General features: G+C 41.2%; 1 protein-coding gene and 3 long non-coding RNA genes across 7 annotated transcripts; 2 read left to right on the top strand and 2 right to left on the bottom strand.

Moving 5' to 3' along the window:
- Positions 1 to 6,121: 6,121 nt before the first annotated feature.
- Positions 6,122 to 26,022, bottom strand: C32H4orf54 (chromosome 32 C4orf54 homolog). The gene is given in 4 exon segments (XM_025423459.3): positions 6,122 to 10,831; positions 19,379 to 23,828; positions 23,830 to 24,864; positions 25,723 to 26,022. Coding segments are annotated over 2 exon segments (5,415 nt in total). The 5' UTR covers positions 24,832 to 24,864; positions 25,723 to 26,022; the 3' UTR covers positions 6,122 to 10,831; positions 19,379 to 19,415.
- Positions 26,023 to 34,849: 8,827 nt separating this feature from the next.
- On the bottom strand, positions 34,850 to 50,363 carry LOC112644789 (uncharacterized). Of its 3 annotated transcripts, none has more exons than XR_007407776.1 (4): positions 50,142 to 50,363; positions 49,408 to 49,498; positions 45,972 to 47,830; positions 34,850 to 35,065 (listed from the first exon to the last, which is right to left on the bottom strand). It is a non-coding gene; the product is annotated as an uncharacterized LOC112644789 (long non-coding RNA). The 3 variants fall into 3 exon arrangements; XR_007407775.1 differs by lacking the exon at positions 34,850 to 35,065 and having other exon boundaries at positions 45,942 to 46,174; positions 47,741 to 47,830; XR_007407774.1 differs by lacking the exon at positions 34,850 to 35,065 and having other exon boundaries at positions 45,942 to 47,830.
- Positions 50,364 to 50,466: 103 nt separating this feature from the next.
- On the top strand, positions 50,467 to 113,438 carry LOC112644788 (uncharacterized). The gene is made up of 7 exons (XR_003126754.3): positions 50,467 to 50,847; positions 53,048 to 53,102; positions 53,762 to 53,838; positions 55,738 to 55,848; positions 79,704 to 79,937; positions 109,582 to 109,688; positions 112,948 to 113,438. It is a non-coding gene; the product is annotated as an uncharacterized LOC112644788 (long non-coding RNA).
- LOC112644787 (uncharacterized) lies at positions 98,041 to 99,296 on the top strand. Of its 2 annotated transcripts, none has more exons than XR_003126752.3 (3): positions 98,041 to 98,302; positions 98,416 to 98,474; positions 99,171 to 99,296. It is a non-coding gene; the product is annotated as an uncharacterized LOC112644787 (long non-coding RNA). The 2 variants fall into 2 exon arrangements; XR_003126753.3 differs by having other exon boundaries at positions 98,041 to 98,181.
- Positions 113,439 to 130,537: the final 17,099 nt, after the last annotated feature.

Genomic DNA, 130,537 nt, shown 5'->3' on the forward strand with positions numbered 1-130,537 from the left:
AGTGACATGTTACCTCACACTTGTCAAAATGGCTAAAATCAACAACACAAGAAACAACAGGTGTTGGAAAAGATGTGGAGAAAGGGGAACTCTCTTACACTGTTGGTGGGAACACAAACTGGTGCAGCCACTCTGGAAAACAGTATGAAGTTTCTTCAAAAAGTTAAAAATAGGGATCCCTGGGTGGCGCAGCGGTTTGGCGCCTGCCTTTGGCCCAGGGCGCGATCCTGGAGACCCGGGATCGAGTCCCACATTGGGCTCCCGGTGCATGGAGCCTGCTTCTCCCTCTGCCTGTGTCTCTGCCTCTCTCTCTCTCTCTCTCTCTCTCTCTCTGTGTGACTATCATAAATAAATAAAAATTAAAAAAAAAAGATCTTTAAAAAAAAAATAGAACTACTCTACCATCCAGCAATCACCCTACTAGGTATTTACCCAAAGGACACAAAAATACCTATTCAAAGGGATGTGTGCACCCTGATGTTAGTAGAAGCATTATTTACAATAGCCAAATTATGGAAATAGCCAAGTCAAGTGTCCACTGATTGATGAATGGACAAAAAAAGTGGTACACACACACACACGCAGAGAGAGAGAGAGAGAGAGAGAGAGAGAGAGAGAGGAACATTACTCGGCCATAAAAAAGAATGAAATCTTGCCATTTGTAATGATGTGGATGGAGCTGGAGAGTGTCCTGCTAAGCAAAATAAGTTAGTCAGAGAAACAAAAATACCATATGATTTTAGTCATATGTGGAATATAAGAAACAAAACAAATGAGCAACGGGGAAAAAAGAGAGATAAAGAGAACCAAACTAAGAAACAGACCTTTGATGTTTACTGGAAGGGAGGGAGTGGGGGGAAATAAGTGATGGAGATTAAAGAGTGTACTTCTTGTGATGAGCGCCGGGATACATGGAAGTGTTGAATCACTATATCGTATACCTGAAACTAACATAACTGTATGTTAACTAACTGAAATTTTAATGAAAATTTAAAAAAATAAATTATTCCTTTTGTTAGTGAAAGTGAGTCACTTCCATTCCATCTTGGGGTACCTAGCCCCACTTTTTTTATATTTCTTCCATTCAGTTTGCCTGAAGATTAGCCATGTAACCAGAGTCATGGAGTAAGAGATGAATCTTTCCAATTATTGAGATATGAAGAGGTGTCTAGCAGTGATGTTCTAATGCATTTCTCAGGAAAGAAGACATTAGTTCTTTAATGAAATCCAAGGGGAACATAAATACAAAGTATTTATTGGATGAGTAGATAATTTCTAAAAATTAAAATTATTTATACCCTACCAAAGTTTGCTTCTCCCTATATGACTCAGCAAACATTTTAGGTTAGGTGCACTTGTTAGGTACCAGGGATGGTTCTAGGCTTCACAGGTATACAATCATTTTGTTCTTATAACAGCCCTATAAGATAGGAACTATTATTATACACCATTGGCATATGGAGCACAGAGAGATTCAGTTACTTGTCCAAGACCTCACAGCTGGTAAAGAGCAGAACTGTGATTTAACCCAGGAGTCTCCCTCTAGAGTTCAAGTGTGTACCTACCCTGTACTCTGCTAGCTACCTGGGGTCCAGTCTGAGTCTCTAATCCTGGAAATGCATTCCCCCTACACACTCGGGTTCAACATTTCATTGCAGCCTCATATACTCTACTCTTCAGAACAATACCCTTCCTGTTCCTATAGCGTGCACACTCTGAACACACCAACATTCAACTCTTTCAGTTCCTCTGCTCTCATTCTTCCCTCTGCCTTCTGTCCAAAGGAATCATAGCAAGCCCAGCTCCCAACACATTTCCTGTGTATGGAAGCTGCCAGCTGCTGAGACACCTGCTTCCCAAGCACACTTTTTACCATACCACCCACTTGGGATTTAATCATATCAACTTGAGGGACCGCCTTTCTCCATTGTCTCATGTTATTTAAAAAAATTACTTTCATTATGTAAATATCTTATTTTCCCAAATAGTGTGAGCTTCTCAAGCTCAGCACTATGTATCCTCCATGCAGGCGTGATGTTCGGTAACTACTGAGCTGTTCCCTATGGATGTCAGTGCATTTGTAACTTTCTGGATGTTCAAATTGCTTTCAGGATGGCCAAAGAGCCATTTGAAGTAGATTTCAGTCAGATCCTGAGGAACAAATCCGTTTACTCCCCCTTCATGGCCCGATGCTTTTATTCTTCCCTCCAAAGCAAAACAAAACAAAAATAAAGGGGCAAAAAATAAAGGCTAGATTGACTTTGCCACAAAGGAAGAAAAGTAATATTTTTTAAGCACTATCTTTTTTAAATGTTTGCAAAAACCCTGACATGGAAGGGTTTTCTCTGTTAGAAAAAATAATCATTGAGGAAAATGAGGATCTCAAAGGGAATAAGTTACTGGGGACTGGTATGCTAACTTGATGGCTCAAGAGCAGAGTTCTCTACTTAGGGACATCAACCTTCTTGCTTCTTTCCAAGTGGTCATACTGTGGTTGTCAGTGAACTGTAGTCCAGAGCAGTGGTTCCCAAAATTGTGTGCATGAGCGTCACTGGGCAGGCTTGTAAAACACATGCCACCCACACCTGCCCATTTCAGATTGACCTGAGGTAAGCAGAGGATTTGCATTGAAAAGAGGTGACATTTGCCGATACTGTTGATGTGGAGGCTACACTTTGAGATCCTCACTCAAGAGAAGGAAGAAGAGACTTAAAATCAGTTAAAACATTGATCTCTCCTAATGTTTATAAACTCTGCGTGTGTGAATGTGTGTGTGTGTGTCTGTAAAAGTACAAAAGTTTGTAGTTTCTACAATGAAATATGTTTCAGCAAATCATTAAGCCCCTCTCCCCTCTCCATCTTTAGGATAATTTTAAACATGTACTAAAATGTGAAGTTTCTAGATGGCATATTTGCATGTTTGGAGGTAGCAGAGTTGGGGGATATAGGAGTTAGGAGAACATCTCAAAATAGCACATGTCACAAGTTTTAGGAGTGTTCTTGGCCTTTTTATTCAGTAATTCCACTTAGAGGGCTTGGGTTTAATCTCAAGGAAATAATCAGAGATGCTTGGAAAAATTTGTGTTCAAAGATGTTCATTGAAGCATCATTTTTATAGCCTAAAACTATAAAAACGAAATACTTAAAATATGAGATTAACTTTTGATATAGCCATAACAGGAAGATACAGCTGTTAAAAATTAGCCCTCTAAAAAAAATTAGCCCTCTAAGAATATGGGAAGATAAGGAGGTAGGTTTATAATTTTATGAAGCAAAAAAGGAGACTATAAAATAGCATGCAAAGTACCAAGCATACTTACGAGTATTTATTTCTAGAGGGCAATTTGTGTAGCAGGTACCTCTGAGTGATTACAAATTTTCCCAACTGTTCAGTTTCTAGAATATTCTAACATTTTCTAAATTTCCTTCAAAGAACATGCTTTATTTTTATAAATAGTACATGTCCCAGTGAAGGGTTTGAGAATTTTTAAGCAACCTGTAGAGCAGGTGAGGTTGAATTTTTCAGAAGCAGAAATGCTGCAATGAAGATGCATATTGTAGTAGATTATTTCTTGAATGCTGACCTCAGGCTAGAGGTAATATATACTACCTCTATATAATTCTCACATTATAATAATATGTATAATCCAATAATGTTATTCTGCAATACTGTATTTCTGCTGTGTTTGCATGTGTATATATATATGTATATAATAAAACCTGTTATTATTCTGTATCTGGTAGCACTGAAGTACACAAGCCTTCAGAGAGGAATACACCCAAGGGACAATCTGTGGATTGAGGTTGTAACTTCAAGGGGCAAAAAGAAATATCAGTTTTGGCTGTGTCACACCACTTCTGTTGGATAAACTTCCTCTTGAAGGGCTTTGGCCAGGCTGCTTCTCTCTCTACCCTCTAGTGTAGCTATACCCCCTGCACAACTGTGCACTTTCTTCACTTTTGGTCTCCTGCTACTGCTCTGGTTTTCCTGATTTTCTTCACACCTAGCCCTCTGCTCCTTGCCTGCCCCACGCTGGGTCGTTGACATGGATCTCTTCTTTGTGGCTGTTAGCCAGTTTCCTCTTTCATTCTCCATGCCTTTGACAAGGCTTAGATAGAGAGCTTCATCAGCATATCAGGCATTCTCACCATATTTAAAGGCTTCCTGAAACCCTAACCTCTTCAGGAATCACAGCACCTGGCATAGAGTAGGCATTCATTCATTCCTAAAGGACATCGATCCCCTCCACACTAGAAATGCAACAGTGATTTCTGCCCTAGGAGACTCCAACATCTACCCAACACACACAAGAAAGCATGCTTTTTGTACAGACTATCCTCACTCTAGATTTTTTCTAGAATCTTCAACTGAGCTTATTCTAACCTGAGAACCAACTTTAGAATTCTTTAAAAGAAAGCATCTGTTTAAAAATTCACTTTAATGAGGATGCTGCCTTTAAAACATGTCTCTGTCAAGAAAGGTGGGATCTATGTTCCAGCCCATTGAATCTGGATTCTGTGTTTGTCAAATAAAGTATGGAGAAAGTGATGCCATGTCACTTTATAAATTTTGGCCTTGAGAACTGGAAGCATCTGATACTGTGTGTTGGCATATTCATTTCTGGAAGTCAGCCACCATGTTTTGAGGAAGCCCAAGCAGCCCATGGAGAGGCCCAGCTGAAGAGGAACCAAGGCCCCAGCTGAACACCAAGCTGATAGCATCAGCTTTCCAGTCATATGAGTAAGCCATCTGGGAAGTAGATCCTCCAGTCCCTAGTTGAGCTGTTGTGTGAAGCAGACCCAGACCTTCCATGCTGAGCCCTGCTCGACAGATGCATGAGCTAAGCAAAAGGTGTTCATGACTTTTAAGCCACTGTTTGTGGATGGATTGTTACCTAGCAATACCCAACTAGAACAAGGGGCGTACTTGGTAATGAGATGAGGTCTTCTGCACATATCATAGTGGGACCGCATTAGCAGGGCTCCATTAGGTGGCTAATTGGCTCTCTGTAAGAAATAACAGGATAAGGATACTGGAGGATTCTAAGCCAGCAAGCTGAGGAACAGAGGAAGCAAAGGCTGAAGGAAGGGAGAGGGTTGTGGCAATACGGGGCGTGGCTGAAGCACAAATGAACTCAACAGCCTGTGAAATTACCTGATGCCAGAGATACCAGAGATGATCTAGAGCAGGGATATCAGGGGTTCAAGTCTAAGGTGTCTGCTAAGGCAGCTGGATGCCATGTGATGAAGCACCTGCTGATCTCCATCCCATGCACCCTAAACTTCTCCGTAAATCCTGCTGTACATATAGTTTCGAGTCTGGAATACTCAGGTTTTGATGGGTGTACTGCCTCAAAGTTTGTGGAGCTATGCCATACAGAGTAACACAATGAACATTTGAAGCAAAATGGAGACTCTGCAATTTGAGAATTCACTGGAAACAGGAGCTGGAAGCCAGAGATGACTCGGGGAAATATAAGGTTTGTATCTGTTTTCAACTCTTTCTCTCCCCATAACTCTAACCCCTAGACACATGTGAGGGATCCTGGGTATCTCTCTTTGTGGGATGTGGGCTCAAATCTTTTTGGGGCTTTGATCTCAAGGATTATAGGGACTTCAGTTGACTGGTGGTTGACTTAAGGGACACGTTACAGCATTGATTCTCATCGTGCACTAAATCTCCAAAATGTACACCTCTCATATTTGTGCTTTAAAGGGGATTAGCACAATTACTTTCCCAGGAGTCCGTGTGAACCCTTGGGGATACTCATCTAGGCTGCTCTTTGGTGTCACTGGAGCATCACACACTTTGGTAGGTGCACCTCACAATGCTACCTAGTGATGCAGGCAGTTAGAGTCCTTTTGTTGTCAGGGGAAATACTCTGGTACAGGGAAAGAGCCAGGCCAGCCTTCAATCCCTAGAACTGAAAGATAACAAATTTGTGTTGTCGTAAGCCACGACGTTTGTGGTGACCGCAGCAATCAGAAATTAATACAACCTGGACATGAACCATTATGATAGAGGATTTTAGTAAAGTGAGGGATTTCAATTAGAATAAAGAAGAAAATGAACATGTCCACAGTTTGTTTTTTGAGTTAAAATAGAGACAAACAATGCATGTTTTCTTCGCAGTTATTTTTACTGGAAAAACAACAACAAAACTTTTTTTTTTTTTTCAAAAGAGTCAAAATAAAAGACCATTACACAAGATTGCACAATCACTTACGAATGCCGCAGTTAAAGGTAAGTAGGCCAGTCTCACAGAGTCCTTGTCTAAGTGGTTTTCTCCATCTGCAATACATCGATAACGTAATTCTCAGAGCTGCTGAGCTGATTTCACAGTCCCGCTGGCCAAGCTCACTGTGTCTTGTAATTGAATCAGACCTCAGGTAGGAACTTTTCCACCAAGATTTCTGTCTTGAGAGCAGTTTTAATGTTCACATTCTTCCATTTACCTCTGGCTTTTTTCCTAGTCAGGGGTACAATTCGGCATTACCCAATGTCTTTCTCCATTTACCACACGATTTCCTCTCCTCTGCTTGGGACATAACTTCCACAGTCTTCACATTCTTTTCAACCACCACTGTCTTCACTATACGATAATATGACTTACACGTAAATATAGAAAACTACATTCTTAAAGAGGGAGAAAAAGGACCACCTGCTAGAAAACAGATCTGGGTAGGATAGGTAATTTCAGGGAGCCCCGACAAGGACTCTGCCAGTAACACTAGCTTGTAAAAAGCAATTATGAACCTTTAAAAAAAAAATCAAATCAAACGTGTAGTGTGTGTGTGTGTTATTCTGCACCATTTTGAATTCAATAGGAATAAATCTAATAATACGCTCTAGTTGCAACACGAAACAAGAATGTTAACAGCTTACAAACACTGCTGTGAACGTTCAGTTCTCTTCTGAGACATGGGGCATACAAATGAGTTCAATTTTCAGAATCATTCTCTGGGCCTTGTAGTCACACGTGCCACAGATGGATATGTTTTCTTTCCAGAGAATCAGAGTCTGCAATTCTGATTAGATTCAAGCTCAAGGTAACAGTTTAGCAAATGCTTCATGCTTTATTAATGATTTTATGCACCTGTGAGGTCTACTCAGGACCCAGAAGTGGTTAAGGATATAGAAACAGTCTCTGGAAAATATATCTCATATCTATCTATATATCTTAGAAATTATGAAAAAGCCTAACGTAGTTTATGAATTTGATTTTTATAAGTAGTTTTCTAAAACAAGCCTACACAAAATTTTTCCCCATCAACAGTACTGATAAAATACAGGGCACCTTTTTCTTTCAAGTATTTGGGTAAAATAGCATACCCTGAGAATTTGGGGTGCAAACCGACACCTTGTAAACTGTAGAATGAAACTCCTCAAGCACCACGTAGGAAAATGTATATACCATGATGGTTTTTAAACACAGAGACTATTACTGACTGCGTTTTCTTGTGCACATATATATATACTTATGAAATTATAGTCAATCTACTTAAGAATCAATACTGTCCTGCAGTCCAAAGTATTATTTCAGGTAGCATGAGCATTCAATTTGTAGCAAACACAGACTTTCATTTCTATGAAGTATGAAAATAATTAAAATGCATGAAGTCTCTTTAAGAGGCAAGAATGATGAAGTCAAATCTGAAATTAAGAAATTTATATCACTAGATATTTCCTAGTGTTATAAGGCTAAGTTTGAAATGTGTGTTAACATTTGAGATTTGTCATAAAGCTGTCAAAGTGTAATTTGGTTTAGCTTATTTCCTCAATGGTATATAGAGAGCCACATACACGCAAACGTATAAAGACATATACAGACATACAGAGAGCCCATATATTAAGTCACTAACTGCATATTTGGGCTTCATTCAACCCTGAGGGCAATTTCAGTGAGTGCTTTTAAGAAAATATATTCTGGGAGATTGAAGTTTTCATACTGGTTACAAATGTGTTCAGTTTTTCAGAAACAATGCAAATAAAGAGTATGTCAACCTTACCATTTAACCAACGGAGAAAGAGGAAATGGGTCAAGGTTTCTACAGACAATGCCCCATGGTTCCTCTGGAAAACTGATTCACACATGTAACCCTGAAAAGAAATGGCAAAAACCAGACTCTACAATTCTAGTTCGATTCCAGCTTGAGGCACTGTTTAGGAAATGCCTCATGCTTTATCAACAGTTTTATGTACATAAAACTTTATAAAAATGTAGTTCAGTAGCTAAAGGGACAGTGTTGGGTGATAGTTTTATGGATAAGAAGGCTTCATAGATTCTTGTTTTATTCCACCTATCTTTGGTTGAAACAGGAAGGACATAACCACTTCATTCAAATAGCAAGGCAATCTCAAGAAATAATAAAACACTGAAAATGAGGATTTAGATTGACCTCATGTCTTTAAAAATGTTCCTATCACTTGAGGTAGTAAATGGCCAGCAGCATTGGTTTGGTTTTTTTGGTTTGATGAGATAAAGAACCATAAAATTGTCAATAAACACTGGTATTCATAGAATATTATTTTTAAAGTTATTTTTTTAATCCCTTGGACATTTACTATGTACTTGATAACTTCTTAGAGGATGTGGCCTCTCTGGTGGAACCAACAAGTGAAAAGTTCTCTTTTCTTTCCTAGTTTCTGTACTAGTTTACCTAAGTTTGAGAACTTAAGGCTCAGATCTGCTGGTGATAAATAGTGATAAATAGCTTATGGGGTCCCCAGGTCCTTGGTAGCTAAGAACTCTACCACATTTTCTAGGGAAGGAGATATCTCTCTTTTTAAAGACCTTGCAAGCAGTTGACTACTCAATATGATCACTGATTATGATCACTCAATATGGGCATGATTAGCCTTTTCCTAAAAGTCACACATGGTTTTAAAATAGTCTTTGTCGATTCTGGTACTATCTCCACCCAAATCCTAGATCAGTTTTGCCAGATGTGTTCAAACACTTGAGAATTCATGGTGCTGCTTTGAGTATTACAGGTTTGAGATCTTTGAAATTGACTTTACCTTCTTTTTTCAATATTCAATGACCTCATGCCCAGCCAATCTCTGGATAATGAGGAGCAACTGGTGCTGTAAGAGAAGCTCTCCAGTGGTGAAAAATTAAGTCAATTCTAGGGCAGAGCTGCTGCTGTACCTGGGTAAGAAGACCTCTGTGGCCAAGGAATTACGCTTTTCCCAATATGGTACAAGAGCATCGTGTCTATGGCCAGGGACTGTTTTATATTTTATGCTTCATTTCATCACTTATCAGTGCATTGATTGAATTGTGACCAGGGCTGGCTATTCCTCCCTCAAACCTTTTCTTCTACCTAACAGTATTTCTTTTTAGAGCAAGATCCCTTTAAGGAAGATGCTAAAAGTGAAATTGAATTATTTTTCCTAAAGGAGTCTGAGATAGGAAGCCTAAGTACAAAGTAATGAGATTATATAAATCATATAAAAATTAGTCTCAGGTTTTTACTCATATCTTCAGTTATGAATAGCATAAAATGCTATGGCTTCAAGAAAAAATTTTAAATAGAAACCAAGACCAATGATCATCAAAATCTAAATTAAGGATCTAAAAAAATTTACCAGGATGCCTTATCTTTGAACAAGTCAATAGATAAGAGGAGATTCCTTAAAGAAAGCCTGGGAGAACCTTCAAGTTATTTTCTTTTAAAAGTAAGGACTATCTATTCCAAAGTATCGTTTGTTGGATATATGTCAACACACTTATTAATGATGACAATCTAAATATTTATCTGTTCAATCAGCTCTTCAAGATTCACTGTGAACACTCACTAAAATAACCTTCAGAATTGAGTTACGACTGAGGCAATATTGAAAGTCGCTGAAACATTCTGTGATTTGGATTCTTGACATCTCTTAAGCCCATAAGGAGCAAGTATGGCTGGGCTGGAGAGCATCAGAGCCACGGAATCAGTTTACATTCCACTCTACTGCCCCATATAGGCCACTCCTCAAACTCCAAACAATCTGTGAGAGAGGAGCATGCAACTATGCAGGAAGGGAATCACTAAAGAAGACCAAAAAAAGGCTATCCACTCATCATAAAGATCAGATTCCTGGAGGAAAATAGGCATGTTATACCTTTCTGAGACTAAGAACTTAACTTTAAACGCAATCGCTGGCTCTTTGCTATTTCAAGCCATTCTATCTTAAGGCAACAGATAGTGTCACGGCATTGTACAAATGGGAAAATCAAAACAAAGCCCAAGAGTCAAAGCCACTATCTTTCACAATCCCATTTGAAATCATGCTAAACCCAATAAAACATGTAGACCGGAACCAAGGGAATGACCAGGCTTGGCTGGTATATAATTCAAAATGTAGACCCACCATATTTAAAATCGAACATGTGTTACAGCTCTGGAAGCTAATCCTCACGTATTCTGAGAACCTCCAAGGAGATCTGTGATCCAGATTATTGATCTGCCGGCGTGGTTTACAACAGAACCAACCTCATTCTGCCGTATGTTTTGATTGAGCTTTGAAAACCCTTAAGGGATGGCTTGCCTAGTCACAGGGACAGGAGGGAAAGATGAAGAGAAAGCCTATATTCTGTTTTAAAGTATAAAAAGAACCCGCTTTACAGGGGAAAACTGCAACCATTCACTCAGCTTAGTAACACTAAAATAACACAAACTGTCTTTAACAGGGTTGTTCAGGAAAATATAGAAACTTACACACTTGGTTTATAAGAAGCAAAAACTAAGAATAACACATGTAGAGGAAGTTTTTCAGCTGAATTCTTAGTGCTGTTACAACGCAACCTTCAGATTACAGAATAGTCCATCTTCTGTCTTGCTCCTATAAACAAACATAGTCAAGGAAAAGATCATTAGTTCTAAAAGTAAATTTCACTTTTCAAGAAGCAAGGAAAATGTCAAGATACATTTTATTTGACTATTTGGCTAATTTCAACATTGATAATGAGGAAGTTCCCATCTCAAACTGTGTTTGGGAAATGTGTTTCTAAACGTACTTAGACATTATACTGACTTCAAGAAAGTGCCCAGAGTGGAACCTTTCTTTGAGACTTGAATTAAATCCAATCAACTGTTCAAAAATGATTTTATTTTTTATTTATTTATTTATTTTTTAAAATGTGACATTTTTTTTGGTTGTCTTTTTTTTCTTTTTTTTTTTTTTATTTATGATAGTCACAGAGAGAGAGAGAGAGGCAGAGACATAGGCAGAGGGAGAAACAGGCTCCATGCACCGGGAGCCCGACAGTGGGACTCGATCTCAGGTCTCCAGGATCGCGCCCTTATCCAAAGGCAGGCGCTAAACCGCTGCGCCACCCAGGGATCCCCTCAAAAATGACTTTAGAGTTAAATGTTTAGGTTCATTAAATCATCCGTAGCAGAGATAAAAGTGTAATAGATATGTTCCTAAAACATCATGCAGAAATGATATTTAAGCTAAAGAGAAATATTTGAAATTTACCATGAGTTAGTGATCTCGTTGAAAAACTAAACTCTATACTGAGAATTCTTATAAGTGAATGAGCACTACTTAAGTTACAAAGAATTTCATACAGTGCATTTTGACTAAAATGAGATACATTGATTAGAGCCTTTAACTTAGTTAAATCCATTCTATCACAAGCATTGACAAATTCAAAAGCCTACTGAAAATGAGCCCTTTCTGCCAATCTTTCTATATATATACAGGATATCTACTAAAACTTTGCCTAAAAAAACATTTTTTTTAACATTTGGGAGTTGATATTTGAACACAATATTATGAAGACAGAAATAGAGTGGCCTACAGGTAAAATTTGTTAGGGATTAAGAAGACTCTGTCATGTGAAAAATAACCTCTGGGAAGTATCAAATAACAGCTATCTAATCAATTATATGCAATCAGAGTAGCTCGGCAAGGGATATTTTAATCCTGTCATCTAAAAATTGGCCTGCATTAAACATGTAAGAAAAAAAAGTCTATAAGGATAATTATGATTATTGGGACACCTGGGTGGCTCAGTCCATTTAGTATCTGCCTTTGGTTGAGTTCATGATCCCAGGGCAGTGGGATTGAGCCTCCAGCCCCATGTGGGGCTCCTTGCTCAGTGGGAGCCTCCTTCTCCCTCTCCCTCTCCCCCTCTCCACCATGCTCTCTTTCAGGTATGCACACTCTTTCTCTCAAATAAATAAATAAAATCTTAAAAAAAAAGAATAATTATGATTTCATAGGTATATATCTCATGGTTTTGTTTGTTTGTTTGTTTTATTCTTTTGTATTTTATATTGAGGAATGACCTTCAAGATGAAAGGGGCTGTGGTAGGTTTGGAGACTTCTCATTTGCTAAATTTAAGTTTTTGAACCTTAAGACATATAAAGCATCAACAGGAAAAGAAAATAGAATTAGAAGGGGAGGAGAAGAAAATAGAAGACTTAGAAGAGTTATTTCAGATTCAGGGACCCAAGGATCTGACAACAAGTCAGGCTGACTCCATTATAAGGCAAGATTTTGCAAAGATGCCCTGAGCAGATGAGAAGGATACAGGGTGGTAGTGGGGGCGGGGAGGGTGCAGACAGTGGTGGGGAGCAGTGGGAAGCCTACTATAAGACAGTGAGAACAGTCTGAGAAATGAAGGAGAAATCTATTTATACAATCTATTGGGAACATTTTTAGGGATCCATGAACTGGATATCACCTTTTCATTCATTCACAGGACACTGGTTCTGCTTACATTAACTTCAGAGGAATTTGACTTGAAATTTTGAAAGTCATGAAGTTGCTCTGACTCCTATTAAGGAGAAAATAACAAAACCCACCAGTTTTGCCTATCAGAGGATCATGAAGAAGTCAGTAAAGATGAGAGGGATGACTATACTATGTCACCAGGCAGTTTGCCTGCATGACTTCCCATGATTATAGGATCAGAACACATGACAGAGTTCAGCAGGGATGCTTGGTCAGATTTTCCCTTGCTCCACACAGACCTGTGCCCAGACAGAGAGGAAAATCACTACATGCAGCTGGAAAGCTATATCCAGAGTTGTATGACATTCTGGAAGGCCTTGGTACTAGAGTATCCTGACCTATGGCCAACTGGCCTGCCCCAAGAGATAAGCCAGCTTGAAGGGGCCACAGGGCTCTGGGTATTGCCTTCAGTTTGGGGAAATATAAAGCACTCCCTGATGCTGCCCTGGAAATCTGCATAGATAAGGGCCACTCTTCTGCTCTGGGAGGGGCCCCTTCATGCCCCTGTTCTGAGGCATGCAGGAAGAGGTTCTAGTCTCCAAGGGAGATTGAACTCTATGTGCCATGAGCTGTTATGTCTTTTTTTAATGTTTTTTTTTTTTAAGATTTTATTTATTTATTCATGAACGACACAGAGAAAGGCAGAGACATAGGCAGAGGGAGAAGCAGGCTCCCTGCGGGGAGCCTGATGTGGGACTCGATCCCAGGACCCCAGGATCACAACCTGAGCTGAAGGCAGACACTCAACCACTGAGTCACTCAGGCATCCCTGTAATGGTTTTATAAGTCAGTCTTCACAACACTCCTACCAGGTATTTCCATTTTACAGTTGAAGAGACCAAGGCCCAGAGAAGATACGTCGGTTGTCCAAAGTAATACAAGCATTTGAATTTGAGCCAGGGCTGCCCGACTGCAAGGGTGCACATACTTGGCCTTTAGTCCTTCAACTACAGTGTATGAACCCCATCCCCAGCCCTCCCACCCCCGCCCCCCGCCAATGGAGAGCCACAGCCACCCTGAGAAGTTCTGAACTGCCTTTTATTCTCTTCAAGGCATAAGATGTTCTAATAACCAAGGACAGCTAACTTTTATAATCAAGAGCAAAACACACATGGAGACTTAGTATATGCTAGATGTTGCCAGATTCAGGGTTAGTTTGTCACCTGATTCTCTTCCCCCTTTGCCTAGGTAAGGTAAGAGGGACAATTCGCAACAGGAAACCAAGGCTTGGAGGCCAGAAAGAAAAGAAGCATGCGTACAGGGGTCTCCTGTGAGAGCATGGCCACAGAGCTTGAGGGCCTGGATTGCAGGTGATCTGATTGTCTGGGACAAGTGATCTTTCCATTTGTCAAAGATGAATGAAAAACAGTACCTACTTACTTTAAGAATCAAATGGCATGGTATTAAGTCTTGAAATATAATAAATTATGAATACACATTAGCTATTATTTTTCATTTATTGTTAAGTTTGTAGAAGGTAGAGAAGAAAATACAAAGGCTATCCAATCATGGAGAAAGGCACTCAAGAATAAGCTGGAGGGAAGCCACAGTCTCAAGAAAAAGGGGCAGCCCGGGTGGCTCAGCAGTTTAGTGCCGCCTTCAGCCCAGGGTGTGATCCTGGAGTCCCGGGATTGAGTCCCACGTTGGGCTCCCTGCATGGAGCCTGCTGCTCCCTCTGCCTGTGTCTCTGCCTCTTTCTCTCTCTCTCTGTGTCTTTCATGAATAAATGAATAAAATCATTTTTAAAAAAAGGAAGGAAAGATGAAAAAGACATCAGGAAGATAGTAAAATAAAAGAGCAGCTAGAGACAATAATGGAGAGAGGAAGCCACAACTGAGTTAGGGGAAAAAAACAGAAATAAGCAAATTGATTCAGGAATGTAATTATAGAATGAACTACAAATGAAATGTGGCACTTGCAGCCCCAAGTCCTGCCACCAGGTCTCTGCACAAAGGTACAAAGAATGTGCAGGTGAGGGAGCACCTGTCCTTTAGGCTGACCAGTGGGTGACAAAAAAAAAAAAAAAAAGATGAGGATGGGGGAAGAAGCAAAGTGGAACATCACACTAAGTCCACCAAAATCGAATGGGAAAATGGGAAAAGAGAGACCGTAAAAGGGAATGAAATCACCAAACAAAAACCAAAAATGCAGAAAATGGTAAAAATTAAATTCTCAAACCAACGGTAAGGGAAGAAAGGGGTGGGGAATGAGTGAGTAGGACAGACACCAGGAAGGAGGGCCACCAAAGAAGAATTGCCTGAGGGAGAAAAAGAGAAGGCGATAGGAAGAGCAGGTGAGAAACCAATGGGGAAGAGATTGTAGTTTAGGATCATTCTGGTTTTTAGTCCCAACTCTGCCCTCAGGGACACTGTGATACTTAAGGATCACTTAACCTCTCTCTGATTCCCAATTTCCTCCTCCAATTTTTTTTTTAAAGATTGTATTTATTTATTCTTGAGAATCACAGCCATAGGCTGAGGGAGAAGCAGGCTCTCTGCAGGGAGCCCTGTGTGGGACTTGATCCCAGGACCCCAGGATCACAACCTGAGCCAGAGGCAGACACTCAACCACTGAGCCACCCAGGTGCCCCTCCTCCTGCAATTTTAACCCAAGGGACAGGGTGTGATGATCTGAGGAGCCCTCAAGGGCCTCCTTAGAGCTCTACAAAAGTAGCTGCCCCTGTTTCCAACCCCCCTCTCTCTCCACTTCAGCTTCTGCTGTGTGTGGCTCCATTGAGGGGGTGGAAAGAAGCCGGAGGATGTGGAAGCAAGAAGAAAAGAGAGACCAAAGTGTAGGAGCCACGTAAAGTGCACTCAGAAATGAAAAGACAAATGGATCAAGTCCTCTAGGGGAAAAAAAAACAACAGACATCCAATAAAACAAAACAATTGCATGACTTTTTGTGACATAAGTGTGGTTGCCAATTAAAGTTTTCTTTTGTTTTCATTACCTATTTCTTTTATCTTTATGCCCCCATGAATGGCATTTGTGATCAAGTCTCAATAGAAGTTTTAAAGCAAAAATATGGCTTTCTAAGAGGATAGGCAGGAGAAAGCATGAGCGTGAATATGTCAGGGAGGGAAAAATAACAGCTCTGTGTGTCGGACGATAGAAAACTGAACCCAAAATAATCTCATCAGGAAAAGCATCAAAGATTCTGTAACGTTCAAACCAAAAGTCAACAAACAACAAAAGCCTAGAATAGAAAAGTTGTGACAGAAAAGGAGAATATGTGGAGTTTTGCAACTGGTGTGCCTAGCACAGTGGTGTTTCTCGAGTAGGCTCCCCTTGTGACCACTGGCCACTCGGCCACTGGCTGTGAACTGCCTCCTCCATTTACCACAATGTGTGACATCATTACTAGGAAAGGATAAAGTAAATAATATTGCTAGTTATCTTCTTAGCTAGGCTGTGACATGACAAAGTGAGAAATGCTGCCACATTGACCACAGGAAGGCGAGAAGCAAGAAAGACCCACCTGTGAAAGCAGAACCAAAGGGAAATTCATAACCTAATAATCAGAGAGAGATCATGGCAGCTGGTTCTGCTCAGATATACACAGGGGGAGAAAGCAAAGCTCCCTGTTACAATGTGTAGCTAAAAATAGACAATGAAATTATTATTTGAGCTGGAAGGAATCTTAAAGGTTAAGACAGGACTTGAATCCTGGTCTCGCAGTTCTGCGTGAACGGGTCTGTCCTCCAGCTGGAGTGCAGGCTCTCGGCCTGTGGGACCATACCAAGTCACATGGGTGTTGCCAGCCTCACGGCAGAGTACACTGTGGCTGGTGGAGTGTAAACAGGTAATTCATGTTCTTTGGATGAATGAAGGAATGAGTGTGTTCTGTTCAAATATTCATTTTATACAAATGTCCGGAGAGGCACAGAGTAGAGTCCAGGTGTCCTGGCTGCCAATACCAAGCTCATTATGTTTCTTTGCCATCCTTCCTTTGTTCTAGGCCTCCGACCTATGAGGGCACAGTGTGAGGGGCACAAAGAGCCCCTTCTGCAGGTCCTGGCTTATCTCATTCCCTGGGATCTCGGCAAAGCCATTCCATTCTAAGCCGTAGTTTTCTTCTCTGTGAAATATTGTGATTGGATCAAATCACTGTTGTGACTTCTTAGTTGAAAAGGGCACACAAACTCCTACTCTATCTCAAGGAAAATCTTTGAAGTCAGTTTGGGTTTTATAGGAAATCTTGAACTGAAGCCAGCTTCCAAGACTTCTCATCCCAACCATCCATATGAGCATCCATTGATCAATGAGTGTGTTTAGTGTAATTTTTTAAAACATATCTGTGCAATATTTACAATTTTTGTCATATAGGACAAAGAACCGCACACTTCTTTTTTATGTATCTGACTTTCTCTGGAAAGCAGCATAGAACTTTCAGGAAGGTAAGTTTTGAAGGATTCTAGTTAGTTATCTGAGTTTGGATATTAGAGTTTTGTCTGTATACAAAATGCTAATTGTTAGTTCCTAACTAGTCTTCTTCACTTGAGAAGCCAGCTTCTGCACTTCTATCTTTAGGGCTGTGGACTAAAATAAAAGAGTGTACTTTCAAAAGGGAAAAACTTAAAAAAAATTACCGTTCAAATCTCGAACACTAAAAATTTGGATTTATATCTGTGTCTGATGGAAACAACTCCATGCCTAATCTCTCCAGACTCAGCAGATGGGAGAAAAGCCAAACGCAGCTGCTAGAGGGACACCAGGCAAGCGTGTGCCCGGTTGCTCCCTCCTCTGTGCCCTGTCCTCTCTTCCCCTTGCTTCTGCACCTCCAGGGCTCACACAAAGGCCTCACAGGATTAGCTGCCCCAAAATAGCTTTAGGTAAACATACCACCTGTCCAGAAGATTAAAACATTTTTGCTTAGAGGCTACTCTTTTCTTTCTGCAGAACTAAGTGTCTAATTCTGAGCCTCTTCCATATGCATACTGGATTTTTTACATTGAATAAAAGATGTAATAAATTTGCCTTTAATCCCCACACTCCCTCTTTGTGATTATCATACACTGTCTGTTGCAATCTCTTAGAAAGGAAGAATTCCAATTATCTATTTCTAGAGTGCAAGGAAAATGAGGCTTGTGCTCTCACCTGAACTTTTAGAGAAAGACCCAAGGATTTTTGAACAGTGACCGAAAGTCTAGAAGTCTAATAAACACAGCGCATAGTAACAGTCCCTGAAATTGAAAAAGGTTTCCTACTTTGCAATATACTATTATGTCATCTGACATTCAGGTAAATTGTGAGGAGTGGATATTATTGACACATGAGTGTCATGAGTGCTAGAGAGTTTGCATGTCCAAGAACACATGGCTGGTGAGGAGAGCAGGCTGTGTTTCTAATTCAAAGCTCCCACTTCCCTAATTTAAGGCTCTGCCATTGCACAAAGAAACGATGTTCTTCTGTTCCTTTTCAGTTCAGAAAAGAGAAAAATGGTTTATTCCTTTCATACAGGCAGAGAAAGGGTTTCTTTCCTCTCCATCTCCCTTCTTGGTTCAGCACGATCTTGCCAAAAAGTGAAAGTCCTAGAAGCGTCCATGGTGCCAACATATTCTATCTAAGCTGAAGAGAACAGGGGGGGAAATGAGAGGGCAAATTTGTCCGTACGCTGCGGGCACCTTTGTGATCCTATCTGAAGGCCCCCTTGTCTTATTGTGTATTTGACCTGAAGTTTCCTGGTTCAGACAAGCCAAACTCACTTCTTTTCATGTTCCATGGACTGTATTTACAGCAAGGATTCTGGTCTGTGAATGTGGATTAATTAGGGTGTTAGGAATCTATTTTATTTGATTTCGTTCAAAGGGGGCAAGTGTAGGTTGATTATTTTCCAAAGGGTGAGAATGCAGATATGAAAAGGAGTGTCTTAAACAGGGATCAGCAGCCGAACACAGTGGACATGGTCTGCTCAGCAGCCCATCCAAGGAGCCATTGCAGCTGGAGGACCGCCCCCTTTTCAGTGTGTGTGTGTGTGTGCGTGTAAGTGTGTGTGTATGTGTGTGTGTGTGTGTAAGGTATATTAAACTATATTGAACTCGCCCTAGGAAAAAGTACTCTAATTATCCAGAAACAGAAAAACAAGAACTTAAAAAAACATAGTCCCTTTGTGTAAGAAATGTCAAAAGACAGAAGAAGTGGCCGAGGGAGAGAAGGCTTTCTACAAAATTTTAGAAAACCTCCTAACAAGAAAATGCCTGCGTGATTCTCCCTCCTTGTGAGGTGGAATTAGATTAACGGTGTTCCCAGTGATCCCTCGGGATATTCAGGCCTTCTGTCACTGGGGCTGCCAGGAGTAGAGTGAAGCTCACTGCACCAAATCCAGACCGGGTTTTCAGCTCATTCCCTGCCAACCTTCACCAAAGGCTAACCTGAGGAATCCAAGGTTCACTTCCCTCCTACTTGCTGGCTGGTGAGAAAAAAATACTCAGGCAGTTTGAAAAGGTCAATGGGGGAAAGGCTGAGGAGTGGGAAGAAGAGGAAACTTGGTAAGAAAATTAGCTCCTTAATCATTGGGATGGGGTTTTGTTCTGTTCTTCCAAAATGCCCCTTTCTACAGACAGTCTCTTCCGCCACTGCAAACACAAAGCAATAGGATTGCTCTTAATCCCTTGAAACTGATTATCAAAGTAAAATTCACTCACCAGCAGCTGCTCCATTCTGCTTTCTGGTGACTGCTCATCATCTGTGTTCTACCACAAAGCTCATGGTGGTGCCGTCAAAGGAGGGGGGGGCTATGATCCTTGGCCCCAGGGGTTGCGAAGTGATGCTGATGACAGGCTTGCCGTGCAGCTGGGCGAAGCCTTTGGCCCCCACGAGCTGGGATGTGGCTGCTGGGGCCGAGGAGGAAGAGGAGGCAGGAGACTGACCAGAGGCCATGAAGTATGGGGCCTCAGTGAATGTCGCAGCTGCCTCTTTGCTGGGGGGCTCTGCCGCCATGGAGGAGAGCTCGCTAGCCCCTGGAGTGTGAGCAATTGGCGTGGGCTGCAGGGCACTGGTGGGCAGCACCGTGGGCAGAAACCCAGGGTAGATCATGTAGGTGGGTCCATAGGCCCCAGGACTCAGGGCCAAGGGAGGCACAGGGAGGGACATGGGAGCCACAGCCTGCTGCTGGGAGGTCATGGGCACGTCCACATACTGCCCTGTCTCAGGGTCAAAAAGTCTTCGGGTCATGGGCTGTACTGGCGTGTCCACCAGATAGTACTGGCCGGTCGTCACATCCAGGAGCATCTTGCGCTGGGTCTGCTGGGGCTGCGGCTGCTGGAAGGGGTCTGCAGGGACGGGGGCTGGGGCTGCCGGTGCTGGGGCAGGCATGCTGGGTGGGGAGAAGCAGAGGACCTGGGGCTGAGCTCCCTGCAGGGTGAACGGCAGTGGCTGCTGATGGTAGATGGCAGTGGGCAGATGCTCAGGGCTCTGTGGCCCTGCGGGGGCAGCTACTGTCTCCCTGGGGTTGTCCGGTTTGGTACGCCAAGCTGGCCGGCTGGCTCCACTGACCTGAGAACCTTTGGGACTGCTGGGGACCTGACTGCGGGCGCTCAGAGGGGGCAAGCTGCAGAGAGTGGCCCCTGAGGAGGCTGGGGGCCCCTCCCTCCCAGCCCCGGGCCTGCCAGGAAGCTCTCCGGCTGCAGAGCTTCCTTTGAGAGGGATGGACAGGTAATTCTCACAGTCACTATTGTTCTTTTCCAAATTGCTGCCGTTTTTCCTATTGGTCACCTCCTCGGGAGGTGGCCGCGTGGCCGGAGAGATCTTGAGGGACCGGAGTCCCTGTGATTTGATGCCCTTGGCTGCTGAAGGACTCTCTGGAGAAGGCCCTTGGGGGAACTTGCCAGCGACACCCCCAGTTTTCTGGGTGCTGCTGGCACTCACTGTGAACACGCTGCGGTTACTGGGGAGTGGTGGGAGGGGCTGCAGGGGCTGGGTTCTCTCCACATCCTTGTGGACGGGGGGGATATAGAGGGATCGAGGCCTTTCCCTGGCCAGGTTCTCAAAGGCAGCCGCCCGGGCAGACACGCTGTCCGCGCTCGGGTTGGAGTTTCTCCGCTGCAGACGTTCCCCGGGGCCCCCGCGCAGCACCACACCGCCCTTGTTTCCCGGGCCCCGCTCCTCTGGCTCACCCAGTCGTCTGGTCAGCTTGTCTGGGTCCCCCTCAGCACCCGAAGCCCCTTCCCTCTCCTCGCTGGCAATGAGCGACAGGACATGGCTGTCCATCATCATGGGCAAGGGGTCACTTTTGCGCTTCCACTCATTCCTGTTGAAGCTGTACAGCTCTTCCATGGACCTCACGGCGGCAGTCAGCTTCTCCAGGGCATTCCGAGATGGCTTGGAGGCTTTCCCTTCCTCCTTGACCTCCTCCTCCTTGGCCTTCTCTGGGGTCTTCTGGGCAGAAGCCTTAGAGACGATCTTGAGCACAGGCAGGTAGGAGCCCTGCTCAGGCTTATTGGGGGCGATGGTGGCCACGGGCAGTCTGCCCGACGCCCTGTGAACCAAGACTGTCCCTTCGGGTGAGGACGAATTCAAGAACCTGCCGCTGCCACCTCTGCCCACGTTCTCCCTCGGCTCTCGGTCCATGCTATCTTTGCTATCTTCTCTCTGGTTCACCACCGCCTGGCACGTAATCACTATGGGGGAAAGGGATCTGGATCCGCCCCCCGCAGCAGCCAGCTGCCTGGGTTTGGGCCCGGTCAGCCCCTGCTCTGGGGTGACACTGCCCTTGTCGCTGCTGTCCCCCGACCCTTTGATTAGCTTCCTGACATCTCTCACCTGGTGGAGGGGGCCTTGGGCCTTGGACTTGTCTCTGACGTCTCTCACCTGGAACTGGGGCACTTTTTCCAGGTTGTCTCCCCGGAAGAGCTTCTGCTGCTGCGCCCTGCTGTTGTCCTCGACGGTCTTGAAGAGGTTAGAGGCGCTGCCACCGGCCAGCTTGGGCGTGAGCAATTTGGCAATGTTGAAGTCGGAGCTTGGCTGCTGCACACTCCCCAGGCGGATCTTGATTTCGGGAGCCTTGGGCCGGATCACCGCGGTGGAGGCGGCTTGGGCAGCGGGGTACTTGGTAGCCTGCTTCCCCGGCTGCTTGTCCTTGGGGGTCTGCTGGATGTTGGGGACGAAGAGGCGCGACATGATGGTGGACTTGCTGGCAGAGATCTCTCCGAGATCCGCCCTCCAGTCGCCCCCTTTGGGAAGCTTCAGCTTCCCGACGGGGGCTTTCTCTTCCCTCTTCTCGGCCTCCTTCTCCTTCCAGGACCGGAATGCGCTGTTCTGACTACGGAGGAAGATGCCTTTGACCGTCTCTGATGCACTCTTTTTAATCTCACAGACTTCTTCGGTGTGTCCGTCCGCGAAATTTCGGCAGGAGACCGCATGGCTCTCCCGCGGAGCGCTGGCTTTGAACACGGGCGATTTGGGCTCGGCCGCGGGGCCCTCCGCGCCTGCATCGGACGCGCTGACCACCGTGTACTCGGAGCCCGCCTCGGAGTGGCGGGAACTCTGCCTCTGCAGGCCCCGCTCCCGCTGCTGCCTGTCCCCCCGCGCCGGGCCCTCCGGCTCCTTGCAGGTGCCGGAGAGGTTATGCTGGGATGTGTCCGTGACTTCCCCCCTCTCCATCTTGAACTCGTGTTCCCGCTGCATCTTCTTGGAGATGACATTCTTGAGCAGACTGGAAGCAAACTTGGACTTCTTCTGGGGGCCGTCGGCGCGGGAGGCAGGCTTGCTGCTCTCAGAGGCCTCGGAGCCATCGTCCGTGTACACCGAGCCGGGGCCCTTGCCGGAGACTCTGGCGGTCCTGCAGGGCCCCGTGGCCGAGCTGGCTTTGCTCTCGCTGCGAAAATTCAGGGGCTCGAGGAGGGTGACCACGCGGGAGCCCGTCTGGACCTGCTTCTGGAAGCACAGGGGCGTCTCCACGTGTTTGATCTCCCCCTCGACTTTGCTGACCACGAACTCCAAGGCTTTGGTCTGGGACTTCTTGGCCTGGATGTAGAGCTGGTCTGCGGCGGTCCTGGCCCCGCCGCCCTTCCTCAGACCTGCGGCCACCGAGGCCGCACTGCTCCGGAGGAGGCTCTGCTCCACCCGGGCTCCAACACCTCCGCATTTCAAGTCCAGGAAGGTCGACCACCGCCCGAAGCCGACTTCGGAGAGTGTGGAGGACTCCCGGGAGCTGATGTTCAGGGCCTCAAAGTAGGGGTAGGCAAGGCTCCGGAAGGCCCGGGAGGTCAGGTTGCGCACCTCCTTGTCCGCATCGTCCAGTTCACTTACGGCACTGGAGGCCCCGCTGGAGTAGTCCACCAGCTCCTTCGCCCGGATGGCCCCGCACCGGGTTTGCAGGCGAGCAGGGACAGCGATGAATTTCTTTGCATGGTCCTGAGCCACGGCTGCAGCCGGGTCTTGCTTCAGTGAACTTGAATTGTGTTCAGCAGCTGTAGAGACGCGGAGGCTCATGTCGCCTTCATGCTTGGCAGCATAAATAATGTTTTGCTTTGCACGCACGTTGCTAGGCTCATTTATAGCCCGGGAAGTCGGTTTGATTGATAGGAGGATCTGGCTTGCTGCACTCCCACAGCTGCTTGCGGCGGTGGCGGCGGCTGCCCGGGAAGCTGCCTCCGGGGGCTCCAGCAAGGGCTCACTCGGACTGGCAGTGCCAGGCCCAGCGGGTGGGGGCGTGGGGTCACTGTCAGAGGGGCCGCTGCCCACTTCCGTGCTGCTGGTGTGGCGACCGCTGCTGTCCGCGCCGGGGCGGGCGGGGTCACTGCTGGTGGGGCTCGGAGTCTGGGTGGCATTGGTGCTGGGAGTGGTGCTGAGGTAGCAGCTGTTGTCGTCGTCCTCCTCCTCCTCCTCCGTCGGGGTGGTGACGTCCCCTGGGGTCTCGTCGCTGCCACCAAAGGAAGCGTAGTCCACGAATGAGTAGATCACGTTGTTGTCCTCGAAGTCCCAGCGGGAGGCCAGTCCCACATCAAAATCCATGTCCTGCTCCACCTCACTCAGCTGGATCTCGTGGGTGGTGATGTAGTGAGCCTCCTCATTCCTGGGGGGGTCCCTGCTGCCCTGCGACTTGGCGATAATGTCCCTACACTCTGTGCCATCTCCCCCTCCTCCCCCCCCGTCTTCCTGCCCCTCCTCCTCCTCCCCCTCCTCCTCCTCCCCTGGGCTGGCAGCTCACTGCGCTCTCACCACTGTCACTCTCAAAGCCTAAAGACGAAGACGAGGTGGCCAGGCCCCCTGTGGACGTGGTGGTGTCATCCGTCTTGGAAAGGCCACCTTCTGCTTTGTCCACTGGGGAAGAGGAGGAGGAGGAGGACGAGGAGAAGTTGCGGCCGCCGGCCGTGCCGGGGAGCTGGCATCTGGAGAGTTCCGAGGAGGCAGGCTTCTTCGGGGGGGCCCGAGCCCGGCTCTCTTGACCGCTGGGTTCATCCTGGGCTTCCTCCCTGCGACCCCCCGGGGCGCCCTGCTCCCCGGGGCGGTGCTCCGGGGCGGGTCTCGGGGTGCGGGGACTGTGCCCCCGGGCCGCGGCGGAAGCGCACATCTCCACGTATTTGGCTTCTGGCTGGGAGGAGGCCGCTGGCCCGCGGCCGGGTGGTGGCCGCAGCTGCTGCCGCCGCGGCTCCTGGCTGTCCCGAGCCGCGCTCACCCGGCCGCCCCCCTCGCTCAGTCGGGCCCGGGGACCCCGCTCAGGGGTGGCGGCTTCCATCCTGGGCCCGCGCCTGAGGTGCAGCGACAGGAAGAGGCAGCGGGAGGCGGCGGGGCCGGGCCCGAGGGGCTGCAGAGTGGCCCTAGGCAGGCCCCCACGTGCCCCGACTGCGCCCAGGGCTGGAGGCACCGCGGCGCGCGCGGCCACCACCTGCCAGCTCTTCAGCCCCGGTGGCGGTGGCGGGGCCGGGACGAGCCTGAGGGAGGTGGGAAGGCTCCCGGATGCAGTGGCAGAGGTGGCCGGGGGCCCGGGGGCTGCTGCTCGGGCCGAGACCGTGGCCAGCTTCCCGCGGCTGAGCTGCTCCGTGCAGTTGTCTGCCTGGCACCGTCGGCGGCCGCGAGGAGTCTGAATGCCATCGGCCACGGAAGGAGCAGCATCTGCAGGTCGACCCAGGGACTTCCAGAAATGAAAGGAAAGCATGTGCTGTTTCTTGTGAAGCCTGTCGTCCCTTTCCTGGATGGGGCGAGAGTGGGTCACGTCATTCCAGAAATATTTTTAGTGTCTATTCCCTAGTCATACTGAAACCGCACTTGAGGGTAGAGAGAAGAGGCTCTGAACAGACAAGGTGGAGAGTGGAGGGTGGAGGGTGGAGGGGGGCATGGGGGTTCTCACTCAAATCAACCACATGCCCTGCGGAATCTCGTAGAGAGAGGTCGAGCAGGTATGAAAGGTTTCTTTACTCGCTGCCATCATTCACTGCCACGTCTGATCGAATGGGTTCTCCCCCTTGTTCTTAAATAAAATCCAAATTCTGCTAGTGCGTTTCAAACGAATTCAGGACAATCCAGAAAGATTTCAAAATCTCTCCTGGGCATATGGTAGGCTTTACGCTTGCCTCAAAAATCTCTGCATTTTCTTTTTCCTTCATCTCAAATCAGATGAGATCTGGTAATAAAACTTTTCGGAGGAATAAAATATTCCATCCCCTTTTCTCCAAAGTTACACTCTATAAAACGCAATCTGTCTCAAAATAGAATCCCTTCTAGGATCCTTACCGTATTGACTGGAAGTATGAAGGGGCAATTTTCAAAGACTTCAGACGTAACACTTTAAATAAACTTTTACATAGAGTCACTAAAAAGGAGCACATGGGGTCAAAATGAACACTACTTCAAATCCCTACAGTATCCAATCGATCTCAAAAAAAGAAGAAGAAGAAAAGTTCCGTAAACTTCTAAAACTGTGGCAAGACCATAAACCTTCAATTAAATATAGCCTGAGCTGCAGCCTCATGATTCGGTTTCGCTGGCTGAGTTCCAGACCTGCAGGGCGTGGAGTCAAAAGGCACAAAAGAACAACGAATACACTTACCCTTCATGAGTACAGTGCAGCTTGGAGGGAGGTTCAGAGAGGAAATGTGACCCGCTGGCATGCCCCATGGACACGAAGCCAAAGTCCTAGTTCACTGGCTCCGAGGTACATCCATTTCAGATAATTTAGTAGTTACGCAAGTGAACTTGCCAGGCACCCCACGATGGGGGTTCTGTGCTGGCCACCCTCAGAACAGGTCCTTGGGTGCTATCAGTGGAGAACCACGACACTTGGTTTTGGTGAGATCTGGCCCTCACCACCTGCCAGGCCCAGTTTCACCACTATACATAGTCTATGTGTCACTTATGCCGACTGAATAAAGCACTATTTTAAACATCCACATTTGTGGGGAACAAAAATAACATCATCACCCATCCCCTTCCAACATGAATGCCACCCCCGCACAGAAAAATGTTCCTTCCTCTGGATAGGCGTGGGGTAGGTATGGAGTGGGAGCCCCTAACGACTGAAGAGTTTACCTTCCCCTACTCAAGATACAGAGAGTACAGGCCTGCCATTCTCCGCATGACAATTTGCTTCTGCCCGCATCATCGCCTTTAAAAACATGGCATAAGGAAAGACTGGAAATATCAAGTATCATAGTATGTGTATAAAGCCAGAGCGCTAGGTGGAGAGTAAAAGCAAAAAGGAAACAGAAAGAAACAGATAGAGGGAAAGCAATGGGATGAAAGAACAAGAAGCAAAGAGAGAATTTGCTAAATTTGCGACCAGCTTTTGGGTTAGGGAGAACCAGACTTAATGGCACAGAATCCTAGATTTTTAATGATAATAAAAACTTAAAAATAATAATCACAACTAAGAGTTATACGGTGCTTACTGTGTGTAGGGAATAGACACGATTTGAAGCACTTTTAGATGTGTATGTATTAATTTCTTTAATCCTTATAACAACCTGACGAGTTAGGTAGAGTTTTTATAGTTAGAAAAGCTGAAGCACAGAGATGTTAAGAAATTACGGAGCAGGACTCACACCCAGGCAGTCTGGCTCCAGAGCTTGAACCTGAACCATTATGCTGCAGAAGCTTGCTGGCTACTCTGCCCAAATGCTCTCCGTGGCACCAAATGCACAATTAGGAGGGAGCAATGCATCCATTAGGCAATTCCATCTACATGACCACAAACAAAGCATGTAACTGTTTCTGGGTTTGTTTTTCTCTTTTTTTAAAAAATATTATCAACGTATATGTATGCATTATATACTCAGGGATTAAGGAACATGACCTTATAAATAAAATGAAATAAAACATAATTGGTTGCTTCAGACAAGCAAAGTAATTTCAATGCCTCGTTTTAATCTTGCTTTGAGGCCTTGGACCGTAAATCCAGAGCACTACCTCAAGCACTATGGGCCATACACACTCCAAAGAGGAATACAAGGCAACATTTCTGCCCGTCAAGGCAATTCGCGCCTAAGGAGGAATTTTCCAGCACTTTCCATATGGCCCTGTCTGTCATGATAACTCGATGTATTTCAGCAGTTTCTCCTTGCAGTTGGCAAAGTACAAAATTGGAAGGTCAGATGTCCCGGGTGTAGGTTAAAGTATAATTGCTTAATGCCTGAAATTATGAAAACCTGCTTCCAGAGTCTTGCTTCCTCCAGAGAGCACAGCCCTAGCCAAAGCTCCCCAAGAGACAAAAAGAGAGGGTTATCCTAAAAGAGGTACTTACCTTCACATTCTCTGCGCAGCAGTTTTTCTCTTCTCTAACTAAATGAATTAGGAAGAACTTGTAAGAAAATCTTTCTCAAATACAGTCAATTTCCAAAAGGTAAGGTTTAATCCAAATCATGAGTTCTATTTAAAATTTAGACAAGCAGAGAATTCAGAATAGGACAGACTCTATTAAAAGATTGAAAAAAAAAAAGGAGACAAAGAAGAAAGAAACTCATAAATGGAAAAACAATAACCGATTGTAAGGTAAAGTCAACCCAATTAAGAACCCCAACCTGCCTGTCCCTGCATTTCCAGAGTTCTCTGTCAGTATATATTACTTTGAAATACTCATTTGGTAGCCATAGAGCCTTTTATTCCTTAATATGACTATAGTCATTTTTTTTTTTTTACAGATGAACTCAGTGATTGCCTATCTGATCTCAACTCTTGAGCAATTGACAGTGACTAATATTGCCAGCGTTAACCCGTGTTAAGCAGGCATACTTGCTAGACCAGGCAAGGTATACTTGTTAGATAACTTTATATGGGATTTCAAAGAGCAACAAAGGAAATGACTCAGTGTCATTATTTTTATCTCTGCAGAGAAAGTTCTTAGCATTCCCTGAAAGTCTTGTGAAATGTATCACAGTATGAGAAACTTTAACATGATTAAAGAAATTGAGAATGAAGGCCAAGCTATCCACCATTTGGAAAAAAAGGATATGGTTATATTCCAGGTCTCTGACAGTGGCATAATACAATAGATAAATATATCATTCAAAAGGAAGAGCACTTTAGCAGATATAGACTCCTAGACCAGAAATAAAGAGATAGGTTTAAACTTGGACTCGAACCAGACGTCAGACAAAAGATTTACTAACCACAGACATTCTCACGCTTCTCTGGATTGCAATAAGAGGGAGAGATTTTCTGATTACTTTGAATTCTGTGTAAGGGTTTCCATAATATACCTGCACATTTATCCTCAAACACTGATGTGAGGGAGGCTTTTCTGTTGGACGCTGCTTAATGACGGAGTGTGGCCAGCTGTTTCACCTCCTGGCCCAGGTGGGCACACCTAAGAATTACATCTGAAGGGAAGTCATCACATTATTTTTTATTTTATTTTAATTTGTTTTTTGGCTGGGTGTGCCAAAAAGTGTTTAGTTATGTTGTTACTGAGGTTATGTATGTAGTTACTGAGGTACATATATGCTCTGGCTTGTTTAATCCTCTCAGGAACACCACGAGAGAGCAATGATTATTCCCATTTTATAGAGAAAAAATGTAGGTTAGTGAAGATGTGTAGCTGCGTGACCTTGCCACAACTAACAGTGCTAGAGCACTGACTGCCCAGGTCTGAGTGACTCAAGCCCACCGCGCTCGGTTGGTGATTGAGCACTGGGGCTGTGAGGTGGAGGTCACGCAGGCGTATTGCCACTGCTGGCCAGTTAGCCATGCCACGGCCTCAACCAGCTGCCTGTGCATGGGACCAGCTGGTCACCACAGAGTCCAAGGAAACGGAGTGGCAGGATTAGTGTAAAACTATCCCTGTGAATAAAAAAACAGCATGTACCCTGAGGATGAATAAGTAGCACAATCTACTTGGGCAAAGAAGAGCACGTTGTAGCATCGTGCCATGTGCATTGTAGATGCCACCCCTCGGCTATGCCCTTAAAACTTGGGAGGACAGGAAGAAACACTTCACCACCAGAAATAAAACTTTGACACTCAAGCCTGCGCACAGAGAGCGGAGGTGGTGCAAAAAAGATTCCTCACTTTTTTTCCCCTCCAGTCAGGATGGGTATCAAGGACTGGCTCCTCTCTGGTCTCCCACCCAATTCCCCCTCTCCTCTCTCAGTGGTCTCCTAGACCCTGCCCTCCTTTTCCCTTCTTCCCCTTGGCTCCTGACAAAAGCTTCCATCTGGTTCTCTCTTGAGGGAGTAGTGGAGATTTTGGTGTTTCAGATCTTACTGTGATAAAAGAAAATTATCCTTCCCAGACCAGCCTCAAAGTGAAACCCTGACGAGACAAATAAACCTTCCTCTGTGTGAAATAGCCTTACTCTGTCCGTTTCTCCTGACTCGCCTCTGGGTTATCCCAGCCCGAAGGAAGCAGGGTCCTCCAGGGGGGAATTGCTAAGGGTCTGGGACAGCAGGTCCACAAAGATGCATCATTAGGCTTTAAAAGTTACTGGAAGTTTTTCCAGGTTGGTGTTAAAACACACTTTAAATTACCAGTCAACTCAGCTGCCTGTCTACAGAATAACACGAATGGCATTTCTGTGATTTTAGACAGGAATTTTTTTGTCTTTTAATTCTTCATATTGCATTTTGGGGGCTGAAATCACATTTCTGTTTTGTGTTCCTTAGGGAAATATTTCCCTTTCTCACATTTCTGATTTCAGGCTTCAGCAATTTCAAACGGGAGCCTCTGAAGATGCACTTAATATTTTATTTTTCAGCTTTTTATTTTCTAGGACTATTTGAAATATTATGAGAATTGTTTAAGATCTTGTTTCTTTCCTTGCTTCAAATCTCACATTCCAATCTGCTCAAAACTCAAGTGTCAAGATGCAAATTAAGCAACTTTTTGGAAAACAACCTGACAGTTACTATCTATCATGTAGAATAAGAATGTTAGGGTTAAATAAGGTATGTACAGGGATGTTTATTGCAACATGTTGTGATAGTAAGAAATTGGAAAACAACCTAAATATCCATCAGTAAAGGAATGGTTGATTGATTAAAGTGCATGCATGCTATGGCACATTGTGCAGACATTAATTCTGCAGACATTAAATGAATAGGAACATATGCTTCGGTCTTGAAAGAATTTCCACAAAAAGAAAATTACAGACGAAAATGTATTAGTATGATTCCATTTCAAAAATAACAGTAATAAAACTCATTAAGGGAAAGTATAGTTGTAGCCAATAGAAAATGTATAGTTGCATAAACACCAAACTAACTGTTTTTGTGTACTGGGAAGGTAAGATTGAACAATTACTATCAAATTTTCTTTTATGCAGCTTGGTGTTGTTTGAACTATTACAACAAATATGCTTTTCTTTTGTAATAGAAAACACAATTTTATTTTAGAAAAATTTTATTTTTCTATCAACTTTCTTTAAGTTAAGCCCATTCAGCTTAGAATTGAAGCAAAGACAACTCATACAGGGGTAGAACAAGAGACATTCACGCCTTCTGCCCTCCTCTCTCAATGGTCTCCTAGACATCGCCCCCCCCCCACCGCCTTCCCCCACTCCCACTTCCTTATTTTATTAATAGGGTAAGAAGTTCAGAGAATTTAAGTAACTTGCCCAAGGTCACACAGCTATGAGTAGTGGAGGAAGACTAGAATCCTTTCTTCTGATGCCAAATTGAGTGCTTTCTCCTATATTGCTCAAACCTGGTCATCAAAGTGACCAAACAGGAGACTCAACTTCATTCTCAAAAAAATAGGAAAATATTCCCTTAAAAGCAAATAACTTCATTGTGGCATCAGGTTTTATCCTAAAAGCTAACGTCACTTATATAGTCTACTGCTACAGGCAGCAATATAGATAAATCTGATAAATGCAAAGTTAGGAAAAGAAGCCAGCTGCAAAGAAAACATACTACATGATGGCTACTGCTGGTGATGATGTCAGAGAAAGGGCAGATGGGAGCTTTGGAAGAGCTCCATTGCCTCATCTGGGTGTTGGTTGCATGATTGCATCTGCTGTGTGAAAGTATAACAAGCTGTATGCTTGTGATTGTTTACTTTTCTGCATGTATGCTATGTTCATTAAAAATTAAATTAATCAATGTGATTTTTACATGCATAATATTCTCATATCTGTTGTCATATATTTTTTTTCAAGTCTTGAGATAAAGTTGATTGTTTATAGAAACATGCAATATTCATTTTGCCACATCAGTAGCAATCAGTAAACTTTGGGAGCCTCTAGACATGTCAATACCCTGGTATTGATGAGAATCATGGGATCATGGCCATCTCTGGCTGCAGCAGTAGGTCGGGATATTCCGAAACAGTGAACGGAAGAGCCTTCCAGAGCTTAGGCAGTGGAATTACAACTGCCTGAATTTGAATAATGACTCCACCTTTCCTGGCTGTATAACTAAGGACAAGTAATGTAATTTCCTTTTACTCCAATAGGGTACACCTCAACAGCGGTGTGAGGATTAAATCAGATAATCCATTTAAAGCACTTAGTCCAAGGACTGACCCACAGTAAGCACGGGAGTAAATGTTAATGGTTGCTAATTACTGTTATACTTCGAGCAAATTTTAACCCTTCTCCCTTACACATGAGCCTCCCATCCCCACCTGCAAGCTAGGACACCGCACATTGCTTTGTAGGTATCAGACACACAATATTTTTTCAGTTGAAGTGGAACCAGTGATTCCCCATGGTCTATAGAAGGAAACGCAATCTTGTTCGGTTTGTTTATTTATTTATTTATTTATTTATTTATTTATTTATTTATTTATTATTTTATTCATTTATTCATGAGAGATAACAGAGAGAGAGGCAGAGACATAGGCAAAGGGAGAAGCAGGCTTCCTGCGGGGAGTCTGATGTGGGACTCAATCCCAGAACCCTGGGATCATGCCCTGAGCCAAAGGCAGATGCTCAATCACTGAGCCACCCAGGTGTCCCTCCTTTGGTTTCATTTAAAGTTGCCCCCCATTTCAGTTCCTACCTATTCTCCAGGTTTACTTTCCTAGCTGTTCCATATGAATTCCCTGTCCCAATCACACAAATCTAAAACCATTTCCAGTATGCCTTGCACTTTCATCTCTCAGAGTGTTTCTTTGCTTATGTCTTGCATTCTCCCCACTTCCTGAGATGGCCTCCTCTATACCTTCTGTAACTTCACGAATCTTGTAAGACTGATTAAAGTGATCTCCTATGACAAGCTTCTAATCCTTTTTAATTCCCAAAACCCTTTGAGAATCTGACAATTTCAATTTGATGATTCTCCTGGAAATAAATATGTACGAACCATCCTGTTTCAGAGGTCTCACGATTCCTCTGAACTCTCTGCTCCAGCCCCCTATCTCTGGTCCTTTGGCTACCATCACCGTCACAAAGTGACCCTTACTCTCAGTACCCACAGAAATTATGAACTCTCTGAACTAATGCATTGTTTCTTCTTTTGCTGTTTACTCTCATTTTCCTGTGTTTTTTTCCTCACATGGAGAATGTAAGGTATCTGTAGACTGGCCCATTCTACCATACGAGAGACCCTGGGTCAAATGAGATCTCTGAATACATAATCTTTAAAAGGTCAGGGGTCATCAATCAAGAAAGATTGTCTGTTGTAAGCTCAGAAAGCCAACCATTTTCTGCCCGCTGCCAGGGGTGATCAAGGGTATCAAGAGATCTGACTTTCACTGCTGAGCATGTAGGCTTAGTGGAACTACAAGGAAGGAGAAATCAGCCAGATACATTTCAAACCCGCGGACCCTTCTTATATTTATAACAACATGTTTTCCTAGTAACAGTTTATTTTGCTGAAAACATTTAAATAAAAACTTCCAGAGCCTCTTTGAGAAGATGGTTTTACATTCCCCAGTCAAGCACCTGCCTGATTTTAATGTGCTACTATTTTAGTCCTTGTAAACATATACCCCCTTCCATAAGACTGGAGTTGGTCTCTGTATAATTATCACACACACGGCCTCTAAGAATAGAAATAGGTGCAGAGGATTTTTTGGGCTAAGTTTGGTGAACTGTTCTCTCTGAATGTCTTTTGTAGCTACGGAAGCAAGCTCATGGGCAAGAAAACCATTTCTAACTCAACACAACACACTTTTAATACAGCAGCCCAAAAAACATGCTCTCATTGACATGATCTGGATAAAACCTAACAGACTGATCAAACACAGTCCTGAATCACTTGAACCTTTTCCTTTTGTATTCCGGGGGGAATTCCAGGCTCTTGACAGGTAGAGACCCCACCTTAGTAATAATCAGACTTAGATTAGTTCTTGGGTCCAAGAGACATCCATCCCATTGGCCTTCTTATCCTCTTAAGGCCCATTTAATTCACAGAGGAGTCACAGGCTGGTTGGACTTCTAGAACTGTGCTCAAGATAAACAAGTAATGCTAAAATTACCCTTGGAAATCCCTTGAGCTGCTCATAAAGTCTGATTTCAGGGTTTTGAGTGTACAGTTTATATAATATAACTTGTGAATCTGCATAATTATGTAAAATATGTAATATGTAAGTGCACATGTTTATTCAATATATAATAAATACAAAGTAACATTTGATAACATTTTATTTCCCAGCCTCCCACTCCCACAGAGTGGTTGAATATGCATAAATCAAATGCACTTTAATTCAAGAACGCTCTCTACTTCAAACATTAGAGATGTCTTTTGGCCTCTCAGTTCTATCCTGAAGCTTGCTTCCTGTTCTGTGCTCAAAACGAGCTCAAAACAATTGTATGCCTGAGATACTGTTTCCATGGAAGAAGTTTAATGAATTCTAGCAACCTTAATTAGACAAATTAAATAGCCACACAAAACCTATGTCTGGGCACCACCAATCCTTCTGATTATCTAGAAAGACTGGCAATTTTTTTCTTTCCCGGACAAAGCCCTGTTCTTTTCAAATTTTTATTTGTTCTTTGTTGCCTTTCTTCTATGAAATGATTCACTCACTTGGTTGACTTTTGATGTAGTACCTGAGTGTTTTTAAAAGGCATGAAGGTTAAAACCTGTTCCATTTCTGATACTTTTGCATGTGGTAAAATGTAAACTATTTGAAATGGCTGAAGTGAATGCTTGGTGTACATTTGTATTGATATGTGCGGTGGGAGTGGAGTGCAGGAGGACTGGAGTTCACAACTTCTCAGCAAAGTGTTACACCTCTCAGAACGGACATCTAGACCACACAGTTACCCTTTTGCTATGGATGGGTGTGTCTTCCTCAGTTCTCACTTTGTAGAGCTGCACTTTTTAAAGTTCAGCTCAGACAGCTGCTGGCACAAAGAGGGCCATACTGAAGACTCCATGGAGAGAGTAAGAATGTTCTCCCCTGTGTCTGGTGAGTAGAGAATGTAGAACACTCTTAAGGGGACACTGGGCAACTCTGTAACTGTGGTAATAATAGCTAATAGGGTCAGAGTGAGGGTTTAGGGAGGTAAAACATGTGAAGTGCTTAGAATGTTGTCCAGGGCACAGGGAGGCCTCTGCTTTTGCTGGTGCTGCTTTTACAGTTGGCCTCATGACTCCAGGTACCCTGTGAATGAGTGTTGACCTTTATGGAACCATCTCATGAAGTTTTCATAACTTATTGACCCAAGATACATCAAAGGTATATACAAAAGGCAAATAGAGATCATCTTTAATACTAGATATTCATTTAACTTTTTTAAGATTTTATTTATTTATTCATGAGACACACAGGGATAGAGAGGCAGAGACTCAGGCAGAGGGAGAAGCAGGCTCCATGCAGGGAGTCGGATGCAGGACTCGATCCCGGGTCTCCAGGATCACACCCCGGGCTGAAGGCGGTGCTAAAGCACTGAGCCACCGGGCTGCCCTAGATATTCATTTAGAAACAAAGGTTCAACCAAGCCTTTCCTCTTCAACAGCCTCAGGGGGAAAGAAGTGGGCTTGTGATTTCCTGGTTGGAGGAGGAGTAGAAATCTATAAGAAGAATGAATATGCAAGTCACTTAGTTCAGCCTGCTTTCTGTAAAGCCAATAAAATGGAGAACAAGGGATGCACCAAGATAGTAGATACTTGTCACCATCAGTAGGCCTATCCTACACTAGATCCTCTCCCCTCATTTGTCAATTTCCATGGAGAAAGGAAAACCAAAATCACATATAACCATGAAATTGAAATGCAGCCCAATCTCCTTTAAAGAAAGCAAACTCTGCAGGGCTTCTTAACTTAACCCTACTATGGGAATTTAATTAAGCCCACAAAGTTTTCAGAAATGTGACCAACACTAGGGTTAAGTGGAAGCTCCTATACCTTTAGATGATCTTTAAAAGAGAAAGTTCCAGAGGAGCTTTGAAGGAATTTAGAGGAAGACAGGCTAGGGAAGTAGAACTCTCCAGAAGCCAAGTGGCCACTAAAAGAAACTAGGCCTTGTGGTCAGCTCAAGACAGGACGGGTAGAGCCAGCTGCTACATCCAGGCCTCAGGAGAAATGAAACAGACTGGACCATGGGAAAGAAGAAGTGTGGTAAGATCTGTGCACCAAGAACGCTGTGCCAGCAACCCAATCTGTGGTAAACTCTTTGAATCTTATGTCTGTCTACTCCCCTTGAACCTAAAGCCAGGACAAATCCAGTAGCAATAAGTCATATGGGTAATGTCAGAACAGAAAGGGTCTGGGTCCAAGGGAGCTGGAAAGGATTTTTATTTCGAGCATCTAGAGGCAATGTGGCTGGGACACATTATTTAAAGGCCTCAAAGTTATAACCATGGAAAAGGGGCTCAGCACCAAATCCAAATTTGATATGGAGACAGAAATGAGGAACCAGCAAAGTAAACAGAAGGCTAAGATACAGAGCAGATAGAAATAGGTTGGGGAACGTGGTTCTGAAACAGAGACTGGGAATGATTTACCCCAACACACTTTGCACTCAACACTCCATCAAAACTGCTCTTATAAAAGTTACAGATGAGTCCTTGGATTGAACAATGACCTACACTACCTATTTTTAAAAAACATTTTATTTATTTATTCATGAGAGACACAAAGAGAGAGGCAGAGACACAGGCAGAGGAAGAAGCAGGCTCCATGCTGGGAGCCCGATGTGGGACTCGATCCCAGGACTCCAGGACCATGCCCTGGGTGGAAGGCAGCTGCTCAACTGCTGAGCCACCCAGGCGGCCCTACACTGTTTAATACAAAGGTCAGCCCTCTACTTTTCTCAGCAGCAATGGGCACAGTTGACCATTCCTTCTTCCTTGACTGTAAGTTTCTTCATTTGGCTTTCAGGAGACTATGTTGTGTGGAGTTCTTCCTACCTCATTGATTTCTCCTTCTGTCTTTTATGTTTGTTCCTTTTTTCTCAATACATGGTCTTTTCTTCTTCTCCACATATACACTTTCACTTCATGATTTCACCCAGTAGAATTCAATACTTTCAGTATGATTTGCATAGCAATGATTCCCAAATGAATATCTTTATCCTAACCCTTCTCATGAACTCTGGTTCAGGTCTCTGCTGGGGTGTTTAATGGACACCTCAAACTTCATATGTCCAAAGTTGAACTCCTTACCTTATCCTAAATCTCTTTCACATGTAGCTCTTCCCATTTCAGCTGATGGAAACTCCATCCTTCCAGATGTTGAGGCCAAAATCCTTGGTGTCATCTTTGAACTCTCCCATTCTTTCACCTCCTGGCCAATCCATCCACAAATACTGTTGGCTCAGTCCTCAAAATATACCCAGAGGCCTCCCTCACCTCCCCACTTCCTCCACTTCCTCTCCTCCTCTCAGCCTCCAGCTCTCCATCCTGATTACTAAAGCCAGATCCGAAGCATTTGTGTGGTTTTAACCTTTCCCGTATGGCCTAACTCCAACAGGGCAGCCAGATTGTTTCTCTTTGAAATATAAGTCCAAGCATGTCACTCTCCTGCTTAAAATCCATCTCCCGCAGAGTTAAAGCCAGATTCCTTATAATACCCAGAAGACTCTCCATGAGATGACCACCCCCTCTTTCTTCTCTGACTTCATCCTTATTTCTCTCCCCCTTGCTCGCTGGTCCAGCCATAATGGCCTCTTCACTGTTTTGGACAACAGGAGGTGCTGTTCTACTTTCGTTGTTTACCCTGGCTATTCCCTCTGTCTGTAACACTCTTCCCCAACTATCCACATGGTGACCACCACTTCCTGCCCCCTGCCTTCTTTATGTTTCTGCTGAAGGTCAGTTTTTCCACGAGGTCCACCCTGGCCACCCTGTTCAAAATTCCAACCTGCTCCCAACGCCACTACTCTGACGTCCTTTCACTGTTCAAAATTTTAAATCGTACTTCTACTTCTTAATATAAAATGTACTCTTTTCTACTCATTGTGTTTTCATGTGACTGTCTCCACTGTTAGAAAATAAGCTCAACAAGGAGAGGGTTACTGTCTGTTTTGTTGACTTACATATTCCAAGGGTCTAGCCGAGGGCATGCTGTGAAGTAGGTGCTTTTATTTAACATGTATTTAACATGTATAAGTATACATGTTAAAGAAATACATGATTCAGAGAGGAAGGGGGTGAGTCTTGAGGCCTGTGGAGAGGAGACTTCTACAGAAGCACGAGAACTGAAGCAAGAAGGCCAGTAAGCAGCCTGGCTTTCCAGCTTAGTGAGTTCTGTGGCACTTGGATAGGTAGCAGCAGGTGAGTAATCCTGTACCTGAACAGAGCTGGCCTCACTGCTAACAAGCGCTGTACAGTATGTCCCATCTGGTGCTGGCCTGACTCCTAAGTCTTGTTAGAGAGCATCTCTTTCAAGCCCAGCCTCAATGTTAATATCTATGTGAAGCCAAGACAGACTTGTGCCCCACGCAGCTGAATTCATTACTACCTCTTCTTGTTTCTACAGTGTCCTGCCCATACCTTTTATGTAATGCTCATTGCACTATGTGAAAATTAGAATATATATCTTTACCTAGTCATAAATGTGTGCTTCCCCTGGTAGATTGTGAGCCCCTGAAAACAGTGAATATGTTTCATCGCTACTTATCTTTTTAATAAAACAAAGACTTGTGCCTGCCGGTGGTAAGCAGTCAGCAAATAAATAACAGTTATTTTAGATCCAGCTCGATTCATTTCACTTTAAAGAGGGCTATCTTTTTGCCTTCAACAGTTTGAATGTAATCATATGGTAACAACAGATGCAAAATGATTCTCAGAGAAGTGACACATTTCTACAATATTTTTTAAGTTCAAGAAAGGGACCACCATTTCTACAATTAAAAAAAATTATTTTAAGGTGGCATAGTTCAAGCATGATATCTTGTTTTCTGGTTTTGTTTTTTTGTTTTTTTTAAAGATTTTATTATTTTTTTTAATTCTTATTTATTTATGATAGTCACAGAGAGAGAGAGAGAGAGAGAGAGAGAGAGGCAGAGACATAGGCAGAGGGAGAAGCAGGCTCCATGCACCGGGAGCCCGACGTGGGATTCGATCCTGGGTCTCCAGGATCGCGCCCTGGGCCAAAGGCAGGTGCCAAACCGCTGCGCCACCCAGGGATCCCCGGTTTTGTTTTTGTTTTTTACCAGAAAAAAATTCAGAATTTCAGGTGATCACTCATTAAGTCCCAAGTTTGTGGCCTTGAAAGTTAAGCATGTCTTCAGCTCTAAAGAAGCAGATTAAACCACTTGTGCTGTCAGCTTGAAGCTTTTGGAAGCTGGCCAGAACTGCCTAAGAATTTTTTTTCTTTCTTATTCTCTTCCTTTCTGCCAGGCTTTCACAGTGAGTTCATTTGCAGAATCAAATGAAAACCAATCCCTTTTATGCAAACCTTCCTGAAGCAGCAGGGCTATGTTTGGTCACAAGAGAGGAGGTTCGTGCGGTGGAAGCCCTGGTGGTGATTTCTCCCCACTCAGGCCTCGCCAAGGTCCTCCTCACCAGGCAGTGATGAAAGGAAGGATCAAACGGCCCTCTCGAAGCCAAGCCCCATCAGACTTGCCTTTGCTAAATATAGTGCACTTCAATAAACACCATTGTGAATTTGCAGTTTGCTTGCTGGCGAATACATTGTCACCTCCATCAAAATTTTATGCATGCATGTATGTATTTAGGACTTCCTGGACCCTCTTTTATAAACTAACATATGAAGCAAATTTCCTTTAGATTTTACTCAATTGTTTCCTCTCAGCACTTTAGATAGATTAACTTGGAAAACAAAGTTCTGAAACAGGGAAGGCTGAATGAATAAAGTTTAACCACAGGCAAGGTTGAGGTCTCTGGAATTCTTAAAAATACCACTTTAAGATCTCCTGAGATCTGTGCTGCAATCTCCTGTCCTGTGGCCATGAAGTGACACTTTGCTAGTCAAATGAGGACTTGGTAGATCAGATTAAGATAATCATTGCTTTAGGCAAATTCTCCCGAGCAGTTTCTGCTGATATAATTATCAAAATAGATTCTGTTTAATTGTGTGAAAGACTTGGTCAAGGTGCTATACTTATTTTTGATTTATGTTCACCTTTGATCCTAATGGAAAGTAAACATCTTTGTTCTGTAGCCAACACCTGATCTTTGGGCTTCTGTTCACTCTTACCTAAAAAAAGATCAGGAGAGAAAGCACACCAAGCACGCAAAGTTCAACAGCAGTTGGGGACAGGGACCAGAACACTGCCTTCAGCGGGAGGCTTAGGGGTCACTTAGGGAGGCAGAGGATGTGAAGTTTTGAGCTGATTTTGGCCCCAGATGCCTCAAGCAGGTGGGAGAGGCATGGGAATCTGAATAACCACATGGGCAGAGCCCACTCGCTGGTACACGTGAGAGGTGACACATTCTGAGACAAGATTCCTGCACCAGGGGGTTCCACTGCTTCCATTTTTACATAGAAGAAAGCTCAAGACTTCCTCCATCTATGGTTTCCAGCATCTATAGTTTGGAGGAGTAGGTTTTTCACTCCTCCACAGATCAATTTCGACTTCATTAGTTTACCATGTCAACCCAACCAATCAGGGTCCCAATTTTAGAAAACAAATATTTAGGCCTTGAACAAGGCAGAAAATAAGAAATAAAGTATTATGTAATGTTTGCTAAATAGGAGAGAAGTAGATTCTAATAGGACAAAAGAAGGGATGAAGTCTATTTTTTTCATTCTCCTTGTTTTCCTTCTTTCTTTCTTTCTTTCTTTCTTTCTTTCTCTTTCATTCTTTTTCTTTCTTTCTTTCTTTCTTTCTTTCTTTCTTTCTTTCTTTCTTTCTTTCTTTTTCTTTCTCTTTGTAGTTACCATTTGTGTATCCTTTATGTGCTACAGTTAGTCAGTCTTCAAAATGAGTGCAAACTAGGGATTTATGCATTTACAAGATGGAGAACCCCACTCTGGAAAATCCAAAATAATACCCCCAAAATGACTTATAACATAAGCATTAGGCATGTTTTTCTTCTTCACCAGAGGATTGCTCAGTAGGTTCATTTAAATCAGAATTGTGCAGACTGAAGCTTTTACAAACAGCTGTCGAGTGGTGGAAAGAATCAAAAGATCTCAATTAATATACCAGCCACAGCATATAGTAGCTGTGTGACCTTGAGCATGTAAGTCAGCGAACCTTTCAGAGCTTCCGTCTTCTCTTCTATAAGACACAGATAACAACACCTACTTCTGAGACTTGGGAGGATCAAATGAGATCATTTGTGTGGAAGTGCTTAGTTAACATAACCCACTTATTTGTGAATTCAGTGAACATTCAGGGAGCATCTGCTATGTGCCAGGCACCGTTCGGCACTGATCGTGTGATCTACACAGCATGTGGCACTTTCATTTGCAATTTTCATCTGTTAGGGACAACTTGTGTTGAAACTTGGTTTGTATGCGGTACACCCACAGCTTCTTAGAAATACATCAAGTGGGTAAACTGAAGGACAGTTACACATACTCATTTACTTCTCCTAGAGTTCAGATGCACCATGAATTGTGAACAAAGATCCTGCCTCTAGAAGACTTACCATCCATACTGACTCATGTGAAGCAAAGGGAAGTGCACAAAACACAGCCTCTCCCAAACACAGAAGGGAAAGGAAATGCCTCTCAGTGTGTGGGGGACGCAGATACTGCCGAGGGCCTTGCCATTATGAAGACTCTTCCCCTGCAGGCCATTCCCAGAGCCCTTGAATTGGGCACCATGGCCGGGTGTCTGTGATAGGGCTTGTTTCTCTGTTTCAGAGCCTCATTACATTGGTGGAAGTTCTGTCTCAGGCTGTTATGATGCCAAGTGCTTCGTATAACTTCCTTGGGTCCTTTCCCAACTGCCCAAATGCCTGCTGCCGTCTGCCCTCCTTTCCTCTCCCAGAGCCTGTGTGGGGCAAGGACTGTTTCAGGTTGGCATTAGCTCCTAAAAGCTCCTGGTAGGCATCTTTCCTTACTCTTACCTATTCTGTTTAGTTGGGCTTATATACCTCACATGACATTCCTCAAGAAGCTATGTAGACTTCTTCTGGAAATTTTTGTTTGCACAACCATAGAGAAGCAAGATGGTAGGACTGTACAACTGAAGGGGCTGTGGCCTGAACACATTACAGTCTGTGTCAGTAGCGTCTTCTGTAGTGGACAGCACTAAACAGCCTGTTCGGTCACATGTGGGGTAGCCCCAGTAGGAGAGCTAGAAGCTGTAAGAATATTCCTTGCAATCGAGTCAGAAGCTTGATCACATGCACACTCTCTTCCATGCTCCGGCAAACTGTTTTGGTCACTTTAATCTAACTTTCTAGTCAGCACTGGAAAGTGTTCTAAGTACCGGCATTCTTCTTCTTTTTTTTTTTTTTTTTAAGATTTTATTCATTTATTCATGAGACATACACACACACACACACAGAGAGAGGCAGAGACATAGGCAGAAGCAGGCTCCACTCAGGGAGCCCGACATGGGACTCGATCCCGGGTCTCCAGGATCACGCCCTGGGCCGAAGGCAGGTGTCAAACTGCTGAGCCACCCAGGGATGCCTTAATGCCTTGGGAACTGCCTCTTCTCTTCCATCCACACTGTCACAGCCTTAGCGTGGGACTGTATCATCTTTCCTTGAATTAGTGTAGCCATCCATCTCCTATCTGGTCTCCCTGCTCTCAATCCCCCCCCACCCCCAGCTATTTTCTCCTGTTGACAGGGTGACCCATCTAAATGACAAATCTGGCCATGCCACGCCCCTACTTGCCAACCTTTAATAGCACTCTATGGCCTTCAAGACAATCTCCACACTTCTGAGTGTGGATACGGGACCCTTCATGATTCTGGCCTCTGCTCTCACCTTCTGCTTCTGGAACAATGTACTGGCTCAGGTCAAGTCAGAAACTTTGCATTTGCTTTTGGCTTTCCTAAAAGCTGCCCTTCCACTCTTCCACCCTCTTCTCCTGAATGAGCCCATCTCAGATGTTACCTCCCCTGGCTGTAATTTGGAGGCAAAAGTGACACCATGTATTTAGCAAGGAAAACACTTCTTCAGCCCACAGAGTGTTGAAAAGTAACAGTCTTGCAGAAAGGTCAGAAAGAAAGTCATGCCTTTCCCACCACACACTGATTCATAGGGATTAGATGCTAGTGGCAAGAAGTTCAGAGACCTATACAGAGTGAGGGCCATGCTGAGCCTCTTCCACCCTACTCCTTCCTGGCCTCTGGGCTGCCACACAAAGATGATCAGATGCCAGAAAGGCCCCAGGAGGGGCAGCCTCAAGTTGCATGGAAAATAAAAGTCAGAAAATGTAGCAGAAAAGGTTTAAGCCCAGGAATCTGAAAAGCTCAATTCTGGCCACGGTATCCTTAGATTTTGGTTTATCATTCTATTGTGAAAGGATTGGACTCTCCAAGGTTTGCATATTATGCTTCACACAGCCTTAGGTGTTCTCGATGCTTTTCAAGGGCCACCTTAGGGGAATAGAAGGAGTGGGCAGCGGAGGATGAACACAATTCCCCAAGAACACCTCCACTCCTGTCAGATATTCTGTTCTTCTGCATAAGATCCCATCAATGCTGCTTAAAACACATTGCAAGACCCTAAAAGAGACTAATAAACAGTAGATACGCCACAAACCGACATACGCTTCCCCTTCTCCCAGAGTTAAGACTTGTTGACTGATGTTTCAGTGGTAATAGGACATTCTTTCTTTCTTTCTTTCTTTCTTTCTTTCTTTCTTTCTTTCTTTCTTTTTTTTTTTTTTAAAGATTTTTATTTATTTATTCATGAGAGGCAGAGACACAGGCAGAGGGAGAAGCAGGCTCCATTCAGGGACCCCGATGTGGGACTCGATCCCCGGTCTCCAGGACACGCCTTGGGTCAAAAGCAGGCACTAAACCGCTACGCCACCCAGGCATCCCCAGGACATTGTTTCTAGCTCTTCCCTCAGTCACCTACCCTCCAGCTGGGCTACTTACTGTCCAGGGATCAGCTGTACTTGTTGACTATATTCTTTTAATTACATATTATATAAGCCAGTGAAATGAGAGTCCTTTTTTCTATGAATACTAACGGGAATGACCTGGAAAGACTTAATAAAAACAAGCTACCAAAAATATTGCTATGGAATTATGTATGGGAAAGTTAACTCTGTAGGGAAAGATTGTAAAAATCTAGATGGTATCTACTCTACGACTGTTTCACGAGTAGTCTTGGAGTTCGAATTCTACTTTAGAGAAATCCAACCTGGAAATCGTACATGGTGTGTCAAAAACTGGAATTCACTTAAAAGGGGCAACAACATAAGTCCAGTGTGTCCACACTCAAATCAAGCCTGGGCCCTACATTAGTCACTGGAAAGTAGACATATATGCTTTAAGATAAAACAAAATATTTAGATGGATATATATAATTTTGATGATTCCCCACTTTGAGACAGACCAGAAAGTATTCTTTCTGTAAAACACCAGGCAAACAAGCAAGCAAGCCACAGCAAAACAGTCCAGGCTCTGAGTTTCTGTTGGCATTTTTGTTCCAGAGAAGTCCCTTCTATTGAAGTGGTCCCTGACTGGCCTTGCATTTGTGCAGCTGTCAGGCTCAATGGCCACTATAACACAGACAGCATGGTCATTTCCAACTACAACAGGTGTCCCTGATTTTTAGTCTTTCTTAAATTTCAGCAGAGACTGCAGTATGACCATGAAAAAAAAAGTTGGACCAAAGGAAGAAAGATAGGGGTGCAGAGTGAATGGTTTGACCTGGAGGCTCTCTCTCCAACTAGTCAGTACATTTGTAGCGCCAAGGAGCTCTGCTTGGCAAACCCACCAGTACAAAGGTTTACTGATTCTGCTTTTAACTGAGATCAGCTGCTGAATGACTTGTATCATTTTTGTTGGGTAAGGGCAGGATGGTGATTATACAAATCTTTCTGTGCCCAGTGATAGTTGTAACTATGTACAGTAAAATTGGCATTGCTAGGGGTCAATTGAAGTGTGCCAGGTAAGTGAGTATTGACCTAAAAAGTGTAATATATTAGTGCAAAGAAGATGTGTTACACTCTCTGGTAGAAGGTATAGCCATTCTGAAATCAGAGTGTGGATCTCTGGTGTGCAAAGCAGTTTGTGAGAGACTAAGTATTTTATCAGGAGTCTCTATGATCTGTAATTAATTATAGTCTTTAGTAAACAAATCAAGAACTTAATGCCTTAAATTATAGATAAGGCATGAACTTTCAAAATGGCATCTTGTCATCTATAGAATTCTACCTGGGAAAGTGGACTAGGTCTTCAAATCTTCAAAGTGAACATCTCCTACACCCTACCACCGACTGACCTCCTCTGTTCCTCTTCCTTGTGATAGCCATTGTCTTAGTCCAGACATATTTTGAACATATTAAAATATATTTTCCTTTTACAACACAGTTGAAATCACATCTTATATACTGTTCTGCAACTTTCTTTATGCCTTTTATTTATTTATTTTTATTTTTTTTTAAAGATTTTATTTATTTATTCATAGACAGAGAGAGAGAGAGAGAGAGAGACAGGCAGAGGGAGAAGCAGGCTCCATGCAGGGAGCCCGATGTGGGACTCGATCCCAGGTCTCCAGGATCGCGCCCTGGGCTGAAGGCGGCGCTAAACCGCTGAGCCACCCAGGCTGCCCTATGCCTTTTATTTTTAAAGCTCTACCATAGGGTATAGTTCTATGTATTTACTAAAGATTATTTAGCTAGCTAGCTCATGTCCTACTTTGTAGCAGGTATATGGGCATAATAGGAAAAAAAAAAAACCCCACTAAAATAGTACAGAAGGATAAAACTTAAAAAATAACTGCTGACAGTCTGGAAGAGATAGTCTGAGGGGGTGGGGAAGGGGCTGACATCTGAGGAGAAGTAATTTCTATCAAGAGCAGGAATAGGTTTGCTCTGATGAGTCTTTTCATCTTCTTTGAAATTCAAGGCTCACCTCAGGCTCAATGAGAATCTGTTTAATTTCCCAGGGAGCTATCTGTGGAATAAAACTGGAGCAATGTTAGGATATGTCCCCCACCTTTTTCATTATCCCTAACTAATCTCTGCTAATTTATAGCGCCTCGACTAAGGTACTAATTAGGTGGGAGTCAGAGTTTTTGAGAGTCAGACTTTCTGGTAGAATGGGAGTTAAACTATTATGAAGCCTGTTGATTCCTTTGGTTAATATTTTTCCTTTCATCCAGAACTATGCTCACTTCTTTGGTGGAGAAGCTGAATGAGCTGAACAGAGTCCTCTAAATTAAAAGAGCCAATTGGAGGATAGTTCTTAATGGGATAAAAAGTTGTGCTCCCCAGTTTTCATCAGTGGGAAAGAGTTATGGAGTTCCACAAGAGGGGCATTGGCTTTGGGGCAGACCATGTGCTTGGGTTCAAATCCAGAGTCTACTACATACTAGCCACGTGATCTAGGCACAACTCAACTCTCTCCAAGCCTTTATCTACTCACGTGTAAGCGGAGGTATATGAATCCTTTCATTATAAGGCTACTGGGAAAAGTACATAAGATAATGTACATTCTCATGGGTTAGGTCCCTCTGTGCACTGGGTCAGGCATTGTGTTAGATTTCCAGAATGACATGTGCTAAGTATATGGTAGGCAGTTATTAAAGACTTGTCGACTTGACTCAATTTCATAAAGTAACAGGGAATCTAAAAAAAATAAAACAAATAGGAGACCATCACTTAAAGAGCTTTGGAATGGTGCTATAAGATAGCAGATTAGGTAACTCTTTCTAAATATGCCCCCAGGCCTTCTTTTCCAAAACAGACATAGAGAGAAGGAATAGGTAGAAGAAAAATCAGATATTTCTTGAGACTAAAAGACAAGTTATACAAATAATGAATATAATATATCCACTACAGGGTGATTTTTAATGAAAAATTCTTTTTGTGAAGGGCCATGGCTTAACCTCTGACTCTATTCACTTCCAGGATACAGATATCTGGGATAATATTTCCCAGTCTCAGCCCTACTACTGACATTCTGGGAGAGATGATGCTCTGCTGTGTGTGTGGGGTGGGGGGTTGGGGAATGTGTCCCAAGCATTTTGTTATGTTTGGCAGCATCCCTGACTTCTGCACTCTAATACTCTCCACCAAGTTGTGACAACCAAAAATGTCTCCAGACATTGTCAAATGTCCTAAATCCCACAAAATTGTTCCTGATTGAGAACCACTGCCCTAGGGCTAATTTGACCAAAGAATGTAAGAAAATAATATATTCCCAAGGAAGAGACCTAGCACTCAGGCTTAGGCCAATATGTTGCTAGGACATATTAGAGGATATGTAATTTATATCAAGAGTTATTGGAGGATAGTTGCTGGGACACATCTGAGTGCAGATGTTTCTCTCAGCCAGATTAGACCTCCAGTCCAGCCATATGTTTGTGCCCAAAGGGGGAAAGGATTACAAAAACTGGGAAGATCATTTTTCACTGAAGTCCCTCAGAAACAGTGAGAAATGTCATCCTTCCTCATCATCTGTCCCTCTTGCTAACTCTGGCCACTCTTCCCCCTGATGTTCCTCCAATGTACTGGATTAATCATGTCTTTTACTCTGTACTCTGTTTGATCCTTTGACATCTCAGGGCCTACTGACTCTGGAGGGACTCCCATCCTAGGGCTAGCCAATTTCTAGAGATAGCAAACAACCTGCCCGCTAGTGTGACTTTCATATGCAAACTAGCCAACCCAGAGCCCACACCATCACCTACCTCCTCAATGGGTTCTGACAATTAGGGCCACTATTCCCCTGCCTCTATCACCCCCAGAACCAGGTACCAGATAATGAGGGGCAGCAACTTTGCCTCAGAGCCTGCTGAAATCATTCAAACTTGCCAGTTCTGAACTGTGTATCCTGCATACTGTGCCTTCTCCTACCACAGAGCTCTTGCCCTTGCCGTTCCTTCTGCCAGAGACAGCCCTCTTTCTTCAGAACCACTTCACCCAGACCCCATGAACTTCCCCGGACCCCAGAGCTCATTTCAATTAGGAACTTCCTTGGAGACCTGAGCCCCAGCCAAGGTCAAGTACCTTTGCCATTGTTCTTATAAGCTTTCTACTCGTTCTTCTAGTTACTTAAGTTAGCTTGCATTTGATTCCCTGAGTCATTATTTGATTAAGGTCTGGTGTCCCCTTTTAGATTGAAAACACCCAAAGAACAGCAGCTGTGTCCTTTTTTTCTCACTACTGCATCTTCAGCACACTCCCTGGTACCTGATACGTGCTCAATATTTGTTGGTTGAATGAATAGATTGGATCCGTTGGGGACTCCTAGAAATGACAGGAGGAGTCTTTGAAGAGGACCTAAAGCCCAGCAAAAGAAAATTAAGAGAGAGTCAGAGAAATATATTTCATTATAGTTAGCATGGCTTCATTGTCCCTGGGCAGCTGGATGGTAACAGATGACACAATGTTAATAGATTATAGCACATATACATGATGGCATATTATGCAGCCACTGGAAATCACATTTGATTTGTCTCATACACATAGAAAGGAACACCATGTAGATATTCAAATTATATTGCAGATTTATGTTTAACATGTAAAAATGATCCCGATATATTATTCAATATTAAAAAAGCAGGTTGTAGAACAATTTGTAGAAGGTGATATTGCTTTGTTTAAAATTAGTATAAAATTATAAATATGTGCTGATCATATGCCAGGCACTGTGAGAAACACTTTACATTTATATGAAATATCTTATAAGAACCCTAAAAGGAAGACACTTTTATCTCCATTTGCTAACTCTGGCCACTCTTCCCCCTGATGTTCCTCCAATGTACTGGATTAATCATGTCTTTTACTCTGTACTCTTTTTGATCCTTTGACATCTCAGGTCAAAGATAAAAGATAAAGAAAGATAAAAGAAAATAGATAAAGAAAGATAAAGATAATAATGAGCTTTTACTGGTAGAACACTTGCCTGTAGCTCTATATTAATATCATAACTACTTTAACAACTATGTTAGTAATGATCCCCTGAAGTTAGGATTATTTACTTCCTCTTTTTCCTAAATTTTATGCAATGAATATGGGTTAATTTTGCAACATAACATAATTCATTTAAAAATACATGTATAAAAATAAATAAATAAATAAAAATACATGTATATGCTTTTTAATGACAAAAATGTTCTTAAGCAATGTTAATGGTCAGATAAGACAGTGAGATAAATTTTATATACAATCTCATTTCAGTGATGTTTTGTAAAAAGCAAAAACAAAACAAAAATATATGTATATAGAAAGGAAATGGGTAAAAAAAAAAAAGGAAGGAAATGGGTACTAATGTTATAAATGTTTTTTTCTCTTTACTTGAGCACTTTGGCATTTCCCAAGTTGCTTATAATGATCTTGCTTTTGTTATTAAGCAGTTTGTGAAAGTTGGCCACTGGACAGCAGTTAGTACTGGAATACTTTAATTGCAGACTAACCCCCCTCCCTAAAGTTTCTGAGGCATTTTGAACTCTCACCCCCAGAATGTCAGGTATGTAGGAGATTTCTTTTTTTTCTTTTTTTCCCTATAGCAAAACTAATTTTTATGTCAAATTTAAGAATGGAAAAAGTCTCGATGCCAATGCACTTCACTCCCCTTTCTTCCCCAGCCCACTCCTACCTTCACCCCTGCCTGCACTCCATTCCTAGGGATTAGTCACCATGTTGTACTGTAACTCAAAAATATCAGGGAAAATGAAACACATGTTAGTATTTCAGAAATATGATCCTTCCTCATATCAATCGTACTGAAACAGTCAGACCCCAACCACACCAAACCAAATTCACCACCCCACCTCACCCCCCCCAACCCCCCCGGCCCCCGAGGGATTGACACACTGGCCTTTTCAAGGTAGGACTCTAAATTGTGAAAATCTTACCCTCCTGTGACTTCAAGTCAGCCAGGCTGGCAGGACCTCTCTTTCCTCAGGTTGAGGGTTAATCGTCAAATGGAGATAGAATCCTCTTTACCTAGAAGGGTGGTCATATCAGGTCATCCTGGAGAGAACTACAAGAGTACATTGAAGCCTAAGCTGGCAGCTGCTTTTGGCTATTAAGTAGTCTTTCTGCTCTAGAGCAGATGGTGTTGGCAGTGCCATAGAAGTCACCCTGGAAAGACACAAACACTTGCAAAGTTGGCTTTGACTTGCCATGTTAAGTATCTTTTGAGTTTTTATATATATACACACACACATGTATGCGTATAGATTGAGTTTGATAAATATATATAATATATATTTTATGTATGTTACATATATGTCACTAGCATTTATATGATGTCTACATGGTCTGACATCAGACCGTGGTCTTTCACTGCCTACCTAAGCCAGGGCCTGGTACACGCTGGGCACTCCCTTTCAATTTGTTGCATTTATGATAAATAAACAAATGGCAAATGAATTCTAAAGGGTGAACATGTGCACAGCTAGGACACAATTCAAATGTCTTCTATCCATAAAAGGACACAGGACGCGTCTTAAGGAATAAGAGGGCAGCTCGCTGCTTTTGGCGGAGCCCCAGAGTTGGAGCAAGGACCGGCCTGCAGTGGGAGATGCTGACTTGTGCCACGCTCGGTATGGAGGGGAGGGAGCCCCTGCTCCGTCCCAGGGCCTACCAGGTTCACACCAGAGTGACACTGCCAGGGGACCCGGAGCCACCGCAGAGAGTCAGCCCCAAGCGCCACATGTCTCAGACTCAGGACAGCCTCAGGTAGGACTGCCCTCCCCAGACACCCCGAAGCTGCCAGAGCCTACAAGCACTAAGTCCTTCTGGGGGCTCCAGAGTGCAAGGGCTCTTCTGAACCTGGCTTGGGAGTCAGCCAAGAATCTGATGGCAAACGACGATCTCAGAATGACTTTGGGAATTTGGAACTCAGTGCTGGGTGACACCCTCTGTTTCCATTATTATCGTCATGATCATTAACTTTGCAATTACATTTATTTGAACACCTACCCACCAGGCACCGTGCCAAGTACTTTGTTTCTAATTGTTACAATTTCTCCAGAAGGTATTATTAGCTCCATGTTACAAAAGTGAAAATGAGCCCCAGAGAGGCTAAATAACTTTCTTAAGGCTCACAGCTAGGAAAAGGCTTCCCTTCTCAGCTCCAAAATCCATTAATGACTGCTCATTACCTAGAGTCGCTGTTTGTATCCCTATTTCAAAGAACACGGTGGTGGTGGGGGGGGGGGGGGCCACAGAGGGACTTCAGGAGCCACCTCAAGGGCAAGATCATGTGGCAGGTTCCAGGGTTCCTCCCCGCAGAGCACATTTTGATGAAGCTTCTCTGATTTCCTCTATTTTCGATACCAGTCATCCAAGTAAGATTAAATTTGATTTCTTCAGGGCTCTGCTCTAATATTTGAAAAAAAAAAGAAAAAAGAAAAAAAGAAAAAGAGTGGAAGGAATTGAAATAGGAAGGGAGGGATGAAGGGCGAAAAAGATTTTTAAAAAGCCATTGTCATAAAGGAGAAAATCTAAACTTCTCAATTGTGGTATTTCAGGACCTTCCGAAACTTTCCCCAAGACATCATCCCACCTATAACCACAATCCCTGTTCTTGATTATTTCTGCTCCCATCACACTGGCCAAATTGTTGTTTCTGGAGCTCTCCTCTTGTCTATTTGCCTCTGTGTCTCTCTTCTTCAGTCTCCCAAGCCTGTGCCCTCCATTCCTGCTGTTACACAGCTTCTGCCCCTTGAAGACTTCCCTAGTACACCCCGCCTGGAAGTTACTCAGAAGGGTGGAGGGGCAGTGGGTGGGGGTGGGTGGAAGGTGCCACTGGCATCTGGTGGGTAGGGCCCCGGGATGCTGCTAAATATTCTATAATGTACAGGACAGGCTAAAATTGTCAGTGGTGCCAACAAGGCATGGAAACTAAATAACAAACATTGAAAAGAAAAAAGTAAAACCATCTTTATTCTCAGATGACATGATTCTTAATGTAGTAATTCCTAAAGAATCTATAATCTATAAAATACTATGATAACTAATAAGTGAATTCATAGAGGTCATAAGATATAAAGTCAATATGCCAAAAAATTAATGTTATTTTTGTGTGCTTGCAGACAACACTTAGAAAATATTTTCTGATCAAAGCAACAAATACATAAAATATCTCAGCATAAATGTAGTAAAAGACATGCAAGACCTCTAAAATGAAAACTATAAATTTGCTGAAAGAGATAAAAAATCTAAATAAATGGGGAGACAGAATTTTTATGGCCCAACGGACACAATATCGTTAAGATATCCATTCTCCCAGGCCGCCTGGGTGGCTCAGTGGTTGAGCATCTGCCTCTGGCTCATGTCATGATCCCTGGGTCCTGGGATTGAGTCCTGGCAGGACTCAAGTGGGAGCCTGCTTCTACTTCTGCCTGTGTCTCTGCCTCTCTCCCGGTGTCTCTGATAAATGAATAAGTAAAATCTTTTTAAAAAAAGATACCAATTCTCCCTAAATTAATCCATACATTAAATACAATCTCAACTAAAACATTAAGACTTTTTTCTGTAGAAATTGACGCCAATAGGAATCCAACATGATTCCACAAACATTTGGATGACTCACCAAGTTTTAAGGTGATGTTAAGACCTATTATAAAGCTATAGTAATCAGGATAATGTGGAATTATCATAAGTATAGACAAATAAATTGATGGAACAGATTAGAAAGTTGGGAAATGCACTGATACATATAGAATCAATTGATTTTTTAAATAAAGGTTTCAAGACGAATTGTAGGAAAGAAAGTAGGAAAGAAAGTCTTTTAAACAAATGGAGCTGGAAAAACTAGAATAAATATATAGGGGATAAAAATGAACCTGAACCTATACCTCACACTTTATAAAAAATTAATTCAGGATGGGTCATAGACCTAAATGTAAAATCTAAAGTTATAGAGTTTCTAGAAGAAAATGTAAGAGAGTATCTTTGGAAATTTGGGGAAGGCAGAGATTTCGTAGAGGTGATCCAAAAAGGATGAATTGTTTAAGAAAAAGAGAGTTGAATTTCATCAAAGTCAAAAACTTCTACTCATTTGAAAACACTATTAAGAAAATGAATAGACAACCATAGACTAGGAAAAAATATTCATTCATGAATATATATCTGACAAAGGTCTTGTATCCAGACTATATATACAAAAAAGTAAAGCAATTAAAAAATGGCAAATCATTTGAATAGATAATTTACACCCCAAAATGAACATTAATCCAAGGGGAAATTAGCACACATAAAAATGATTAAGCACAAATACATCCTAGAATATACATATTATAGATAAAATTATATTTATATTCTAATTATATGTAATATATGATATGTATTCTAATTATGTATTATATATATTCTAATGATATATTCTTAATAAAAGTAACTATATATAATAAAATATACATTTATAATTTATAATATAATTATGTTATAATATAATATATAGAATACATATAAATTTATAATATATAGTATATATAACTAGAATATATTTAATTCTATTAAAATTCTAAAATTTGTGTATTCCAGGATGCATAGATCCTTGAATTGGTGCTATGCTCTCCCCACTGTATCCTATTAGCTGGTACGTGATTCTCATTTGTCTCATTCCTAGTTATGCCAGCTTTGATCATTTGATTAAGGTAATGACAACCAGCTGTCTGTTTTCTCCACTGTAAATTCACTCTTTCCCTCTTGTATCTCGTCAGTATTTTGTGAAAAAATACTTTTTCATTATCAATTTTTATTTATTTTAAAAATTTTTTTTATTTAAATTCAGTTTGCCAACATATAGTATAATACCATCAAGTCCCCTCAGTCCATCAAGTGCCCTCCTTAGTGTGAAAAGATATTTTGAGGCTATGAAAACAACCTGATTTTCTTCAAATTTTTACTTCCATTAAAATGTGACCTCTATTAAAGTTTCTTACCCGAGTAATTGCTATTCTGTTTGCCCAAAAAATGATATTTTAATGTTAACTTTGTTCTACATGAATTACTTGCTGTGTTATTGTTAGAAATGTTGTAAGAAGTTTTCTCTTCATTTTTTTGCCTGTTTATTTATTTATATCAGTCTGGACTCAGATATTCCTATTTAAATCAGTAGATTATAACTTGTTACTGTCATTATTTATTTTGATGTTTGGATTGTCCCAGATTTGGCCAATAGGAGACCCCTTATACTAGCTACTGTGTCCTTTTTACATCGCTTTATCATTCTTTGAGTTCTTCCTTACTTCCTAGCACCATAGCAGTGTAATTTCCCTGACCCAGCCCTAGAAATCAGTCACTTCTCCAAGGATCCTGAGTCCTTCTTCATGGTAAGTGATATTTATAAGCTTAGTTATAGGGGGCGCTTGGGTGGCTCAGTGGTTGAGCGCCTCCCTTTGGCTTGGGTGGTGATCCCAGGATCCTGGGATCAAGTCCTGCTTCTGGCTCCTTGCGAGGAGCCTGCTTTTCTTTCTGCCTAGGTCTTTGCCTCTCTCCCTATGTCTCTCATGAATAAATAAATAAAATCATAAAATCTAAAAAAAATGAATAAATAACCCAAGCTCAGGATGCGGATACCTATTACCATTGAGGTATTGCTGCTTCCAGGACTTCTCAGTAGGCAGAGCTAGGAAATAATGAATGCTTGCAGAGAAAGACACACACACCCATATACATACAGTTACATATACATATATATCTATGTTTATGGCCTTTCTATATTGAAAACTACAAGATTTATTTTAGCTTTTCCCATTTTAATATCTGTAGCTTCTTTCTCTAACTTTGAGAAATCTGGCTCCCATTATCCTCAGTATACTTACTTATATGGTCAGTCCTCATATAAAAGCAATCTATTGCCCTTGCCAAGCTGCCACACGACTAGGTGCACCTTCCTCACAAGAGCCCCGACATACCTCTGAGATGCTGCAGCTTTACAAGGTAGGCCTTCCTATCCCAGGCTCTGATCCAATAGGTTTTGAGAAGGAGGGAAAATAGAAGGATGGAAGGGAAGGAGCGATGGATGGAGGGATGGAAAGTTCTTCCATTTAATGTAATTGAATTTACCAATATTTTCCTTCACTGTTTGGATTTCATTGTCTAATAAATCCCTCCCTATTCCAATTTTGTAAAGACAGTCTGACACATGTTCTCCTAAAAATTTTATAGTTTTGTCTTCCTCATTTAAATCTTTCCTTGGGATTGATTTTTATCTATAGCATGTGGTTAAGGGTCCAGTTTCTTTCTTCTTTTTCTTTCCTCCTCTTTCTCTTTTTATGTTTATTATTATGATTATTTTATAACATGGAAAATATTTGTCCCGATAGCATATATTGAAGTGCATTTCTTCCTCACAAAATATGCTTTTTAAAACTGCAGAGTGAAAGTAATTTAATTTGAAAAAGAGCAGAAGAGAAAATTCAGACTATATCATGTCTGAGTCTCAACAGATCACATGCCTTTATCTTCAGTTGCAATCATTTTGAGTCACACCATAATGTTTCTTGGGATCAAAAATCAAATGTTAAACCAAGGTGGGCATTCATATTTCCAGCAGAACTAAAGGATTATTCAGATTGCATTGCCAAGAAGCTATTATTTATTGAAGCAGAAATAATAGGGCCATTTGTAGAATTTGTCATTAGAAGGCATCCCCTAACCATTTGCATGGCATGCATTGCCTTTGATTAATATGGTATTGCACACACGTTTATGGCTGCCCTTTGATATGAATATTTGTCACAACTGACTCTGATGGGCACAGAATCATTTCTGACTGGCCAACTGGCTATGTTGACTCATCCAGGATATAGATGCTCTAATCTTTTAAAAGAAGATAATGTAGCAATACAGAATGTGCTTTGTTTAAAACAATTGCAAACACATAAGAAACCATAGTAATAAATTTTCCAGTAGAAAATAAGTCTTAGAACTATAGGGTATGCTTATGGGTGAATTAAAGCCCTGTACACTTAATGAGGTATAATGTCTAAAGTATGCCAATAATGTGTGTTGGAGATCCAACCTGTCATTACCCTATGGAGGTCATATTCATGTGTTTTGTGAGCAAGGAAGCCACTTTTAAAATAGAGACTATGGGCTTTTTCCAATATTAATCTTAGGGGTAATTGATATTTTATATTTGTCAGTTACTAACTCTTATTTTCCCTTGAGGGAAACCATATCTGTTGCATTTATATCCTGTGTAAAACTGAAATTTTCTCTTGCAGATGTATTAATATGCTTGATATGGTGACTCAGCAGCTGGTAGGAAGTTGACGCTCTCAGAGGTTATCAGTGGATACTTCCACCATCACTCAGCAGTGATAAAGGGAATTTATGTAAGTGATTGCTTTGTGAACACAGCAGCAGTCCACAATAATATCTGCTTCCTAACCCCACGACAAGACTCAGTGAAGATGTTAAATGTGGATAATGAATTTATAATAGAAATCTTGGAACAGGACAACGTTTTGTACAGAGTAGGAACAGTAAGCTCTTCTTAACTGCCCAGACCTACTAGAGCCTCTTTCTCAGCCCTTTTTTCTGAGCTTGTTTTCTAAGCCAATCCCTGGGTTTTGACTTTTGAGAATGAAACTCCGTTTTCCCAACCCCCGGTCATTCTCCACCCCTTTTCTTACTTCCTACGCCCCCACAACACCTCTCCAACACAACCATGCTCTTTCCCTGCCCTATGCTTCTGGCTGACTTGACCCAACTTGATTCTCAGAGCAGATCGCCTCAGCCCATTCATTGTTCCTAGACCTGCTTTATGTGGGGCAGTCTTAAAAAACCTCACAATACCACTTCCTTTCAGAAATGGGTTGCTGATAATTGTCATTCATATTTACTATATGCCCCAGCATGTGTATTGGGCACCACAGAAAGACATGAAGGGGGTGTCTATCCCACCCTGGGGAGTCTTGGTCACAGAGGACCTCTAGGCTGGTAAAATTCCTCTCCTTTAAGTTTGAGCAGCACTTGGAACAAGCAAATTGCATCCAAGAAATATGAATTTGTAGAGAGATTGTCAGTTATCATCTTACTGTGAAAAACACTACTGGCAAGACACTTAGGTCTTCTGGTTGACAAGTTGCATTTCTGGTTAGAAAAACCATCTGAAAACATGTCCAGTGATTTGTTTAGTATGTAGAGCCCAAATTTAAGAGAACTGGGTGTCTTGTATGGGACATTCTGTGAAATGAAGACAAAACCTAGTGACTTTTCTTTGCTTCTAGAGCTCATCTTTATAGTAATCTGGATGAGTCCAAATGCTGCAAATTAGCAGTTCTTATCTCCATAGATAATGAAGATCAGATCCTAAAGCAACTGTTTTCAAGGCCTAGTGACTTTCTCTTTGAGCCTGGTGATCTCTTGATATTGAAATTATGTTTCTCTGAGCATTTATCTATTGGCATATACACAGGAAAGTAACTGAGGACTTAGACACAATAATTTTGCTTTGGAAATCACACTCTAGCAGGTAAATAATAAGCCTGAAAGATAGAAGGTGCTCTGTAAATATGAAAAACCCAATGATAAATAAATGAGTACAAATAATTCAAAATTAACTAAAAATTTTTGAAAAACTTTATGAAAAATAGATTCAAAAGTGGCCATTCTTTGGGTCTAATTCTTTTAAGAAGAAAGTAGTTTTATAGAACTAGTAATGAATAACAGTTGATACATCATTTATTGAAAGGTTTCACATGCAAGGGATGACTCATTAAGGTGGAGAATCCCACACTGTTCACTTGGAATCTAATTTGCAAGACTTTCTGTTCAGTAAAGCCCAGTAGTAACATGGCAGGGATAAAAATCTGCCAAATCAAATTGAGCACGTACTCAAAGCTTCTCTTTCTTCCAATTATAAAGTGAAAAAGAGCTCTTGGAAAGAAGAAAAGTAAAGAAGAATATGTAGGGTGCCTTGCTGTGTGTGCTTCACACGTTCAAACATATCTTTTCAATAAGGACCAAATGTCATTTTCAGACATAACCCTTAGTCAGTTTTGTTAATGTATACTCGTTGTGAAGCCATAATCACAAACTCTATTTGAATGAAATGGCCTTATTATACATGAGTTGCCATGCTTTGTACCACATGATGGTGTTACCATGAGCAAAGCTGCTCTGTGGCCAAGGACCAGCCATTGAGCCAAAGGCAGTCATTTATAGTCTGGCCAGCAGCTTATGAGTTGGCTGGAGTCATAACAATGCATACTAAGGATGTTCCTTTAGCACCCAATGCATGCTGCATTCTGACACTTTCTCTCAGGGAGTTCAACTAAAAGATAGATGCAGCTGGTGGAAAGGAAAACCTGAAGGCCCAGAAATAAGGCAGTAAACAGAAGCCTGAGACCACAAAGGCACAGACAGTTTTCAATGGTATCATAGCAGGTGAGAACAGTAAAGGCGGAGTGCTGTCCAAAATGGTGGAACGCTAGAGTAGAGGATGAATGATGTGTCTTGTTGATGGAATGTGAAAATAAAGGCCAATCAAATGACAGCAAGCAAAAGCTATTTGTTCTGAGTTTGCTATAGCAAGGGAGACTGCCATGTCACTTGCAGCCTTTGACAGGGACTCAAAGCAGGCAGAGGAGTGGGGGAAACTTTATAGTAGATGAAAGAGAAGGCTTCTGGTGTGCCCTCATTAGGCCTTTGGCAAGGGGAACTACTGGTGGGCTAACTAGAAGTAGGACATTCTGTGTGATTGGTTAGGGGTGCATATTTGGCTTTCTCTGATTTACCCTAAGTTGGGAGCAGGAACAAAAATTAGGGCAGACATTGATTATTAATTAAGCCCTGGACATTTTGGGCTGATTGTTACAGAAATTATTGTTTAGCTTCCTGGGTTGCCACCAGAAATGGCAATCTGGCTTCCTTCAAGTGAGACATAACTGGTTGTTCATTGCAGACAAGGGGTTGGCTTCCTGGGAAAAGGACTGTAGGTTGCCAGCCAAAGGTCTAGTTTTATATATGGTCTAGCCATTGTCCATTTGTATGTTCAGTCCTTAAGGAGTCTAGCTGTTGTGTCTGTAGTCCCATTCTCCAGAGGGCCTGCCTCTGTAGTTGTTGAAATTGTTTCCAATATTTTCTGCTTTAAAACTGTTTCTGTTTGGGGCACCTGGGTGGCTCAGTCGGTTAAGCAAATGACTCTTGGTTTCGGCTCAGGTCATGATCTTGGGATCATGAGATTGAGCCCCCCATCATGCTCAGTGCTCAGCCAGGAGTCTGCTTGAGATGCTTTACCACCTCCCTCTCCCTCTACTCCTCCACACTGTTCCAGCACTCTTTCTCTCTCTCAAATAAATAAATAAATAAATAAATACAGTCTTAAAAAATAAAAACAAAAGACTGTTTCTGCTTTTAAAATTAGGATTGTCTGAAGTTTAACAGAAAAATCCCATATGCTGGAAATGCCCTCAGTTCCAGGCAAACCGGGATGGTCAGTGGCAGTACCTATTAATATCCTTTCAGTAGTCCTAATTAACTGAGTTAATAAGCAAGGCATTGGTGGTTTTTAACATCTCATCATGTTCATCGCTCTCTATCCCTCGAAATATAAAACAGCCTAACACAAGGCAAAATGATAGCCTCATTTTTAACAAGCGAGGTAGTGAAAACTCCATTACTCTCGGATCATTTGCACATGAGTGCAATAGAATGCTGCATTGGGAATTAGGAGGCCTGCCTTTGCTGCCGGCCAGCTCTGTGACCTTGCATACATCGCAGAGGAGCAGAATGGTAACGTGTGCACTTTCTGGAGACTTGGTCTCAACAATTTGTTCACTATAGCTTTGGGAAAGTCACTTTACTTCAGAGCCCACATTTTCTCATTTGCAAAATAGAGATTCTACTCATCTAGCTTTTAGGATCATTATAAGAAGTGTATAAAATTACATATGTAAAACAGCTATCCCATTGCCTGGTGTGTAATATGCTTCAATAAATCTATACATTTTGCAAATATATTTTTCTTGCTAATACCACTGATCAGGGCCTGAGTTGTGCCCCCCTCAACCAATTCATATGTTGAAGTCCTGACCACCACCACCCTATACCTGAGAATGAGACTGTATTTGAAGAGAGGCAGTGGAGTTAAAATGAGGGAATAAGGGTGGGTGGGGCCTAGACCAGTATGACTGGTGTCCTTACAAGAAGTGGAGATTAGGACATAACAAGTAGAGAGGCAAGACAAGGTGAAGACACAGGAGGGAGGCAGCCATCTACAAGCCAAAGAAGGAGGCCTCAAAGAAACCAACCCTGCCAACACCTTGATCCCGGATTTCTAGCCTCTAGAATCATGGGCAAATTCCTCTTGTTCAAGCCCCCTGGTACTTAGTTATGGCAGTCCTAGTGATTGACTACATCTCTAAAGATGACATCCTAATTTAAATAAACAACTTGAGATAGAGTAGCAACATTCTATAGTCTGCTAGCCGGTCAATTATTGGTTGATTTAATCTATACCTGATGCTGCTCATACATAGCGAGAAAATATGCAAAATGTTTTCATCCAGAAGGTCTCCACAGCAAGCAAATATTTCTATGTCTCAGAATTAGTGGGTTTCTAAAGATGTTGACTGAAATCACAGTATCTCTCAGCTATATAAAACTTAAAAATTACCTGTTGGGAAGAAGATTCCTATTTTTTCAAAAATACTATGTTTCTAATCTCAACAAATAAGACAAGAGGGGTTTCAGAGAGCTGTTTACATACTCCATACTGAAATAGACTGTCCTCATACCCAGAAAAGCAGGAAGAGGGTTCTGAGAACAAACAGCTGCTGTCAAGAAGGGTTCCCTCTTCCCCCTCTGTCACTCTCAATTCTTGGGACTACATCCTGGCCTCTGGGTATCCTTGTGAATCTTCAGGTGCTACTGAGCTCTAGTGCCTTAATGACCACACAGTGGGGACCTTCACCCAGGAAACTGCTACAGAGCACCAGGGGAGGCTGTTGTCTTGAGTCTGCCATGACTGTGATAACTTAGCTTTTGATAAAAGTACCCAGTTATTGGAGGGCAGGATATTTCAGCGATTGCTGAAAGGAGTTAAAAGGTCAAGGCTACAACTTCAAGCCATTATACTGTGAAGTTCTTTTTTCTCTTAATTGTTTGCTAACAGGCACAAGTTATCTGCAGATGCCTGATTGGCTTTGAGAGAGACTAAAATTGCCCCATGTCCTACATTCCTGGAGGAGAGCATGAGCTACTCTCACTGAAGAACCAACTATCAGTGTGGTTTGGGTATACATTTTCTCCAAAAAGACAGGAACAGTGCAAGAGGAAAGATAAGTAATAAAATAAAATAGGTAATCTTGCCATGCTGAATGGCAACTACAAGTAACACAAAGTAACACTACAGCAAATATGCTGTAAAAACACTAGGCATATCTCAAGAGAATAACATAGTAATTTCCAATGCTCCCATGTGGGACACACAAAAGAGCTTTGAAAAAAAAAAAAAAACCCAAAACAAAAAACAAAAACCACAACCTGAGGAATCCAAGCTAACAGAGGTTTCTAAAAACCCAGCAGCATGGAGTATCTAACAAGGAAGAAAATATCTAGGGTACACAGAGTGCCAAGCACCCCATCAATTTAGTTAATCATCTGCAACCATATTACATGCTTTGATTGACTGCAGTTTGGATATTTGGGTTTCCGGTAACATCAACCTCCATGTGACGTCTGAGCTCAATTGTCTTCTGTCCCCCTGAAGGCAGTGGTGGGGAAGGACAGAGTGGAGGTTGAGGGGCATGGATTGCTTCTCAGGCTGTCAGAGAAGCAGCTGTTCCGTCCTAACAGGGACTGAATTTCAATCTGAAGACTTTTGTCACAATGCTTTTTACCTCTTTTCCAACTTTCCAAATTTGAATTCTATAAACATCTGTATGCATTTTGCATCACTATAGAAAACAGCTACACCTTTGATTTAATTTTTAAGTATCTTTTCAAATATTTTGAGATCATTAAATGGTGCTATGACCTGATCTTTAGTTTGGGGGATATATTGTTTACCAAAGAGCCAAATAGCAGTTTCCAGACAGCAATTTTACAGTCATGGGAAGCTTGCCAGTTACTCTGAACTCCCATCTTTCCTTTCCATCAAATGAAAAGGATGGTCAGGAGAAAAGAGACATTATTTCTTTAGTCTTTGCAAAGTTTGATCAGTCTACAAAATCCCATTTCCAAGGACAGTGACTGTGAACTGCTTAATGACTATAAGTCAAACAGGTTTCATAACATTCTCCAAAGGTATGATTTTAATTCAGCTTCAAGCTTCTACCTTCCTAAGTGATGACTTCTTTCATGCTTGCTTAATTTTTTTCTTGCCTTGTGCCACTATAATTATTTTAATATAAATCAAATACAAAAGGATAGGATTTTCAACCACATCCTTCTACTTGCTAAAGCCCTCAATCAAGGCCCAACTCAGATCCCTCTAACAACCTTGTAGAATTTTCTCCAGATGGATGGATCTAATCTTGCCCTTCCTAAGTGTCCTACAGCATCATGTATCCCATCTAGATTAGCACTCACCATATCAGAAATGTCTCTCAACCCTGGATTATATACTCTTTGAGGAAAGAAATAGTACATGATTCTTCTGTGTATTCTCAGGGCCTGTGTTCTCCCCCCATATAATCCCTGGAGTATAGTCAATGCTCATTAATCCTTGTTGAATCGATTTAAGGCTCTATTGAAATCAAAGACACCACTGGATACCTCTGTTTTATGAAAACTCACTCATGATCAAGGTGCTAAAAAATAAAGACCATCCCAAGACAATGTTTATACATGATATTCCATCTTTGGAATAATTTTCTATAAAGCTACCAAAACAGTCCCACAACTGTAATGTGATGTTTATTAAGGCCATTGACCTAGAAATTCATTAAAAAAACTATTGCAGAAAGAGCTGACGCCAAGATCTTTGCACCTCTGAGAGCTATAATGGTATAAAGATGGCTAGAGCATGTTAAGGACCTTCTTTTTCTATTTCATCAAGAACATTAAGAATCAAAAAGAATCAAATAAATATTTGCTTTGTACACTTATCTCTATTACCATGAAATTTTCTCACAGGTATTTTCTTAATCACTATATTAGTGACACCTGTAAGGGGCTTAGCATTTTAAGATTTGACCATGCTTTATCTTAATATTTTAGGGCCTCATTCAACAAGTACGTATAATTTACTATTTCCCAGGCACAGTGGTAGATGCTGGGATTATAACAATCAATACTCTTTCCTCCCCAAAATCAAATTCCTGTCCCTCTCTACTTCCTTAGTAATTTTAATCAGGGTAACAATGTTCCTGGCTAAAAATCTCAAGCTTCCTAGACTGTCATAATTGGGTGCAGCGAAGCAATACATTGCAGACAATAAAATATAAGCTGAAGGTTTTCAGGAAATCAGCCTTATAATTTTAAGTTATTTGGGGGACATTTCTCTGTTTCTTGCAGCTGAATAAATTTCTGACAATACAGCAAGGCAAACCCAAGTACTGTTGAAGTGTGACACTTAACTGCCAGAGGAATGATAGGGCTTAAAAGTTGACGTCTCATATCCTGAGCCTTTTATTTCTAGACTAATCTGAAATCTTCTCAGTGGGTGGATGAATGAGAAGAATTGAGGAAATACACCTTCCTCTGTTTTAGGGAAGGAAGTGGATTATGGACCCATATTATTACCATTAGGCCCGAGATACAGTGTGGGTGTTTGTTGTAAGGCAGCATCACGCTAATGAATCCAGTTGGCGTTTGTGTTCTGTGGACAGGTAAAGAAGTAAACTTACAAGTAAAGGATCAGTTCCCACAGTGCTATGACCCTCCTCTGGGCCACAATCTGGCCCTTCCAGGGGAAGGAACAGGATCTTTATAGGAGAACTCAAAGGCATTTTCTCTTCTTCTAAATCCAGATTTCCTTACCGACACTGCCACTGTACACCCTTGAAAAGAAGGCAGTCCAGGGCAAGAATTTCCTTATTAGCAAGCAAATTATGGCTGGAAGCCAAAACAACCAGCAGAGGAGTCAGTGTCTGGTTTGGGGGGAGAGGGGGCGATGCTAAATGAATTGAAATAGAGATATATTATTGCATTTCCTGCCTCTCTTTTGAGGTCACTTTGGTCCTTAGATCATCCTTTGTAATAATCACTCACCTCTGACTGGAAAAGCAAAGTCACTCCCACTGGCGGGTAAATATAGTAAGACACTTGCAATGCAATGCCTTTGAGGAGCCAGCATCCTCTCTATAGGGAGCAACCTCATCTCAATAACAAAGAGATAGTGAGGGACCTCCAGCTGGCCTGCTGGGTGTTCTGGGCCTCAAACAGCTGCTTCCGGATGTGTCATTCCCACCTTTCACAGCCTTTCACCGGAAATATTTACTGGCTCACACATAGAATAGAAAATCTTTCCAATTGGGCAAGTTGGTGCAAAGACCCAAGGTGGGAGCTGTCAGAGTTCTTGGAGGAACCCACCTGAGTCCCAGCAGAGGACAAGGAGGTTCCAGGCATGTCAGATGCCTTTGGTCACGGACATGGGGCTGGGAGCCTAGGATGGGGTCCTTCTCATTTTTTCTTTATAATCCCATTGCTGCTGTTGAAGTTTTTAATTTTTCCAAGTCGCCATCACAAATACAGTGCCCCCTTCCTGCAACTGTGTGTGTGTGTGTGTGTGTGTGTGTATGCATGCATGCACACACGTGCACGTAACACCCATTTGTTTGTAGAGAAAGGAAAGTAGATGGGAAGAAAGAGCCTCCTGCACCCTGGAAACGTATTTGCAATTACTCAAGACATTTGTAAATAACTATACTTATAGCTCTGTTGGAGTAGCTAAAATATAACAAACATAGAAAAGAAGTGAATGGACTAAAATAAAAAGTGAGTCTCAGGAAAAGGCCTTGCTGCTTGGTTTACAGAGCAGTTTTTTTTTTTTTTTCTCCCTCTATCACCTGCCTACCAGGTCCCCGCCAGCTTGTCTTGCCAAGGCCAGTGACTCAGCAGAGCGTGCCTCCAGCAGCTACTGAATGACACCCTGGGAGCAGTTACTGTGGGTCTCTGTACTCAAGAGCAGCATAAGGACTGATGAGGCATTGTATCTTTGTTCCTGCGGTTTGCATCTCAAAATGCATGCCCATTGCAGTGTGCATTTTCTGCATGCCTCTACCTTGCCTCAGCGCCATGGAGTGATGCAGTAAGAAGCCACAAGAGAGGCCTCCTGCAGTCTTCAGTCTCAAGCCTGTGATTTTCTCATCTGACTTGGCATTTAGAACAGCTGAGTGGCTCCAGCCCTGGCCAGATGTTGCTCAGAGCTGTGCAGCGGGGGTATCTTGCTTTGTGACATGATTAAGTGAAAGCATACGCTTTCTCTTTCCTTGACTTTCTCAGTGCCCAGAACTGAAATCAATCCAATCGGTAAAATCCTGATGCAGCAAACGATAAACATCAAGGCTTACTACCCTTACTGAAAAAGCACCAGACTCAGCTCCACAGCTGGGGGAGTTTTGCCTTTACCTGGAGACCAGGCATTTCCCTCCCTGTTGAAAAGCAGGAAATTGCCATTAGATGGAGCTCCATGAAAGAAAAAAATAGAGGATGGGCTTTTTCTGGGCTAGGAAGAGGTTTTTCCTAGGAAATCTACTGGAATTGTTAAAGGAACAAGCTTCATTCTGGTATGTGATTTTACAGAGTAAATCTCCATAAGAACTCAGCAGACATCTCTCTGACATTAACGGTACCAGTGCAAACCCCTCCGTGTTAACATCCAAGAGGAACCTGGCAAATGGGAAATATGCAGGCCTTGGAAATGACATCAAAATCACCAAGAACAATCTAGTTCATGTCATGGGGAGGTTAGAGTATACCAGTGAACTCAGATCTCTTTGCAATTTGTAAAGTGGGCTCTAAACTAGTTCATTTACATCTCTCTGCTTCTTGATCATCCAGGCCACCAGGAGACTTTTGTGTGTTCAGACATGGAGCAAACTAAAGTCAAAGAGGTGGATGGTCTGGGAAGAGAAAGGCAACTTAGTGTATAGAGTCAGAATGAAGCTTCTAGGCTGGCTCCATGTGATGGTGTGCATGATGCTGGAACCAACTACTCCAGCCAAGCAAGACTGTTCTCCTTTGCTTTATGGATAGGGTCAACTCAGAATGTGCATGATCCTGCGAATATCTATGCGTCATGGGAAAAACACAATCCTTCTGAGTATCACAGAAGAAAAAACAAACTGTAGTTTTTTTTTTGTTGTTGTTGTTAACAGCCAGCTACTAGTATTATTTAACTGAATCATAATTATGGGTATTCCATGTCGGAAATTTGTGAAGCATATTTCATTTCAGACCTTCTGTATGCCGAGGTCTCAGATACTACCATAGAGCTCAAAACAGCAAGAGAAAGAAAATAAAAATAAATCATTTCACTGAGTTTCTTTATACCCACATGAAACTATAGTACAAGATTTATATGCTATAAGCAGTCAAGAAATGATGGATTTAAAAAGTGAAAATGGTTCTATGAACTGATCTGCACCAATACATTTTTTATTGTTTTGTTTGTTTTAAGATTTTATTTATTTATTTGAGAGCGAGTGAGCGAGAGAGAGAGAGAAAGAGAGAGAGCACGAGTACGGGGAGAGGGGTAGAAGAAGAGGGAAAAGCAGACTCCCCACTGAGCAGGGAGTCCAGTGACGCAGGACTCAATCCCAGGACCCTGGGATCACGAGGCAGATTCTTAACTGACTGAGCGCTCTGTTGTACCAATCAATTCTTGAAAGAAGTTGTTTTCCTTCTGTTTTCTAATTGTGCCTATATAATTCTTCCATCAATGCAGACATTGTCCATTTGTCCTTTTCTTTCTACCCCATATACATCACTTGACATGTCAGAAGAGATGTGCCTTTAAAGCATTTGTTTGTGAATCAAAATCTATTCTAATTTTTTTTTAAACTGGTGGTTGCCAGAGGGAGACGGGTAGGGGATGGGTGAAATGGATAAAGAGGATTAAGAGGTACAAGCTTCCAATTTAAACTAAATTAGTCATGGAGATGAAAAGTACAACATAGAGAATATAGTCAATAATATTGTATTAACGTTGTGTGGTGACCGAGGGTGACTACACTTATAGTGAGCATTGATTAATGTATAGAATTGTTGAATCACTATGTTGTACACCTGAACTAATATAAAACTGTTATTTTTACTTCAATTAAAAATATATTTTAATCACACTGGGAGAGTCTTTATTACATTATTAGGAATAATTTCACAGATAAAACATTTTTTAGAGAGTGAATAATTAAACTACAGTAAATCTTTTACATACATAGGAGTTCATATACTGAGTGTGCATAGTACAAAAAACTCTACACAAAGTAGCACATTGTGGTACCCTTTACATATATGGTAGGTGTTCTCAGTTCGGTCAGTTAGCTCGTGCCTTCCAAAAAGATGTCCCTGAGATCCTCAAACATTCCGAAGATCTGAGTTCCTTCACTAGACCTCAAATGATGCTCTCCCACACCTTCATTTACGTCCTGACTCTCACCCTGAACTCAACTATCCACCTGGTCTTAAGTCTGCTCACACCCAAAAAGGCAATGTATAAGAAATGATAGCCTTGTTACTGAGTCTCCCAGAAGAATAAGGGAAGAAATTTCAAGGGCTAGGAGGGCAAGATGGAAGAAAAGGAAGAGGGCAACAGAGCATAATCAAACAGTGTTGAACCATTTGTCTGTGATTCGACGTTAACTTCATCAGCGAGTGCCTGGATGGAGTATTCATTTGGATTTCTATTCTTGCACTTACCCTCCTGTCCCCCAACAAAGAAAAAAAAAACTAGATTCCCCAGGACTCACTGACTGATTGGGGAATGAGAAAAGAAAAGGATCAAGAGAAAAAAAAAAAGAAAGAAAGAAAAGGATCAAGGAGGATGTGGTATTCCTGACTTGGATTACCAGTAGATGATGATGTTGTTCGCCGAGGTCAGGGTGGACACTTCTACAACATGTCTATCTGAATTTGGTAAAAGAGTGTGGTAAAGAATTATTGTACTACTATTGCTTTATATCTATTTCATACTTTATAGTTCTCAAAGTTTTTTCAAAAACACTATCTCTTTTGATATAACAGCCCAATAAAATATGTAGGTTAGTCATCAATAGCCTTGTTTTCAAGATAATAAATCTGAGGCCCCAAATGCTTAAATGATTGTCCAAAGATCACAGAAGAAAGAAGTGGCAAGGTGGGGCTTGAACTTCGGTCTTCTGTTTCTGAATCCTTAGAGCACTGAGTTTAGTATTTATTTATGCTTTGTAACTTCATAAATGTTAGTTGAGTCGCCCTTACAAAAGTATATAGTCTCCAGAAAAGACAATAATAATAATGGTCTATGTTTAGTCTCTGATTTTCTCTGTCTTAGCACTATTGACCTTTTGGGCCAGGGGTTGTCCTGTGCACTGAATGGCTTCTAGAGCAATCCTGGCCTCTACCGATTTAATGCCAATAGCACATTCCAAGTTGCGACAAGTAAATACACTTTTAGTCTTTGCCAAACATTCTCCGAAGGGCAAATCGCCCTTGGTTGAAAGTCACTGATTTAGTATGTTACAATCCTGGGCACATAGGAGAAGCCCAATAATTTCCTGGTGATTGAAAGCTAATATGCATCCTGGCATGTTTTTAATAGAAACTGATCAAACAACCAAGTTAAATTGGAGTGTAAAGTCAAGGACGTGGCCTTTTTAGCACTTGGAACAGTGCCTACCAAACTGGGGAGGATCATGACGGTGACTGCCCTTCGGCTGGTTAGCAGAATCAACCCAATTCTATAGGGCTTAATTTAGGAAGAGAAGAGGGACCTGGTTTCTTTCAAAAGTAGGTATGTCCTGCACACATCATGTACATATGTGTACATGTCATGCACAGTCTCGGCTTCCCTCCGCACTGCAGCAGCGGCCTGGAGTAGAGGGCACACTTGTGTGTGTTCAGAAATCCCAGCACAGGGAAGAGCTCCTCGAAACGCTGTGAGTGGAAGGAGCCCGGGACTTGAGCACCTTGGGAGCAGAGTCTATTTCTATCTCTGCTACTAACCGAGTAGTAAGACCTTTGGCAGGTCACTGCACTTCTCTGGACTCAGCGTCCTCATTCATAAAACGAGGAGGTTGGAATATATTATCTCCTAGGTACCTTCCAACTCGAACATTTCTTTATGATTCCATGACACAGGTCCCCAGAGCCCTGTGTGAAAACCTGCAGATTGCTTGTGCTACTGAGTTCAAGCTTTTCACATTCTTTCAAAGATAATAAAGTGCCTATATTATTCTTTAAACAACATTTCCAATGAGGGCTGAAGCAACACCCCTTAATAAAATACATTAATATTTTTGCAGTAAAATGTATGGCTGTCCAGACTCAGTGAAATACATAAAGATGATTAACAACAAGGCATTGGTTCAGGTTCAATTTTATTTTTTATTTTTTAATTCTTTTGGCCACAACGGCAAACAAACAGAAGAAACCCTCCTTGGTTTTCATACCACTTTAAACTTCAGAATTGTGGCTAGGCAATCCTCTATGTGTACTTAATTTTGATTATTGATAATTCATTAGTAAATCTTGTTATAAGGAAGTAAAGCCTGCTAAAAAGGCCTAGGGTGTACTTTAAAAATGTTTTTGGATGTAAGAGTTATATTTAAAAAAAAAAATAGAAAAAAAATAGGTCTTTCCTCAATATTTATTCTCTTGGTTTCCAATTTCAAAGCTAGCACAGTGGCATTCCCTCAGGCCTTGATTTTTCTTCTACTCTTGTTATCATGCCAAAAAATGATGATCCCAGGTAATATCATGTGATGGGAAAAATATAAACACCAAAATTAACATTAAGTGAATTCCTTCTTTATCTTAATTAAAAAGTGAATAATCAATTTCATGAAAATGGTAACTAAATGAAAAGTTATCGAAATGTGTTTAACTCAAAAAATTGAACAAATACAATACGACTGTTTGTTTTATGTTATATTAATTGAGATCATGTTAGCAGGCAGTACAACAAAATGAAAAAGGAAGATAATTCAGTAAATGATGTTTACAGTGCGATGCTGCTGGAAAGCTCTGATAGTTTCTGGCTGGCACAGACTTTAGGTTCTACGGTTGGACGTGAGTCTGACTCTCCTGCAGGTGTCCGTTTTCCAAATCTCTATTAATAGCGCTGCCACGCACGGCACTTTCCTTCACTCACTCAACACTTTGTCACACATTAGCAATACTCCTCAACAGAAAAACACCACTGAGCTAAACATGTTCAAAAGCCTTTTACCAAACAGAAAATGCATGCTCCCTCTACTTAAAGAGAAACTAGGGCAGGTAGGGAGCCCACGGTTAAAGTCATACAATCTTTGAGTCAGAAGCGAAAAGCAGAATATAATTGCTTTGCACTTTCTGGAAGCAGCAAGGTAGAAAGCCAAGACTTGACATATTTCAAGCCATAGAGAAATCGAGAGACGGGGTGGAGGGTAGGGGGAAGGACAGAGGGAGGAGGGAAAGAAGGAGGGAGAGTTTGTGAAATGGTGTTGATTATGGAAATTTGCCATGAAATATCCAGCTGTTCACTTGTCTGTTTTGTCTCATTTGCTATTCTAATAATGAAGAGGATGATGACAAATGTCAATCATAGTGCTAGGTGTTGGGAATACTAGGGCAAGGAAGGCACTTGAAAGCTAGGGCTTAGTGATATGAACAAATAAACAAAAAAGAAAAGAATTCATTTTCAAGCAATGATAAATGCTGCAAAGGAAAGCAACCACGCACTCAAAGGAATTGTCGGGAAAAGCCTTTCTGGGATGTGGGAGTTAGACTCAAAACCTGAAGGAGGACAGTAAGGCAGCCATGGGACACACTCCCACTGCCAAAGCCCCACATAGGAAGGGGCTGGGGTAATTGCAGAAGAGAAAGGAGGTGGGCAGGGGGCAGGTGGTGGTTGGAGAAGTGGCAGGACCTGGGCTACAGGGCCAGAGCCACAGTAAGGAGGCTGTGTTCCTGCAAGGATCAATGAGAGGGCCCAAAGGGCATAGCAAAGGAGAGACGATCAGTTTTATATTTTTAAAATGAGCATGCCAGCTGCCTTGTGGAGAATGGATTGGGAAGACATGAGAGAAGGTGAGAGTCCTCATTAGAAGGCTGATTTAGATGGGGCGATTGCAAGAATTTAAGAATGCTCAAATACACTAAGATTAAGGCTGGTCAAGGAGAGGAAGGGCTATTATATTTACAGGGTCAGCTCCCCCAAAGCCTGTGATTTCTAAGCTTTAACGTGTATCTGCTTATATTTTCAACCTTCAACTTCTGTACGATTCAAAAAAATATGTTGATTTCCTGGTGTGGATAGTTGTTTTTATAATCCAAATATAGACAAGACCGCCACAAAGGCCATATTGCTACACACTTAAGCATTCACCCTGACATCAGATGAACAATTCTTCTTTACCTTCTCCATGTCCTGTAGGATATTAAAAATTGAAATTATATTTCCTCTCAAGCTTTATCTTCCTAGGCTGAAAAACACTTGTCTCAAAAAAAGCTGCCCCTTTCTTAGCATATCTATTTTAGATCCTCCCACCACTCCTTTTTCTAAGTTGACCAGTGGATCTTCTTAAGATGTAGAGTTAGGGGCAGCCCTGGTGGCCCAGTGGTTTAGTACCGCCTTTGGCCTGGGGTGTGATCCTGGAGACCGGGGATTGAGTCTCATGTCGGGCTCCCTGCATGGAGCCTGCTTCTCCTTCTGCCTGTGTCTCTGCCTCTCTTTCTTTCTCTCTGTGTCTGTTATGAATAAATAAATAAATAAAATCTTAAAAAAAAAAACAGTTGTAGAGTTAGCACTCCATCCAAAAAACCAAAGATGGATACTATGCTTTATTTAGTTTCCTTGTTCTTTTTTCTTAAAATTTTATTGACTCATTTGAGAGAGAAAGTTTGAGCGAGCATGAGTGGGGGAGGGGTAGACGGAGAAGCAGAGTTCCTGCTGAGCCCAAGGGGAGCCTCCACATGGGCATCCACTGGGCCTTGATCCCAGTACCTTAGATCATGACCTGAGCTGAAATCAGAGGCTTAACTGACTCAGTCTCCCAGGCACCCTCTACGTAAAGGGTTTATTTATTGTGTGTGTTATGCTTAAATGGGTGAGCAGTTTGTTTCAGCTAGGAACCATGGGAAGTGAGGGAGACACCTGCTGGTGTGTGTGTGTGTGTGTATGTGTAAGTGTACACACATACACATGCACACACGTTGGCCTTAATTACCATATTTTCACACTTTGAGTCAGATTTTTACATGTCTTTTCAACTTTTGTCATCCTGTTAAGATTTATGCTTTCATAGTGGGCTGAGTGTTCTCACTGGTGAAACAAGGTTGAATAAAGAATTTATGAGTTACATATGACTGTGTAACAAATTTTCAAACCTAGAAACTTATAACAAGAAATGTTTACCATCTCACAGCTTCTACAGCGTAAGAATTCAGGAGAAACTTAACTGGTTCTGCTTCAACGTCTCTTACGAAGTTGCATTCGTGATGTTTGCCAAGTCTATGGCCATCTGAATGCTTGAATGGAATAAAGATCTTCTTCCAGAATGGCTCACCCACATGTTGAAAACTGAAGGTGACCCTTGGCAGGAGGCCTCAGTTCCTTTCTAGGAATGCTTGAGTGTCCTCATGACATGGCAGCTGGCTTCTCTCAGAGCTAAGAATCCAAGAGACAATGAGGCAGAAACCCATGTCTTTTATGACCTACTCTCTAAAGTCATGATTTATCCTTTCTGTGGAATGTAGGGGCCAAGCAAGGTATTACAAGGGAGTAGATCAGGCGTGAGAACATGGCACTGATTCATGCCAGAGCAAAAGGTGTTCTGATTCAGATAGGCACTTAGCTAGTACTTGGAAAAACATTTATGATTCACAATAATTCATTAATTATTATAATAGTAAATAATATTATTACTGTTTATTTTTCAACAACTACTGTGTCCTGAGGACTAAGAATATAGTAGGAAGGGACACCTGGGGGGCTCAGTCAGTTAAGTGTCTGCCTTCAGGTCAGGTCACAATCCCAGGGTGCTGGAATCAAGTCCTGCACTGGGCTCCCTGATCAACAGAGAGCTGGCTTCTCCCTCTCCCTCTGCTGCTTCCCCTGCTTGTGCTTTTTCTCTCTCTCTGTCAAATAAATAGATAAAATCTTTAAAAAATATATAGTGGGAAGATGGGCTCCCTGTCATCATGAAGCTTAGAATCTAGGAGGGACTATGTGTAAATAAAAAGGCAATGTTGTTATAATGTGATGAACTCTGTGACAGGAGAGGTACAGGATGGTGGAATTTCAAAGGAAAAACATTTGATCAAGAATTGAGATGTTGAGGTGCCTGAGTGTCTCAGATGATTAAGCATCTGCTTTTGGCGCAGGCCATGATCCCAGGGACCTGGGGGTCTGCTTCTCCCTTTCCCTCTCCCCCCCTTCTCATGCTCTCTCTCTCTGTCTCTTTCTGTCTCCCTCTGTCTCAAATAAATAAATAAAATCTTAAAAGAATTGAATTGAGATGTCAATGGGAGGTAAAGGAGGACGTGACAATGGAACCAAAGCTTTAAAAAAGGAGTTAGCAGCTGAAAGGGAAACAGAGAGTATTCTAGACCAAGAGAATAGGAGACAGAACAAGAATAACTTTGTAGCAAGAAAGAACAGGTCCCTCTATAGCAACTAAAAGTGTATCTGGAGCTAAACATGCAACCCTGAGGATGGCAAGAAGTGAGAATGAAGTGGTAATCCAGTGGCAGGATTTCAGTTGGGATGAAGGGGTAGGACCTAAACCCTAGAAGAGAGAGAGGACTCAAAGGGAAGAAAGCAAAGGCTAGCCCTGGCGACACAGGGATTCTTGGGGGTTCTCCAAACAGAAACTGTGAGTTGGGACAGACATCTGGTGGGAGGTTTTGCCAATTCAAGTGATATCTAAGATGGGACATCTCTTATGATGATTCATATTGAAAGTGGTCACACTTACACAAGTGCCGGGACAGGGAGGTGTGGGGGTTCACCAGGGAGGGCAGCTGAGATGCAACATGGCTCATGAACTCAAAGGAGAGGCCAGCAGATGCAAACAAGAGTCCTCAGATAATAATGTCAAGAGAATACCGTGGACATGGAGGTAGAGGGTGAATAAGGCTCAGGAACCAAACCCACGAACCCTGGATAAATGTCGCTTCATGAAAAGCCTTGAGCTTCTAGCCAGGGGCAGAGTAGTTCCTTAGACATCCACCCCAGACCAGACTGCATGAGTAAAGGGAACACATCTGTTAGAAATTAACAGTCTGAAGAACAAAGAAGAAAAGTAGATGGCCTTGGAATTTAAAGATAGAGGCATCCTGGGTAGTCAGTCTGGATGCTGTTGCCTCAATTAAATAAGAGATCTTCAGGATTGCATTTGGAGAGTGTATGGGCTGAGCTTTCAAAAAAGGCAAGAAAATAGGCAGGATCTAGAATCCAACGGTTCCCGACCCATGGAAAATCCAAGGCTGTTTTGTATGGTGGTTCCTAAACTTTAGTCTGCATTAGAAGAATGCAAAATCCTTGCTTAGGTTCAGATTTCTAGGGCCCATACCCTGGCACTCTGATTCAACAGGTCAGGAGTTGAACTCAGTAATCCATATTGTAAGAGACTTGCCGGTGACTATGAGGCTAAGAAGTTGGCAAACAACACTTTGCAAACAACTATTTGGAACTTAAAGTTAGGCATAGTGGTGAAGAGTGTGGGTCCTGCAGCCAGGCTGCATAGATATTCGTGCCCCGCTCAGTCACTTACCTTCATCTCCAGGAAGGTGAGTCTATGCCTCAGTTTGCTTAGATGTGAAAGAGAGTCATAGTACACACTTGACTGGTTGTTATGAAATTAGGCAAGTTAATAAATGTAAAGTCCAGAGCCTGGCACAGTTTAAATATTTGACTTATGTAAATAATTATTATGAACTCCAAACATACGAATATTGCTTGAAAAAAAAAGTTTAGCAAAATTTACATGTGAAATTCCAAACCTCATGCATTTTGTGGTGCTACAGATTTATGGTACAACAAAAAAAGAGACAAATTTATATCAACATTCATTTCTGTCTCAACTGATCTTTCAAATACTTCAACATTACCTTCTGCCTACTCTGAAACTCTTAAACTCAATATGATTATTTGAAAAGGTTAAAATGGGAGGAAGTTAGAAATGATATTGGCAACAGCTGATTAGATGGTAGTAAAGCTGATGATTGTCATTTGTGTTACAAGTATTTGCCTGTTGGCATTTGGAGGGCAATGTACACAATGACCCATCCACCCACTCAACCACCCATCATGACAGGCAGTGGGCAATGCTGCATACATTTGCACTGGCGGGTAGATGCAATGATGTGGCCCTCACCCCTGAGTTGCTACAGGGAAGACGAGGATGATGGCAACTTCCACCTCTGTAATCCTGGGCCATTTACTCTGGAGGGCTATAAGGCAGCTCAAACTGTCCTACATTTTTATGAATGTAGGAAGCTGGAAACCCAAAAGTTTAAGTGGCTAATAAAAAAAGAATATCAGGATTCAAATCCAGGTCTTCAAAGATTGTTTAGATTGTTGTTCTATCTCGTTTTGACCTACTATATAGTGTCTTTCTGCCCAATAAAAGGAGAGGCTATTAAAAATGACTTTCTAGCTCAACTTTGGAGTAGGCCTCAGAGAAAAAGAAAAACAGAAGGAAAGCAACACACTAATTTCATGCACATAATGAATGCTAGTAACATTTAATGCTAGTGAGTTTAAATGTTTGGGTACCCACATTTGGGGGATATTTGTGTGACATGATTGACACAAATACATAAAAACCCTACACATATAAAATGATTTGATGCCATGTAGGTATAAATTAAACTTTATGACAGGGGTTGAATTTGACAAAATAACGTGATATAAGTGGGGTTATCTGATAGTTGTAAGGAGACACTGACAAAGGATATTTTCATACCTACTTTGGAGAACATGAAGGATACTGTACTCAGTACTATTTACTGAGCACCTACTCTGTACTAGGAACCTTAAAGTGGTTACCTCAAATACCTCTAAAAATAACCAGGAGAGGTGGGCATTGACTTGAACATCAACAGAAGAGAAATTGAGAACCAGTGTAGTCTGTCCAGTGGCACAGGACTTGTTAGTGATGGGAAGAGTTGCTGTTTGAACCCAGGTCTGTCTTACTCCAGGCATATGGTCTTGCTTCTTTCTACACTAGATGCTGCAAGTCATTGGAACCAAAAGAATTCTTGGTTCTTTCTCTCCTAATTCCTTAATGCTGAGTTTCCTAAAACCTATTCTTGTTAACTGACGTTTCTCCCAAATCTGCCTCTCATCATGTGTTTTCTCTCTGTGACTCCCTTGGCAATCATCCCAATCAGCCGGGCTTGACACCTTTTTTCCATTCATCCTACCCATCCAATCTGTTTGCAAGTGCTGGCAATTCTAATTCTATCTTCATTTTCACACCGTTCCCCTATCTCGCCTGACAGGAACCACCTACTGCAATGCCTCACGACTTCTAGCCTACTAGGTTGAAATAACCTTTAAAATGGTCCCCAATAAATCCCACCTACTGGTATTTATACCTTGAGTAACCCCCTCCCCTTGCATGTTGACTGGGGTTGACAATTTGCTTTGAATTAGTAGAATAAGGCACAGTGAATAGAATATGGCACATGTGATGGCATATCACTCCTGAGATTGGGTTACAAAGAGACTCTGGTTTCCATCTTGCTTATCTGTTCTTTTTCTCCTTCCCCTCTCCTCCCCTCTCCTCTCTTTCCCCTTCCCTTCTCTTCCTTCCCTTCTCTTCCCTTCCATTCCTTTCCCTCCTTGCATTCTGGTTCAGAACAAAAAAAATTATTGCCTTACTGTTCTGGAGGTCAGAAGTTCAAGATCAAGGTATTAGCAAGGCCATAGTCTCTCTGAGGCACTAGAGAGTGCCTTCTTCTCTTCCAGCTTGTAGATGCATTACTACGATCCTGAGTTCATCTTCACATAGCCATCTTCACATCCTCTATGTGTGTTTCTTCTTCCTCTTTTTTTGCTCTCTCAGTTGCAGGCTCTGATGGAAGCCGGCTGCCATGTAATGAGCTACCCTATGGACAGATTCACTTGGCAAGAAATTGAGGGGGGTCTCTGGCCAATGACCTTGGAAGGACTGGGGTTCCCAGTCTAATGGCCAGTGATGAGTTGAATCCTGCTATGTCTACACCCAGATTTCTGATCTACAGAAACTAAGTTAATGAATGCTTGTTGTTTTAAGCTGTAAATTTTGTGATGCTTTATTATGCATCAACAGGTAACCAATATACTTTCAATGGGATTCCCAAATCTAGGAATAGCGTTATTAATTTGGGGGCTGCCAAATTAAACTTGTAGTAATATAATTCTGATTGTGTCATTCCCCTGTTAAAAACCTTCAATGACTACTCATTTGCCTTTAGAAAATATCAGCTTCTCAGCTTAGCAATGAGATGTTTTATCATCAAGTTCCAGAATAATGGTTAATAATTAAGGATTTTTTCATAGTTGAAGGCAATAATATGTAATTCAGGTATCATTTGAATCCACTCTGTCCTTTAAAGCCTAAATACGATAGGCTTCAACCACCACTACACATTCTGTGGAAAACCCAACACCCTTCCCAATATTTATATCAGTTCCTGGTGGGTTTATGTTCTCATAATCACCTCTGGCTTCATTTTTCCCCTGATGAATTAATTCAGTGTATGGATTCTCTCTCCATTCTACACAGTACTGTTCCACATCATGTTAGCCCAGATAAGAAACTCAAATCCTGTTCCGTGATACACATAGAACCACACATATAAACAAGACTGTTGTGGGGCACCTAGATAGTTCAGTGGGTTAAGCATCCGACTCTTGATTTCAGCTCTGATCATGATCTCATTGGTCAGAAGATCAAGTCCCCTTCAGGCTCCACATTCAACAAGGAGTCTGCTTGAAGATTCTCTCCCTCTGCTCCTTCTCCCACTCATGCTCACTTGCTTTCTCTCTCTCTCTCTAAAATAAAGAAATCTTTTTTAAAAAAAGTGTTGTGTGAGGCAGATTTTGCTAAATTTTGAAGATTTGCCTCATATCTCAAATAATTTCAAGTGAATATTAGACACTGCCATTAAAATATTTTTGGAAGTTAGAAAATTAAAACATAAATTAAGGTTGGTTTGTATTGGAAATACTGGAAAGATACCCTAAAAACTAAAAAAGAAACTTCCTGTAAGTGAGAGAGAGTGGAATGGGGTAGATAAGGACAAAAGTTGGACTAAGTAAGACATTTCATTGAATATATTTTGATTTATGAACCATATAAATGTATTTTTCTAGATGACTAAAATTTCAAAGAATTTAATTTACAAAATCATTTAACACCCTCCACTGGGAATTTCTCAGTGATCACATCACCCTGCTGGATTCTGAATCCCCCTCTCATTTCTCCTCTTTAAATACTCCTTCAGGGCAGCCTGGGTGGCTCAGCGGTTTAGTCCAGGGCATGATCCTGGAGACCCAGTATCAAGTCCCATGTCAGTCTTCCTGTGTGGAGCCTGTTTCTCCTTCTGCCTGTGTCTCTGGCTCTCTCTCTCTCTCTCTGTCTCTGTGTCTCTCATGAATAAATAAATTTAAAAAAATCTTTAAATACTCCTTCAAGGGCTAAATCCTTTCCTGCTCCAATGGATTTTTCTCACAATTCAATTAAACTCTCTTTTGTCCTCACTCTCAAACTCAGCTCTTTTCAAGGCTACTTTTGCATGTTAAAAACTCATGAAAGTATTGATATACACAAAGTACAAAGGGAAACCTAAGAGTGGTGCTTTCCAATGCACTCTCCCATCCAGGATATAGAATAAGGTTGGAGAAATGGGGAAGAGGTGTCAGTGGGGCTATGTTACCACAGAGAAGTTGGAAGGGGGGAAATCCAATAGAGGAGGTGAAAGGATACAAAGGCAAGTTGTGCTTATTAAACAACTTGGCTTGGGACCAACCAGACTGCACTCTCTAGCTTCCTGTACCATCTTTGTTGGGCATGTGTGTCCTGGATATGCTAATAAAACTTAAATTGCCTTTAATGACTTACGTTGTTGAAGTGACTTTGAATTCTGTAGTATAACTTTTAAGCATCATATTTTTTTAATTAAGCAAAAATTTGAACTGGCATTTCACCAAAAAAAAAAAAAAAAAGGATATACGAATAGCTAATAAACATACAAAAAGGTGCTCAAGTTCATGAGTCATCAGGAGGTGCAAACCAAATACATGAGATATACTACAGGCTTATCAGAAAGGCTAACATGTAACAGACAATCCAAAGTGTTGGTAAGGTTGTACAAAACTGCTGATGGAAGTGTAAATTGGTACAACCACCTTGGTAAACTGGCAGCATTGACTAATGCTCAACTTCTGCATCATATAAATATCCTTTGACTCAGCCATTTCACTCTTAGGTATACTCCAGATTTGTGTACATATGCCATGGTGAGGATATTTTAAAATTTTATCTTATGTTAAATTTAACTACATTTTGATTATAGTCTGGGATATTTAAAACTCACAATTCTACTGCTTATTTTATTTTTTTCCTTAGCTATCTATGTGACCTTGGGCAGGCCACTTTACCTCTCTGGGCCTCATTTTCCTCAGATACTGAATGAGGAATTTAATGAGCAATCCCAAATTGAAGATCCCCATAATGTTGATATTCTATGTATCCATGATTTGGCTTCCATACCCTCCTAACTGCATCTCTCCCACATCTCCCCATCTCTTATGTTAATCAAAAACAATAGCTAGCAGTTCCCAGGATAACTTTGCCCATTCTCCCCCACCTGCATAGCTTTGCCTTTATCTCAGCAGGTCCATACCTGCTTGGAATATCTTGTCCTCCAGAAAACTCTTCTTGATTTCACTCTATTAAATATCATCTGACTTTTCTCTGAAATACTATGATACTTATAATACTTAATTAATAATACTTAACTTATAATACTTAAAATAATTTATGCATTTATTTATGCATTTCTTGTGTCAACATCATTCTCTATCTTGTATTTCAGTTATTTGCTTACATTTTATCTCTTATTTCAGACTCTGAGATCTTTTGAGAGAAAGATATTTGCATTGTTTGGCCTATCATAGAAATTTATCAAGAATGCGTTGACCAAGTGGAGACTTAGTTTGTTCTTGACTTTGTTCTCCATCACAAGAAGAACAACTAACAACTATTCAAGATTAAGATGCCACTGAAAGAATCCTAGAACATGGTGATGAGGCTCAAGCCCTCCTTGAACCACAGAGACCAAGACAGACTGCATTAGAAAGGTAAGAGAAGTGTCTACACAGAGACTGCATTGCCTCTACCCTGGACAAGTGCAGCACCATGCACAGAGATCTCCCTTAAACTTCTCATTCCTCCAGCAGGAAAAGAGGATCCAGTGGGAACAATCAGCCCCACTCCAGCATTGTGGTTCACTTTTTAGGAGCCCTACTCTGATCTCACACCACAGGCATTGCAGAGGAATCTGCAGGGCTCAATCACTGAGAATCTGACTGTAGTGAAGGAGGAGGGAGGGACCTGCAACAGCCACCATATGGGTCTTGGCAGACTGAGTTCATACCTGCAGTGCCCAAGTAGTAATCCTAATAATTGTTTTTGCCCATATACAGAACCAAGTCAGGGGTGCACTCTCACCTAGAACTTGGTAGGGAACAGATGTGCCTGGTTGGGATTCTCAAATGAGGAGTTTTGCCAGCCCTATGGCCTAGTGGACCCACACCCTGGCAAGGAGCTGAATCACAGCTCCACCCACTGTGGAGAATGTCTTCTAGCCCCATATGACCAGAAGGACTGGTGAAAAATCCTGGAAGCAGTATGGCACAGCCCTGCTCAAGTTGAGGTGGTGGGCAAAGCTGATTGTTCCCAGAGCAAAGCCAGTACCAGGGGTAGAGTTTCTGTGGTATGCACAAGCAGGGGGTTTAATTCATATCCAAGGGTGAAGGTAGTTCCTGGCCCCTGCCAACTGGAGAACCTCCTTGGGAAATTGAGAGTAACCCAGAGTGTCCTCTCCTTCTCTTGCCCAGGCAAGGGAGCTAAGAAATAGCTCCCACCACTGTGGAGAGTGTCTTCCTGCCCCACTCAATCAGAAGGGTTGGAGACATCTCCAGGAAGCAGTGCAACCCAGTAGCCCTGGAGCTAAGAGGGGGGTAGGTGAAGCTGATACATTGCAGAGCAAAGCCAGGACCTTCTTTAGTCAGGGCACTTGGAATATGGGTTGGCTTAAGACAACAACAATGAACTTTACCAGCTTTAGAGTTATTTCTCCTAATGCGCCTGAACAGAAAATCTAATTCATATCCCCATTCATCATTGAATACAGCCTTCAGCCTGTCCAATCAAGGTCTCTAATTATAGCACACAGGAAGCTGTATAGCCCATTCAACAGTCCTATGCATGGTGGCAATTAAACACCAGAGCACAGCCCATGGCTTCCCCATCTGCAGAGCAAAACTAGTGACCTCATCTGACCAAGGAATTCAGTGCACACTCTGGCCAGATTTAAGTCCCCAAACAATGAGTTGCACAGATCCTGAACACTAGCTGCTCTCTCAGGGCAAGAAAGCTAATTTATAGCCCCATCTATAACTGAATATAGTACTCAGTCTCAACCATCTGAGCCTGAACAGAGAATCCAGACAACTGCTGAGTCTATCCTACAGACTCACATGGGGAGGGAATCAAGCCAGTAGTCCTATCCAACTATTCTCAGTCAGTGGCAGATATCCCCATCTCCATCTCAGAGCTCAGATAGTTGCCTCACCCCAAAATAGACCATAATAGTAGCTCCCAAAGGCATTATCAGCACATACCCCCAGAAACCCAAACTGTGTTGACTAAGGAAGAACTTTCTCTGGAAGAAGTGCCTAGTTACCCAAATACAGTGATACCAACATAAAGAATCAAGGATCACAAAAAAATCAGGTACATATGACACCACGAAGGGAACTTACAAAGTTCTAATAACTCACTTTAAAGAAATGGAGATCCTACAAACCACCCCAGTCACAGAATTCAGAACAATCCTTTCAAGGAATTTTAGTGAACTACAAGAAAACACAAATGACTACGCAAAATTAGGAAAACAATGCATGAACATAATGAGAAGTTTTACAAGGAAAGAGCAACCACCAAAAAACAAACAAACAAATAAAATTTTCCACGGAAATCCTGGGGTTGAATAATTCAACAATTGAACTAAAGATTTTAATAGAGAATGTCAAAAGTACAATCAGTGACCTGGAATATAGGACATGGGAAATTACCCAGAGGAGCAAAAAGAAAAAGAACTTTTTAAAAAGTAAAGAAAGCCTATGGGACAAAATGAAAAGAAACAATATTTGCACTATGAGAATTTCAGAAGGAGAACTAAAAAGGAAACCTTCCTGAACTTGGGGAGAAAAATGAACATCCAGATTCACTATACTTATTATAATTAAATTGTCAAAAGTTAAAGATAAAAATTTTTAAGAGCAGAAAGAGAAGAGAGAGAAGTTACATACAATGGAATCCCCATAGCCACAAATTTCTCAACAGAAACTTTTCAGGGCAGGAAAGAAGGGGATGACATATTTAAAATATTGAAAGAAATTAATTGTCAACCAAGAAGTCTGTACTTGGGAAAGTTGTCCTTCAAAAATGAAGGAGGGATAAAAATTTGTCCAAATATAAGGTGAGGGAGTTCATTATCACAGAGCTGCTTTGCAGAAAATACTAAAGGAAGCTCTTTGAGGGGAAGTAAAAGAATGCTAATTAACACCAAAAAAGCATAAAGAGTAGTGTAAATATTAGTGGTAATGGTAAAAATATAGTCATTGTAGAATTCAGCAATATGGCAACAGTGGTGCATAATTCACTATTACTCTAGTTTAAAAGTTAAAAAATGAATGTAGTATAAATAACCACAACTATAATAATCTTCTATTAGTATCACAATATAAAAAATGTGAATTTATGACAATAATAATCTAAAATGTAAGGGGAAGAAGTAAAAAATAAGATATTTTATTTAAGACTCATAGTGACCACAAAGGAAAATTCTATAGTAATTATACAAAAGAACACAATAAAGAAGTCAAAGCAGACTTATACCAAAAAACATCAAAATACACAAGAAAAGACCGCAGGATAAGAAACAAGGAACAATGAATCTACAAAACAACCAAAAAACAATTAACAAAATGGCAATAGTAAGTCCTTACCTATCAATAATTACTTTAAACATAAAAGGATCAAAGTCTCTAATAGAAAGTGTCTAAAAGACATAGAATGGCTGAATGGATTTAAAAAAAATAAAGACACAATATGCTGTTTATAAGATACTCATTTTAGCCTGAAAGACACATATAGACTGAGAGAGAAGGGATGGAAAGACATTTTGAACAAATGGCAACCCCTAAAAAGCTATACTTATTTCAGACAAAGTAGACTTTAAACTGAAAATGGTAAAAGGAGACAAAGAAAATCATTATGTAATGAATAAAGGATCAGAGGATATAATAATTATAAACATATATGCACCCAATATTGGAGTACCTACATATGTAAAGCAATAATGAATGAAAGTAAAAGGAGATAAATAGCAATACAGCAATTGTGGAGGATTTTACTACTTAACTTTTAACAGTGGGTAGATCATCCAGAGAAACAATAATGAAACAGTGAATTTAAGCAGCACTGTGGACCAAATGAATCCAACAGACCTATATAGGATATTTTATCCAATAACAGCAGAATACACATTCTTCTCAAATGCACATGAAATCTTTTCTAGGATAGATCATATGTTAAGCCATAAAACAAGTCAGTAAATTCAAGAAGGCTGAAATCATACCAAGTATCTTCTCTGACCACAATGGCATAAAAGTAGAAATAACAGCAAGAAGAAAACTGGAAAATTTGTGAACACATGGAAATTAAACAGTAGTCTTCTGAACAACCAATGGAGCAAAGAAATTCCAGGGGAAATAAAAACGTTTCTTGAGATAAGTGAAAATGGAAACAAAACATACCAGAATTGTGGGATGTAACAAAAGCAGTTCTAGGTGGGAAGTTCATAGCAATAAACACCTACATTAGAAGCAAGAAGGATCCCAAATAAACAATGTAACTCTATACCTTAAGAAATTAGAAAAATGAAAACAAACTAAGCTTGAAGTTAGCAGGAGAAAATAATAAAAATTAAATCAGAAATAAAGTACCGAAAGGAAATACAATAGAAAAGATTAATCAAACTAAGTTGTTTCTTTTAAAATATAAATAAAATTGATGACCCTTAGATAGACTAACCAAGGGAAAAAGAGAAAGAATCCAAATCAACAAAACAAATGAAAAAGGAAATATTACATCTGATGACAAAGAAATTCAAAGGACCATAAGAGGCTATAGTGAACAACTACATGCGAGCAAACAAAACTTAAAAAAAGTTTGAAAAATTCTTAGAAATATACAACTTAACAAGACTTAATAAGAAAAAAATAGAAAATCTGAATAGTCCAATTGCTAGTTGGGAGATCGAATCAGTAATCGAATATCTCCAAATGAAGAAAAGCCCAGGACCAGAGAGCTTCTTGGTGAATTTTAGTAAATATTTAAAGAAGAATTAGGAGTTGGGGTGGGGGGGCCAGTAGTGGAGGATTAGGGTCCTCAATTCACCTGTCCCCACCAACTTACCTAGATAACTTTCAAATCATCCTGAAAACCTACGAATTTGACCTGAGATTTAAAGAGAGAACAGCTGGAACGCTACAGGGAGAAGAGTTTGCACTTCTAACAAGGTAGGAAGGCGGAAAAAAATAAAAAAGAATCCAGTGGGGGAGGGGCCCCGCGGGGAGCCGGGCTAAGGCGGGGGGCGGGCGGCGGGGAGAGCCTCCAGACCGGAGAGCCCAGCCCCGGAGAGGCGGGAGCTTTAAAAATCTGCACCGGATTCTTCCCGGAGGGAAAGGGGCTGAGCAGGGAACTCGGGCAGGATCGCAGGAGGGGCGGTGGGGCCTCCCGGCTCCCGGGGTCACTAACAGAGGAGGTGCGCCCGGGGGAGAGCGCCCCACACCCCGCGGCCGAGCTCGGGAAAGGGCTGGAGCGCCCGGCGGGGCCTCGGGGAGAAGCCGGGGGTCAGGCGGGGGCTCCGGGCGGAGGGGGCTGTGCCCTGCTGCCTTCGGGAGCCGCGGGCCGGGAGCACGATTCCAGCAGCGCAGGCCCCGGGCCCCAGGGCTCCCAGGGGCACAGCCGGGATCCTGTGCTCCCCCCGGGACAGGTGGAGGTGGGGAGGGTACAGGACAGCGAGGACTCTCCTGCCGCTGGGCGCCCAGAGCTGTGCAGATCAGCACCCTCCGCCCCCAGAGCATCTAGGGCAGTCCAGTACTGGGAGACTGCAGGTAGTTACTGGGGGAGCTGACTCCAGGGCTGGAGAGCTGGCCGCTGCCAGTGGGGTTGTTCCTCCTGGTGTCACCCTCTGCCTGGATGGAGCGGGGTGCCAGGGAACAGAGGCCTCACGGGGTAAACAGCTCCCACTGAGCCGTGCACCAGGCAGGGGGCGGGGCAGCTCCCCCAGGTGCACACACCTGAGAATCAGCACAGGAGGCCCCTCCCTCAGAAGACCAGCTGGAAAGAGGGGGGAAGAGCAAGTTCTTGACCGAGCAGTGCTGGAAAGCTCTAGGGGAAGTCGAGGGATTTAGAGTATATAGAACCAGAGGATACCCCTCCTTTTTTTTTTTTTCTTCCTTTTTCCAGTACAACTCATTTTTATATCAGACTGTAAATGTCCAGGTTTTTTTCTCTTTTCCCACCTTAACTACAATATTTTACCACCTTCATTTTTAAGATTCTTCCTTTTTGACTTTCATATTTCTACAATTACAGGTCCCAGATATATTTTCCACTTTTAGATTCCTTCAACATACTCAACTTAATTTGGAGATATACAAGATATGGTTTTTTTTGTTTTGTTTTGTGTTTTTTGTTTTCTCTGCCTCATTTTGTTCTACAATGGCAGAAATTAATACCTTCTAAAACATGACCAGTATGCATAGAACAAGTGGTATACCGTGCTGGTTCATTCTATGAGATTCTTCATTCCCATTCTGCCCCCCCTCTTTTATCTCATTTATGTTTTGGTGGTCAATGTTGGGGCCCTCTACAAGTATTTCTGGTTTATATAAATTTGGGACTGAGCATTTCTAATATACAGGACTTAATATACTCAGAAACAACAGGATCAACCTCTAGAACCCCTCAGGTAGACTATATTCTCCCTCCACTACAACTTCTTCACCACCACCACCATCTCCCAGTCCCCTTTTTCATTCTCTTTTTTTTTTCTTTTTCCTTTTTCTTTTTGTTCTCTTTTTTTCTTTAGGATTCCTGGCCTTTTATTTTTTACTACTTTGTTTTAAAATTTGTTTTTCACTTTAGTGGTCCTTTTGTTTTATTTTGTTCTGACCTTTGTTTTCAATTTCTGGTCTCTAACCTCAGCAGAATAATCTAGGGTGAAATTTACTTAGGTTGTGGTTGATATTCTTGATGGAGCCTGCTCATACAGCCACTCTGCACTGAGCAAAATGACTAGAAAGAAGAACTCACCACAAAAGAAATAATCAGAAACAGTACTCTCTGCCACAGAGTTACAGAATTTGGATTACAATTCAATGTCAGAAAGCCAATTCAGAAGCACAGTTATAAAGCTACTGGTGGCTCTGGAAAAAAGCATAAAGGATTCAAGAGACTTCATGACTGCACAATTTAGATCTAATCAGGCCGAAATTAAAAATCAATTAAATGAGATGCAATCCAAACTGGAGGTCCGAACAATGAGGATTAATGAGGTAGAGGAAAGAGTGAGTGACATAGAAGACAAGTTGATTGCAAGGAAGGAAGCTGAGGAAAAAAGAAAAAAACAATTAAAGACCATGAAGAAAGGTTAAGGGAAATAAATGACAGCCTCAGAAGGAAAGATCTATGTATAATTGGGGATCCAGAGGGTGCTGAGAGGGACAGAGGACCAGAAAGCACGTTTGAACAAATCACAGCTGAGAACTTCCCTAATTTGGGAAGGGAAACAGGCATTCAGATCCAGGAGATAGAGAGGTCCCCCCAAAAAATCAATAAAAACTATTCAACACCTCGACATTTAATAGTAAAACTTGGAAATTCCAAAGATAAAGAGAAAATCCTTAAATCAGCAAGAGACAAGACATGCCTAAATTATATGGTGAGAAAAAAAAATTATATGGTGAGAAGTATTAGATTAACAGCAGACCTCTCCACAGAGACCTGGCAGGCCAGAAAGGGCTGGCAGGATATATTCAGGGTCCTACATGAGAAGAACCTGCAGCCAAGAATACTTTATCCAGCAAGGCTCTCATTCAGAATAGAAGGAGAGATAAATAGCTTCCAAGATAGGCAGAACCTGAAAGAATATGAGACCACCAAACCAGCTCTGCAAGAAATATTAAGGGAGACTCTGTAAAAGAAAGAGGAAGTCCAAAGAAATAGTCCAGAAAAACAGACACTGAATAGGTATTATGATAACACAAATTCATATCTTTCAATAGTAACTCTGAACATGAATGGACTAAATGATCCCATCAAAAGATGCAGGGTTTCACACTGGGAGCTTTCCCCTAAGATCAGGAATGGGATAGGGATGTACACTCTCGCCACTGCTATTCAACATAATACTAGAAGTCCTAGCCTCAGCAATCAGGCAACAAAAAGAAATAAAAGGCATTCAAATTGGCAAAGAAGAAGTCAAACTCTCCCTCTTCACCGATGACATGATACTCTACATAGAAAACCCTAAAGACTCCACCCCAAGATTGCTAGAACTCATACAGCAATTCGGCAGCATGGCAGGATACAAAATTAATGCCCAGAAATCAGTGGAATTTCTATACACTAACAATGAGACTGAAGAAAGAGAAATTAAGGAATTAGTCCCATTTACAATTGCACCCAAAAGTATAAGATATCTAGGAATAAACCTAACCAAAGAGGTAAAGGATCTATACCCTAAAAGCTATAGAACACTTCTGAAAGAAATTGAGGAAGACACAAAGAGATGGAAAAATATTCCATGCTCATGGATTGGAAGAATTAATATTGTGAAAATATCTATGCTACCCATAACAATTTACACATTCAATGTAATCCTTATGAAAATACCATGGACTTTCTTCAGAGAGTTGGAACAAATAATCTTAAGATTTGTGTGGAATCTGAAAAGACCCCGAATAGCCAGGGAATATTGAAAAAGAAAACCACAGCTGGGGGCATCACAATGCCAGATTTCAGGTTGTACTACAAAGCTGTGGTCATCAAGACAGTGTGGTACTAGCACAAAAACAGACACATAGATCAATGGAACAGAATAGAGAACCCAGAAGTGGACCCTCAACTTTATGGTCAACTAATATTCAACAAAGGAGGAAAGACTATCCACTGGACAAAAGACAGTCTCTTCAATAAATGGTGCTGGGAAAATTGGACATCCACATGCAGAAGAATGAAACTAGACCACTCTCTTGCACGATACACAAAGATAAACTCAAAATGGATGAAAGATCTAAATGTGAAACAAGATTCCATCAAAATCCTAGAGGAGAACACAGGCAACACCCTTTTTGAACTTGGCCACAGCAACTTCTTGCAAGATACATCCATGAAGTCAAGAGAAACAAAAGCAAAAAATGAATTATTGGGACTGCATCAAGATAAAAAGCTTCTGCACAGCAAAGGATACAGTCAACAAAACTAAAAGACAACCTACAGAATGGGAGAAGATATTTGCAAATGACCTATCAGATAAAGGGCTAGTTTCCAAGATCCATAAAGAACTTATTAAACTCAACAGCAAAGAAACGAACAATCCAATCATGAAATGGGCAAAAAACATGAACAGAAATTTCACCAAAGAAGGCATACACGTGGCCAACAAGCACATGAGAAAATGCTCTGCATCACTGGCCATCAAGGAAATACAAATCAAAACCACAATGAGATACCACCTCACACCGGTGAGAATGGGGGAAAATTAACAAGGCAGGAAACCACAAATGTTAGAGAGGATGTGGAGAAAGGAGAACCCTCTTGCACTGTTGGTGGGAATGTGAACTGGTGCAGCCACTCTGGAAAACTGTGTGGAGGTTCCTCAAAGAGTTAAAAATAGATCTGCCCTCTGACCCAGAAATTGCACTGCTGGGGATTTACCCCAAAGATACAGATGCAGTGAAACACTGGAACACCTGCACCCCAATGTTTATAGCAGCAATGTCCACAATAGCCAAACTGTGGAAGGAGCCTCGGTGTCCATCAAAAGATGAATGGATAAAGAAGATGTGGTCTATGTATACAATGGAATATTACTCAGCCATTAGAAACAACAAATACCCACCTTTTGCTTTGATGTGGATTGACCTGGAGGGTATTATGCTGAGTGATGTAAGTCAATCGGAGAAGGACAAACATTATATGGTCTCCTTCATTTGGGGAATGTAAAAATTAGTGAAAGGGAATGAAGGGAAAGGGGAGAAAATGAGTGAAAATATCAGTGAGGGTGACAAAACATGAGAGACTCCTAACTCTGGGAAACAAACAAGGGGTAGTGGAAAGGGAGATGGGTGGGGGTATGGGGTGACTGGGTGATGGGCACTGAGGGGGGCACTTGATGGGATGAGCACTGGGTATTATGCTATATGTTGGCAAATCGAACTCCAATAAAAAATATGCAAAAATAAATAAAGAAAGGACAATTAACCCCAGTTCTTCTCAAAAGCTTACAATTAATCAAAGAGGAGGGAGCACTCCTAAATTCATTGTACAAAGCGAGCATTATCCAGATATCAAAATCAGAAAAATACACTAGATAACAAAACTATAGGACAATATCCTCAATGAACATAGTTCTCAATACAATACTGACAAACTGAATTTAACAGCACATTAAAAGGATTATACATGATCAAGTGAGATTTATCCCTGCAAGCAAGCATAGTTCAACATATGCAAATAAATTATTCTAATACATCACATTAGTAAAATGAAAGAAAAGAATCATATGATCATCTCAATACACACAGAAAAAGCATTTGACAAAATTCAACATCCATTCATGAAAAAAATTTCTTAACAAATGAGGCATGGAAAAAACATATCTCCACATAATAAAGGCCATATATGATAAGCCCATGGTTAACATCATACTTAATGGTGAAAAATTGAAAGTGTTTCCTCTAAGGTCAGGAACAAGACAAGGGTGCCCACTCTCACCACTCCTATTTGACATAGTACTATAAGTTCTAGCTAGAGCAATCAGGTAAGATAGAGAAATGAAAGGCATCAGAATTTGAAATGAAGATTAAAATTGTCTCTATTTGCAGATGACATGATTTTATATAGAGAAAATCTTAGAGACTCCACCAGAAAACTGTTAGATCTAGCTAATAAATTCAGTGAAGCTTCAGGATACAAAATTAACATAGAAAAATCAGGAGTGTTTCTATACTCTAACAATAGATTTTCTGAAAAAGAAATAAAGAAGTTAATCCCATTTACAGTACCATCAAAAACAATAAAATACTTAGGAATAAATTTAACTAAAGAAGTGAAAGATCTCTACCCTGAAAACTATGAGACATTGATGAAATAAACTGAGGTCACAAATAAGTGGATTAAAAAATCAATATTGTTAAAACATCAATACTACCAAAGCCATCTATATATTCAGTGTAATTTCTATTAGAATTTCAATGGCATTTTTTATAGAAGTAGACAAACAATCCTAAAATGTACATGGAACCACAAAAGATCCTGAATACAAAGCAACCCTGAGAAAGAAGACCCAAAGTCGGGGCATCTCCTGCCTTCAGTTCAGGTCCTGATCCCAAGGTCCCGGAATTGAGCCTCGCATCAGGTTGCCTGTTCAGTGGGGAGTTTGCTTCTCCCTCTGCCCCTCCCCACCACTCATGCTCTTTCTCTCTCTTTCTCAGATAAATGAAATCTTTAAAAAAAAAAAAAAATAGAGGCACAAGGCATCATCTTCTGATTTCAAGCTATACTATAAAACCACAGTCATCAAAATAGTATGGTACTGGCATAAAAACAGACAAATAAGCCACCGGAACAGAACTGAGAGCCAGAAGGAAACTCAAGCATATATGGTCAACTAACATTTGATGAGGAAGCCAAGAATACTTGATGGAGAAAAGTCTTTTCAATAAATGGTTCAGAGATAATTGCATATTTCCATGTAAATGAATGAAACTGGACCCATATCTTTTACCAATCACAAGAACTAACTGAAAATGGATTAAAGACTTAAATGTAAGACCTCAAACCATGAAATTCCTAGAGAAAAACATAGAAATAAAGCTCCTTGACATGGGTCTTATAATGATTTTTTGATACAACACCTAAAGCACAAGCAACAAAATTAAACACCTGGGGCTACATCAAGTTAAAAAGCTCCTACATAGCAAAAGAAGCCATTAACAAAATGAGAAGACAACTTACAGAGTGTGAAAAAATATTTGCAAGCTATATATCTGATAAGGGGTTAATATTCAAAACATAGAGAGAACTCATACAACTCAATAGCAAAAAAAAGTAACTCAATTTAAAAATGGACTGGGGCACCTGGGACTGTGACTCTTGATTCCAGGTCATGATTTAGGGTCGTGAGATTAAGCCCTGCATCAGGGCTTCATGCTGGCATGGAGCCTGTTTAAGATTCTCTCTCTCTCACTCTCTCTCTCTCTTCCTCTGCCCCTTCCCCACTCTCTCTCTTCCTAAATAAATGAATAAACAAATAATAAAATAATAAAAAATAAAAGGGGGCAAAGGACCTGAATAGACATTTCAGGTCTCCTATATATAAGAAGATATACAATAGGCCAACAAGTATATGAAAAGATGCTCAACATCACCAATCATTAGGGAAATGCAAATTAAAACCATAAAGAGATATCACCTCACACTTAAAAAAGCTATCATCAAAAAACATAAGAAATAACAAACCCTGGCATGGATGTGGAGGAAAGGAAACCCCTGTTGGTAGGACTGTAAATTGGTATAGCAACTATAGAAAACAGTATGAAGTTGCCTCAAAAAATTAAAAATAGAACTATCATATGATCCAGCAATTCCACTTCTGGGAATATATCCAAAGAAAATGAAAACACTAACTTGAAAAGCTATCTGCAAACCCGTGTTCATAGCAGCACTATTTACGATACCCAAGACATGGAAACAACCTAATTGTCCATCAATGGGTGAATGGATAAAGAAGTTGGGATTTATTTATGCAGTGGAATATTACTCAGCTATAAAAAAAAAAAAAACAAGGAAATCCCACCACTTGCAACAAACTTGAAGGTATTACACTTAAGGGAAATAAATCAGAGAAAAAACAAATACTATGTGATCTCACTTACATATAGAATAATTAAAAAAAAAACTGGTAGAAAGAGAAATTAGACCTGTGGTTGATTGCCAGAGGTGGGAAGTAGGGAGTGCAGAAGGTAGTCTAAAGGTACAAACTTCTGGGTGTAAGAGGGGGTTGTAAGAGGGGTAAGTGCTACAGATGGAATGTACTGCATGATGACTGTAGCTGCATGACATATAGGAGAGTTGTTGAGACAGTAAATCTTATGAGTTCTCATCGCAAAAAGAATTGTTTTTCCTTTTTTTCTTTTTTATTGTATCTATATAAAAGATGGATGTTAGCTGAGTCTACAGTGGTAATCATTTCCCAATATCTGTAAGTCAAACTATCATGCTGTATACTTTAAACTTATACAATGATGTATGCCAATTATTTCTCCAAAAAATGGAGATAAAAAGAACTTATTGAAGTAATTAATTATTTTAAGAATGTCAATAATATCAAGCCACTCCTACTGCAAAAGAAATCTAATATAGCAATTTCTTTAAAACATCTGAATCCAATGAGCAAGATATCATCGTCATTTTATAGCTTAGTGCGTTCCCACATTAGGGTTTGTCATAAGACAACTAAAGCAATTGAATCTGGTAATTACTGTACCATGGGGCTCTCATCTAGAAAGAATGACCATGTACAGCTGAGAAAGTGTGTGTGTTAGTTTCTGAGGCTGAACTGAACTCCTTTCCTAAGTAGGGCAGCAGGAATGAGGCAGAAGAGCTGACTCTATTTGTCTCTTGTTGGTCGTCTTTCCTTCTCTGGCCTCCTGGGTGTAACAGATGCGAAAGAAAGGCTTTGCACAGTTATATCTAAGCCAGGAGAACCATCCCCAGGGAGGGTTCAGTTAACCTTCATTAGTCGCTAACTATCTTTTGCAGGTTGTTTCTAAATTAAGTTCTGTAGATTAGTGGCTTTCAGTCTTCCCATGCATGAAGCCGACTGCTCTTGCTCCTGTGAGTAATCCCTAAGGAAGTCATAGCCATGATGATCCATGCGGGGGTGAAAACTAAACTCAAGACCGGAGGGGTTTTTAGAGTAATAGTTTTTTTTTTTTCTTTTTCATTTTCAGATAGTAAAGTAACATAATGATGTAGAATGCTAGTCAATTAAAATGCAGTTATCTTTCAAACAAGAGGCTTTACAAAATGATTTTCAAAAAAAAAAGACAGGTGTGATAGTTGCGTCTGACATTTGGCCATCAGCCACAAAGACTATGGGGGTAAACTGAGAATCCTCCCTCCCTCTTCTCTCAGATTTAACTCTACCTGAAAATGTAAATGTCAGATCTGTTGTTCCAGGTGGAGTTACTTTAATTCGCAGCGAATTTTATCTTGCTGTGAATTGTAGTTACATTGTCAAGATGAAGAAGGATATGTGGTTGGACATATTCTTGCTGATTTGTTAAAAGGCACCTTAATTTTGAGTTCAGCCTTACTGGAAAGCTATCTGGAAATATGTATTCAAAGTTTTAAAACTTTTCCTTTAACCAAGAAATTGCACTTTTGGAAATTTAATCTAAAGAAACAATTAAGAATTTATTTGTCCCAGATATGTACCTCTAAGAATATTTGCATGAGAACTATTTGTAGTAATGAGAAATCAGAAATAATCTAAATGTCCAACAATAGAGGATTGATTAAATCAACTCTGGCCTGGTCATATCCTTGAGTACTGTTCAACTCTTTAGAGTGATGTTATAGAAAAATTATGTATTGATATAAAAAGATATCCAGTATATATTCTTACTTTAAAAATATATCTTATGCCCATTTTTAAAAAAACCAACTAAACATCTAAAATGTGTTAATATTTACTATGCACTGACATTCATATACAACTTCATATTTAATCCTAAAGCAATTCTATGAAGTAGATATTAATATTACTATTACCTTCACTTTACAAATGATGATTATTCTCAAGGTCATAGGAGTAATAAATGGCAGAACCATGAGAAAGAAAGAGAGAGAGAGAGTAAGGACAGAGAAAGATCGGGAGGTATGGATTAGTGAGTTACATCCTAAAGGATCTGCTGCAAGATGTTAAAAGCTATCATCTATAAATAGGATTGTGAGTATTGTTTCCTTCTTTTTGTGCCTACATTTTTTTTTTCTATAATGAGATTGAGGTGGTTTCATCATTAGAATTGCTTAGTCTCTCAAACATCTTTTCTTTTCCTTGATCCTTTTCAGGATGGCCTCATATATACCTGAGAACTCTGGCTCATGTGACCTCTTGGTTACAGGACTGGTGGAGAAGGCATGAATTCATGCAGAGTCCTCTAGATCTTGCCAAGCTCTGTCACAGAGTGGCTAGTCAACTGCTCCTTGTACTGGTGACTAATGAGATGAAATGAATCTTATTTGACTTGTTGGATAAATACTTCCACTACCAATGACCACATGGTCTTTGGTCATTGATCTCCCCACTTCTCAGAGGCCTCCTCTTTCCAATACCAGGCTCTACAGACCAAAGATGCCCTAAGAAACACTGTGTTCCTCTCAGTCAGCACCTGGGCATGTTCGTTCCCCATGAATGCTCTGTGTAAACTGAGGGGTTACCTCTTTTTCTTATTGTGTTAAGAACAGATAATATAAGACTTACCCTCTTAGCAAATTTTTAAGAGTATAATACAACATTGCTAACTATAAATACATGCTATACAGCAGATCTCTGGAACTTATTCATCTTGTGTAACTGTAACTTTGTATCTCTTGGACAGCAACTCCCCATTCCCCCTCTCCCTAAGCACTGAAAACAATCATTCTACCTTGTGCTTCTATGAGTTTGACTATTTCAGATAAAAGGTATAACCTCTTAAACTCACTCCTGCTGGTGCCTTTCCACCATCTCTCTGAATCTTACTGGAAGTGGTTACAAGTCTGGCTTCCCTTAGCTCCTTGTACACTTTTTCCAGCGTGCTCAGGCAACTAGGATTCCTCTGCGTGTTTCCTCCCCTGTCACCATCTGCATCTACCTCCTTCTCTCATAGCCCATCTCCAGTAGAAGAAGGAAGTCTTTCTTTTTTTCTTATTTCTATCAGATCAGGACTTGCCTTAATTAAATCTTTATGAACAGGTACACCAGGCCTGATTTTGGGTATGCTAAAGGTGAGGATAGAGGAATTTCCTCTCTCCAGAATGACTACTTTTCAGAATTTTATTGAAAATTATGTTTTAGATGCCAGAGGAGGAATAGTAGCTCTTTATTTCTCTTGATATACACGCAGCAACATTTTGAAAACTTCCTTAACAAAGCAGTCAGAAGTATCAAATGAATTTCTTCAGAAGATATAGGGGAAGTCAGTTCAAGAAAATTCAAAGACATGGGGCACCTGGATGGCTCAGTCAGTTAAGCATCTGTCTGACTCTTGGTTTCAGCTCAGGTCATATCTCAGTGTCATGGATTGAGTCCCACATTGGGCTCTGCACTCAGGGCAGAGTTTGCTGGAATCCTCTCTCTCTCTCTCTCTCTCTCTCTGCTCTACTTCTCTCCCTGTGCTCACTCCCTCTCTCTCTCTAAAATAAATACATAAAATCTTTTAAAAAAGGACAATTCAAAGACACAATATTTACATTTCCCTAATACATTATTATAGAAAAGATTGAAATTTGGCATAAAGATTATATACTCAGGGAACAGGACAAATTACATAGGCTTTCAGAAAAATGGAAAACATCTCAATTAGTGAAAGTTTGAGAAAAATGATCAGATGCTATGTCTTTCTATAAAGCTCTGAAAAAATATTGAGAACATTCTCTAAGAATGCTAGGGTAGTGGCATGCCATAAATGAGAGTTAGAATAGAAAGGCAAATTTGGAAATAGCCATAAAAGGTACTAAATGAAATACGTAGGATACTTTGAAAGAAAAGCCAACTCAGGAGTAAGAGGAACTAAAAAAGGACAGTGGAGAACTACAAACAACCACTTACAACAAAAGTACATGGAGCTTATCTTTGAGGTCAAACAGAACAGAAATCAAATGCAGCTTTGCTAGTTACTGACTATATGACAACTGGAAGTGACCAAAGCTCACTTTCACCAACCATTTATTCATTTAAAAGATGGAGATGATAATACCTAACACAATGACTTATACAGACAATAAAAATCAGATAATATGTAAATGAGAGTAAATGACATATGTAAATTTCTCAAAGTACTGTGGAGTATATAATAGATGTTCAGTAAACAGTGGCTAAACACATGTCATCAACACTATCATACTCCATCATCTCACTATCACTATTATTAGAAAAGGCACAGAACATATGAAAAACAACTAGAAAAAAGGTTATGGTTCAGGTCTAGAAGAAGCTATTAGAGATCATTGCCAGAATGGTGAATGAGAATCATAAAAGGAGATATGAGGTAAACCAGACACTCTTTAGGAAACTTCACATGAAGACAAAGGAAAAATGGGGATATATATGAATTCCTCATGGATATGGAACCAGATGTGGTAGTAAATTCAGACTCTTTACAACAGAGTTTAGAAAGGTCAACTTGCTTCCTCCACTGAGCCACACAACTCTGAAACAAGAAGGCAAGAAGAGGAAGAAGCGGAGAAAAAGAGCATGCACTATATTTAGATTTTACACTGATCATGATAAGAGCCTTCAAGTCCTGTATACATCCCCCACACATGTAGCTTCCATATCCAGAGCATGAAGCCCTCCTTGAGCACAGGATGTGTTGCAACCTGAATGTTCTCCTGGAGCTTCTGCACCCAGGCCTCTTTCTCCCTTCCCGGTCTTCATTTCCCTATCGTCCTATGCAAAAGAATTTTAAGTATGCAAAAACCTTTACTATTCGCTGCACCTGGTGCTATGCTTACGGACACAGATCTTGACACAGGAGCAAGATGGCTTAATGCTTGGGATTGGCATTTCAAGAAAAGAGAAGGATGCCACGGTGAAGTCTTATCTGTGAGAGCCCCCTATCAGACACAGTATTTGGAGAGGTGTTCAATATTTGCCCCTTGCTTAAGCCTGCTATTTTTTGTTGTTTCACTGCAGTTCTTCAAATTTGTGGAGCTGTCACTTGTTTCTAGCCACAGTATGGCAGGCCCCGGCCCTAACAATGAACATGCTGATGAATTATCACCTTTTTCTAGGGCTCTCCTCTAGGAGTTCCACATAATTATGTGACCAATTAGCAGATGTGTCTGCTGGCTGGTTTGTTGCCTACTTCTCCACCAGGCAGGAGAGCTTTATTTGGGAACATTCTATCCTGACATGAATAAGTTTGTTTACTTCTGCCAACAGCCCCATATATATGTCTGTTCCCACACTGCATAGAGTTCCACAGCTGAGTTGCTATAATTGCAATTGTGAGTTATTTTTTTATCTAAACTAATATTACTATCTGCCCACAGTCTTCTTGGTATGTTTTTGTTTGTTTGTTGTGTTTTGTTTTTTTAGGAGAGAGGGGCTGAAATATCTCATCTTCATCAATGCAAACTGGCATATAGAGAGGAGATTCAGAAAAAAAGCAATTTGCACATTCAGGGACCTGGGAAATGAAAGTTTGCATTATTCATATTATAAAAATGCTTTTCTCCCACAATAGAACTCCAGAAGTCCTTTACTCAAATCATTTACTCTGATATAAATATTGTGGCTAAAAGTCCTGACCTTTGGCTTATTCTATCATTCAGTTCTCAAAGCTACCTGTTCATTTAATTAATGCTTCATGCCTCAAACACATTTTTTAGCATATGAAAACACTAGGTAGGCTCAAATCCCCAGAGACTTCTGAAACTCAAACAATTCTGAAATCCAAAATCAGTTTATTAGTGATCAATTTTTGCTAAAAACTTGCTACCTTTGTTCCATTCCATTCAGTTCAACAAATGGAATGTGCCATGCCAGGCAGAGGGGGAGACAAAGATGCTCTCAAAGATCTGAAGGTCTCCTGGGGAACACTGGAACACAAACAGATCCTTTCAACCCAATGCCTAAGTGCTTTCTCAGGCCTTTGCACAGGTTGCTATGGGAACACAGAGAGGCAACCTCTTACCTGTTGGCAATTTGGAGGAATTGGAAGATCTGGAGGAAATGGTCACCAGGACTAGGATGTGAGATTTGTGTATGAATTGATCAGGCCAGTGAGGAAGATGGGCATGTGCATTCCAGCAAAGGAATTCACACTTACGTGTGAAGTGTGAGTGAGGAAATGACAGTAGGTCAGAGTTTGAGGTGAACCATAACACATTGCTATGTCAACCATTTTAACCTACAGAAATGGTGGTTTCATGTGGTTCCACCTCATCAGTGGTGGTCAGTTACAGATGACTTTGTATTAATTTCAGGTTGAATAACGTGTGCTTTCTCTTACGTGGGGTAGAAACAAATGAAGAATTTTAAGTAGGTGAGTTTCTTACTCAGATCTGTACTTTAGACAGACCATTGTCACAGGTAAAGAGAGTGGCCAAAACCAGTTGGCTCCCCACCTTCTTTCTGCCTCTCATTTTCTCTCATTGGATGATAGCCCCGGTGAGAGCTAGTGCAGGTCCGAAGTAAGATCCAGATACTAAAGCAGAGGTAATTACAAGATAAAATCTGTCAGACTAGTTACTGATTTCCAGTGGAGAAAAGGAGAGGAGAAGTCTCAGGTTTCTGGTTTGTGTCACCAGAGGGAATTTGGAGCCATTAACTCAAATGAAGCCTGGTTTGGGGTGAAAATAATGAGTTATGTTTTGAATGTATTGATTATGGGCTTCCTGTGGAACATTCCAACAGAGACAGTTATCCAGAAGGAAAATAAATATGGGCATCTAATCCAGGGAGGACTCTGAACTAGAATGAGAAATCTGGGGGCCATCAGGTCTTCAGAGGGCAGGGTGGGAACAGCCAGTACAAAGCATGAGAGTGGCTGACACTACTAAGAAGCATGCAATTTTCAAGGGAACTTTAGAGAGCTGATGTTTTCTTTACTTGCTTTTTAACTGAAGATGCTTTAAAAATAATCTTATTTGTAAATGTGAAAAAGAGCTTCCCTGATGAAACGGAGGTGAGAGCCACAGAACCCCACTTGCCCAGGCTCCCTATTCCTTTTTTCCTTCAGAGAAGAAGCCCCAGAAATCTCCAGGGAACACTTGGGAAATGAGAGATCTGGATCTGGGGTCAGAAAACTGAAACCCACGGGCCACATCCAGCCCACTGCCTGCTTTTGTAAATAAAGTTATATTGGAACACAGCTACGTGCATTCTTTTTCTTATTCTGTGTTCATGCTATAGCAACAGAGTTGAGCTGTGACAAGGACTGTGTAGACCGCAGAGCCTAAAATAATTACCATCTGGCCCTTTACAGAAAAAAGTCCGTGACCCTTGGTCTAGACTAAACCCTTGATTTCAGGAATGAGAAGACTGAGGCCCAGAGAATTTAAATAACATCTGAAAAACTGCTCAGGCTAGAATACATCTTGGGATCCAGCTCCCACTCTCCTTCTCTTTAAAAAAAAAAAAAAAAAAAAAGCAGAATTAGTGATTAATTTGCAAAAGAATGAACTGGTTGCTTTACCCACCCACAATAATTCTCATAAGAGCAGTAAACTAAAAGCTCTTTTCACTGAATTTCCTTTCACTTTGGAGCAAAATACAGTCCTTAGTATTTCGTTGTTGCTATTATCTTAGAAATAAACTCCCTTTATCTATACTACCAATTATTCTATGACAAATTACTCCTGCCTAATTTGATGAACTCAATTTCTTCCCTAGTTGAACATTTTCTGTAAAAATGTGAAGTATCCTCTTTCCTACACTAAGTAAGGCATATTGGAATATTAGGTCTCCAGAGTGGAGTCAGTAGTCGGTATGGTGGTTCACAGAGGTGCAACATCTGCCGTTCCAAGTCGCAGGCACAGGTCCTCATTACCCACCCACCCTGGCCCCCTGTGTGGCTCCTTCCCCTTCCCTAACTCGCCCCTTTCCTGCATCGCTCCTGTAGCCAGACACTGTGTAAGAACTGGGGCCAGGGGCCAGCAAGAGCTAGCACAGAAGAGTGCTGGATCTTCAGAGGTGGAGAGGTGAACGTGAGGAGCAGGGGGCTGGGAGGAAAGCCCAGCAGGTGCAGGCACGGTAGGCCTGCTTTGGGTTCTCCCCGCGCTTCAGTCCTGCTCTCACATTTGGACAGAGAAGAAACACAAGGCAGGAGGCACACATTGCAGAGTTCTACATGTAGTTCAGACAGCACCAACTGGGAAGGGGGAAATTTCCCACGGCTAACCAGCAGGATTGTAATGTAGTCACAGGTCTGGCGATGAAGAGACGTGAATTTGGTCTTGGTTCATCTGCTGATGACAAAGCATTGTTGTATGGCCTCCATTTTCTTCAATCTGTGTCCCGTTTGTCTAGAGCAATAGAATGAATATAGAGACAGTAATAGCAAACACTTATTTGTCATGTTTATTTTAAGAATGGAAAGGGAGAAGTGATCCACCACTAAGAAAAGGGAAGAGGTGTTTTTTTTTTTTTTAAGATTTTATTTATTTATTCTTGAGAGACAGAGAGAGAGAGAGAGAGAGAGAGAGAGGCAGGCAGAGGGAGAAGCAGGTTCCATGCAGGGAGCCTGACGTGGGACTCGATCCCGGGACTCCAGGATCACACCCTGGGCTGAAGGCAGGCGCTCAATTGCTGAGCCACCAGGGCTGCCCGGAAGAGGTTGTTTTTATTTATTTATTTTTATTTATTTATTTATTTTTTAAAAGATTTTATTTATTTATTCATGACGGACAGAGAGAGAGAGACAGGCAGAGGGAGAAGCAGGCCCCATGCAGGGAGCCCGACGAAGGACTCAATCCTGGGACTCCAGTATCATACCCAGGCCCAAGGCGGTGCCAAACCGCTGGGCCATCGGTGCTGCCCAAGAGGTTGTTTTTATAGATAAACAAGAGCAAATAATAATAATAATAATAATAATAATAATAATAATAATATAATAAAATAAAACAAGAGCTATGGTGTTTAAGAATATCAGAATAAAATTTCCATTGTGTTTAGCTAAGACTTTTTCTGGACACATGAGGTGAGGGAGAGAAGTGGGATGGAGGAGCATAGATTAAGGAAGATCTTTACAAGAAAATGAGACAGTTAACCCTGATAAGCTTACCAACCCTCTTGATATACTTCTCTCCACTTGTTTTGTAAACCATCAGCTCCACTTCATACAGTTAGCCATGTTATTTCAAGTATAATGAAGAAAAGCATATGTAGGGCTAAATTTGTACCTGAAGGGTAAATATTTTAGGATTATGCATTTATTTATCAAATATTTATATAGCTGCTTAACTATTGCCAAGAACTATTGTAATAGCTTCATAAATATTAACTCCTTCTTAAATAGTTATGGACTACATCAGAGAAAGAACTGAATATGAAGTTAGAAAAGTTGGTACAGAAAAAAAGAGGAAAACATTATTAGAAGCAAGATCGGGAGGGGAGAATGCAAACAATACAGCGACAACTGGTATTTTATTTTACTCTATCTTGCTTCTACAGAACAACTTCTGTCCTGAACATTTTGTTGCTTCACTTAGAGTATTTCTGTGAGAATCCCATGCTAGCTCAGCTAGCAAGGACACTTTATCTCCCCCAGGGGACATTCACATCAATGATCAATTTTCCTCCCTGCTGGGATTGATTGTTTTATTTATTTATTTATTTATTTGTTTATTTATTTATTTATTTTCCTGCTGGGATTTAAAAGAAAAAAATTGCTTAAATTTATATCTTGCTTTTGAAGTTATTCTAGGTACACCTTTTACAGATTTGTATTTAAATATGTAAATTGCAATACCAAAAAATTATTTAACTACAATATTTGTATACTTCCAATTACCAAGAAACTTCCTTAAGTATCTGACAGCCATTTCCTATAACTGCAGTATCCTCACATTTTTACTATTTTCCTTTCACCTATTAGAATCCTCTCTTTCTTTTTTTTTTTTAAGATTTAATTTATTTATTCATGAGAGACAGAGAGAGAGAGAGAGAGAGGCAGAGATACAGGCAGAGGGAGAAACAGGCTCCCCACAGGGAGCTGGATGCGGGACTCAATCCTAGGACCCTGGGATCATGCCCTGAGCCAAAGGTAGACGCTCAACCACTGAGCCACCCATGCACCCCTAGAATCTTCTTTTTCAAGAATGTGTCCTATCCTTCTAATTAGCTCTTCTAGATCTTTACATGTCTCTGACTTACACATTTCCGCTGGCTCAATAACCTCGTCCACACAAATGTGGTTGTGTATGTTTCCTTTCATCCTTCAATTCACGAAGTTTTATTCAAAGAATTCAGAGACCCCATAAAACTGTCTTCCTTCCTGCCTCCTCAGCCTTTGTCAGAAGTTTGCTATTGGCCCTTAGTGCTTCACTGCCTATGGCCAGCAGGGGGCTATATGGGTTTATCATGTGTCACCACTGCTGTCTGAATCCATCTATTCCCTGAGCTCATGCTTCATCCTCAAGTCCACTCCTTTCTAAAGATCTTCTTTATTTCTTTATATTATATGAACAGGTGTGTCGATTTCCTTTCATCCATTTATCTGGCAAACACCATGTGTGTTGAATTTCTAGTATGCGCCAGACACAGTGTGTTACCTCTACATATCCAATGATGAACAAAACAGACATCATCCCAGTTCTCATGAAATAAGAGGGAAGTAAACAAATATTACTTTGATTGTGCTAGATGCCAGGAAGGAAATAATCAAGGATCACTGAGGAAAATAAAAGAGCAAGGACCTGTTTAGAGTGGTCAAGAAAGGCTTCTTTAGTGACATGTCATTTTAGCTGTGATCCTAAAGACCTTTTAATGATATATTTCCCTAATTTTCTCTTTTGAAACTTTTACCCTTGTCCTTCAGCCATCTCCTAGCATCCTTTTACAGAGGTCCTTTTCTCCGTTAGCAAAACTAGATTAACACACACTTCCTGCACCTTTTTTGAGACTCATCCAATTTATTGGTAATTGATTCTGGTATGTGTCTTGCGTTACTTTGGTGGGCCCTGTGGCCTGGCCTGTGTGTACCATTTACAGTGTTTCCCTATGCGGACTGTGGCTGACCCAGGCCATCTTTGGATGTCAACTATTATGACACTGGCTGCTTCATTTTTGACCAGTAATTAAACTTCTACCTGCATTGTTTTCCTTCTCTCCTCACTTTTCCTGTTTCCAAAGTAGTCCCTTAAAGAACTCTACCTTCAAAAATCTAGCTACACAAAACACTACATACACACAAAAGCATGAATGAGCATGTAAACACATACTAGTGGTTATCCCTGGAGAGTACATGTAGTGGTTTTCTGTGGCTGTTGTAACAAATCATCACATACACACAGTGACTCAAAACAACACTAATCCATCATCTCACAGTTCTGTAGTTCAGAAGTCCAAAAGGAGTCTCATTGAGCTGAAATCAAGATGATATTTAGAAAAAAGAATCAGAATTTTCTTCATTGACCTTGCCTCATATAATAATAAGAGTTTAGATTTGTGTGGTACTTATTATATTCCAGACACTGTTCTGAACACTTTACATATATTAAGCTAACTCATTTACTATACACTTTTTAATGAGATAGCCATTATAAGGTTATCCTTATAACCATTTTAAAGATTGAAATAGGCATAGAGGAAGAAACTGAGACCTAGTAGAGTTAAGTAACTTACCAAAGGCCACATAGCTAACAAGAGATGGGGCTGAAATTCAAACTCCAGAGTCCAGAATCCATCTTCTGGTATATTCTTATATTGTCAGTCTTATTTTTCTATCTTCTTGTTCCAACATTTTTTCTTAATTTGCCATATTTTTTCATCTCTTATTCCTTTTGCCCAAACCTTTTTTTTGAGAATCTAATTTCTTCTATTAGCGTAGCAAGATCAGAAAAAGGAAGTACAGCATCTCTCATAACCTCTATTCTTCCAGGTACATAAGAGCCAGGAATACTACTGATGATTACTCTTTTTTGGATTATTACCGACTGTTCACTGCTGTGTTCTTCAATCCTCTATTTATGCAAGTTGATTCTAAGTATTTGGTTTCCTTTCACTTTTTTTTTTTATTATTTCTGATGGTGTTTGAATGCTTTCTGCAACATAGTTAGATCCTGTTCTATCACAATCAAGACAAATGTTATACTCTAAAATCAAATTCTCTTTTACATTTATTTTAGAAAAGAAGAAGGGAAACTAATGTATATTGATTGGCTCTTAAGCCAGGAAAGAGGAAATGCTTTTTCAAATGTTTATTTAACGTTCACAATAGAGCTGTGAGGCATGTGGTACCACACTATTTTACAACTGAGAAATGAAACGTTAGAGAATAATTGTATCTATAAATCATTGATGGCTTGCTTTGATCCACCATCTGTTTTCATGCATTATCTCATTCAATCCTCAGAACCAAACAAGGTCGTATTTTTTATCTCATCTATAGATGAGGAAACTGAGGCCTAAGGGGGTTAAATAAATTCCCGCAAATCATCAGGAAAACATGGTTTATCTGACTTTAAGAGCTATTATCTTTTCTCATTACCACACTCAGATCTTGGCTCCAGCTTCTGTTGGAGAATCTGTTATTCTTATGTTTTTCAATCTTACTCTTTAGGAATTTCTATAAAGTGAGGTAAATTCAAATGCCCACAGAACCCAAACAGGTAACAAGAAGGAGCAAGACAAACCATGTGTCAGGAATGCAATGATGTGAGCTAAATGGAAACAATAACTGATCCTAGACCCTAATATCCCCAGGGGCACATGAACAGAACTGATTATGAGGCTGCATCCATGCACAAAATAAAGACTGGGAAGTCCCACACCCAAGAGTGATTGAGACCAACTGGCTGTGGGCTCAGGGGCTTGGAGCCTTGGTATAACATTTTCATGTGGGAATGCCATCCCATGTTCCAGACCTCTAGATTTTTTAAGACAAGATAGAAAGTTATACTTTTAAATTATAGTCCCTAGTTTTTCAATGATGGCAATTAATTTAGCTTTTTGTTCTTGGGCCTCCAGTTTGGGGCCTCTGATCTAAGTGGTGTCTTATGCCTTCTTGTCCACTTGATCTTTACTTTTCTCCACCTTTTCCATAATATCATAGAATTTCTTTTCCTTATAACCTATGTCACTTTTTTATAAAAGATTATTTATTTATTTATTCATGAGATACAGAGTGTGAAGGAGAGGCAGAGACATAGGCCAAGGGAAAAGCAGGCTCCCTGCAAGCAGCCCGACGCTGGACTCGATCCTGGATCCTGGGATCCCCAGGACATCTTTATTACATAACTGAAAGTTTATACCTCTTAATCCCCTTTACCTATTTTACCCACCCCTCCATCCTCTCTCCTCCAGCTGCTACCTGTTTGTACAAGGCATTTATTAGTCTGTTTCTGTTTCATTTTGTTTGTTCATTTGTTTTTTTTTTAGATTTCACAGATAAGTGAAAGAATATTGTATTTGTCTCTTTCTTTCCTATTTACTTCACTTAACAATAGCCTTTACGTCCATCCTTGTTTTCCTAAACAGTTAAGATTTTTATGGTTGAGTACTAGCATTGTGCGTCTGTACACATACATTTACCTATCAATGGAAACAGGTTGTTTCCATATGTTGGCTATTGTAAGTAGTGCAAGAAACATAGGGGTGCATTTATCTTCTTGAATTAATGTTTTTATTTTCTTCAGGTAAATATTCACAAGTGGAATTGTGGATCATATGGTATTTCTATTTTTAATTTTTTTGGGGAAACTCCATACTATTTTTCACAGTGGCTGCACCAACTTACATTCCCACCAAAAGTGCACAAGAGTTTCCTTTTTTCCACATGTTCACCAACATTTTTTTGTTTTTTGTCTTTTTGACACTAGCCATTCTGACTGGGGTGAGGTGATATCTCATTGTGGGTTTGACTTGCATTTTCTTGATGATTACTGATGTTGATCATTCCATGTGTCTGTTGTCCATCCATGTGTCTTTTTTGGAAAAATGTCTGTTCAGGTTCTCTCCTCATTTTGTAGTTGGATATTTCCTTTTTGGTGTTGAGTTGAATGCATTCTTTATACATTGTGGATATTAATCCCTTATCAGATATATCATTGGAAATTTTCTTCCATTCAGTATGTTGCCTTTTAGTTTTATTGGCCATGCAAAAATTTTTCAGTTTGAGGTAGTGTCAATTGTTTATTTGTTTTTTGTTTTTATTTTTGTTGCCCTTGCTTGAGGAAACAGATCCAAAAACATATTACTAAGATGTCCAAGAGTTCACTGACTGTTTCCTTTTAGGAGTTTAATAGTTTCAGGCCTTACATGTCAGTCTTTAATCCATTTTGAGTTGGTTTTTGTATATGGGATAAGAAATAGTTTAGTTTTATTCTTTTGCATATAGCTGCCCAGTTTTCCCAGCACCATTATTGAAGAGACTGCCTTTTCCCCACTGTATATTCTTGCCCTTTTTGTTGTAGATTAATTGACCATATATGCATGGGCCTATTTCTGGGCTCTCTATCCTGTTCCATCAATTTATGTGTCTGTTTTTGTGTCAGTACATAGTGTTTTATTGTATATCCTGAAATCTGTGAGTATGATACCTCCATACCTCTGTTCTTTTTTCTCAAGATTGCTTTGGCTGTTCAAGGTCTTTTGCAGTTCTATAAGAATTTTAAGATTATTTGTTCTAGTTTTATTTTTTTTTTAATGCCATTCGGTTGCACTGAACTTGTAGATTGTTTTGGCAGTGTGGACATTTTAACAATATTTATCCTTCTAATCCATGAGCCAGCATACCTTGCCATTTATGCATGTCTTCTTCAATTTCTTTCATCAGTGTCTCATGATTTTCAGAGTACAGGTCTCTCGTCTCATTGGTTAGATTTATTCCTAGGTATTTTATTCTTTTTGATGCAATTACAAGTGGGATTATTTTTTTCTTAATTTCTTTTTCTGATGGTTTGTTATTAGTGTATGAAACCCAACACATTTCTGTATATTAATTTGTAACCTATAACTTTACTGAATTTATTTATTAGTTTCAATAATTTTTTGGTAGACTTTTTAGGATTTTCCTTATTTGTTTCATGTCATCTGCAACTAGCAACAGTTTTAATTCTTTCTTACCAATTTGGATGCCTTTTGTTTATTTTTCTTGTCTGATTGGTATGGCTAGAACTTCCAGTACTATGGTAAATAAAAGTGGCAAAAGTGGGCATACTTGTCTTGTTCCTGATCTTAGAGGGAAAGCTTTTAGCTTTTCATCATGGAGTTTAATGTTAGCTGTGAGTTTGTCATATATGGCCTTTACTATGTCAAGGTGTGTTTCTCCTATATCCACTTTAAGAGTTTTTTTCATAAATGGATACTGAATTTTGTCCATTACTTTACCTGTATCTCTTGAGATGATCATATAGTCATTCCTATTTTTTAATATTAATTAACATTTGTTTAATTACGTTTAATAATTTAATTACCTTTATTAATAGGTAATATGACTTTTAGTACACAGGTAGAAGACAGCCAAGAGGGGTTTGAAACAATTCTTTCCTCAGGGCCCTCAGAAGAAACCAAACCTGCTGTCATCTTAATTTCAGACTTCTAGCTTCCAGAACTGTGAGAAAATAAGTTTCTGTTATGTAGGCCTCTCAGCATGTGGCACTTTGTCATGGCAACCAAGAGAGAGTATGAAATCCTCCTTCATTCTATGTTCAACCCAGCAGCCAGAGTGACCCTGTTAAGACCTAAGTCAAATCACACCTCTTCTCTGTGAAGACTCCCTAAAGCCAAAGTCCTTCCACCACCATGCAGTGACCTATTCTCCTCTTCTGCCTTCCCAACCCCCTCTCCCACAAAGCTGCCCTCACTCTTTCTGCTTTGGCCACTGCAGCCTTTTTCTGTCCCCCAATCACAAGGCACTGGCTCTACCTCAGGGTCTTTTCACAGCTGGCCTTCTGCCAAATGTTCTTCCCAGGATTCTTCCCAGCACTGGTTCCCTCTCCTCACTTCTTTCAGGCTTTTCCTCAGGTAGAATTTTTTGAGTGAGGCCTTTTCTGTCCATTTAATCTGAAATTGCAATCCCTCCTACACACACACACACACACTCCACTATACCCTTGCCTGAAATCTTCTTCTCCTTAGTCCCCATTACTATCTAACATAGGGTATATTTCATTTCTCTTTTAATATAGTCTATCACCCTACTCAAATGCAAATTCCACAGGGGCAAGGATTTTTGACTGTTTTATTCACTCCTTTGTGTACTGGGCCTAACACATAATTTTTTTTTTTAATTTTTTATTTATTTATGATAGTCACAGAGAGAGAGAGAGCGCGCGGCAGAGACACAGGCAGAGGGAGGAACAGGCTCCATGCACCGGGAGCCCGATGTGGGATTCGATCCCGGGTCTCCAGGATCGCGCCCTGGGCCAAAGGCAGGCGCCAAACCGCTGCGCCACCCAGGGATCCCCTAACACATAATTGATACCCAATAAATAGTTCTTGAATGAATGATTCAATAATAAGGAATTAGTGAATAAGAAATTCTTTACACCAATTGGAAGTCTTCCTTCTTCCTAATTGAAAAGCCTTGGTGATGTTATCAACTTCATCCTTCCCTTTTACAACACACTATAATGCAAAACTTTGGTGGTTTTACTGGTGCTATTAACTTACACACCACATGTAACCATGGCATAATGTGGTTTAAAATCCCTAATAGGGCAGCCCTGGTGGCTCAGAGGTTTAGTGCTGCCTTCAGCCCAGGGCCTGATCCTGGAGACCCAGGATCGAGTCCCATGTTGGGTTCCCTCATGGAGCCTGCTTCTCCCTCTGCCTGTGTCTCTGCCTCTCTCTCTCTCATTAATAAATAAATAAAATCTTTTAAAAAAAATAAAATAAAATCCCTAATAAATTTTGAAAGAGAATGAGAAGTCTTTTTTAGTCATAACTATCAATGAGTCTTTTCACCATCTTTTTCCCCTGATAAAATAAATCTAATAAATCTAAAATAAAGCTAATTTCGTTCCTGTTCCAAAGTTCCTCTCACACCCATTTGCAAGGTATCCTTTCTACTATTCCAAGCATCCTTCTTACTTCATAGAATTTGAATTGCTACAATCATATCCCTCCATTTTCTCTCTATGAAATTAATAATCAAAATTCTCAGTGCCTTTTTGCAGTAAATGTACAATATCTGCTTTCCTAGTAAAGCTATAGATTTCTACTTTCTACATGAAAAACAGATTCTGAGCAATATTAAAACCATTCTAGCCATAATAGGATGCTAAACAATAATAGATTTCTTAATTTTCAGAGATTGAACCATATTCTAAACCTGACAAAAGAAAGACTTATAAACCCTGTGTTTTTCAAAATATGGCCTGGAAAAGTTTGGGAGTGATTTTAAGCATCCAATGGGGCAAACTGTAGCTTCCAACTTCTCTGTCTCCAGTAAGCCCCTGAGCTATTAATCTTGTCATTCTTTTGAACAGGACTGCTGCTTTCCTGTCCGCCATGTGACTTACAAGATTAGAGGCAAGATTACATGCCTTCCTTAAAGTCCCTTCCATCAGGATTCTATGAATTTTGCTCATGCTGGGTAAGGAGCTGACCACAAAATACTTCAACTGTCATTGGTGTAAGATTCTTGGTTGGAATATTTTTGGAGTTAAAAGACCTATATTTTTAAGCAGCAATTCAGTCTGCTTTTTAGTTTCTAAAAGATTTCTAGGAATCAAGGTTATAAAGAGACTGCCCTAACAGTTGAAGCTTCAATTACATTTTATTCTTTGACTTGATTTCAATGGCTTCCAAAAAGTATTTGCCAAGTGAGGTCATGGTGGGAGGCAAAAGAGATGCATAATGTCAGTCCTAAAAATGCTTGCCTTCTGGCAGAGAAGATCAAATTAACATCTTTAAAACAGTGAGAAACCAAAAAATGCAAATTGGGTAGTACTAATCAGAAGTGCAGGAGTAGTTCAGAGAAAGGAGAAGAGAGGGACTTATAGATAGAAGTCAGGAAAGGTCTCAGGAATGAGGCAGGATATCAGATCAAAATTTAGGGGAGAATAGGATAAGGGTTGAAAGAATAGGCAAGGGTATACTGTATCAAGAGAAATAGCATAAGCGAAAGCATGGATATCTTTCCTGAGGAATTCTAAGTGGAGGATAAAAATCTTCAGCCTCCAGGCTTTTCCTCCCTTCCTCCAAAATGCACAATCACCTGGCTACTATGGGGTTTTGAAAGCACCCCATAACTGAAGCCCATGTGTATCAGGTGAGAAAGCATGTGGAAGTCTCTTCTTGGAATAATAAGTGAGTCGTCTCTTAGTTTCTCCACTACATTTTGAAGAATATAAGTGAGCAAATGTCAGATTCAAATAGTTCTCTCAAGAAGGATAATTTTAGTTGACCGTTTGGGACTGGAAGCCTGTCTGGGCACGTACAAGCACAGATATCAGTTACCTTTAGTTACTGAGGAGGAGCAGGTGTCTAAACAAAGCTGCTGCTAGCCAAACTGATTTAAAATGACACTGTGCTCCTCCACAGCCACAGGGATTAGTGAGCATGCAGCAGGCCCAAGATCACCTTTTACAGATGGCTTTTGAGGACACCTGCACTTAATTAACTGTCACAGTCAATGGCTACATCTGAACCTGGCATTTTGTTCTGAAAGACTTGTGAAGTTATAACAGCATAATACTGTCAGGATTAAACCTGGAGAAAGTGACTCTAGGCTGTTTGACCCAGGCTCAGTGTCTTCTGGAATGTTCCTGAGTCTCTTTGAGTTCCCATTTAACTTTAAGTAAGTTAGGTGAAGATGTAACTTATTATTCTTTCTTATTTCTGTGCTACTACTTTTCCTATTTGCCAGAACATGTTTACTGAGCACTTACTCTGTGCAAGGCTCTCAGCCAAATGTTTGAGCAAAGAAGGGAAACACAGAGATGATGAGAAAATTCATGTCTTCCAACAGTGTGAAACCTCTTTTGGTAGCTCAGTGGGGTAGAGTAAGTCTGAAGCCATAGAACATGGTACAGAATATTCCAAGGGGAGGGAGGGCAGGGAGTGATTAATTTGGGGGGAAAGTTTCTACAATGACTCCTCAGAGTTAGTTTTTAATTTATGTTTTGCAGAATAGACCATATCCTAATTGGGGTAATTGCATGATAATAGGAATGGAAACAGAAGCACAAAATATGAAAATGCATGATGTATTTGAAAAATACATCTGGAGCCTAGTGTTGTTGGAGGGGATATAATGAAAACTATGTGTTATTTTAAATTTATTTATTTATTTATTTATTTATTTATTTATTTATTTAGAGAGCCCATGTTTGGTGGGGGGGGGGGGGAGGATAGAGAGAGAGAGAGAGAATCTTAAGCTGGCCCCAGGCTGGACATGGGGGATTTGATCTCATGACCCTGAAATCATGACCTGAGACAAAATCAAGAGTCAGGCTTTTAACTGACTGAGACACCCAAATGCCCTCAAAAATATGTTTTAAAAGGTTGGTTGAAGCCAGATGATGGGGAAGTTGAATGCCAGGCTAAGAAAATACAATTTTTTTTTCTATATACAAATGACAATTACTGAAAGTTTTGAGCAAGAAGATATAGCACGACTGTATGTAAATATTAGTATGTGAAGGATGGCAGAATATGCCACTCCAAAATATACTGTTTTGGCATAAGGACTATTATGAGTGGAAGACAATTGAGAAGAAGCAAGGATAAGAATAGCTCCCTGCCTCCCCATATTTATCTAAAAGCAGAACATAAATCTGTAAAGGTGTCCCCTGCCCCTCTCTACCAGAAAGGACAGAAGTTAATCACCAGAGACAACTCTAGCCTTTCACTGGCCCAGAGGAATCTACGTAACAAACCTTGCTAAAACTAGCCCTCAGGTACCATTACTTTCCCCATATATTTGCCTTCCCACAATTTGCCACTCCTAGAGACTCAAAGTCTTTTTCCTCTGTCTTGTCACTTCTCCAAAAAATTATCCTTTTGTAAAGCTTTATAAGCCCAAGTTCTAACCATCATTTTGAGTTACCACTGGATGCTCCCATGTGCATGCACAATGCATTTGTTAATAGACTTCTGTTTGTTTTTTCTTTTATTGATCTGCTTTTTTGTCAGCCCAATTTATGAGGCTCCAGCCAAAAAACCTAAGATGGGTAGAAAGAAAATAATTTTCCCCTCCCCTGCCTGTGCTACCAGGGACATGATGGATGGATTCAAGATTAAAAAGGCCAGTAAGGACCAGTCATCACCATATTTCTAAAACGAGATGACAGAGGCCTGACCTGGTCCAGAGACAGTGAGAATGGCCACAAGGGACAGATTCAGTACACAGGCTGAGGTACAGGGAAGAATAGAGGTTGGCTCCAAATATAGCTTTAGTTGGTGTTCACATGTCATCTTCTACCACACTTTCTCTGAATATCCATCTCATGGACTAGGATGTCAAGCTATTTCTATTCACAAAGAAACTTTAACTTATGGACCTTCTAGGTCTTCTAGATCTTCCCAGATCACAATTAACTATAAGTGGACTAAGGCTGGGAAAGGATCTAACTTCAAATCCTAGCTGGGAAGATAGAGATACTTTCAAACTGGAAAGAGGAAACAGCAAGAACCAGTTTGTGAAGAAGGAGACCAGGGACACATTTGATTTCAGCTGCCTGGTGGGCATTATTGTAGAGATGGCCCCATGGAAATTAGGAATGCTCACTTGGTGTTCTCTCATAGCATTTGACAGAGGTGATGACTGCTGTCTCAGGTATTTGTGAACATTCAGGGTAATCTTTTGTTTGTTTCTCTTCATTTGTTTCTTTGGAAATTAACTATTGCAGGAACATTCTAATGAATCTTCCACATTGAAGACAAGATGGAAAATACTCTCAGAGACTGAATCTTTCTAGAAAACTTCATCAGTGTTGAGATTAACACTACAGGAAATCTTGTAACAGACCTATAAAGGCCACATCTTGTCTTTTAAGAGGGATAACAGGCTTTGACCTGATGGCACAGGATGAAGATAATTTATTTTACTTTTATATACATAAAATTGCTTATTTATATGAACAATTGCCTTTGATCTATTACAACAGCTTATGCCTTCCTGAATTCAACCCTAGGACATCCTCTTTCCCAAAGATTCTGAAGAGGGGGGAATTCCCACAAGGGCACACCTTTGCACTGGGCAGCCTGCATGCCTTGCCTCAGGAACAGAAGGGACAGCCCCCTCTTTGTCCAAAATGCTTATTCAGGAGTAACTGGATATTAAACAGTTAGATGGAAAATGTGTTGCAGAGTTTCCAATTCCTCTGAAAGTAAATCTAATGCCCATATTAAAGCCTTCGTTAGTTGAAAACTTTAAAAAGATTCAGATCATTGGAATTGATATGTTTAATTGTTCTTGCCTAACATCTAGATCATCTTGAACAATTTAGGTTATAACATTTGCTTTTACTGCCTCTTAAACACTTGTGAAACATAATTTTTTAAAAGATATTGTTTAGGGATCCCTGGGTGGCGCAGCGGTTTAGCGCCTGCCTTTGGCCCAGGGCGCGATCCTGGAGACCTGGGATCGAATCCCATGTTGGGCTCCCAGTGCATGGAGCCTGCTTCTCCCTCTGCCTATGTCTCTGCCTCTCTCTCTCTCTCTGTGTGACTGTCATAAATAAATAAAAATTTAAAAAAAAAAGACCTTTAAAAAGATATTGTTTATTTATTTATTTGTTTGTTTGTTTATTTATTTATGAGAGATTAGAGATAGAGAGAGAGCACACCAGTGGGAGGGGCAAAGGGAGAGGGAGAGTTCCAAGCAGACTCGGCACTGGGTACAGAACCTGACATGGGGCTTGACACACAGCCCAATCTCACAACCCTGAGCCAAAACCAAGAGCTGGATGCCTAACTGATGGCACCACCCAGGTACTGTTGAAACATAATTTTGAAAAATACATTCTTGAATGACAAAAACAAAAATATAAAACAAATTTGATACCCCAGACGTGGGAATTTTGATGTGTTCATTCGTAGTTATAATTCAGCTGTGTTTTGACCCAGATGACATTTTCTGATACTTGTTACCTGCCAAAGAGCATTCGTAGCCTAGGATTCTTGAGCAATTTTGAGTGTGTGTGTTTGAAGTTTGCCTCTACTTCCAGAAGAAAACTTGCATAAATTTGCTACGTAGGAGACAATTCTATTTTTTATCCAAATGTATCATCACTTTACACACTATATCATCACCTTACAGTTTGAGGAAGAGGAAAATATCATCTGGAAAAAAATATGTGTAGGAAATTCACTATGACTCTCTTTGATTTAGAGGTGGTTTCCACAAAGCTGATATGTTTGTGTGTGTGTGTGTGTGTGTGTGTGTTTCTCTCCCAAAAGAAATAAACAAATATATAACAAAGAAGATGTTTTAACAAGACTGAGTTTTACTTCTGTATTTGGTCCTAAAGCCAAATATTTTCAAGATAAAAACTTTCAAAAAAAAAAAACTTTCCAAGCTAGGAGAAACAAGCATTCTTTGTAAAAATGCCTTCTTGCCACTAATCAGAATCATTTCAGGTCATTATAGTTGGCCATGATGCAAATTCTCATGATGCAAGGTCAGTATGGCACTAGAAATAGAAAGAGCCTTTCTCAGAACCTTGGAGACCACCTCGAGTTAAGTCCTCTGCTGCAGGGCTCCTTCTGGCTCATTCCCAACCCGTGGCCTCTTGTGCTAAACCTTGTCTACATCTGATAGCTCCACCAGGCCCTACACTCAGTGGAAAAATACCATCTGCACATGTTATTCCCCATCCTCTGTGGCTGGAAGACATTGATGATATGTAGTACTCCAGACCTCCAGAGTTGTTTCCAGGAATGAACTCTTTCATGGCAGGTGTCCACAAATCATTCCACTCTATAGATGGTCAGGCTGAGTCTCGAGGATTGAATGACTTGCTCTCTGAAAATCCCTACAGAGCAATGACAGAGTCATATTCATAAGGTAGGGAGTGCCTCCAAAGACATGGGTCATCCCACATGTAAAATCAGGAAATGAGAACGTGGCCTTGGGCTAAACTGCAAGAAAGAACATTTAGGAGGGTTAAGTATAGTCATCTCAACTGGAAGACGGCCAGTGTTCAGGGTGCCAGCCCATGAGCTTACACAAAATCACCCTAGGATCCTTAACTGTCATAGGTGGGTTGCTTTGTTCTTTTTTTTTTTTTCTTTTTAAGATTTATTTATTTGAGAGAGAGAGAGAGAGTGTGTGTGTGTGAGAGAGAGAGAGAGAGAGTATGAGCAGGGGGGAGGAGCAGGAAGGAGAGGGAGAAGCAGGCTCCCTGCTGAGCAAGGAGCCTGATGTGGGGCTCGATCCCAGGACCCTGAGATCATGACCTGAGCCAAAGGTAGATGCTTAACCAACTAAGCCACCCAGGTACCCTGCATACTTTTTTAAAAATCTCCCCTCAAAATAAATTTTTCATGAGTCTAACTCCAAGTGTTAACTATACAATCATTTTTAAATTAAGGATGAAAGAGTTAGTGGGTAAGGAGGAGAAAGAATAGGTGTTGATTCTTGGGAAATCAGAGGTACAGTCCAGTACAGCTCAGAGTGATTTCTTCTTTAAAAAAAAAAAACCTCTTATTTGATTTCTTCTTTACAGTATTCTATTTGTTTTGTGAAAGCCTGAGAAGTGTATCTCTCAAGGTGTGACTCCTTGCTGCCCAGGTGTGGGGATAGGGCTACTGCTCCATCTGCCTACCTTCAGAGTTGTCATGAGTGCAGCCCTGAGGTGCTAACCCCATGGTGGGTGATGTGAGCCCAACAAGTGGGCCAGTAAGGTCTCTTCTCCACTCTCTGGGGAGCCCAGCCTCCCTGCTTGCAGTGGGGGTGGTAAAACAGAGTGTGTGCGGGCAAGGGTTTTGGAGTCTGATAGACCTATGAGTTGAACCAACGTTTCACTTCTTGCTGCCATGCCATGCGCAGACCTCGTTATTTGTTTTTACCTCAGAAATAATAATACCCGGCCCTCTATTAGAGGTTGTGAGAACAGATGTCAGGATGACGCAGAGTAGTCATCAAAGGACCTGACAAGGGATATCAGCAGTACACCTTTAGGGGATCTTGCTTCTCATTGAAATAATAATCTTGAACAATTTAGGTAATCACAGTTGCTTTTACTACATCTAAAACACCTTAGTCAGGGCACCTGGCTGAGTCAATTGGTAAAGCATGTGACTCTCAATCTCCAGGTTGTAAAATGGATGTAGAGATTACTTAAAAATATAATCTTTAAAAAATAAATAAATAAGACACTTCTGTAAAGTGTGATTGGGTATCGGATATAGAGTATTGGAGACAGGGTTAGTTAGCAAATGACAGTGGTTTCACGGAAAACTCACAGAAAATAGCCTATTGCATCACTGTTGGAAATAGAAAAGGAGAGCCTGGGTGGCTCAGTGGTTGAGCGTCTGCCTCAGGGTGTGATCCTGAGGTCCCGGGATTGAGTCCAGCATTGGGCTCCCCACAGGGAGCCTGCTTCTGCCTCTCTCTCTCTGTGTCTCTCATGAATAAATAAAATCATTTTTTTTAGAAGAAAGAGAGGACAGGCTCTTTTAGTTGGTGTTTCAAATGTCTCCAATTTTTTTTTTCTTTGACTCTCAATTTGAAATCGTATGAAGTTTCTTCCTTGCTAGAAGGTGTGTGCATTAAGGTGGCGTTCTATTATGGGAGGCCAGCTATGCCAAACTGGCTGTTCGCTCATGCGTTTGCTGTTAGCAGTCTTCCATATTTTCCCATGCGTTCTCCCCTTCCTCAAAAGCAGGGGCCATGTGGACACCTCTCTCAATCCCTGCTTCCCCAGTCCCAAAACTTGCTAGTGTTCAATGAACTCTGTCAATGAACTGTTGGATGCATGTGGAACATTTACTGCCTGGGGTTTCTCCAAAGATACAACATACTGAGTTCCCCATCTCATCAAAGCCACTTTCTCCATCCAAATTTCTGTATTTAACTATAATTTAACTATAATCCTGAACAAACAAGCAGGGGTTTAGGTTGTTTTGGGTTGGGTTTTTTTGTTTGTTGTTTTTGTTTTTTGCCACTATCTAGCTCTTTTTCTGTGTAACTGTGTTTGTTTGTTTGTTTGTTTGTTTGTTTTTTACTTTTTTTTTTACTGTGTTTGTTTTGATCCAAGTCTACTCGTTTGTGTTTTCTTCCTACAAACTATTCTTAATAAAAAAATTTAAAAAAAAAAAAAAGCTTTTCTCTGAGACTTTTAGCTTCCCTGAGGCTGGGCAGGTAAACTTATGTGGCCTGGATTTTGTTTATGTGCTTTGAAAATTCTAATTATAACTTTTTGGGGAGTTGCTGTGCAAAGTGCTGTATACAAGAAGAGCTGGATGGTGGACAGACAGCCTAGCAGGGATTAAACTTGCATGGCACTTTGGGGTTGGTGCAGCTGCCACCACTAAGGCCCCAACACATACCCTTGGGGACAAAGGTTTACTGTGACACATTGTTGTATTTTACTGGGCTCTTAGAAAGGGGCCTGGGTAAAGGACGGGAATGTAGTGCTGTTAAAGGTGGTGAGGCTGGCTGCCCCTCGAAGCTCATTTAGGGGCACCAAGGAATCACCCCAAAACAGTGCACGCCTTTCATTCTACAGCTGAAAGGTAGAATCTGAAAGGTGAAATCTAAAAATCCCTGCTAAGGTCATAGTGTGCCACTTCATAAGAGAGAGTCACTGACGAGTTAGGGAGTGGCAATGAGGGGGACAGCATGGGGCCACTCCCCTTAGAAGGAGGGGCTTCAGAGTAGGGAGCTTATTTACACATTTTGTTCCTGGGGTGGTCCGATGAGGATAAAATAAATTTTCGTATTAAGAATATCCACTTGAGGGTCTCAGGATAGCTACTTCCTCCTCCTCCCACCACCCTGCTTTATCCAGCTCACAGTCCATCACAAACGGCCAGCCTTGTGGGGTGAGAAATGATTGTCCTCTCCCCCTTCCAAGTGCCTCATTTTTGTCATTATATGCAAATGCTAGGCCACAGTGAAGGTCAATGGACACATCAGGTTGCTTACATCTTTTGCTTTTCAACGTGCGGCCCATGTGCCAGCCGCATCAACATCACCTACTGACATCTGATTTGTTATAAACGAAGACTCCTGCCCCCACCCCAGACCTTCTGAATCAGAATCGGTACTCTACCAAGATCCCCAGATGATGTATGTGCAGATGAATGTCTAAGAAGCACTGACTCTGATCTTAATGTGGATTTATTCGATTTTGGTTGTCATGTTAGACAATGGATCATTTCTGGATGTTGAAAGAGGATATGAGGACACAAGAAGCTGTACCCCATTCCACTCCTTGATAGATGCACTTGACTGTCTTGAGAGCCCATCATCCTGTCAGGCTGAGGCAAAGTCATTTCACTAGTTTGTCCCTTCCTGGATCAATATCTTCCACCTGCCAGTGACCAGGTCACAGGCATTTCCCGTAAGGGTTTCCAGAAGGGAAAAGTACTAGCTCACGTAGGCTCACGTCTCCACCTGCAGCTCTACTTCCCCTCTGCTCCAGCTGTTACCCTATTCTTGGGCAGCCTCTGCTTCAGATTTTTAGAGATGCAGATGTAATCTCCAATCATCCCCAGAAAAAGAAGGTACATATCAGAGCTCCAAGGCCCACAGCTGCTGTTACCTGGAGCTCTTTGCTGGGTTCTCATATTCACCTCTGTTTCAGGTAAGAACATTTCCTTCCAAGTGGCCACCTCTTTTCTGGAGAGGGGGCCAGGAAGTGATAACATTGGGAGAAGAAAGGCACCCATGCAAGATGGCCAGAACTAGTGGCCAGAGGGCAAAGTTGAGATCCCCAGGTAACGCTCTGTGGAGATGTGGAAGAAGAAATTCAGCCCAGAGAGTGTGCTATTCCAAACCAGGAGGTTTTTTGCTGAACTGTGCTATAATAAGAGCCTCCCTCCATTTCTCAGGCAAGGCTTTAGCAAAGTCTGTTGTCTCCAACTCCTTGGCAGGAGAGCTGACGTTCGGAGATCATGTCTGGCCTACAGTCACCCTAGATTTGGGTGGAAGCGAGAAGTTGAGAACTGTAACTATGAAAGGATAAGCCCCTTAAATTCACAGAAATCTCAGGGAAAACACTGTATTTGCTACGAATATGGGATAGGGGAGCCTGGACCAATTACTTTTTTTTTTTTTAATTAAATGAATGAGTGCCTCCATAAGGGACTTGGATCACCTGGGAGACAGTTATACCACTGAGTGTAACTGTGCCCTTTTCTGCCAGGACACAAGGCTTCTGGAGGGTAAGAGGGATTGGGTCAGGAAAAGCCATCACAGCTTGCTGCATAGAGTCCTGAGGGTTTCCCTGGTCACTCTCTGAAATCCAGCTGCCACTCCTTTCCCCTCTGCCCCTTCTCTGTCAGACACATAGTTGTCTGAACCCAAAGTTCTCATTCCTTCCCATGGGACCTCAGAATCATCAATGATATCGAGTAACCCATACCCCTAAGAAGATTTTTGTCTGTGGAACACACTTGGAGGATCTCCATGAGAGCCTCTGACTCCTGATACCTCCTTATCTGAGTCTCAGCTGAGCTGTAGAGACACATGGCAAGAGCACTTGAGTGTACTCAGCTGCCACCATGAAAGCATGAAAAAATCCCTGCCTTTCCTGTTTCTGGAAGTTCTTCTTGCTCTACCTACCCAGCCCACTGCCTGCCAACACACACCAGATGTGTCAAAGGAATGACTGAGCCTTCTTTTGTGAGGAAGTGTTGACTGGTGCAAAGAGGTACAACTGGTTAGGTCATGAGATGCTTGGTTTTCTTCAATCAGGCTTACGACACTCATGTCCCTAGAAACCTGAAAATCTATCACCATGGCACTCATGGTCTGTGGGCTCTTCCACAGTCTCCAGTGGACCTCAACCTTTGGAGGCCATGAGAATCAACTGGGGTGACTGTCAAAGATGCAGATTCCTGAGCCCTGAGCCCAGTTGGGCCCATTGGGAGAAGCCCTGCTCCAGAGCTTGGCCTTTGGTCTTCCAGGGTGCTTACTTCATCTCCCCACCCTCTAGAGCCATTCATGTCTGCTCCTCCATGGCCTGCAGATTCTTAAACTCCCCTTGGGGCTGGGTTCATCCTTTTTGTTTTTGGCATATTCTTGCTTTAAGAGCCACCCACCTCCCCAGTGTAGTCAGGTTCCTCTTTTTCAGTTTCTCTGACTCCTTCTCAATGTTTGTCCCTAAAACCCTATCCCAGTTCCTTATAATTCTGCCCTTCCTCCTGCCTTCACTCTCCACTTAACCTTCTGGAAATAATTCACCTTGGTAATAGTCCCTTTCATACAGACCACAAAACAAGATGAAACAAACACATTTGTATTTTAAGGAAAACTTCTCTTTTCTCTCATTAACATATTTGAAATACCAAAGACTCCATCTTTGTATGTTTCCAGACCTGTGGGTGTGGAAGGAGCAGTGACAAACTCGACCTACCTCAAAATTGTTGCTGTGGCCAAATACGTTCCCTATGAACAAGGGGCTGCCCTCCAGCTGCTTCCACCATGAGACCCAGTACCTAAACAGGTCTCACCGTTCCCAGTCAGCATGACAATGAAGGGGTGCTACTTTAGCAGTTTAATAATACCTACAGCCCTGATTTTAAATGAAAAATAAAATGCTTTGAAGATTTTTATTTACTGAATGAGTGGGAAAAGTAAGTGCTGAAAACATAATTGCAGGAACAAAGGAATCTTGATGAGACAGAAAATGAATTACATCTAAACCATTTAATAGTTTGGTTTTTAATGTATCTTCTATAAATATGGTGTTGGGTAATACTCCATTCTTTTAATAAAGAGCTAAACTTTTGTAGATAGGAGGAGGAAAAAAAGCAGTGGATCTAATCTGCTCTGCAGATGAAGGAGTGCTCAAACCAGTGTGGTATGACTGCCACCTAGTGGCAGCATATCCTCATCGCAGAAGTCCTGCTCCGTGGAAGCAGAGGAGGGGGCTACAGCAGGTGCCTAGACTGCGGGGCTAATTTACAAATGCAAACCACCGGATGACTACAGTCAAGTTATATTTTCTATCATGTCAACACTTACAGCTCCTAGGGCTACTTTAAGGTAGATATTTGTTAATATCGTTTCAAAGAAAGCAATGTAGGGACCTGTAAATCCTGGTCTTCTCTCTCAAATGGTAGTCTACTTCACTCAGGCTCCAAATGAACAAATGATATATATTTGAGGTTCAAGTTTCCTCTTAATTTCATTCTATCTCAGAAAACACTTAGTGATTTAAAAATAAAAAAACACTAAGGTTTGCTGATTTTTGTATCATTGGAATCAGTAAGGAAAGAACGGTGGGCTAAGTCAGATTCACTCAGCACCACTGCTGACCCACTGTGGGACCTTAGGCAAGTATTTCTGTTACTGTCAACCCGCTTGCCCAACTTGTTAAACAGAGGAATTGAAATTGATTCTATCTAAGACGCTCTCCACAAAAAGTTCCAAGACTTCTCCTGTTTCTTAATTTCCACCCTACGGTGGGCCAAAACATTTTGAAGCTTAGCAAAGCTGCTCCATTCACTCTGCACCATCCTTCCCCTCCAAGCATGAACATTATTAGGGGTGATTTTAAGGCTGACCCATTTTCATAACCTGATTCAATCACTTCTGGGAAACAGAGTGTCTCAGAAATATCTCGGATGGCCAGTTGGTCAAGTAATCCTTGACGTTTGTCATTTGCACCAATGGGTTTACTACAGCAGTCTTTTCAAGTGAATTTCACCAAAAAGACAGAAAGGATTTAAATAAAGCCCACAAGATTAAAAAATGGGTGACCTGATAGTTTCATTTTGTTGAGTTAGCTACTTTTGCAAACTTAAAAACAAAAGCTGGTGCGTTAGAGGTTTCATTTCAGTACACACTTTCATTATTCAGAAATCCGTGCCAAGACGATTAGGCATGACCTTTCCATACAGATGGTGCCTCCCTTTGCTGGCGCAAACAGCACCTGTCACAAGAACCCTCAAATGCAGATGTTTGCATATTTTTAAGACACAGTGTCTTAAAATGGTAAAATGAGTGCTGAAGTAAAGGCTCTGCGGAAAAGAGCGTAATATCACGTAATCTGTTTGAATGACCTGATAAGAAAGCCACGCTGCAGTTCTAGGAAATACGAGAGAGATCAAACAAAGTAATCCTCTTAAAACACATGCACATGTGCTTTCTTAAAATTATTAGAATAACATATAAACCTTACTCTATCTGAAGGCAGTTGATTCACTGTGTGTTAAATGAGCATAATCCCCAGCCTCAACACAAAGTATGATGCGTACTTGGCATGTGTGGGGATAGTTTCCAGAATCCTGTATGATTGCTTCCCCAAAGTCCTAATATCTCAAAGTTAAAAGGGATTTTTAAAGTGATTTCCCCCAAATATAAGAATCCCTTCAGTAGTAGCCTCAAAGTAAGGGGAAAGGAAGGTTTAGGGAGCAATTTAACTCCAAGGATAGCCAATAAGATTGAGCAACAAGAATGAATCCAGTGATAAGTCAGTCTGTTTTTATTTATCACCAGTGACCCTCAATTCCAAACAACATCAACTATAAGATGCTCATCCAGGCAGGGGCAGACCACCTTCACTTCCCTGCCCTTTCCAGCCTGGCTGACTCCCAGACTTTCTACACGCTCTAGCCTCTCTGACTTAAAATTACATGACTAAGAACATACTCCTTTTTTTTTTAGATTTTCTAATAGGTTAGAATAGATTTTCTACTTTGTATCTACTAATTATTAAAATGATATTTTATAACTAAAAGGTATAAAAACGAAACGAACTAGGGGTGGTAGAAGGGGAGGAGGGCAGGGGGTGGGAGTGAATGGGTGACGGGCACTGGGGGTTATTCTGTATGTTAGTAAATTGAACACCAATAAAAAATAAATTAAAAAAAATAAAATGAAAGGTATAGAAACAACATAAATAAGCACTTAAAAATTTGTCCATAATTCCACTATCCAGAGACGCTTCCAGCCTAGGAGAGGCATATTTCCTGCATGTTCTCCTCCTATCAATTTTTCTTTACATGATTGAGATCATTTGTGTATCTATACTAAAGGCCCTTAACAAATCATATTTTTAAAGGCTGCATAATAATCCACTCTATTGGGCTGTGGTAAACATTTTTTAACTATTCTGTTAATGTTATGCATTTAAGTTGTTTCTAGCCTATCACTCTTACAAGATAATGTAATGATGAAGATGACTATAATATTATTGTATTTGTCGGAGTATTTTGGTTAATTCCTAGAAACAGAATTACCGGATCAAAGATTAAGCATTTCTTAGGAAAGCCTTAGCAATTATACTGCTAAATGGATAGTTTACATACCTACAGCAGTGCAGGAAAATGCTGATCACATCAGAACTCACTGACTCGGAGTATTACTATCAGGCAGTTAGGTAAGAGGGAGAGAGCATTGTTTGTTTCTTTTCATTTTTGCTAATTCCATAAGCAAAAACAGGATCCCATTACTAACACAATTTATATTTCTTTGATACCAGTGGGATTTTGCATTTTCTCATTTATGAATTCTCTTCAAGTCCTTTGTTCATATAGATAGCCACTCTTTGGAACATACTTTTTTTTACTAAGAAAATGCATAAAGAAGCACAATTTTTTAATAAGTTTGCCTGCCTGGGCAAGTCTTATACTGAAAGTCTTTCTCTTCTGCCATGTAACCTTGACCCTGCCAACCAAGTGCTGCCTCCTAGGGACACAAAGACTAAGTAGTCATCCCTTCCTTTCCATGGCTCCTTGACCCTTACAGATAACCATCACAGGCCCCTCTGTGCTTCTCTTCTCACACTGATCCACAGTTCCATCATCCTATTTGGTCACATTTTAGTTTGTTGGAGTCCACTGGAGTGGTGGATGGAGAACAAAAGTCAAGCTATGGTCTCACCAGGAGGACGGGGCAGGACTTTGACCTCTACTGGCTTTGGTGCTGTTTGTCCTTGTTAATGTTGCCTAAAGTCCTTGACCCTTTATCTATCATCTACCTTCCTATCTATCATCTATCTATCTGCTGTACTATCTCATGGATGTTTCACAAGTAATAAAGCTACCAAAACTCCAAATCTCTTTCAAATGACTTTTCTCGGGCCAGATCTCTTCATTCTGTGCTCAAAGGATTGATTTGAAGGCTTTAAAAGCAGATCTTTACATTCACGGGAGATGTGGCAGACATTACTAGTAATGCAAAAAAAAAAAAAAGAAAAAGAAAAAGAAAAATCCATTCTCCTCTTATTTTGGTATACAGCTAGATTTCATTTCTTTTTTTTTTTTTTAAGATTTTATTTATTTATTCATGAGAGACACAGAGAGAGAGAGAGAGAGGCAGAGACACAGGCAGAGGGAGAACCAGGCTCCACACAGGGAGCCCGATGTGGGACCCGATCCCAGGACTCCAGGACCATGCCCTGGGCCGAAGGCAGGCGCTAAACTGCTGAGCCACCCAGGGATCCCTAGATTTCATTTCTAAACTCTAGGTTGCAGTTGGGTAGAGCCACAGGATAAGTTGTGTTCAGTGGAATTGGGGCAGTTATATGTGTCTCTTGTTGGTCTAGCCCATAAAAATCTCCCTTAACTGCTCCTCCATGCTGACTGGATTTATGAAACTGAGAACAATTTTGAAATCCTTGTGTTAAAGATGGTGTGACCACTGAAGGCCTGGTTGTAAATGACTATGAGGTAGAGGTTGCCCCCACTGACTTCAATACACTCGCTGGATAATTACATGCATAAGAATTAAACTTCCTTCATGTTAAAGGATTAAATGTTGAGTCTACCTGAAGCAGTAATTTGGCATACCCTAACTAACACAGGAGAAAGTGAGGTATAGTGGAAAGAACCTAGAACGAAAATATATGTAGCAGGTCCATTCCTGACCCCTATTTTCCTTATATGACAGAGGGCTGGAAGCCCACCAACTACATTTTGTTGGTTCCCTTGCCAACTGTCTTCTAGAAAGTGTCTGTCAATTGGGAAACTGGAGAAAGGAAGAAATCTTTTTTTTTTTTTTTTTTTCCTTTCTGCTTTAGGCAGTACCTCCAGCAGCAATCGTGGCTTCTGCAAGCTGGAGAAGCATTAGTGCCAGTTTTCGGCTGCATCTACAGAAATGTGTCTTCCCAGGTCCCCCAGACCAGCAGTGGCAGAGTCTCCCTCAGTACATCAGCAATGAGGACTTGTGTGCCTGGATCAAAGGAAGTCACAGCTTCCCAATCTCCCTTTTACTTCTCTTGTTCTTCTGACATCTTTGTAGCCAATTCCCTACATTATAGCCTTCCCTGATTGAAGTATCTAGAATGGTTTCTACTTTCTAACCTGGACACTGACTGATGATACACACAAATTCTGTTCTTGGAGCTGTTAATTACTAACACATCCCTTACCATTTCTGAGCCCCAATTTTCTTGTCACTTAAAAAATAACCAAAATTGCACCTAGGTGGGTCAGTCAGTTAAGCGTCTGACTCGATCTCAGCTCAGGTCTTGATCTCAGGGTGTGAGTTCAATCCTCTCATTCAGCTCCACATTTGGGGAAGGGAGGAGCCTACTTAAACAAACAAACAAACCAAGAATAATGAAAACTGCTCTGCCTAATTAACATAACATTCATGATATCCAAAGGAAAGTGGCTATGGAAACTCATCGCAATTTATACATACATTATTATCTTTTTTAATGGAAGTTAAGTTACCTCATGTTGGTCACATCTCCCTCTTTCTAGAATTTTAGGAACCTCTTGAATATTTCTAAATCCTCATCCAGTTAAATATATTATCATCGTCCTCTGAAAAAAAGACTAATACAATCTGCTGCCAACAGGGAAAACTGTTATTCTAAAACCACTGAGGGCAAAGCTTCAGTCCTTTCACATCACCTGATTGGCAAAGATCACCAATGAACCAATGAGCCTGGCTTCCTGTAACTATGCAGAACTGACTGAATGCCAAAGATGGCCTTGGGCACAGAATACATGGTAGACACAAAGGAAGATGGACCTCAGTATCTCAGGTGAATGCTCCTTGACTTCTACTTGCATGCACTTAGGCCTCTCTTAGAAGAAGAACCTCAGCCTTTTATCCCTCAAATCCTCCCCAATTATTTCTGGGAGTTCCCTGAAACATCGCCTCACATGTGCTGAAGACCAGGTCCCAGTCCTGATTTTTGCTCTATCCTTTGTACCAAAAGTCCTATGCAGACCATTTAGCCATGCCGTCCATGAGTGCACAGGACTCCACCCTACCTTCCGGGCTCTGTGGACAGAGTAAAGTAGACAGAAGCAGGACAGGGCTGGCTTTTAATCCCACTACAGTTCTCTCCTCAGGTAGGTGACTTTACATAAATGCCTTTAGTGGATTTGCGATATCATCATTTTTATGATGTTCTTAGAGTGATAAAAAATTGTGCTGAGGTAGACCAGACTGGCCTTTCTGATGTTTTTTAGACCAGGCAATGCTTTGCGGTTAGATGTTATGTATGCCTAGGATATTTGGCAGCACGCTATACCAGATGCCAGTAGGTGCCTCAGGTTGTGAAACCAAAAATGTCTCCAGACACTACCAAATGTCCCCTGGAGGACAAAATTGCTCCCAGTTGAGAACTACTGTCTTAGGGTCTATGGATATGCTGTATTAAGATTCCCCAGAGAGGGGCACCTGGCTGGCTTAGTCAGTGGAGTGTGCAACTCTTGATCTTGAGGTTGTGAGTTCAAGGTGCATGTTGGGTACAGAATTTACTTAAGAATAATAAAATCTTAGAAGAAAAAAAAAAAAGATTCTCCAGAGAAACAGAACCAAAAGGATGTGTATAAATAGAAATGAGATTTATTATAAGGAATTGGCTCGCATGATTATGGAGGCTGGCAAGTACAAAATCTGCAGGGTTGGCTGGCAGGCTAGAAACCCAGGAGAGTTGATGTTCTTTTGAGGCCACAGGCCGTCTGCTGTAAAATCAGGAAGACAGATGCTACAGATGAAGTCTAAAGGCATTCTGCTGGAGAATTCTCTTACTCAGGAAAGGCTGGTCTTTTTTGTTCTATTCAGGCCTTCAACTGATTGAAGAAATCCCCTCAATTATGAAAAGCAATTTGCTTCACTCAGAATCCATCAATTTAGACGTTAATGTAATTCAAAAAAGCCCTCACTAAAATGCCCAGAATACTGTTTGACCAAATAGCTGGGTACCCTGTGACCCGGTTAAGTTGATACATAAAATTTGCAGTATGTGGATACATAGCTATTAAGACAAGATAACTGCTACTTGAAGCTCACATTCCAAGCAGTGTCCCAAGAGATAAACAAGTGTTTCAGGTGTCTAGCACTGGGAAAGAGACCATTCCAAACTTTGTGGCAAAGAATAGCAACCATTTTATTATGTACATGTATTTTTTTAGATCCAAAATTCAAACAAGGCAGAGAAGGGATGGCTTGTCTCTGCTCTTCAGAGCCTGAGCCTTCAGTAGGCAAGACCCAAACCACTGGGAATCATATAAATGGCTGGAGGCTGGAATCATCTAGAGGCTTCTTCAGTAGTGTGTCTGGAACCTGGATTGAGATGATTCGAGCTGGGCTTATCTGTAACTGTCACCCAGAGTGCACACATTCCAGAGTAAAACATTCCATGTGACTTGGGCTTCTCTTGACATCACAGCTAGCTTCTAAAAGGGAGCACCTTAGACAGAATGTCTGGAGAGTGAGTATTCCAAGACATCAAGCAGAAACTGCAAGGCTTCTTACAACCTAGCCCCGAAAGTCATGCAGTGTCACTTCCACCATGTTCTATTGGTCACAGGAGATCACCAAGAATAGGCCAAATTCAAAGGAGGGGGATTAGGTACCGCCTCTTGATGGAAGAGCAACAAGTTCACACTGTGGAAGATCATCTGGGCTGAGAAATAAAGATAGATATAGAATATATCACTTTATATATTATATAATTTACTTGCCACAACAAGTAAGCAAAAACCCTATATAATTAATTCAGGTAGAGTTAAACAGAAGAGGTATCCAAAATATTGAGATTGCAAGTGAATACAGGGAATCTTTAGGGTGATGAAAACATTCTAAAATTGAATTGTGGTGATGGCTGCACATTCTGTAAATTTACTAAAAATCATTGTATTGTATACTTTCAGGACACTATGGTACATAAATTATACTACAGTACGTCTGTTACATATACAGTTAGCATGCCACAAGTATTGAAGAATCAGAATAAACATGGGTGCTGACTCTAATGCTAGAACAGAGTCCCAGAGATCCCTCTTCATTTACTGGGTAGTGGAAAGGTCTCAGATGTCTGGGAATAGGGATGGCCAGGATGACTGGGGGACACTCAGGGGTTCAGAGCAGTAGCTATTTATAAACTTAGATGGAAATATTTTAACAACCAACATCGAGTGCTTTGACAAGCAGTAAGGTAGAGTAAGGGAACTCAAAGAATAGGCTAGAGGCAGGAGGAGAAGCATTTTAATACGGTAGCTAAGGAAGCTCCTTCCTGAGAAGGTGACCTTTGAACAAAACACCTGAGTGAAGTGAAAGAGGAAACCACATGAGATCTAGAGGGAGAGAAAACCAGGAAAAAGTAAAAGCAATATATGGCCCTGAGGCAAAAATGAACCAAGTTCAAGGAGGAGCAAGGAGGACGGAAAAACTAGTTGAAGAGAGTGAGGAGAATGCCAAATGTGTATGTCCTATAATCTAGAAGATACCCTATCCCTGCTTCAATAACACAGCAGCTGAAAATACTGATAGGAACGGAGATAAAGTTCCCAATGCCCATAAACTCGATCCTTGGCACGCCCTTCCTGTGGCCCTGATGGAGCCTGGGACTTTGCTCTACTCTGGATTACAGCAGGTGTGGGGCACATATGGCCCCTGAGAAGTTCTGACAGAACGGAGCTTTCTTGGGTGGCCTACCACAGTGTGATTCCTAGGGAGTCTCAGTGCAAGACAGGGATTTCCCACTGCTGCAGGGGACTTTAGATTCTCCACCTTCCCTGATGGGTGCTCTGCATTGCTGTGCTATACTACTTCTATAGAACTCTCAAACACTGCAAGATGATATGAGGGAATTAAATCGCACCACTGGTTTAGCAAAAGGAACCAATAGTTCCCATTAGATTAAGAAGGCGAGGAATGGAGCTCAGGATTGACTATTGAAAATGAAAAGTGAGAAAACAATAGAGAAAGGAGGAAATAAGAAAGAGGAACAAGGAAGGATTCAGAAGGCTGGTGAGCTTTAGCCATATCCAGGCAGCCTGTTCAACAAAGAAGCTACGACCGCTTGTAGAGATGAGAAGAAAATAAAATAGGGTCTCAGTTAATTCAAGACAACCCAATTGCCTTAGCCTTTGAAACTGGGTTAAAGATCACATAATTGTGGCAGAGAACACAGAGGTGGTGGCTTCAAGCAAAACTAAATTGGTCTATTTTTATAAGCAGTATGGCAGCTCTGAGCCTGCCACAGAATTAAGAGAAGCGATGGAAGCCCTCCTGTTGGAGAGCTGGCCTGCAGCTGGAAAATGTGGTCAGTCCTTTCTTTCTCCACTGTTTCTGTGCTCTAATTTAATATTAAATGGTAATTTATTTATTTTTCTTTTTCATGGATCGGGAGAACAGAAAGTGGGAAACAGAGTAAGGCTGCCTCAACACTAAGCTATGGTAACCTTGGTCCATGGTAATCCCAAGCCATGGTTTCCCTTACAGAATGTATCCTTTATTTCCCACCAACATAAATGGTGAAGAAAGAGTGAGTGTGCTTATTTTATAACAAACAGTTAACCAAGGAAGCTGAAAGACCATTCCTTCTGTGAAGAGAATGAGTAAAATTGCCATTGCCAGGTCACCAGGTAAAAAGCAGACATTGTGATATTTAAGCCTTCTGTAGAGAGAAATAAATTAGGGTAAGATCGAAAAGGATCTTCAACTATAGTCATTCTTTTTAAGTCCTCCTTAGAGGAGTCTCAAGTCCTAGAAACCCGTTCTTCTAATAAAGAAATTCAAATCTAGACACAATAACTCTCCCCAAATTTCTCTTTATAAGAAAATTGATGGTTTGGATGTGATAGTCATTCTGATAAAGGCCCAAGATTTCTTGATAAATAAAAATGTTTCCAACAAAGCATAAGATGTTCCAGAATTGTTAAAACAGCTTGGTTGTTTGTATCCGTTTCTATGTTCAAAACCCACATGGAAAGAATTTAGTGCTAGGAATCACTACTATTGAAAAGAATATTGAAGTAAGTTAAAAAAGAAGTAAGTTAAAAGAATATTGAAGTAAGTTAAATAATATTTATATTTATAATTTATTTATTATATTTATAATATAATATATTATA

The sequence above is a fragment of the Canis lupus genome, chromosome 32 (genome assembly GCF_003254725.2).
Source record: "Canis lupus dingo isolate Sandy chromosome 32, ASM325472v2, whole genome shotgun sequence".
In the NCBI taxonomy this organism is placed as follows: Eukaryota; Metazoa; Chordata; class Mammalia; order Carnivora; family Canidae; genus Canis; species Canis lupus.